This window comes from Lepidochelys kempii, unplaced genomic scaffold, assembly GCF_965140285.1.
Source record: "Lepidochelys kempii isolate rLepKem1 unplaced genomic scaffold, rLepKem1.hap1 scaffold_96, whole genome shotgun sequence".
Classification (NCBI taxonomy): Eukaryota; Metazoa; Chordata; order Testudines; family Cheloniidae; genus Lepidochelys; species Lepidochelys kempii.
The window spans coordinates 56,621-176,480 of record NW_027621940.1 but is presented as its reverse complement, the minus strand read 5'-3'; the positions used below and the strand labels follow the sequence as shown (position 1 = coordinate 176,480).

Below are 119,860 nucleotides of genomic sequence, written 5' to 3'. Positions count from 1 at the left end.
TACTGAGAAGGGATTTTCCCAACCTCCAGGGAGCGCTCTGCAATGCGAGGTGTGTGCGTCCAGAGAGCAATCGTGCTCCGGCCCCCTGCAGCCCTGCGCCCCCTCGGAAGGGACCTGCATCACTGTCATGGCAGAGATCAGGCTGGGTGAGTGAAAGAAGATTCCTACTAAGTGTAGACACCATTGTCCTCCTGAAGCCAGGGGTGGAACCCAGGAGTCCTGGCTCCCAGCCCCTCCCCCTACTCTAACCAATAGACTCTGCTCCTCTCCAGGAGCAGGGACTGCCCAGTCTGGAAAGGTAATGTCATAGACGGGGGATGGGATGAGATGGGGAATTGCAGTGGGTGGCTGTGGGGCCTGGATCAGACAGAAGAGAGGATTTTATCGGGGGTCGGAGGGAAGATGAGATTAGTTGGGGGTGGGGTGGATGGAACAAAAGGGGAGGATGGAGCAGCTGGGGGTCCATTGGGGAGCTCAGAGGTGATGCTCTGTTTCCCTTCCACAGAGGGAAACTCCTTCTCTTACACGGGTAAGTCGTGCCTGGAGCCCGAGAACTGTGAGCCCGGCCCCTTCTCGCTGACCTACCCGCACAATGTCACTGTGCGGGCGAACATCGCCTGCTGTGACACCGACGGCTGCAACGCCGGGGCCATCCCAGGTGTGTGTCTGCTGCAAGCCTAGAGCCCTGCTCTGGCCACACCTGCCTGGAGAGAACCCAGGAGTCCTGGGTGCCAGCCCAAAGCCCCCATCCCTAACCACTAGACCCCACTCGCTTCCCTGAGCTGGGATTGAGCCCAGGGTGTGGTGACTCCCCACCCCTGGCTGACTGTGTGTGTCTGACTGTTCTCAGTGCCAACTGTGAGCTCCGTCCCCAACGGCCGGCAGTGCCTGTCATTCTTCAAATCGGGGGCAGATCACTGGCAGAAGAAGAAGGAGCTCTTGGCCTGCACCGGCGCCGAGGACCATTGTGTTGAGGATTATGGGGTGTTAACACTGGGTAAGTCCTCCAGATGGGGGCGGGGTCTGAACACAGAGTACGAGGTGGAGCCCAGGTGTCCTGGCTCAGTCCCAGCCCCCCTTGCTCTGACCCACTAGACTCCACTCCCCTGGCAGAGTTGCAGAGAGAACCCTGGAGTCCTACTTGCTGAGATGCCAAAGGAGCACCCAAGGAGGATAAGGCCACTGCGGAGAAAGTAAATGAATTCTCTGCATCAGTCTTCACGGCTGAGGCTGGGAGGGAGATTCCCAAATCGGAGCCATTCTGTTTTGGTGACAAATCTGAGGAACTGTCCCAGATTGAGGAGTCATTACAGGAGTTTTTGCAAGAAATTGATAAATTAAACAGTAATAAGTCACCAGGACCAGATGGGATTTGCCCAAGAGTTCGGAAGGAACTCAAACGTCAAATTACAGAACTACTAACTGTGGTTTGTAACCTACCATTTAAATCAGCTTCTGTCCCAAATGGCTGAAGGATGGCTAATGAGACGCCAATTTCTAAAATGGGCTCCAGAGGTGATCCCAGCTACAACAGGCCAATAAGTCTGACTTCGGTACTGGGCAAACTCATTGAAACTATAGGAAAGAAGAGAACTGACAGCCACATAGATGAACATAATTTGCTGGGGAAGGGTCAACATGGTTTCGGTAAAGGGAAATCACGCCTCACCAATGTACTAGAATTCTCTGAGGGGGTCAACAAGCGTGTGGACAAGGGGGATCCCGTGGATATAGTGTACTTAGATTTTCAGAAAGCGTCCCTCACCAAAGGCTCTTAAGCAAAGTGAGCTGTCATGGGATAAAATCCTCTCATGGCTCAGTAACTGGTTAAAAGATAGGGAAAAAAGGGTAGGAAGAAATGGTCAGTTTTCAGAAGGGAGAGAGGTAAATAGTGGGAGTCCCCCAGGGATCTGCACTGGGCCCAGTCCTATTCACCATATTCCGAAATGTTCTGGAAAAAAGGGTAAATAGTGAGGTGGGAAAATTTGCAGAAGATACAAAGCTACTCAAGATAGTGAAGTCCAAAGCAGACTGTGAAGAGGTACTAAAGGGTCTCTCAGAACAGGGTGACTGGGCAACAAAACGGCAGATGAAATTCAATGTTGATGAATGCAAAGTAATGCACATGGGCAAACGTTATCCCAAGTAGACATATACAATGATGGGTCAAATTTTACCACTCAAGAAAGATCTTGCAGTCATTGTGGAGAGTTCTCTGAAATCATCCACTCCATTTGTAGCAGCCGTGAAAGAAGTGAACAGAATGCTGGGAATCATTCATAAAGGGACAGAGAATAGGACAGAAAAGAGCGTGTTGCCTCAATATAAATCCATGGGATGCCCACAAGTAGAACACTGAATGCGGATGTGGTCGCCCCCTCTCAGAAGAGAGATAAGGGAATTGGAAAAGCTTCAGAAAAGCCCAACGAAAATGATGAGGGGGATGGAACGGCTGCCATATGAGGAGAGATTAATAAGAGTGGTACTATTGAGCCTGGAAAAGAGACGGCTAAGGGGGATATGATCGAGGTCTAGAGAAGGTTGAAGGGTGTGGAGGAAGGAAATAAGGAAGTGTTATTTACTCCTCCTAACATAAGAACGAGGGGTCACCACAGGCAGCACGTTTTTAACAAACAAAAGGAAGTACTGCTTCACACAACGCACAGTCAACCTGTGGAACTCATTGCCGGGGGATGTTGTGAAGGCGAAGACTATAACAGGGTTCAAACAGGAACGAGAGAAGTTCCTGGAGGACAGGTCCATCTGTGGCTATAGGGCAGGGATGGTGGCCCTAGCCTCTGTTTGCCAGAAGCTGGGAATGGGCGACAGGGGATGGATCACTGTGCTGGATTTGTGCTGGAAATGGCCCAACTTGATGATCACTTTAGATAAGCTATTACCAGCAGGACAGTGGGGTGGGAGGAGGTGTTGTTTCATGATCTCTGTGTGTATATAATATCTGCTGCAGTTTCCACAGTATGCATCCGATGAAGTGAGCTGTAGCTCACGAAAGCTTATGCTCAAATAAATTGGTTAGTCTCTAAGGTGCCACAAATCCTCCTTTTCTTTTTGCGAATACAGACTAACACGGCTGTTCCTCTGAAACCTGTTACTAAGTTCTAAGAGTCCATTCCTGTTCTGTCCCCAGCAAAAGCATCACACAGACAGACACAGACCCTTTGTTTTTCTCCCTCCTCCCAGCTTTTGAAAGTATCTTATCTCCTCATTGGTCATTTTGGTCAGGTGCCAGTGAGGTTAGTAGTATAATGGCCCTACAGTCAATCAAACCCTAACTCCGCCCATTGACCACTTAGCCCTTGACCTCTGGCTCCCACCGGAAGTCCCACCCCAATGGGGTATTACTTCCGGGGTCATGGCTGCCACAAGACCGGAAGCAAGGTATGTCATGTGACCCCTCTAACAAGTTCTCCCACTGCCCTCTACCAACCAGGAGAGGTTTTGCCCCAGTAGGACTTCCCCCAATAGGAGATTTGACCAATCAGGGCGAGTTTCAGGGCAGTATGTCCTCCCCGGAAGTGGGTCTTGTGACCCCTCTAACAACTCCTCCTCCCACCCTCTACCAATCAGGAGGGGTTTTGTCCCTATAGGACCAAGAGGAGATCTGACCAATCAGGATGAGTTCCGGGGGCAGGGTGACCCATCTGGAAATGATTAGTGTGACCCCTCTAACAACTCCTCCTCCCACCAACGTCTGCCAATCAGGCCGCCCCGAGAGCAGATTTGACCAAAATAGGGCAGGTTCTGGGATGGGGTGAACCGCCCAGAAGAGGGGCATATGACCCCCTCTGCCAATCAGAACGCAGCACCATCACCCCATAAGTCCCAGCGTCGGGCAGAAGAGGCTGTCTTTTACCAAGAGCTCGTGTTTTAGAAATCGTGGAAACATGGACTCCTTCACCACCCCTGTGGGAACTTCGGACTTTGTTTTAGCCCCAAGGGCCTTCGACAAACCGCAGAGAAAGCGTTACATCAGCAAGAGTTCCAAGGAGGAGACGGGGGCAACTGAGGGGAGCCCTTTGGCCCAACCGTTGATGCACACACGGGACCCCGAAACCCGGCTGCTTGTGAGGCACCGTGATGAGCGTGATGGCCTCTTGTTGTCCACCCCCCGAGAGGTGGAAGGTGATCATGGCTTGGGGGAGTTACGGGCAGACAAGGTGACTGCAAAGGATGTGGCTCAGGTAAATGAATGTTTAAGAGGTGACGGTCGGGGTGGGGGTGTGTAATGGGGGGCTAGGAACCAGGGATTGTGTAAATCAAAAACCAAGCAGTGGGGTGCTTACGCTGTTCCTTTTTTGAAAAAAATCTCTCGACAGCTCGATGATGCCGTTCTAGAGGACCCGGAGACCCTGGACAGCGTTGCACCAAGCGGCAAGGATGAACTGGGCCCCCCTTGTTTTTGCTCAACGCCGATACAAAATGTTGAAGAGGACTCCGAGGATGACGGCTAGGAGGAGTTTAGGAGGAGGCTTGGCATGGAACTGACTGAGCCAGTGTCACGTCGTGAGCGTAAAAAAGTCATGCGGACTATTGTACGCGTTGCTGTTTATGCTGTTCTTAATCACTGTCTCAGGGAAAAGCTTTTTGAAGATTTTGAGGGCTGTGTCATAGATGTGCCAGGCCAGCGGCACCATGACTGTGTGACTTGGACTTCAGTGGATATAAACTGCCAGCTCCAGGGCCTGTGTGCTGAGCTGGGTTTGGAAAGCTTATTAACCACTGTGATTGCCATAGGTTATGCTACGCACTGTCTGTGTCTAACCCAAGAACATTTAGCGCAAGGGGTGACCTTGATAAATGCTGTGCAATTCAGTGGAGACCCTGGCTGTGTTTTAAAGAAAATGGCCAAACCGGAAGATGCCTGCTTAGAGAGTTATATTGACCAGCTGGTCCGCACAAAAAGTTACAGAACCCTGCTTAAGAAAATTGCTATTTGTAAGAAATCTATAAGGATTAAGTTAGAAAATGGCGAGGGGCCAAACATGCGATATAAAACTTGGTAGCTGTGAATTCAAAAAAAAAATCTATTGAAAAGGGCTTTGTGACTCTCTGTATTTCTGTTAAAACGGCTCTGGCCCTTAAGGGAGTTTAAAGGTTTTCTTTCTTTCTTTCTTTCTTTTTTTTTTTAATGGAGTATTGTGGTTTGTTTTAAAGGAGCTGTATGTCTTTTAAATAAAAAATTCTTTGTGAGCACCTCGCTCTTGTGTCTTTTGTGTAAGAGAAAGACCCACTGACAGCAAAAAAAAAAAAAAAAAAAAAGCTGAAATGTATGTTGTGGAAGGGGAAAAAATATCCTAAAAACGTGTTTACAATAAAACAAACAGGGATTGTTCAGACATGTGGTTGAGGACAATAGAGCTGACTTATCCTGTTGAACTGAATGGGTTTAACCACCCCCCTCACTGAATAGCCAGAGTGACTGTGATTACTCACCCTTGTGGCCATAGGGTTAATTTTGATGCGGGGGGGGTGCACCCATCGTCAGGGAGATGGGTGGGTGAGGATGGTGAGTTCTGATTAATATGAAATGAAATAAAACCTCAGGAGTTCGCAGATGCTATTGGACAGTTTAAATATAACCCCTGGAGTTGGCAGAACGCTATAGGCCAGTTTAAATATGACCCAGGAGTGGGGTGAAGGCCATGGGGCACTTTTTCTAGAAAGCACCCCACCCCACCCAACTTTAAGCATGAAAGACACATGTTTAAAAAAAACAACAACAACAAAAAACACAAGCCCCAAGACATTCATTGATATCTGCAAAGGGTCTCTCACTTGAAACGGTTATTGTAAGAAGGCCCTACAGGGGTGGGGGAAAAATATGTATTTGAACTTAAAAAAGAAAAGCAGGCCAATTGTGCAGAAAACTTATTCCCCCCAGATCACAAAAGGGAATGCTAGGGAGGGGTGATCCAATCAACCTGCTAACTATTTTGAAACAAAAGAGTTAGGATGGTCTAAAAACCTCAGATAGCTTGGAGACTTTCTCTTTCAACAGAAACTCTCTTGAATTGCTGCTGGACTGCAAGAGGAGGTATGTTCCCTGTTTTTAACTCTGAAAAAAATATATATTTATTAGATAATGCCATGCTTTGGCCATGCTGTCTTAGTAAATAATGGTGCCTATCTTTATTGCAGTGTGATCTGTTTAGCATGGAGCCAGTAACTTTAAGTTGCAGTTCATCACCAGGCCAAGGTAAAAAAAAAAAACATTTTAACTGTAGTTTTGCTTAATAACTTCAGGTATTACATAGGATGAATAGGGATTTGGGGGCTAATACTAACTAACATTTTGGCTTGTTTTTTAACCCAAAGGCTCCAAGCACACATGGCTGGGGCGGGGGACAGAACAACCAGGGGTCTCTTTAAAAGCATGTGGTTTTATTGAAAAGTATTTTGTTGCAAACAGGGTTTTAAACTGCTCTGTGTGTGTGTGTGTATGTGTAAAACATAGGTGGTTTTTAAAAAGTATATGTCTACAAAGTGATGGTGATGGTGTGTTTCCAATTAACAGGGTTTTTACTTTGCAAAATGAGATGTATTTTAAAATGTATTATATATATATATATATTTGTGGGGGTTGTTTTTAAAGCGGTAGAAATAAACTCAAAACCTGTGTTGCTTGTACACCCTGAAATGGATTATTTTGTTTTAAAGCTATGACTTTTTTAAATAGAAAAAACACCCTAATGAATATTTTTTGATTTTAAAGTTTACTAGATAGTTTCATGTGTCTTATTAGAATGTTGTTTGCTTTACAGTACGGTCAAAACGTGAGGGGGTAAACAACCTCAAAAGAAAAAGGAAAGAGACAACTGAAAAGAAAAATTCATCAGTATCAGTGACGGATGGATGGATGAAGCTGGGTAAATATATTTTGCTTATTAGTCTGTGTCATAAATATAAAGGGAAGGGTAAACCCCTTTGAAATCCCTCCTGGCCAGGGGAAAGCTCCTCTCACCTGTAAAGGGTTAAGAAGCTAAAGGTAACCTCGCTGGCACCTGACCAAAATGACCAATGAGGAGACAAGATACTTTCAAAAGCTGGGAGGAGGGAGAGAAACAAAGGGTCTGTGTCTGTCTGTATGCTGGTTTCTGCCAGGGATAGACCAGGAATGGAGCCTTAGAACTTTTAGTAAGTAATCTAGCTAGGTATGTGTTAGATTATGATTTCTTTAAATGGCTGAGAAAAGAATTGTGCTGAATAGAATAACTATTTCTGTCTGTGTATCTTTTTTGTAACTTAAGGTTTTGCCTAGAGGGGTTCTCTATGTTTTTGAATCTAATTACCCTGTAAGATATCTACCATCCTGATTTTACAGGGGGGATTTCTTTATTTCTATTTACTTCTATTTTTTATTAAAAGTCTTCTTGTAAAAAACTGAATGCTTTTTCATTGTTCTCAGATCCAAGGGTTTGGGTCTGTGGTCACCTATGCAAATTGGTGAGGCTTTTTATCCAACATTTCCCAGGAAAGGGGGGGTGCAAGTGTTGGGAGGATTGTTCATTGTTCTTAAGATCCAAGGGTCTGGGTCTGTAGTCACCTAGGCAAATTGGTGAGGCTTTTTACCAAACCTTGTCCAGGAAGTGGGGTGCAGGGTTTTGGGAAGTATTTTGGGGGGAAGGACGCGTCCAAACAGCTCTTCCCCAGTAACCAGTATTAGTTTGGTGGTGGTAGCGGCCAGTCCAAGGACAACGGGTGGAATATTTTGTACCTTGGGGAAGTTTTGACCTAAGCTGGTAAGGATAAGCTTAGGAGGTTTTTCATGCAGGTCCCCACATCTGTACCCTAGAGTTCAGAGTGGGGGAGGAACCTTGACAGTCTGGTTAATTTATGAGGTTTTGTATTTTAAGTAAATACATAGGTGTGGGTGAGAAAGCTGGCAAAGTTACGTTTTTGTACAAAATGCATTTTTCCCCCCGTCCCAATCAGTCAGGTGCAGCCCTTCTGACAAGGCTGTAGTGGGAGCTACCAGGACACAACCCCGAGAACCACCAAAGAACCAGGAATCTGCTTTGAGACCTTTAACAAGGCAAAACAGCACAGGAGAGCAGATGAAGCATCAGGCCAGTCCAAACCTCATTTACGTCAAAGCCAAGGACAAAACAAACACTCTGGTAAAAAACACCCATGCAAACACAACTCCAGTTCCTCAGCGGCCACCGCCACACCGAGCCCTGAGAAAACTGTGAGCGAAAACGCCCACGTTCACAAACCCAGAGCGCGCACGCTAGGGGCTCTGAATGTGCCCAGAAACACACACATTCCAAACCCGGAGCAGGCGCTCTCGGGGTTGTGAACAAAAAACCAAGGATTGATAAGCCATTCTCCCAAAACCATAAGCTTGTCACAGATCCCCCATATTCTCGTATTTTGGAAGAGTTTGATGCTTCATTCAGAAAACTGATGGACGCTGTATCCTCGGGGGGTCTAAAACAACAGCATTCTCAAAAGATTTGGAAAAAATACGATGCTTTGTTCAGAAAACTGATGGATGCTGAATCCTCAGGGGGCCTAAAAGAAAGGGGGTCTGGAAAGGGTGGCTCTGATCAGGCATGACTAGGTGTGGAAAGGGGTACCCTGAAGGGTGCACGTCAGCTCATGTGTAAACAAAAGGGCGGACAGCGCTTGGGGGATAAACAGATGGCTGCCAAAAAGATCCAGGCCAGGGTCGCTGTAAAAATTTTAAGAAGGGCTAAAGAGGTAATGAGGAAAAAAACCCAAAAAGATGAGAGCCTCCGGTAGGGGGCATCAACTGGCATGTCTGAAAATGGGGAGGCGAAATCAGACTCTGGTTTAGAAAATTCCCCAGAGGGCTCTCTAGACGGGGGCCCCATCTACTCCCAATGACCCTCACAGAGGCGTCTCAGAGTCTGACTCTCAATTAGTATGGGATGTAGAAGATGCCACTGATGGTTCTGTAGAGGAACCCCCAAGTAACCCTGAAAATGCAGAGATCTATATGGAGAGAGTGAGAAGTTGGCAACGTGAATTACCTAGATTTGGGGGGTCAGTGTATTGTGAGGAGTTTTGTTTTGTCAATCTTGAGGAAATAAATTCAGCTGAAGCTGAAGAGGTTGTTGAAGCCATACACAGAGGGATACAGCTAGTTCTCGATGACATTAATGGTAGGGTAGGCCCTGATGATTATGTACAGTTATGTTTAGAGAGCTGTCATTGAACTGACCCTTTGTTTTCAGTCAGAAGAAGTAGGGATGAGCTGTCCGCTGAGGATTTCTTAAACCAGACCTCAAAGCTGCTACAGAGCGATAGAGAATTGCATGTCGATGGGACATTGCGCCTCATTGTGACAGTTGTAAAAAATAGGGGTGGGGGCGCTCGAAGAGTTTTAAATTCTATCCTTAGTAGTCAAATTATTCCAAAAAAGAGACAATGTTTAGTAGAGCTGACTTACACTGGTACCAATTTCTATGTTTTGCGGGTGGGCTCTTGTCCGTCATGGCCGGTCATAAACCTACGGATGCGGAATTGTTAGCAGAGGCTAGAAAGTTGCATGAGAAACTGGGGTGGTCAGATCCAGAGAAGGTTCTGCTCAGTGACGTAGCAAAGTTTGAACAGCATTTAGGAGGTGGTGCTGTATGCAGTGAAAGGTGGCTGGGGTTTTACCCTAAGACTTATTTCATCCTGTTGCATGATGAACATTACTATGGGGTTCTGGCGTGGGGGTGCTCCTGAGGTGGCCTAGCTGTAGACTGTTTTGTCGGCCCAAAGAGTGTTTAGACAGACATGTCAACTGTGCATCAAAAAAAACCAGTTGAATGCCTGTCTAAAACTTTGTGTGATCAGTGTCCGTCGTACGTGGACAAGCGGCACCGGTGTAAAGGGAGGCGCTGTAAGCAGGGTCAGGGTTTGGTCGTTGGAGATATAGACAGTCACCTCTGTTTTATGGACAGCCTTAGGAAGCCCGAATCCTCAGAAAAGTATATTTTTTATGATTTTCAATGTACGCAGGAGACTGGGTTGCATGTGCCCAATTACATTTTTGCGATGTCCCTAAAGCCAGAAAAATCCTGGGAATTTAAGGGTGACGAATGTCTTTCAATGTTTGTTAAGACCTTTATTGGCAAAGAGTTCCGGGACTACACGTTCCTAGCGCACAGTTCCAAAGGTTATGATGCGTATGTAACCCTTCTGCCAGGCCAAGTTGATAGCAGCAAGGGCCGGGTTCAGTACACAGGGGTTCCCTCTCATCAAAGCAAATGGAAAACTGGCTCGAGCCCCCACACAGTGACCTGGGAAAATCTTACACACCCCCTGGACACCTCAAAGAGGTGATACTTCCCCTCTTGCAAGCACAGAGTCTCGGTGTAGCAGAGAATCTTTAATAACATGAGGTAAACGACATCAGCATTAAATTGGGAAAACACCACAACTAGTGTTCATTAACCAAACCATGAGCAAAGACCCACCCCAGCAAATTGGGCCACATCCTTTCCCTCGGGTTCTTGAGTCCCAGAACCCAAACGTCTTGAGTCCAGCAATCCACAAATCACCCAAAGTCCAAAAAGTCCAGCCCCAGAGTTCAAAAGTTCATCTGCAGAGTGTTACTCCCCAGTCTGGCTAAAAATGTGCCTGTGTGTGGGGGAAAGAGGTAAGGGGCACCTTACGTGACCTGAAGCTGACTGCCCCACAGGGCTCCGCTCCACTCCACCATCTCACGAACGGCTCCGCTCCGCCACGAACGGCTCCGCTCTGCACAGCTCGCCGTCTCACGAACAGCTCCGCTCCGCACAGCTCGCCTCGCTGTCTCACAAACGGCTCCGCCAGCCTGTCCACGATCAGCACCGCTGCACTCTAGATCTTCCGGCTCCCCACTACTTGACACAGCGCTCAGTGATTCCAGCTCAAAGTAGTGGGAGCCTTAGTGCTGGTGCACCATAAGGCCAAAGTGAATTCAGCACAGTACCTGTAGCAAGACTCTTAATAGACCCAAAATTAGCTCTGACCTTCCACAGTGGAGAGAGACAGACAGAGGTGCAACTGGTGTTTCAGGCCCTCACAAAGGGGCCCACACCACCAGGTACTAATACCTGTCTCAAGCCTCTCTCCAGTCACAGAGTTTTGGCACCCATGTCCCTTCCCTAGCGACTGCTACTTTGTTGATGGTGAGTCCCTCCATCATAACAAATGGCCAAGTACAGTTCCAAGCACAGTTCCCATAATCAGGGTAATAGCAAGTTATTCTTCCTGCCCCAATAACAGAGACACTGGGGATCCCACAACAGCCAAAGTGACCATTTGGGCAGCTATGGCCTCATTCTAGGCGGGGTGGATGTGCCTATGCAAATGAGATCGGCCCCTGAAGTTCTTTTCCACAACTTGCCACACCTCACCACCAGATGTCAGGGTGGAACTCATCCTGACTCTGCTTACATCCTCCCCCCAGCCGAGAATTTGTCGTCCCGACAAATCACACTCCCTTTATACCAACTCATTGGTTTCCTCCAAAGGGCCTCAGGAAGCCCACTTGAGCTTCCACAATCCTGTGTGCTAAATGTATTGGCTCCTCACTAGTCACCCCAGGTGCATCATAAGTTAACCATTTTACTGGTCTTATCACCTTGTCTCGTCTATTGAGAATCTCTGTTGCCGAGGTAGGGGGAACATCCTCTTGAGTGATGGATGGAGAGGCTTCCTTTGAGGGTCCCTTGGCTACTGGCATAGGCCCCTGCACTCCTAGTTCTAACGCTGGAGGGTCCAAGGTGCCCAGGACATCCTCTACCTGTGTGTCCACTGTCCAATAACCTGTGTGTGTCATCAGCGGCACAGGGGTGTCGGAAATGGGCCTAAATAATTCCGCTATGGGGTTTAGGGCGGAAGAGGGAGAACTTTCATTTCGTTCAGCTGATCGAGACTGAAATCTTGTCTCCATCCCAGGATACACCAGGGTTGTGTCTTCCTCCTCAGACTCACTCTCAGATGTGCAGAATAGGGGTAAGTTAGCTGCCCGGGTCCCGCTGTCTGTGTTGGATGGCAGCTTTGGTCTAGCTCTTCTGTTCTGGCCGACTGCCCTGTCATGGCCCATCTCATAAGGGGTGCTTACCAATTCCCCCACAGGGAGCAAAAGGTTTCTATGCACTGTCTTTATTTGCCCTGGACCGTCTTCAGGTTTGATCTTGTAGACTGGCAGATCTCCCAGCTTTTCCATCACCAGGTAAGGTATTGCCTTTCATCCGTCAGCTATCTTGTGTTTGCCGGCAATACCCAAATTTCGCAGCAGGACTCTGTCCCCCGGCTGGAGTTCCTGGGAACGCACTCTAGCATCATATCGATGTTTGTTGCGGTCTGCGTTCTTCTGAGTCGTTTCTGAGGGGGTGGAATCTCCATCCTTTGAAGTGTTTAAGGCCCAGCTTGACACAGCTCTGGCTGGGATGAATTAGTTGGGGTTGGTCCTGCTTTGAGCAGGGTTTGGACTAGATGACCTCCTGAGCTCTCTTCCAACCCTGATCTTCTATGGTTCTCTGATTCTCTGAACCTGCCTGCCTGCTCTGGTCACTGCAGAAAATGCCCGGCCACCATGTGGGCGCCCCAACCCCTCTGCCTGCTGTCTGCTCAGCTGGTCACAGGGGAGTCCCATCCGCCCCTAGGCACAGGGAGCCGAGCACCGATGAGGAGCAGGAAACGTTTGGAAATCACAGACAATTCTCAGGAGCCAGGAAAACCGTCCCCCACCCTTGTCATCCTGCTTGGAAATGTTCCCCTGCCCCCTGCACTGAGATTCCTGCCAGGACTCCTGGGATCATTCCCAGGCTCTGGGAGGGAGTGGGGGGGTCTCTTCTGGGGTGTATGTACCCCACGCTGGCCCAAGGAGTGCAGGGAGAAAAGGGCTGAGCAGCAGAGAGGGTTTTGCAGATTCCTGGGCACAGGGACTAGCGTGAGGGCCGCGCTGAGCTGGGTGAGCTGGGACCGCGCCCTGCTTGGCCAGGAGGGGACACTGTTGCACCATCGCACTGACTCACATGGTCTGATTTCTGGGAGCCAGGACTCCTGGGTTCTATCCCCAGGTCAGGGAGGGGGTGGGTCTAGAATAGGCTGGAAGCCAGCAGCAATTAGGACTCCTTGCTTAAAAGAACAGGAGTACTTGTGGCAACTTAGAGACTAACAAAGTCATATAAATTGGTTCGTCTCTAAGGTGCCACAAGTACTCCCGTCCTTTCTGGGGATACAGACTAACACGGCTGCTACTCTGAAATCTGACTCCTTGGCTGTATTCGTGGCTCTGAGTCTGACACCGCCTCTTTCTGCCTCAGTTTCCCTGTTTATAAGATTGGGGATAATGTTCCCTTCCTCCCACCTGGGACCCTGGCAAAAGCGGGGGAAGGCATTTGGAGGTTGAAGTGATGTTTCCAGAGGAAAGCTCTGGAAAAAACCAAAGTGCATGAATTGGTTTTCTTTCTCTCCTCCTTCAATTAAAAACTTATGTTCACTGACTGAACTGTAACTCTCCCAAGCTCTAGACAGGAAAGAGTTAACGATCATGGGATCTCTTCAGCCAGTCCAGAGTTTTTGCATGCATGACGGAGGTGTGAAGGCATCAGTGGCAAGGGTGAACTTGGCCAATCAAATTCGGAAGAAGAGAGTTGACAGGACAGGATGGTCCCCGGCTTTGGAGTGGACACTTTTCTGGTGCTAAAGTTCTTCATAAGCATCGCCGGGCGTCTTTGCTGCGTCAGTGAGTCCCAGGGCTGTGCTCAGGGTGAATGGTTGTTATTCCATTAAACAGGAGACAGGGAAAGGAAATCCATACGATGGTCCATTGGTTTTCATGAAATCGAAACTCCAAACACAGTGTTCTACCTTTGCCATGCCTTTGATCTAGGCCAGTGACACTCGACCTTTCCAGACCGCTGTACCCCTTGCAGCAGTCTGATGTGTCTTGGGTACCCCAAGTTTCCCCTCACCTAAAAACGACTTGCTCACAAAACCATCCATAAAAATGGACAATGTCACGGCCACACTGCTGCTGACAAATTGCTTCCTTTCTCATTTCCACCATTACAAAATAACTCGGCTGGAATGCAGTATGTCAAGTTTCCTTCCCCACTCTGAACTCTAGGGTACAGATGTGGGGACATGCATGAAAACCTCCTAAGCTTACTTTCACCAGCTTAGGTTAAAACTTCCCCAAGGTACAAATTAATTTTATCCTTTGCCCCTGGATTTCCACTGCCACCACCAAACTTTAACTGGGTTTACTGGGAAACGTAGTTTGGACATGTCTTTCCCCCCAAAATCCTCCCAACCTTTGCACCCCACTTCCTGGGGAAGGTTTGGTAAAAATCCTCACCAATTGCATAGGTGACCACAGACCCACACCCTTGGATCTTAGAACGATGAAAAAGCATTCAGTTTCCTTACAAGAAGACCTTTAATAGAAGTAAAGGAATCACCTCTGGAAAATCAGGATGGTAGATACTTTACAGGGTAATTAGAATCATAGAATCATAGAATATCAGGGTTGGAAGGGACCTCAGGAGGTCATCTAGTCCAACCCCCTGCTCAAAGCAGGACCAATCCCCAATTAAATCATCCCAGCCAGGGCTTTCTCAAGCCCGACCTTAAAAACTTCTGAGGAAGGAGATTCTACCACCTCCCTAGATAACACATTCCAGTGTTTCACCACCCTCCTAGTGAAAAAGTTTTTCCTAATATCCAACCTAAACCTCCCCCACTGCAACTTGAGACCATTACTCCTTGTCCTGTCCTCTTCCACCACTGAGAATAGTCTAGAACCATCCACTCTGGAACCACCTCTCAGGAAGTTGAAAGCAGCTATCAAATCCCCCTTAATTCTTCTCTTCTGCAGACTAAACAATCCCAGGCAGAGGCCTGGAGCAGAGAGTGACAGCGGGGTGTGTGTGTGTGAATGTGTGTGTGTGTGAAAGGTTCACCGCAAAGGTTCACAGGCAGAAACACCTCTTCAGAGCAGCCAAATTCTTTTTTTTCTGTTTGCACAGACGTGTGGGGTTTGTTCGCAGGCACAACCTGCACCCCAGATAGCCACGTCAGCAGGTGAAAATGTATTCTAGCCACAGACACTCAGGCAGGAAACAGACTTGTCTGTGGTTTTGAGTAAGATACAAATGACCAGCTAGCAAGATGCCTTTCCCCATCCGGAGAGTTAAATGGAACTGGGCAGAACTGCTGCAAAAGCAGGTGGCATTTCTCCAAGATCTGCCTGCCCACACGTTCAGTGAGGAGGCATTGGTGGTAACAACTCCCACAGTTGGTTGGTGGTGGTATTTTGCCCACGGGCACTGCCTGGGGAGGGGTGGGGAGCCGCGGTTTGTACTGAGAAGGGATTTTTCCAACCTCCAGGGAGCACCCTGCAATGCGAGGTGTGTGCGTCTGAAGAGCAATCATGCGCCGGCCCCCTGCAGCTCTGGGCCCTTCGGAAGGGACCTGCGTCACTGTCGTGGCTGAGTTCAGGCTGGGTGAGTGAAAGAAGATTCCTACTAAGTGTAGACACCATTGTCCTCCTGAAGCCAGGAGTCGAACCCAGGAGTCCTGGCTCCCAGCCCCTCCCCCTACTCTAAACAATAGACTGTGCTCCTCTCCAGGAGCAGGGACTGCTCCGTCTGGAAAGGTAATGTCATAGACGGGGGATGGGATGAGAAGGGAATTGCAGTGGGTGACTGTGGGCCCAGGATCAGACAGAAGAGAGGATTTTATCGGGGATGGGGGGGGAAGATGAGATTAGTTGGGGGTGGGGTGGATGGAACAAAAGGGGAGGATGGAGCAGCTGGGGGTCCATTGGGGAGCTCAGAGGTGATGCTCTGTTTCCCTTCCACAGAGAGAAACTCCTTCTCCTACACGGGTAAATCGTGCCTGGAGCCCAAGAACTGTGAGCCCGGCCCCTTCTCGCTCACCTACCCGCACAATGTCACCGTGCGGGTGAACATCGCCTGCTGTGACACCGACGGCTGCAACGCCGGGGCCATCCCAGGTGTGTGTCTGCTGCAAACCTAGAGCCGTGCTCTGGCCATACCTGCCTGGAGAGTACCCAGGAGTCCTGGCTCCCAGCCCCCCTGCTCTAACTACTAGACCCCACTCCCTTCCCGTAGCTGGGATCGAGCCCAGCGTGTGGTGAATCCCCACCCCTGGCTGACTGTGTGTGTCTGACTGTTGTCAGTGCCAAGTGTGAGCTCTGTCCCCAACGGCCGGCAGTGCCCGTCATTCTTCAAAATGGGGGCAGATGGCTGGAAGGAGAAGGAGAAGGAGCTCTTGGTCTGCACCGGCGCCGAGGACCATTATGTTGAGGAATCTGGGATATTAACACTGGATAAGTTCTCCAGATGGGGGCGGGGTCTGAACACAGAGTACAAGGTGGAGCCCAGGTGTCCTGGCTCAGTCCCAGCCCCCCTTGCTCTGACCCACTAGACTCCACTCCCCTGGCAGAGTTGCAGAGAGAACCCTGGAGTCCTACTTGCTGAGATGCCAAAGGAGCACCCAAGGAGGATAAGGCCACTGCAGAGAAAGTAAATGTATTCTGTGCATCGGTCTTCACGGCTGAGGCTGGGAGGGAGATTCCCATACCTGAGCCATTCCGTTTTGGTGACAAATCTGAGGAACTGTCCCAGATTGAGGAGTCATTACAGGAGTTTTTGCAACAAATTGATAAATTAAACAGTAATAAGTCACCAGGACCAGATGGGATTCGCCCAAGAGTTCGGAAGGAACTCAAACGTCAAATTACAGAACAACGAACTGTGGTTTGTAACCTACCATTTAAATCAGCTTCTGTCTCAACTGGCTGGAGGACGGCTAATGACACTCCAATTTTCTAAAAAGGGCTCCAGAGGTGATCCCGGCAACTTCAGGCCAATAAGTCTGACTTCGGTACTGGGCAAACTCATTGAAACTATAGGAAAAAAGAGAACTGTCAGCCACATAGATGAACATAATTTGTTGGGGAAGGGTCAACATGGTTTTGGTAAAGGGAAATCACGCCTCACCAGTGTACTAGAATTCTCTGAGGGGGTCAACAAGCGTGTGGACAAGGGGCATCCCGTGGATATAGTGTACTTAGATTTTCAGAAAGCATGCCTCACCAAAGGCTCTTAAACAAAGTGAGCTGTCATGCGATAAAATCCTCTCATGTCTCAGTAACTTCACCTTGAAATGAAACGGCTAAGGGGGCATACGATCGAGGTTGAAGCGTGTGGAGGAAGTAGAGAAGGAGTGTTATTTACTCCTCCTAACATAAGAACGAGGGGTCACCACAGGCAGCAGGTATAAAACAAACCAAAGGAAGTACTGCTTCACACAACGCACAAGAAACCTGTGGAACTCATTGCCGGGGGAAGTTGTGAAGGTGCAGACTATAACAGGGTTCAAACAGGAACTAGAGAAGTTCCTGGAGGACAGGTCCATCTGTGGCTATTAGCCAGGATGGGCAGGGAAGGTGGCCCTAGCCTCTGTTTGCCAGGAGCTGGGAATGGGCGACAGGGGATGGATCACTGGATGATTCCCTGCTCTGTTCATTCCCTCTGGGGCACCTGGCATTGGCCAGAGGATACTGGGCTAGATGGATCTTTGGGGTGGCCCAGGAGGGCCGTTCCTCTGTTATGTTCTCACGTTGTTCCAGGCCCCCTGCTCTGAGCACTAGACCCCATTCTGCCTGCAGAGCCGGGTGCAGTCCTGCTGGGAGGGGAGTGTGTGAGAGACCTCATGAGGGTCGGGGGGGAGAATTGGGAGCCCCCGATCACGTCTCTCCCCTGTCCAGGTGACATCAAACTGAGGATGACTGCGGCTGGATGTGGCTCCCCTGGCGCCTGCGTGAAGAGAGCGTTGGTGAAGAAATACGCCCAGGGCGTGCCGGAGATCCTGAGCCAGGCCAAGTGCTACCCAGCTCCCAGGGCCGGTGGAGGCATCGGGGAGCCCTGAGCCCCGGCCTGGCATCCTCCCCTTCTGCTCCGTGCCGGGCTGCAGTGCACCTCCCTTCAGCAGCCACGGGCTGCTGCTTCTCTTTGGGGGAGATTGCGGATTCCTTTTGTGCATTGGCTGAATAAAGCGAGTTGTGGGGAAAGTACCCCCCTAGCTCCTTATCCCCTGACCGTCCTGTACCGCCCCCCCCACCCTTATCTGTGCACAAGTGATGCTGGCAGGAAGAGAACCCGGGAGTCCTGACTCCCAGTACCCCACCCTGTAACCCACCAGACCATACTCCCTTCTGAAAGCCAGGGATAGAGCCCAGGAGTCCTGGCTCCCAAGCCCCCTGCTCTAACCACTGGACCCCTCTCCCCTTGCAGGGCCAGGGAATGGAACCCAGGAGTCCTACCTAGACCCCCTCCCCAAAGGCAAGGCCCGTGGCCTGTGGAAAGGCACCGGCTGGCTGAGCTCCCCTGGGGAAGGAGGGCTGTGGGAAGGAGAGGCCGTGGCTAACCCAGCTGTCCAGGCGGGTGGGAACGCCCTGGAGGGGAGAAATGTCCTTCTAGGTTGATTTTGCAGGGCTCAGTTCGTCCCGCTCTCTCTGGAGCGGCTCCACTGGGAGTGCCGGGCTCAGGGAAGGTGTCAGGAAACAGGGCAGATCCCCCCAACCGGTGGTGCTCTCATAGAATCATAGAATCATAGAATATCAGGGTTGGAAGGGACCCCAGAAGGTCATCTAGTCTAACCCCCTGCTCAAAGCAGGACCAATTCCCAGTTAAATCATCCCAGCCAGGGCTTTGTCAAGCCTGACCTTAAAAACCTCTAAGGAAGGAGATTCTACCACCTCCCTAGGTAACGCATTCCAGTGTTTCACCACCCTCTTAGTGAAAAATTTTTTCCTAATATCCAATCTAAACCTCTGTGAACTCCTGGATCGCTGCCCCCGTCTTTTCAGGTGTCCCCAGACGGTCCCCAGGGATCCCAGCTTTGCATTCGGTTCCGGTCCGTGTAACGGTCCAGCCAGCCCAGAGAGGCAGGGTTTCCTCAATCCATCCATACAGCTTCTTCTCCCAGAGAACAAGGTGGCAGGGCCCCCACCCACGTGGGCTGTGCCTTCGATTGGGGGAGGGAGGAACGCGGCGGTCAGCACACGCGATGGCCCCTGCCTTTGGGGTCAGCACTTTTCTGGTGCTAAAGTTCTTCGTTAGCATCCCTACGCCATTCTCAAGGTTCCTTCTCCACTCTGAACTCTAGGGTACAGATGTGGGGACCTGCATGAAAACCTCCTAAGCTTACCTTCACCAGCTTAGGTTAAAACTTCCCCAAGGTACAAATTAATTTTACCCTTTCCCTTGGATTTCTACTGCCACCACCAAACTTTATCTGTGTTTACTGGGAAACGTAGTTTGGACACGTCTTTCCCCAAAAACCTCCCAACCCTTGCACCCCACTTCGTGGAGAAGGTTTGGTAAAAATCCTCACCAGTTTGCATAGGTGACCACAGACCCAAACCCTTGGATCTTAGAAAGATGAAAAAGCATTGAGTTTTCTTACAAGAAGACTTTTAATAGAAGTAAAGGAATCACCTCTGTAAAATCAGGATGGTAGATACCTTACAGAGTAATTACATTCAAAACATAGAGATTCCCTCTAGGCAAAACCTTAAGTTACAAAAAAGACACACAGACGGGAATAGTCATTCTATTCATCACAGTTCTTTTGTCAGCCAATTAAAGAAATCATAATCTAACATATACCTAGCTAGATTACTTACTAAAAGTACGAAGACTCCATTCCTTTTCTATCCCCGGCAAAAGCAGCATACAGACAGAGCCAGACCCTTTGTTTTTCTCCCTCCTCCTAGCTTTTGAAAGTATCTTGTCTCCTCATTGGTCGTTTTGGTCAGATGCCAGCGAGGTTACCGTTAGCTTCTTAACCCTTTACAGGTGAGAGGATTTTTCCTCTGGCCAGGAGGGATTTTAAAGGGGTTTACCCTTCCCTTTATATTTATGACACGTCCCCCAAATCTCAGCTAGGGTGAAATGGTGGCTAGGATTTCTTCCTGGAGCTCTAGGAAAAACAGAGTTAATAAGACACATGCACCTCTAAATATACTACCAAGTACATAAAGACTAACAATCTTTTCCACATCTCAAGGACGGTTTTAACCAGTTGATTGTGGGAAACTTTCACGGGAGAGTGCATCAGCCACTTTGTGAGAAGCTCCTGAGATGTGTTGGATGTCGAAATCAAAATCTTGGAGAGCTAAACTCCACCGAAGAAGTGTTTTGTTATTTCCCGTAGCGGTATGAAGCCACTGTAGTGCAGCATGGTCGGTTTGCAGGTGGAAACGCCGTCCCCAAACGTATGGGCGTAGCTTTTCCAGGACGTAGACAATGGCGAAACATTCTTTTTCACTGACTGACCAGTTGTTTTCCCTCTCAGACAGTTTTTTGCTGAGAAACACTACAGGGTGGAATTCTTGATCAGGTCCTTTCTGTATTAAAACTGCTCCCACACCACGCTCGGACGCATCTGTGGTTACGAGGAATGGTTTGTCAAAGTCTGGGGCCCTTAGTACAGGGTCAGACATGAGTGTCGCTTTAAGCTGGTGAAAGGTCTCCTGACACTTTTTGGTCCACTGAACAGCATTTGGCGGTTTCTTTTTGGTTAGGTCTCTCAGTGGGGCGGCGATTTGGTACAAATCGTCTGTAATAACCAGCCAAGCCTAAGAAGGATTGAACCTGTTTCTTTGACTTTGGGACAGGCCACTTTTGGATCGCATCCACTTTGGCTTGTAGGGCGCTGACAGTTCCTTGACCCACCTGGTGTCCAAGGTAAGTCACTCTGTTTAGGCCTATTTGACACTTCTTGACCTTAACAGTTAGTCCTTCCTCCCTTATGCGCTCAAGGACTTTTTGTAGATGTTCCAGGTGTTCTGCCCAGGAATCTGAAAATATGGCCACATCGTCAAGGTTGGCGACTGCATATTCTCCTAATCCCGCTAGGAGACCATCTACAAGTCTTTGGAAGGTGGCGGGTGCATTCCGCAGCCCAAAAGGGAGGACATTAAATTCATACAGCCCGAGATGTGTGATGAAGGCTGACCTTTCCTTGGCAGATTCATCTAGCGGTACCTGCCAGTACCCCTTGGTTAAGTCCAAGGGAGAGATGAACTGGGCCCGCCCCAGTTTCTCTAACAGTTCATCTGTGCGTGGCATTGGATAGTTTTCTGGGTGAGTTACAGCATTCAGTTTATGGTAGTCCACGCAAAAACGTATCTTCCCATCTGCTTTGGGAACTAGAACCACTGGAGATGCCCATGCACTCTGTAACATATCCTGGATCTCCCGGTCTACAGGAGTTTTAGCTTGAGGAGACACCCGGTAAGGTCGGGCTCTAATTGGGCGAGCATTACCTGTGTCAATGGAGCGGTATGCCCGTTCAGTCAGTCCTGGGGTGGATGAGAATGTCGGCGCATAGCTTGCGCACAGCTCCTTGGTCTGCTGTCACTGCATACGCCCAAGGGTCATGGAGAGGTTCACTTTTCCCTTCGTAATAGACACCTTCAGGCCACTCAGCGTCGTCTCCTCCCTGGGCTGGAAACTGACAAACCTTTAATTCTCTGGAAAAAAAGGGCTTTAAAGAATAAATATGGTACACCTTAGGCTTTCGGTTGGAGGTGGAGAATGCTATGAGGTAATTAACAGCTCCCAGGAGCTCCTGGACCATGAATGGCCCTTCCCACGATGCTTCCATTTTATGGGCCAGGAGCACCTTTAAGACCATGACCTGGTCCCCTACTTTGAAGGAACGCTCTCTGACATGTTTATCATACCAGGCTTTTTGCTCTTTTTGAGCATCCTGTAAGTTTTCTTTAGCAAGGGCTAAAGAGGTTCAGAGGGTGTTTTGTAGGTTGGTTACAAAGTCCAGAATGTGAGTTCCTGGAGAAGGTGTAAGTCCCTCCCATTGCTGCTTCACCGACTGTAATGGCCCCTTAACCTCACAGCCATATACAAGTTCAAGTGGGGAAAACCCTAAACTGGGATGTGGTACAGCTCTGTAGGCAAAGAGCAACTGCTGCAACACTAGGTCCCAATCGTTGGAGTGCTCATTTACGAATTTATGGATCATGGCCCCCAAAGTCCCATTAAACTTCTCCACCATGCCGTTTGTTTGATGGTGGTAAGGAGTGGCAACCAAATGATTTACCCCATGAGCTTCCCAGAGGTTTTCCATAGTTCCTGCCAGGAAATTAGTCCCTGCACCTGTGAGGATGTCGGAGGGCCAACCTACCCTGGCAAAAATGTCTGCTAGTGCCTGGCACACACTTTTAGCCCTGGGGTTGCTTAGACCTACTGCTTCCGGCCATCGGGTGGCAAAATCCATGAAAGCAGTCCAAAATCCATGAAGCAGTCTGTACTGCTTCCCTCTGGGTGTCTTTTTCAGAAAAGGACCCAGAATATCCACAGCTACTCACTGAAATGGAACTTCAATGATGGGGAGTGGTTGGAGAAGGGCTTTCACCTGGTCTTGGGGTTTTCCCACTCTTTGGCATCCTTCACAAGACCGGACATAGGTAGAAACATCCTTGCCCATTCCCTCCCAGTGGAATGCCCCCCCCAAATGGTATTTGGTCCTGTTCAGCCCAGCATTGCCACTAGGGTGATCGTGGGCTAAGCTCAAGAGCTTGGCCCGGTATTTAGTTGGAACTACCAACTGTCTCTGAGGATGCCAGTCTTCCTGGTGTCCACCAGAAAGAGTTTCTTTGTATAAAAGTCCTCTTTCTATAACAAACCTGGATCGAATAGAAGAGCTGAGAGGCGGTGCGTTGCTCCGTGCTGCCGTCCAAGCTCTCTGGAGGCTTTCATCCTCTTCCTGTTCGGTCTGGAACTGTTCCCTTGATGCTGGAGACATCAGTTCCTCATTGGATTGTGGACCTATGCTTGGTCCTTCTGGAAGCAATGTAGGGGATGGGGCTGTTTCCGTTGACTGTGAACCGCTCTCCGCTGGGAGACTATGTTAGGGTTCAGGCTCTGGCTGAGCCTCTTGTGTAGGGTTATGGGCTGCTGCTGGTTCAGGTTCGGTGGGGCCCTCTGGTGTTGAGGTTGCAAGTACTGGATTCAGTGCTGGCAGTGGGTCTGGTGCTGGTTGTTCCTCTGGTTCCGGTTCTGGGACTGGTTCCGTCTGGGTCTCTGGGACTGGATCCACTAGTGCTGTTGCAGACATTGTCCTGGGGTCCAGGTCCATCACCTCTGACCGGGTCCTGAGAGAAGTTTCCGGAACAGAGCTTGGCCTCATGGCTTGTTTAGCCTGGCTGCGGGTGACCATTCCCACCCTCTTGGCCCGCTTCACATGATTGGCCAAGTCTTCCCCCAACAGCATGGGGATGGGATAATCATCATCGACTGCAAAAGTCCAAGTTCCTGACCAGCCCTGGTACTGGACAGGCAATTTGGCTGTAGGCAAATGGAAAGAGTGGGACTTGAAGGGTTGAATCGTCACTTGGATCTCTGGGTTGATTAAATTGGAGTCCACTAAGGAAGCATGGATAGCTGACACTTGTGCTCCGGTGTCCCTCCACGCGGTGACCTTCTTCCCGTCCACACTCACAGTTTCCCTCCACTCCAAGGGTATCTGGGAGGTATCTGGGCCTGCGGATCTTTGGTGTGATTCCGGTGCAATGAACTGTAATCTGTTGGGGTTCTTGGGGCAGTTGGCCTTTACATGCCCCAGCTCGTTACATTTAAAACATCGTCCAGCTGACGGGTCACTGGGGTGAGGTGGGTTGCTGGAGAATGGGGTGGTGGGACGATAAGGTGTTTGGAGGATTCTTTGGGAGGTAGGTGGGGCCTTGGGCGGCCCCCGGTAATAGGGTGTGGTCTGGGGTTGTCCCTTCTGGTCTCCGCTCCAACTGTGCTATATTTTTTCTTCTCTGCCACCTCTACCCATCTGTCTCCAATCTCTCCTGCCTCGATTACAGTTTTGGGCTTCCCATCTAGGATGTATTTTTCTATTTCCTCAGGAACACCCTCTAAGAATTTTTCCATTTGCATTAGGAAGGGCAAATTTATTGGAGATTCTACACTTGCTCCTGATATCCAGGGACCCCAGTGTTTCACAATGTGGTAGGCATGTCTGGTAAATGACACGCCTGGTTTCCACCTTAGCACTCTGAACCTCCGACGAGAATGCTCGGGTGTTATCCCCGTTCTGACTCTCGCCTTGGATTTAAACAGTTCATACTTGTTCATGTGTTCTTTTGGCATTTCTGCCACCACCTCAGCTCAGGGTCCACTGAGCTGCGGCCTCAGCTCTACCATGTATTGGTCTGTAGAGATGCTGTACCCAAGGCAGGCCCTTTTGAAGTTTTCTAAGAAGGCCTCGGTATCATCGCCTGCCTTGTAGGTGGGGAACTTTCTGGGATGGGAAGTGCTACCTGGAGAAGGATTGCTAGGGTTTGTTGGTATATTCTGCTGAGTCTTTACCTTCTCCATCTCCAGTTCATGCTTCCTCTCTTTTTCCTTCTCCTCCTCCACATGCTTCCTTGCCTCCATTTCCCTCCTGTGGGCAGCCTCCTGTACCTCCTTCTCCAGCCGCATGAGTTCTATCTGTCTTTCATGTTCCTTTTGTTTTTGCTCAGCCTGAAATCTGGCTAATTCCAGCGTTTCTTGATCCATGGATTCTGTCATCCTAACCTCTCTGTTTTTAACTAACTTTACACCCGAGGTTTGGAAATAAACAAACAAAACTTGGCTGTAAAATTTTGCTGTGCTGGAATAGAATACCTATTCTCTGATAGTGATTGTCAGCCTACAGAAAAAGACAATTCCCTTTGTCTCTGCTCTGGCCCCAAATCAAAGCAAAAAACCTCCAACTACTTGGAAACCTGCTTATCAGCAGCCCCAAAGGAAAAAAAAATTCATGTTCAAATCTGTGCTCCTTGTAAAAAGAAATCAAAATCCTAACCCCCCCACTCCCGCCACCATGTCAAGGTTGCTTCCCCACTCTGAACTCTAGGGTACAGATGTGGGGACCTGCATGAAAACCTCCTAAGCTTACTTTCACCAGCTTAGGTGAAAACTTCCCCAAGGTACAAATTAATTTCGTCCTTTGCCCCTAGATTTCTACTGCCACCACCAAACTTTAACTGGGTTTACTGGGAAACGTAGTTTGGACACGCCTTTCCCCCCAAATCCTCCCAACCCTTGCACCCCACTTCCTGGGGAAGGTTTGGTTCAAATCCTCACCAATTTGCATAGGTGACCACAGACCCAAACGCTTGGATCTTAGAACAATGAAAAAGCATTGAGTTTCCTTACAAGACGACTTTTAATAGAAGTAGAAAAGAATCACCTCTGTAAAATCAGGATGGCAAATACCTTACAGGGGAATTAGATTCAAAACAGAGAGAATCCCTCTAGGCAAAACCTTAAGTTACAAAAAGACACACAGACAGGAATATCCATTCTATTCAGCACAGCTATTTTCTCAGCCATTTAAAGAAATCATAACCTAACACATACCTAGCTAGATTACTAACTAAGTTCTAAGAGTCCATTCCTGTTCTGTCCCCGGCAAAAGCATCACACAGACAGACACAGACCCTTTGTTTTTCTCCCTCCTCCCAGCTTTTGAAAGTATCTTATCTCCTCATTGGTCATTTTGGTCAGGTGCCAGCGAGGTTACCTTTAGCTTCTTAACCCTTTACAGGTGAGAGGATTTTTCCTCTGGAGAGGAGGGATTATAAAGGAGTTTACCCTTCCCTTTATATTTATGACAACAGGTGAAAGTGTTTTGCCACGGGGCATGGGGGATTTTATAGCTCTGGGGACAGAAATGTGGTTCCCCTTCCATTTATATTTATGACAGGTCCTTTCTTATGTTATTCTAAAAATACATAAGTGTCACGGCCACATTGTGACTGACAAATAGCTTCCTTTCTCAGTTCCACCGTGTAATTATAAGATAACTCCACTGGGATATAAATATTGTTCTTACAGTTCAGTGGATAGTACATAGAGCTGCACAAACAAGCCATTGTGTCAGGAAATTTTAGCTCGTACTGACTTCACTAGTGCTTTTTATCTGGCCTGTTGTAAAATGAGGCAAACATCAAGATAAGCTGATGTACCCCCTGGAAGACCTGTGTGTACCCCTGGACTACACGGACCCCTGGCTGGGAACCACAGATCTCCACTAACGCACAAGGGAATTGGCCTCAAGACACATTGCATCACCTGATCAGCCAATGTGACATGCAGGGTTGTGAAATCTCCCGTCTCCAGGTCCACCAGGATGTCACGGGGCAGCCCCAGCCGATCACCCAGGGGGTAGGTATTTGCCAACCTTTCCGCAGAGAAGGACCTGGGGATTACAGTGGATGAGAAGCTGGCTATGAGACAGCAGGGTGGCCTTGTTGCCAAGAAGGCCAAAGGCAGTCTGAGCTGCATCAGTAGGAGCGTTGCCAGCAGATGGAGGGAAGTGATTATTCCCCAGTATTCGGCACTGGTGAGGCCACATCTGGAGTACTGGGTCCTGTTTTGGGCCCCCCACTACAGAAGGGATATGGACAAATTGGAGAGAGTCCAGCGGAGGGCAACGAAAATGATTAGGGGGCTGGAGCACGTGACTTAGGAGGGGAGGCTGAGGGAACTGGGCTTCTTTTGTCTGCAGAAGAGAAGATTGAGGGTGGAATTTGATAGCAGCCTTCAACTACCTGAGGGGGGTTCCAAAGGGGATGGAGCTCGGCAGTTCTCAGTGGTGGCAGATGACAGAACGAGGAGCAATGGTCTCCAGTTGCAGTTGGGGAGGTCTAGGTTGGAGGTCAAGGGGAGGGACGGCATCCACAGGACAGCAACCGGGACCCCAGGGCAGGTCACAGCAGTGAGAGCTCAGCTGCCCGGCCCTGGGGAGCAGCTGGCCGCACGCTGCATGGTGGACGTCTCTTTTTCTTCCATCGGCGGCGGTTACTACTTCAGGCTCATGATGGCCAGCGAGAAGCCGGGAAGGCTGGGCTGTGCAGGCCCTGGGGCCCGCCAGCCCCTTCTGCCTGCAGTCTCACCCCTGTTCTGCTCCCTCCCCCGTGGCCCTGCCCCAGTTCCCCCCACAGTCCTGTCCCAGTCCACCCACCCCCTTGCAGCCCCCCAGCCCACGTCCCCAAGACCAGGAAAGATCTGTCCCGCCGCCAACTGGGGGTGAGAGCTCTTCCAGTCCCCGGGCCACAGCCGCAGCTGGGATCCGGGTGCTGGGGCTTCCCCCGCCACCTGGCACTTCTGCCAGGCACCGGGCTTGGGGTGCAGGGGTGCCCATTTTGCAGGGGCCCCCAATGGGCTGAGGCTGCTGGGCACAGGCCCTGACGGCCCATTGGCTAATCCGCCACCGCTGCACTGCGGGTAGGGGTGCAGGCTCCCCTGGCTGAGCTGCCCTGGCAGGGCGGGGCAGGTGAGGGCAGGGGGCTCTGTGTGTGGAAGGAGCAGGGTTTGGGTTTAAACACGGGTCAGAGCCATGTCCACAGGGAGAGGGGGAAGCCGGCTGGCTTTGAAACAGGGGAGCGTGGCTCCGAACTCGCTTGCAAATCCAGAGGGTGTGACAAGAGGCTCTGGCCCCATAGGGAGCCTGGGGCTGAGCTTTGCCTAGAGCTGGGCCAAGGGCATAGCCAGGTAAAGCGGGAACTGCCGGGAGGCTGCGGGGGCCTGGCCCACTGGAAATCCCGGCCCCGGGCGTCCCTTTGTCCTAGTGCCGATGGGCCCGGAGAGCCGGGGCTGGAAGGAATCCAGGACAGGCGCTCACCTTCCGAGATCTGCCTACTGATGGAAATGCACTGGCTGGCACGGCCCTCGCACTGCAGGGTCTCCGTGCTGGAACAGCTGCTCCGTCCCGGGGCAATGCAGATCGGGCACCGGCCTCCCGTCTAGACGGTGTTGATGATCGGCCCTGCAAGACCCCCAAAGAGAGGGTCGGTGGGGGTTGACGGGCAGGGCTGAGGACAGGTGCCTTCTCTACTTTGTTACCACTTATTTCTAGCACCACAAGACGTGAGATCAGGGACCCTCTTGTGCCAAGAGCTGCACAGACTCCCCAGAGCAGGGGCCCTGATTGCACTGGGCACTGCATAGATCCTCCCCAGCCTGCTACTGGGGGCCCCCATTGTGCCAGGCACTGCACGCCTCCCTCCCCTGACATCAGGGTCCCCCCTATGGCACCAGGTGCTACACGGGACCCCACACTTCTCCAGAAAAGAACCTTTTCTGAACCAGTTTGACACTCAGTCGGAGCCTGGGCCACTGGGAACGAGCAGGGAGGGACGCAGAGACATACAGACAGGAGAGAACCGGGTATTGCAGCTGTTCGTAGAGCAGGTCCGGGATTGAATCTTCACAAAGACCCCGTTCCCGAAGAAGAGGGAGATGTTCCTGGGTGTGGCGGAGGATACACAGGACAAGGAATAGTCTGCATTTTCCTTCGCTTCTGGTTAGAAGCAAAACAGTCACAAAAATTATTTACAGATGAAACCAGCGCCCCGAGGGCTGGTGATTCCTGGGAGCCACCTCACCCCTTTTCCTGGCGTTCCAGGCCAGAAGGGCCCATACCCAGCATCTAGTCTGACCTGCCGCATAGCCCAGGCTAGAGAAGTCCTCCCTACATTGTGCCCGATCACGTGTATTTGATGAAAGCATCTTCCAGGAGGGCAGCCAGCCTGGCCTGGGGGATGCCGAGGGACGGCGCATCCACCGCATCCCTAAGGAGCTTGTTCACCACCCTCCCCAGCATGTCTCGCTAAATACTTGTCTGGCACGCATCATCATGGTATCTGAACCCTGCGTCATCTTTAATGTATTATCCTCACAGCCACCTTGTGGGATGGGGCAGGGCTGTCACCCGCATTGAACAGATGGGGGAAACTGAGGCACAGATCCTCAGCAGGACCTAACTCTTTGAAGCTCTGGGCCTAAGTGGTGTGTCCCAGGTCACACAGGGCGGCTGGCAGAGGGGGGCCTGGAGCCCAGGTGTGCTGAGCCCTTGGCACGCGTGTCCCGCCCGCAGCCAGCAAACGGTCGGTGCGGAAAACAATGCTGGAAAATCAGCGCCACCCACCTTTGACCAGTGTGTTTGCCTCCCAGACACCGTGGCAGGTGCTGTGACCAGCGGGGCAGGGCTGTGGCTGAGCAGGACAGTTGCTCACAGAATTTCTCCTACACTGGTAACAGGATCTGGTGAGGAGGGAAATAAAGCAGGATTTCCATTTTAATTTCTGGTGCCAGCGTCCCCCTTTTCTCGTCCGGTCCCCGAAGGCCTTGGGTTCGTGGAGGTGGCCTTGGCTGGGTTGATCTCACTCCCGCCGTTAAAGCCAGTGCCTGGGATCGGTGCTGGCAGGGGCAGGGTGTACCGGCCGGTGTCTGCAGGAGTTTTGGGCGCAGAGGGATGCGACAAAGTGGGAATTGAGCTCCTATTTCTACGATGCCATGGAGTGCCTCAGTTTCCCTCTGTGCTTTGCAAGGCTGTGCAGGGCCGCACCTCCATCCATCCCCGACACACCTGTGATGAAGTGGAAGCGTTCTTAATGTTTCCTCTGAATAGTGTGGGGTGCCTCAGTTTCCCCTATGCAGTTCTTAAGTATCTAGGTGGTGGGATAAGGGTGTATGATCCTTGCAGAGCCCGAGAGGGCAGGTGTGTGCAGGGGTCTGGACACAGAAAATGGCTGACACCCTGTTTCCTGGCCACTGATGGCCTGGGCCCTTCCCCCCTGCAAGGTGAGAGCTAAAGGGTTGGAGAACAAAGGAATCAGGAGCCCTCCTGGCCCGGGAAAGGCGAGCTGTGCGTCCTGCAGACAGGCTGCTCCCAGAGAGGAGACTTCCCCAGAGTCCTGCCTGGCTTCGTAGGGAGCAGGTCCAGAGCATAGCCCGGGGACTCCCTGACAACACCCATCCTTCCGTCCGTCCATTCTCCTACACGTCCACCCTTCCCCCCACATACCCATCCATCCATTCCCCTACGAGACTGTCTGTCCATCTATCCATCTGCCTTCACGCCTGTCCATCCATTCCCCTACACAGCTGTCAAGGTTCCTTCCCCACTCTGAACTCTAGGGTACAGATGTGGGGACCTGCATGAAAACCTCCTAAGCTTACTTTCAGCAGCTTAGGTTAAAACTTCCCCAAGGTACAAATTAATTTTACGCGTTGCCCTTGGATTTCCACTGCCACCACTAAACTTTATCTGGGTTTACTGGGGAACGTAGTTTGGACACGTCTTTCCCCCAAAATCCTCCCAACCCTTGCACTCCACTTCCTGGGGAAGGTTTGGTAAAAATCCTCACCAATTTGCATAGGTGACCACAGACCCAAACCCTTGGATCTTAGAATGATGAAAAAGCATTCAGTTTTCTTACAAGAAAACTTTTAATAGAAGTAAAGGAATCACCTCTGGAAAATCAGGATGGTAGATACCCGACAAGGTAATTAGATTCAAAACATAGAGAATCCCTCTAGGCAAAACCTTAACTTACAAAAAAGACACACAGACAAGAATAGTCATTCGATTCAGCACAGCTCTTTTCTCAGACATTTAAAGAAATCATAAACTAACACATAGCTAGCTAGATTACTTACTAAAAGTTCAAGGACTCCATTCCTGTTCTGTCCCCAGCAAAAGCAGCATACAGAGAGACCCAGACCCTTTGTTTTTCTCCCTCCTCCCAGCTTTGGAAAGTATTTTGTCTCCTCATTGGTCATTTTGGTCAGGTGCCAGCGAGGTTACCTTTAGCTTCTTAACCCTTTACAGGTGAGAGAATTTTTCCTCTGGTTGGGAGGGATTTTAAAGGGGTTTACCCTTCCCTTTATATTTATGACAAAGGCCAATGTCATATTGGGCTGCATTAGTTGGAGTGATGCCAGAAGATCGAGGGAAGTGATTATTCCCCTCTATTCGGCATTGGTGAGGCCACTTCTGGAGTACTGGGTCCAGTTTTGGGCCCCACACTTCAAGAAGGATGTGGATAAATTGGAGAGAGTCCAGCGAAGGGCAACAAAAATGATTAGGGGACTGGAACACATGAGTTATGAGGAGAGGCTGAGGGAGCTGGGATTGTTTAGCCTGCAGAAGAGAAGAATGAGGGGGGATTTGATAGCTGCTTTCAACTACCTGAAAGGGGGTTCCAAAGAGGATGGCTCTAGACTGTTCTCAATGGTAGCAGATGACAGAACGAGGAGTAATGGTCTCAAGTTGCAGTGGGGGAGGTTTAGATTGGATATTAGGAAAAACTTTTTCACTAAGAGGGTGGTGAAACACTGGAATGCGTTACCTAGGGAGGTGGTAGAATCTCCTTCCTTAGAGGTTTTTAAGGTCAGGCTTGACAAAGCCCTGGCTGGGATGATTTAACTGGGAATTGGTCCTGCTTCGAGCAGGGGGTTGGACTAGATGACCTTCTGGGGTCCCTTCCAACCCTGATATTCTATGATTCTATGACTCAGACCCGCGGAGTAGAGAGTCCCCGACCATCACCACCCGCCAAGCTTAGGTTAAAACTTCCCCAAGGTACAAATTAATTTTACCCTTTGCCCTTGGATTTCCACTGCCGCCACCAAACTTTATCTGTGTTTACTGGGGAACGTAGCTTGGACACATCTTTCCCCCCAAATCTTCCAAACACTTGCACCCCACTTCCTGGGGAAGGTTTGGTAAAAATCCTCACCAATTTGTATAGGTGATCACAGACCCAAACCCTTGGATCTTAGAACGATGAAAAAGCATTCAGTTTTCTTACAAGAAGACTTTTAATAGAAGTAAAGGAATCACCTCTGTAGAATCAGGATGGTAGATACCTTACAGAGTAATTACATTCAAAACATAGAGATTCCCTCTAGGCAAAACCTTAAGTTCCAAAAAAGACACACAGACAGGAATAGTCATTATATTAATCACAATTCTTTTCTCAGCCAATTAAAGAAATCGTAATCTATATATATACATATACCTAGCTAGATTACTTACAAAAAGTACGACGACTCCATTCCTTTTCTATCCCCGGCAAAAGCAGCATATAGACAGACCCAGACTCTTTGTTTTTCTCCCTCCTCCCAGCTTTTGAAAGTATCTTGTCTCCTCATTGGTCGTTTTGGTCAGGTGCCAGCGAGGTTACCGTTAGCTTCTTAACCCTTTACAGGCGAGAGGAATTTTCCTCTGGCCAGGAGAGATTGGCCACTTTGTCAGAAGCTCCTGAGATGTGTTGGATGTCGAAATCAAAATCTTGGAGAGCTAAACTCCACCGAAGAAGTGTTTTGTTATTTCCCGTAGCAGTATGAAGCCACTGTAGTGCAGCATGGTCGGTTTGCAGGTGGAAACGCCGTCCCCAAACGTATGGGCGTAGCTTTTCCAGGACGTAGACAATGGCGAAACATTCTTTTTCACTGACTGACCAGTTGTTTTCCCTCTCAGACAGTTTTTTGCTGAGAAACACTACAGGGTGGAATTCTTGATCAGGTCCTTTCTGTATTAAAACTGCTCCCACACCACGCTCGGACGCATCTGTGGTTACGAGGAACGGTTTGTCAAAGTCTGGGGCCCTTAGTACAGGGTCAGACATGAGTGTCGCTTTAAGCTGGTTAAAGGCCTCCTGACACTTTTTGGTCCACTGAACAGCATTTGGCGGTTTCTTTTTGGTTAGGTCTCTCAGTGGGGCGGCGATTTGGTACAAATCGTCTGTAATAGCCAGCCAAGCCTAAGAAGGATTGAACCTGTTTCTTTGACTTTGGGACAGGCCATTTTAGGATCGCATCCACTTTGTCTTGTAGGGCGCTGACAATTCCTTGACCCACCTGGTGTCCAAGGTAAGTCACACTGTTTAGGCCTATTTGACACTTCTTAACCTTAACAGTTAGTCCTTCCTCCCTTATGCGCTCAAGGACTTTTTGTAGATGTTCCAGGTGTTCTGCCCAGGAATCTGAAAATATGGCCACATCGTCAAGGTAGGCGACTGCATATTCTCCTAATCCCGCAAGGAGACCATCTACAAGTCTTTGGAAGGTGGCGGGTGCATTCCGCAGCCCGAAAGGGAGGACGTTAAATTCATACAGCCCGAGATGTGTGATGAAGGCTGAACTTTCCTTGGTGGATTCATCTAGCGGTACCTGCCAGTACCCCTTGGTTAAGTCCAAGGTAGAGATGAATTGGGCCCGCCCTAGTTTCTCTAATAGTTCATCTGTGCGTGGCATTGGATAGTTTTCTGGGTGAGTTACAGCATTCAGCTTATGGTAGTCCACACAAAAACGTATCTTCCCATCTGGTTTGGGAACTAGAACCTCTGGAGATGCCCTTGCACTCTGTAACATATCCTGGATCTCCTGGTCTATAGCAGTTTTAGCTTGAGGACACACCCGGTAAGGTTGGACTTTAATTGGGTGAGCATTACCTGTGTCAATGGAGTGGTATGCCCGTTCAGTCAGTCCTGTGGTGGATGAGAACATCGGCGCATAGCTTGTGCACAGCTCCTTGGTCTGCTATCACTGCATACGCCCAAGGGTCATGGAGAGGTTCACCTCTTCCACACCACCAACAGTTTTCCCTTCGTAATAGACACCTTCAGGCCACTCAGCGTCGTCTCCTCCCTGGGCTGGAAACTGACAAACCTTTAATACTCTGGAAAAAAAGGGCTTTAAAGAATTAATATGGTACACCTTAGGCTTTTGGTTGGAGGTGGGGAATGCTATGAGGTAATTAACAGCTCCCAGGAGCTCCTGGACCATGAATGGCCCTTCCCACGATGCTTCCATTTTATGGGCCTGGAGCGCCTTTAAGACCATGACCTGGTCCCCTACTTCGAAGGAACGCTCTCTGGCATGTTTATCATACCAGGCTTTTTGCTCTTTTTGAGCATCCTGTAAGTTTTCTTTAGCAAGGGCTAAAGAGGTTCGGAGGGTGTTTTGTAGGTTCGTTACAAAGTCCAGAATGCTAGTTCCTGGGGAAGGTGTAAGTCCCTCCCATTGCTGCTTCACCAACTGTAATGGCCCCTTAACCTCACGGCCATATACAAGTTCAAATGGGGAAAACCCTAAACTGGGATGTGGTACAGCTCTGTAGGCAAAGAGCAACTGCTGCAACACTAGGTCCCGATCGTTGGAGTGCTCATTTACGAATTTACAGATCATGGCCCCCAAAGTCCCATTAAACTTCTCCACCATGTCGTTTGTTTGATGGTGGTAAGGAGTGGCAACCAAATGATTTACCCCATGAGCTTCCAAGAGGTTTTCCATAGTTCCTGCCAGGAAATTAGTCCCTGCACCTGTGAGGATGTCGGAGGGCCAACCTACCCTGGCAAAAATGTCTGCTAGTGCCTGGCACACACTTTTAGCCCTGGGGTTGCTTAGAGCTCCTGCTTCCGGCCATCGGGTGGCAAAATCCATGAAAGTCAGTCTGTACTGCTTCCCTCTGGGTGTCTTTTTCAGAAAAGGACCCAGAATATCCACAGCTACTCACTGAAATGGAACTTCAATGATGGGGAGTGGTTGGAGAAGGGCTTTCACCTGGTCTTGGGGTTTTCCCACTCTTTGGCATCCTTCACAAGACCGGACATAGGTAGAAACATCCTTGCCCATTCCCTCCCAGTGGAATGCCCCCCAAAAACGGTCTTTGGTCCTGTTCAGCCCAGCCTGGCCACTAGGGTGATCGTGGGCTAAGCTCAAGAGCTTGGCCCGGTATTTAGTTGGAACTACCAACTGTCTCTGAGGATGCCAGTCTTCCTGGTGTCCACCAGAAAGAGTTTCTTTGTATAAAAATCATCTTTCTATAACAAACCTGGATCGAATAGAAGAGCTGAGAGGCGGTGGGTTGCTCCGTGCCGCCGTCCAAACTCTCTGGAGGCTTTCATCCTCTTCCTGTTCAGTCTGGAACTGTTCCCTTGATTCTGAAGACATCAGTTCCTCATTGGATTGTGGACCTATGCTTGGTCCTTCTGGAAGCAATGTAGGGGGGGGGCTATATCCGTTGACTGTGAACCGCTCTCCGCTGGGACACTATGTTGGGGTTCAGGCTCTGGCTGAGCCTCTTGTGTAGGGTTATGGGCTGCTGCTAGTTCAGGTTCGGTGGGGCCCTCTGGTGCTGAGGTTGCAAGTACTGGATTCAGTGCTGGCAATGGGTCTGGTGCTGGTTGTTCCTCTGGTTCCGGTTCTGGGACTGGTTCCGTCTGGGTCTCTGGGACTGGATCCACTAGTGCTGTTGTAGACATTGGCCTGGGGTCCAGGTCCATCACCTCTGACCGGGTCCTGAGAGAAGTTTCCGGAACAGAGCTAGGCCTCACAGCTTGTTTAGCCTGGCTGCGGGTGACCATTCCCACCCTCTTGGCCCGCTTCACATGATTGACCAAGTCTTCCCCCAACAGCATGGGGATGGGATAATCATCATCGACTGCAAAAGTCCAAGTTCCTGACCAGCCCCAGTACTGGACAGGCAATTTGGCTGTAGGCAAATGGAAAGAGTGGGACTTGAAGGGTTGAATCGTCACTTGGATCTCTGGGTTGATTAAATTGCGGTCCACTAAGGAAGCATGGATAGCTGACACTTGTGCTCCGGTGTCCCTCCACGCGGTGACCTTCTTCCCACCCACACGCACAGTTTCCCTCCACTCCAAGGGTATCTGGGAGGTATCTGGGCCTGCGGATCTTTGGTGTGATTCCGGTGCAATGAACTGTAATCTGTTGGGGTTCTTGGGGCAGTTGGCCTTTACTTGCCCCAGCCCGTTACATTTAAAACATCGTCCAGCTGACGGGTCACTGGGGCGAGGTGGGTTGCTGGAGAACGGGGTGGTGGGACGATAAGGTGTCTGGAGGGTTCTTTGGGAGGTAGGTGGGGCCTTGGGTGACCCCCGGTAATAGGGTGTGGTCTGGGGTTGTCCCTTCTGGTCTCTGCTCCAACTGCGACAAGTTTTCTTCTTCTCTGCCACCTGCACCCATCTGGCTCCGATCTCTCCTGCCTCGATTACAGTTTTGGGCTTCCCATCTAGGATGTATCTTTCTATTTCCTCAGGAACACCCTCTAAGAATTGTTCCATTTGCATTAGGAAGGGCAAATTTACTGGAGATTCAACACTTGCTCCTGATATCCAGGCATCCCAGTGATTTACAATGTGGTAGGCATGTCAGGTAAATGACACGTCTGGTTTCCACCTTAGGGCTCTGAAGCTCCGACGAGAATGCTTGGGTGTTATCCCCATTCTGACTCTCACCTTGGATTTAAACAGTTCATACTTGTTCATGTGTTCTTTAGCCATTTCAGCCGCCACCTCAGCTAATTGTCCACTGAGCTGCGGCCTCAGCTCTACCATGTATTGGTCTGTAGGGATGCTGCACCCAAGGCAGGCCCTTTTGAAGTTTTCTAAGAAGGCCTCGGTATCATCGCCTGCCTTGTAGGTGGGGAACTTTCTGGGATGGGAAGTGGTACCTGGAGAAGGATTGCTAGGGTTTGTTGGTATATTCTGCTGAGTCTTTACCTGCTCCATCTCCAGTTCATGCTTCCTCTCTTTCTCCTTCTCCTCCTCCACATGCTTCCTTGCCTCCATTTCCCTCCTGTGGGCAGCCTCCTGTACCTCCTTCTCCAGCCGCATGAGTTCTATCTGTCTTTCATGTTCCTTATGTTTTTCCTCAGCCTGAAATCTGGCTACTTCCAGCTTTTGTTGAGCCGTGGATTCTGTCATCCTAACCTCTCTGTTTTTAACTAACTTTACACCGGAGGTTTGGAAATAAACAAACAAAACTTGGCTGTAAAATTTTGCTGTGCTGGAATAGGATACCTATTCTCTGTTAGTGATTGTCAGCCTACAGAAAAAGACAATTCCCTTTGTCTCTGCTCTGGCCCCAAATCAAAGCAAAAAACCTCCAACTACTTAGAAACCTGCTTATCAGCAGCCCCAAAGGAAAAAAAAATTCGTGTTCAAATCTGTGCTCCTTCTAAAAAAAAAAAAAATCAGAATCCTAAAAAAAAAAACCCCTGCCACTTTTGTCTCCAGGGAAATGGGTAGAACACCCCCCCCCCTCCCATTTAGTTGTAGGGGGAAACAAAACCTCAGGTTTTCGAAGACTGTGCATTTCCCTGCAGGAGATTAACTACTCTGCCTCCAGGCAAAGAAAACCTGCAATTCACAAAGATAATCCCCTTTTGTCTCAGCTCTGTCCCCAAAGCAGAGAAAAAACTTGTTGCTTTCAGTTGGACCTCCTTTCCAGCAGCCCCAAACGAAAAAAAATATTTCCTTTTTAAAATCCGTTTTTCTGGTTCAAAAAAATCTCAAATTGATCTCAAAATGATTTCAGGTTAATCCCACCACTCTGCCACCATGTCAAGGTTCCTTCCCACTCTGAACTCTAGGGTACAGATGTGGGGACCTGCATGAAAACCTCCTAAGCTTACTTTCATCAGTTTCGGTGAAAACTTCCCCAAGGTACAAATTAATTTTGTCCTTTGCCCCTAGATTTCTACTGCCACCACCAAACTTTAACTGGGTTTACTGGGAAAGGTAGTTTGGACACGCCTTTCCCCCCAAATCCTCCCAACCCTTGCACCCCACTTCCTGGGGAAGGTTTGGTACAAATCCTCACCAATTTGCATAGGTGACCACAGACCCAAACCCTTGGATCTTAGAACAATGAAAAAGCATTGAGTTTCCTTACAAGAAGACTTTTAATAGAAGTAGAAAAGAATCACCTCTGTAAAATCAGGATGGCAAATACCTTACAGGGGAATTAGATTCAAAACAGAGAGAATCCCTCGAGGCAAAACCTTAAGTTACAAAAAGACACACAGACAGGAATATCCATTCTGTTCAGCACAGCTATTTTCTCAGCCATTTAAAGAAATCATAATCTAGCACATACCTAGCTAGATTACTTACTAAATTCTAAGAGTCCATTCCTGTTCTGTCCCCAGCAAAAGCATCACACAGACAGACACAGACCCTTTGTTTTTCTCCCTCCTCCCAGCTTTTGAAAGCATCTTATCTCCTCATTGGTCATTTTGGTCATGTGCCAGCGAGGTTACCTTTAGCTTCTTAACCCTTTACAGGTGAGAGGATTTTTCCTCTGGAGAGGAGGGATTATAAAGGAGTTTACCCTTCCCTTTCTATTTATGACAACAGGTGAAAGTGTTTTGCCACTGGCCATGGGGTATTTTATAGCACCGGGGACACAAAGGTGGATCCTCTTCCCTTTATATTTATGACAGGTCCTTTCTTATGTTATTATAAAAATACATAAGTGTTATGGCCACATTGTGACTGACAAATAGCTTCCTTTCTCAGTTCCCCCGTGTAATTATAAAATAACTCCACTGGGATATAAATATTGCTCTTACAGTTCAGTGGATAGTACATAGAGCTGCACAAACAAGTCATTGTGTCAGGAAATTTTAGCTCGTACTGACTTCACTAGTGCTTTATATCTGGCCTGTTGTAAAATGAGGCAAACATCAAGATAAGCTGATGTACCCCCTGGAAGACCTGTGTGTACCCCTGGAGTACAAGGACCCCTGGCTGAGAACCACAGATCTCCACTAACGCACAAGGGAATTGGCCTCAAGACACATCGCATCACCTGATCAGCCAAAGTCACATGCAGGGCTGTGAAATCTCCCATCTCCGGGTCCACCAGGATGTCATGGGGCAGCCCCAGCCGATCGCCCAGGGGGCAGGTATTTGCCATCCTGCCGGATAAAACCACAGCCAGATGCTTCCTCGCTGTTCCCCTGCCTGTCAGCGCTGAGATTCGTGCCAGGACTCCTGGCTTCATTCCCCGGGTTTGAAAGGGAATGGGGGTGCAACAGGTGGGGGCTGGGAGCCAGGACTTCTGGGCTCATTCCCCAGCTGTAGAAGCGGGCTGGGGTGTAGTGAGTTTGAGCAGAGATGGCTGCAAATCAGTACTCCCGAGTTCTGTCCGTGGCTGTGAAAGAGGAGTGGGATCTCGTGGGTTAGAGTGGGCTGGGAGTCAGGAGTGAGGAGTTCTCAGCTGTCTTCTTGGTTCTAACCCTGAATTGAACACATCTTTTTTCTACCTCAGTTTCCATATTTCTTTGATAGGGATAATATAACTTTGCAACCATCTAGGGACATAGAAGGGCAGGGGAAGGTGTTCTGAGGTTTAATTGATGTTTCCACATGAAAGCTCTAAAAAAACCAAAGTGGAAAAATCTCTTTCTTTCTTTCTTTCTTTCTTTCTTTCTTTCTTTCTTTCTTTCTTTCTTTCTTAAAACTACCTTACGCTCACGTAATGAATTAAAGGCCCCCACGCTCTGGAGAGGAAAGAGTTGATGCTCCTGGGATCGCTGGCTGGAGACGAACAGCTATCAATCCAAAGGCTTAACAAGCATTAATCGTATTCTGAAGAAGAGAATTGGCAGGATCAGCGATGAAAAGTGGGCTGAAGTCGAGTGTGGCTGAGCTGACGTAACTCTGAGAGGCAGAGGCCTGGAGCAGAGAGTGACGGCGGGGTGTGTGTGTGTGTGTGTGAAAGGTTCACTGCAAAGCCAGGCAGAAAATCCTCTTCGGAGCAGCCGAAGTCTTGTTTTTCTGTCTACACAGACGTGTGGGGTTTGTTCGCAGGCACAAGCTGCACCCCAGATAGCCACGTCAGCAGCTGAAAATGTATTCTAGCCACAGACACTCAGGCAGAAAACAGACTTGTCTGCGGTTTTGAGTAAGATACAAATGACCAGCTAGCAAGATGCCTTTCCCCATCCGGAGAGTTAAATGGAACTGGGCAGAACTGCTGCAAAAGCAGGTGGAATTTCTCCAAGATCTGCTTGCCCACACGTTCAGTGAGGAGGCATTGGTGGTAACAACTCCCACAGTTGGTTGGTGGTGGTATTTCGCCCACAGGCACTGCCTGGGGAGGGTTGGGGAGCCGCGGTTTGTACTGAGAAGGGATTTTTCCAACCTCCAGGGAGCGCTCTGCAATGCGAGGTGTGTGCGTCCAGAGAGCAATCGTGCTCCGGCCCCCTGCAGCCCTGCGCCCCCTCGGAAGGGACCTGCGTCACCGTCGTGGCAGAGATGAGGCTGGGTGAGTGAAAGAAGATTTCTACTTAGTGTAGACACCATTGTCCACCTGAAGCCAGGGGTCGAACCCAGGAGTCCTGGCTCCCAGCCCCTCCCCCTACTCTAACCAATAGTCTCCGCTCCTCTCCAGGAGCAGGGACTGCTCAGTCTGGAAAGGTAATGTCATAGACGAGGGATGGGATGAGATGGGGATTTGCATTGGGTGGCTGTGGGGCCTGGATCAGACAGAAGAGAGGATTTTATCAGGGGTGGGGAGATGAGATTAGTTGGGGGTGGGGTGGATGGAACAAAAGGGGAGGATGGAGCACCTGGGGGTCCATTGGGGAGCTCAGAGGTGATCATAGAATATCAGGGTTGGAAGGGACCCCAGAAGGTCATCTAGTCCAACCCCCTGCTCGAAGCAGGACCAATTCCCAGTGAAATCATCCCAGCCAGGGCTTTGTCAAGCCTGACCTTAAAAACCTCTAAGGAAGGAGATTCTACCACCTCCCTAGGTAACGCATTCCAGTGTTTCACCACCCTCTTAGTGAAAAAGTTTTTCCTAATATCCAATCTAAACCTCCCCCACTGCAACTTGAGACCATTACTCCTCGTTCTGTCATCTGCTACCATTGAGAACAGTCTAGAGCCATCCTCTTTGGAACCCCCTTTCAGGTAGTTGAAAGCAGCTATCAAATCCCCCCTCATTCTTCTCTTCTGCAGGCTAAACAATCCCAGCTCCCTCAGCCTCTCCTCATAACTCATGTGTTCCAGTCCCCTAATCATTTTTGTTGCCCTTCGCTGGACTCTCTCCAATTTATCCACATCCTTCTTGAAGTGTGGGGCCCAAAACTGGACACAGTACTCCAGATGAGGCCTCACCAATGTCGAATAGAGGGGAACGATCATGTCCCTCGATCTGCTCGCTATGCCCCTACTTATACATCCCGAAATGCCATTGGCCTTCTTGGCAACAAGGGCACACTGCTGACTCATCTCCAGCATCTCATCCACTGTAACCCCTAGGTCCTTTTCCGCAGAACTGCTGCCTAGCCATTCGGTCCCTAGTCTGTAGCTGTGTATTGGGTTCTTCCGTCCTAAGTGCAGGACCCTGCACTTATCCTTATTGAACCTCATCAGATTTCTTTTGGCCCAATCCTCCAATTTGTCTAGGTCCTTCTGTATCCTATCCCTCCCCTCCAGCGTATCTACCACTCCTCCCAGTTTAGTATCATCCGCAAATTTGCTGAGAGTGCAATCCACACCATCCTCCAGATCATTTATGAAGATATTGAACAAAACTGGCCCCAGGACCGACCTTTGGGGTACTCCACTTGATACCGGCTGCCAAGTAGATGTGGAGCCATTGATCACTACCCGTTGAGCCCGACAATCTAGCCAGCTTTCTACCTACCTTGTAGTGCATTCATCCAGCCCATACTTCCTTAACTTGCTGACAAGAATACTGTGGGAGACCGTGTCAAAAGTTTTGCTAAAGTCAAGAAACAATACATCCACTGCTTTCCCTTCATCCACAGAACCAGTAATCTCATCATAAAAGGCGATTAGATTAGTCAGGCATGACCTTCCCTTGGTGAATCCATGCTGGCTGTTCCTGATCACTTTCCTCTCATGCAAGTGCTTCAGGATTGATTCTTTGAGGACCTGCTCCATGATTTTTCCAGGGACTGAGGTGAGGCTGACTGGCCTGTAGTTCCCAGGATCCTCCTTCTTCCCTTTTTTAAAGATGGGCACTACATTAGCCTTTTTCCAGTCATCCGGGACTTCCCCCGTTCGCCACGAGTTTTCAAAGATAATGGCCAATGGCTCTGCAATCACAGCCGCCAATTCCTTCAGCACTCTCGGATGCAACTCGTCCGGCCCCATGGACTTGTAGAAGGCCAGCTTTTCTGAATAGTCCCTAACCACCTCTATCTCTACAGAGGGATGGCAATCTCTTCCCCATTTTGTGATGCCCAGCGCAGCAGTCTGGGAGCTGACCTTGTTAGTGAAAACAGAGGCAAAAAAAGCATTGGCTTTTTCCACATCCTCTGTCACTAGGTTGCCTCCCTCATTCAGTAAGGGGCCCACACATTCCTTGGCTTTCTTCTTGTTGCCAACATACCTGAAGAAACCCTTCTTGTTACTCTTGACATCTCTGGCTAGCTGCAGCTCCAGGTGCGATCTGGCCCTCCTGATTTCATTCCTACATGCCCGAGCAATATTTTTATACTCTTCCCTGGTCATATGTCCAACCTTCCACTTCTTGTGAGCTTCTTTTTTATGTTTAAGATCCGCTAGGATTTCACCATTAAGCCAAGCTGGTTGCCTGCCATATTTACTATTCTTTCGACTCATGGGGATGATTTGTCCCTGTAACCTCAACAGGGATTCCTTGAAATACAGCCAGCTCTCCTGGACTCCTTTCCCATTCAAGTTCGTCCCCCAGGGGATCCTGGCCATCCGTTCCCTGAGGGAGTCGAAGTCTGCTTTCCTGAAGTCTAGGGTCCGTATCCTGCTGCTTACCTTTCTTCCCTGCATCAGGATCCTGAACTCAACCTACTCATGGTCACTGCCTCCCAGATTCCCATCCACTTTTGCTTCCCCCACTAATTCTACCCGGTTTGTGAGGAGCAGGTCAAGAAATGCACCCCCCCTAGTTGGCTCCTCTAGCACTTGCGCCAGGAAATTGTCCCCTACGCTTTCCAAAAACTTCCTGGATTGTCTATGCACCGCTGTATTGCTCTCCCAGCAGATATCAGGAAAATTAAAGTCACCCATGAGAATAGCATGTTGCCTCAATATAAATCCATGGGACGCCCACAACTTGAACACTGTGTGTGGATGTGGTCGCCCCTCTCAGAAAAGAGATATTGGAATTGGAAAAATCTTCAGAAAAGCCCAACCAAAATGATGAGGGGGATGGAACGGCTGCCATATGAAGAGAGATTAATAAGAGTGGGACTTTTCAACCTGGAAAAGAGACGGCTAAGGGGGATATGACTTAGGTCTAGAGAAGGCTGAAGGGTGTGGAGGAAGGAAATAAGAAAGTGTTATTTACTCCTCCTAATATAAGAACGAGGGGTCACCACAGGCTGCACGTTTAAAACAAACCAAAGGAAGTACTGCTTCACACAGTGCACAGTCAATCTGTGGAACTCATTGCCGGGGGATGTTGTGAAGGTGAAGATGATAACAGGGTTCAAACAGGAACTAGAGAAGTTCCTGGAGGACAGGTCCATCTGTGGCTATAGCCAGGATGGGCAGAGAAGGTGGCCCTAGCCTCTGTTTGCCAGAAGCTGGGAATGGGCGACAGGGGATGGATCACTGGATGATTCCCTGTTCTGTTCCTTCCCTCTGGGGCACCTGGCATTGGCCAGAGGATACTGGGCTAGATGGACCTTTGGTGTGACCCAGGGGGGCCGTTCCTCTGTTATGTTCTCACGTTGTTCCAGCCCCCTGCTCTGAGCACTAGACCCCACTCTGCCTGCAGAGCCGGGTGCAGTCCTGCTGGGAGGGGAGTGTGTGAGAAACCACATGGGGGATGGGGGAGGGGGGTTGTGGGAGCCCCTGATTACGTCTCTCTCCCCCCGTCCAGGTGGCATCACCGTGACGAAGATTGTGGCTGGATGTGGCTCCCCTGGCACCTGCGTGAAGAGAGTGGGGGTGAAGAAATACGCTCAGGGCGTGGTGGAGGTGCTGAGCCAGGCTGACTGCTCCCCAGCTCCCAGGGCCGGTGGAGGCATCAGGGAGCCCTGAGCCCCAGCCTGGCGTCCTTCCCTTGTGCTGTGTGCCGGGCTGCAGTGAACCTCCCTTCAGCAGCCACCGGCTGCTCCTTCTCTTTGGGGGAGATTGCGGGTTAATTTTGTGCATTGGCTGAATGAAGCAAGTTGTGAGGAAAGCACCCCCCTTGCTCCTTGTCCCCTGAGCGCCCCCTACCGGGCCCCACCCCGCCCCTATCTGTGCACAAGTGATGTTGACAGGAAGAGAACCCGGGAGTCCTGACTCCCAGTACCCCACCCTGTAACCCACCAGACCCCACTCCCTTCTGAAAGCCAGGGATAGAGCCCAGGAGTCCTGGCTCCCAAGCCCCCTGCTCTAACCACTGGACCCCTCTCCCCTTGCAGGGCCAGGGAATGGAACCCAGGAGTCCTGCCTAGGCCCCCTCCCCCAAGGCAAGGCCCATGGCTGGGGGAAAGGCACCGGCTGGTTGAGCTCCCCTGGGGAAGGAGGGCTGTGGGAAGGAGAGGCCGTGGCTCACCCAGCTGTCCAGGCGGGCGGGAAAGCCCTGGAGGGGAGAAATGTCCTTCTAGGTTGATTTTGCAGGGCTCAGTTCGTCCCGCTCTCTGGAGCGGCTCCACTGGGAGTGCCGGGCTCAGGGATGGTGTCAGGAAACAGGGCAGATCCCCCCAACCGGTGGTGCTCTGTGAGCAGATTTCACCCAGCGTGAACTCCTGGATTGCTGCCCCCGGAGTCACAGCCAGTCCCCTCAGTTACTCTCAGAGAAGCCGGATTTTGTGAGGAAAGTTCACTTCCACCCCAAACTAGCCCACCCAGGTTGTCCCCTGCCCCAGGAGACCAGTCTCTTACCCCAGGGCCACGGGACCCCAGTTCCTACACCAAAGGCAACGCTGGCAGCCAGGTCTGTAGGAATCTCGCTAAAGATTCGTGAGCTAAGGAAAGGGAATGAGGGTCACAAGGGGTTAAAGCAGGTAAAATTCATGCCCGGGTGAGTCGCAGTCTGTAATTCCAAACGGTGGCGGTGAAGGAAGAAACTGCCATTTTCCAAAGTCTTTTCAGGTGCCCCCAGACCGTCTCCGGGGATCCCTGCTTTGCATCTGGTTCTGGTCCCTGTAAGAGTCCAGCCAGCCCAGCGAGGCAGGATCCTTCCCTGAATCCATCCTTACAGCTTCTTCTCCCAGAGAACAAGCTGGCAGGGCCCCCACCCACGTGGGCTTTGCCTTCGATGAGGGAGGGAGGAACGCGGCAGTCAGCACACACGATGGCTCCTGCCTTTGGACTCAGCACTTTCCTGGTGCTAAAGTTCCTCCTTAGCATCCCTCCACCGTCTCTGCTGGGTCAGTGAGTCCCAGGGCTGTGCTCAGGGTGAATGGTTGTTACTCCATGAAAACAGCAGACGGGAAAGGGAAAACCATACCACGGCCCATTGGTTTTCATGAAATTGAAACTCCAAACACACTGTTCTACCTTCGCCATGCCTTTGATCTAGGCCAGGGGCTCTCGACCTTTCCAGACCGCTGTACCCCTTGTGGCAGTCTGATGTGTCTTGCATAGCCCAAGTTTCCCCTCACTTAAAGCTACTTGCTTCCAAAACCAGACATGGGGTCTAAATTAGCTGTTCCCAGTCAAGAAAGAGATCTTGGAGTCACAGTGGATAGTTCACAGTACGCAGTGCATGTCAAAAAAGAGAACAGAATGTTGGGAATCATTAAGAAAGGGAGAGATAATGAGACAGTAAATGTCATATTGCCCCTATATAAATCCATGCTACTCCCATTCTTGAAAACTGTGTGGAGATGTGGTCACCCCAGCGTATAAAAGAGATATCGGAATTGGAAAATCATAGAATCATAGAATATCAGGATTGGAAGGGACCCCAGAAGGTCATCTAGTCCAACCCCCTTCTTGAAGCAGGACCAATTCCCAGTTAAATCATCCCAGCCAGGGCTTTGTCAAGCCTGACCTTAAAAACCTCTAAGGAAGGAGATTCTACCACCTCCCTAGGTAACGCATTCCAGTGTTTCACCACCCTCTTAGTGAAAAAGTTTTTCCTAATATCCAATCTAAACCTCCCCCACTGCAACTTGAGACCATTACTCCTCGTTCTGTCATCTGCTACCATTGAGAACAGTCTAGAGCCATCCTCTTTGGAACCCCCTTTCAGGTAGTTGAAAGCAGCTGTCAAATTCCCCCTCATTCTTCTCTTCTGCAGGCTAAACAATCCCAGCTCCCTCAGCCTCTCCTCATAAGTCATGTGTTCCAGACCCCAAATCATTTTTGTTGCCCTTCGCTGGACTCTCTCCAATTTATCCACATCCTTCTTGAAGTGTGGGGCCCAAAACTGGACACAGTACTCCAGATGAGACCTCACCAATGTCAAATAGAGGGGAACGATCACGTCCCTCGATCTGCTCGCTATGCCCCTACTTATACATCCCAAAATGCCATTGGCCTTCTTGGCAACAAGGGCACACTGCTGACTCATATCCAGCTTCTCGTCCACTGTCACCCCTAGGTCCTTTTCCGCAGAACTGCTGCCTAGCCATTCGGTCCGTAGTCTGTAGCTGTGCATTGGGTTCTTCCGTCCTAAGTGCAGGACCCTGCACTTATCCTTATTGAACCTCATCAGATTTCTTTTGGCCCAATCCTCCAATTTGTCTAGGTCCCTCTGTATCCTATCCCTCCCCTCCAGCGTATCTACCACTCCTCCCAGTTTGGTATCATCCGCAAATTTGCTGAGAGTGCAAACCACACCATCCTCCAGATCATTTATGAAGATATTGAACAAAACCGGCCCCAGGACCGACCCCTGGGGCACTCCACTTGACACCGGCTGCCAACTAGACATGGAGCCATTGATCACTACCCGTTGAGCCCGACAATCTAGCCAGCTTTCTACCCACCTTATAGTGCATTCATCCAGCCCATACTTCCTTAACTTGCTGACAAGAATACTGTGGAAGACGGTGTCAAAAGCTTTGCTAAAGTCAAGAAACAATACATCCACTGCTTTCCCTTCATCCACAGGCCCCATGCTGAGCCCCGGCCTGGCATCCTCCCCTGCTGCTGTGTGCCGGGCTGCAGTGCACCTCCCTTCAGTAGCCACGGGCTGCTGCTTCTCTTTGGGGGAGATTGCGGGTTAATTTTGTGCATTGGCTGAATAAAGCGAGTTGTGGGGAAAGTACCCCCCTAGCTCCTTGTCCCCTGACCGTCCCGTACCGGCCCTCCCCTACCCCTATCTGTGCACAAGTGATGCTGGCAGGAAGAGAACCCGGGAGTCCTGACTCCCAGTACCACACCCTGTAACCCACCAGACCATACTCCCTTCTGAAAGCCAGGGATAGAGCCCAGGAGTCCTGGCTCCCAAGCCCCCTGCTCTAACCACTGGACCCCTCTCCCCTTGCAGGGCCAGGGAATGGAACCCAGGAGTCCTGCCTGGACCCCCTCCCGTCAGGCAAGGCCCATGGCTGGGGGAAAGGCACCGGCTGGTTGAGCTCCCCTGGGGAAGGAGGGCTGTGGGAAGGAGAGGCCGTGGCTCACCCAGCTGTCCAGGAGGGCGGGAACACCCTGCAGGGGAGAAATGTCCTTCTAGGTTGATTTTGCAGGGCTCAGTTCGTCCCGCTCTCTGGAGCGGCTCCACTGGGAGTGCCGGGCTCAGGGAAGGTGTCAGGAAACAGGGCAGATCCCTCCAACCGGTGGTGCTCTGTGAGCAGATTTCACCCAGCGTGAACTCCTGGATCGCTGCCCCCGTCTGACCCCGGAGTCACAGCCAGTCCCCTCAGATACTCTCAGACAAGCCGGACTTTGTGAGGAAAGGTCACGTACACCCCAAACCAGCCCACCCAGGTTGTCCCCTGCCCCAGGAGACCGGTCACTTACCCCAGAGCCCCGGGACCCCAGATCCTCCACCAAAGGCAACGCTGGCAGCCAGGTCTGTAGGAATCTCGTGAAAGGTTCGTGAGCTAAGGAAAGGGAATGAGGGTCACAAGGGGTTAAAGCAGGTAAAATTCATGCCCAGGTGAGTCGCAGTCTGTAATTCCAAACGGTGGCGGTGAAGGAAGAAACTGCCATTTTCCAAAGTCTTTTCAGGTGCCCCCAGACGGTCTCCAGGGATCCCAGCTTTGCATCCGGTTCCGGTCCCTGTAAGAGTCCAGCCAGCCCAGCGAGGCAGGGTTACCTCAATCCATCCTTACAGCTTCTTCTCCCAGAGAACAAGCTGGGAGGGCCCCCACCCACGTGGGCTTTGCCTTCAATGGGGTGAGGGAGGAAAGCGGTGGTCTGCACACGCGATGCCCCTGCTTTTGTGGTCAGCACTTTTCTGCTGCTAAAGCTCTTCGTTAGCATCCCTACGGCATTGTCAAGGTTCCTTCCCCACTCTGAACTCTAGGGTACAGATGTGGGGACCTGCATGAAAACCTCCTAAGCTTACTTTTACCAGCTTAGGTTAAAACTTCCCCAAAGTACAAGCTATTTTACCCTTTCCCTTGGATTTCCACTGCCACCACCAAACTTGATCTGGGTTTCTGAGAAAACGTAGTTTGGAAACGTCTTTCCCCCCAAAATCCTCCCAACTCTTGCACCCCACTTCCTGGGGAAGGTTTGGTACAAATCCTCACCAATTTGCATAGGTGACCACAGACCCAAACCCTTCGATCTTAGAACAAAGAAAAAGCATTGAGTTTCCTTACAAGAAGACTTTAAATAGAAGTAGAAAAGAATCACCTCTGTAAAATCGGGATGGCAAATACCTTACAGGGGAATTAGATTCAAAACAGAGAGAATTCCTCTAGGCAAAACCTTAAGTTACAAAAAGACACACAGACAGGAAGATCCATTCTATTCAGCACAGCTATTTTCTCAGTCATTTAAAGAAATCATAATCTAAGACATACGTACCTAGATTACTTACTAACTTCTAAGAGTCCATTCCTGTTCTGTCCCCGGCAAAAGCATCACACAGACAAACACAGATCCTTTGTTTTTATCCCTCCTCCCAGCTTTTGAAAGCATCTTATCTCCTCATTGGTCATTTTGTCAGGTGCCAGCGAGGTTACCTTTAGCTTCTTAACCCTTTACAGGTGAGAGGATATTTCCTCTGGACAGGAGGGATTATAAAGGGGTTTACACTTCCCTTTATATTTATGACAACAGGTGAAAGTGTTTTGCCACTGGCCATGAGGGATTTTAGAGCTCCAGGGACAGAAAGGTGGTTCCCCTTCCCTTTATATTTATGACAGGTCCTTTCTTATTTTATTCTAAAAATATATAAAAGCGTCACGGCCACACTGTGACTGACAAATAGCTGCCTTTCTCATTTCCACTGTGTAATTATAAGATAACTCCACTGGGATATAAATATTGCACTGACAGTTCAGTGGATAGTACATAGAGCTGCACAAACAAGTCATTGTGTCAGGAAATTTTAGCTCGTGTTGACTTCACTAGTGCTTTTTATCTGGCCTGTTGTAAAATGAGGCAAACATCAAGATGAGCTGATGTACCACCCTGGAAGACCTGTGTGTACCCCTGGAGTACACGGACCCCTGGCTGAGAACCACTGATCTCCATGATGCACAAGGAAATTGGCCTCAAGACACATTGCATCACCTGATCAGCCAGTGTCACATGCAGGGTTGTGAAATATCCCATCTCCGGGCCCACCAGGATGTCACGGGGCAGCCCCAGCCGATCCCGCAGGGGGCAGGTATTTGCCAACCTTTCCGCAGAGAAGGACCTGGGGATTACAGTGGATGAGAAGCTGGCTATGAGACAGCAGGGTGGCCTTGTTGCCAAGAAGGCCAAAGGCATTTTGAGCTGCATCAGTAGGAGCGTTGCCAGCAGATGGAGGGAAGTGATCGTTCCCCTCTATTCGGCACTGGTGAGGCCACATCTGGAGTACTGGGTCCAGTTTTGGGCCCCCCACTACAGAAGGGATGTGGACAAATTGGAGAGAGTCCAGCGGAGGGCAACGAAAATGATTAGGGGGCTGGAGCACGTGACTTAGGAGGGGAGGCTGAGGGAACTGGGCTTCTTTCGTCTGCAGAAGAGAAGAGTGAGGAGGAATTTGATAGCAGCCTTCAACTACCTGAGGGGGGTTCCAAAGAGGATGGAGCTCGGCAGTTCTCAGTGGTGGCAGATGACAGAACGAGGAGCAATGGTCTCCAGTTGCAGTTGGGGAGGTCTAGGTTGGAGGTCGAGGGGAGGGACGGCATCCACAGGACAGCAACCGGGACCCCAGGGCAGGTCACAGGGGTGAGAGCTCAGCTGCCCGGTCCTGGGGAGCAGCTGGCCGCACGCTGCATGGTGGACGTCTCTTTTTCTTCCATCGGTGGCGGTTGCTACTTCAGGCTCATGGTGGCCAGCGAGAAGCCGGGAAGGCTGGGCTGTGCAGGCCCTGCGGCCCGCCCGCCCCTTCTATCTGCAGTCCCACCCCTGTTCTGCTCCCTCCCCCGTGGCCCTGCCCCGGTTCCCCCCACAGTCCTGTCCCAGTCCACCCACCCCCTTGCAGCCCTCCCGCCCACGGCCCCAAGACCAGGAAAGATCTGTCCCGCCGCCAACTGGGGGTGAGAGCTCTTCCAGTCCCCGGGCCACAGCCGCAGCTGGGATCCGGGTGCTGGGGCTTCCCCCGCCACCTGGCACTTCTGCCAGGCACCGGGCTTGGGGTGCAGGGGTGCCCATTTTCCAGGGGGCCCCCAATGGGCTGAGGCTGCTGGGCACTGGCCCTGACGGCCCATTGGCTAATCCGCCACCGCTGCACTGCGGGTAGGGGTGCAGGCTCCCCTGGCTGAGCTGCCCTGGCAGGGCAGGGCAGGTGGGGGTAGGGGGCAGGGGGCTCTGTGTGTGGACGGAGCGGGGTTTGGGTTTAAACACGGGTCAGAGCCATGTCCACAGGGAGAGGGGGAAGCCGGCTGGCTTTGAAACAGGGGAGCGTGGCTCCGAACTCGCTTGCAAAGCCACAGGGTGTGACAAGAGGCTCTGGCCCCATAGGGAGCCTGGGGCTGAGCTTTGCCTAGAGCTGGGCCAAGGGCATAGCCAGGTAAAGCGGGAACTGCCGGGAGGCTGCGGGGGCCTGGCCCACTGGAAATCCCGGCCCTGGGCCTCCCTTTGTCCTAGTGCCGATGGGCCCAGGGAGCCAGGGCTGGAAGAAATCCGGGACAGGCGCTCACCTTCCCAGATCTGCACGCTGATGGAAATGCACTGGCTGGCACGGCCCTCGCACTGCAGGGTCTCCGTGCTGGAACAGCTGCTCCGACCCGGGGCAATGCAGATCGGGCACCGGCCTCCCGTCTAGACGGTGTTGATGATCGGCCCTGCAAGACCCCCAAAGAGAGGGTTGGTGGGGGTTGACGGGCAGGGCTGAGGACAGGTGCCTTCTCTACTTTGTTACCACTTATTTCTAGCACCGCAATAACTGAGATCAGGGACCTCCTTGTGCCAAGAGCTGCACAGACTCCCCAGAGCAGGGGCCCTGATTGCACTGGGCACTGCATAGATCCCCCCAGCCTGCTACTGGGAGCCCCCCATTGTGCCAGGCACTGTATGCCTCCCTCCCCTGAGATCAGGGTCCCTCCTATGGCACCAGGTGCTACACGGGACCCCACCCTTCTCCAGAAAAGAACCTTTTCCGAACCAGTTTGACACTCAGTCGGAGCCTGGGCCACTGGGAAGAAGCAGGGAGGGATGCAGAGACGTACAGACAGGAGAGAACCGGGTATTGCAGCTGTTCGTAGAGCAGGTCCGGGATTGAATCTTCACAAAGACCCCGTTCCCGAAGAAGAGGAAGATATTCCTGGGCGTGGCGGAGGATACACAGGAGAAGGAATAGCCTGCATTTTCCTTCGCTTCTGGTTAGAAGCGAAACAGTCACAAAAATTATTTACAGATGAAACCAGCGCCCCGAGAGCTGGTGATTCCTGGGAGCCACCTCGCCCCTTTTCCTGGCGTCCCAGGCCAGAAGGGCCCATACCCAGCACCTACTCTGACCTGCCGCACAGCCCAGGCTGGAGAAGTCCTCCCTACATTGTGCCCGATCACGTGTATTTGATGAAAGCATCTTCCAGGAGGGCAGCCAGCCTGGCCTGGGGGATGCCGATGGATGCTGCATCCACCACATCCCTAAGGAGCTTGTTAACCACCCTCCCCAGCATGTCTCGCTAAATACTTGTCTGGCACGCATCATCATGGCATCTGAACCCTGCGTCATCTTTAATGTATTATCCTCACAGCCACCTTGTGGGATGGGGCAGGGCAGTCACCCGCATTGAACAGATGGGGGAAACTGAGGCACAGATCCTCAGCACGACCTAACTCTTTGAAGCTCTGGGCCTAAGTGGTGTGTCCCAGGTCACACAGGGTGGCTGGCAGAGGGGGGCCTGGAGCCCAGGTGTGCTAAGCCCTTGGCATGCGTGTCCCGCCCACAGCCAGCAAACGGTCGGTGCGGAGAACGATGGTGGAAAGTCAGCGCCACCCACCTTTGACCAGTGCGTTTGCCTCCCAGACACCGAGGCAGGTGCTGTGACCAGCGGGGCAGGGCTGTGGCTGAGCAGGACAGTTGCTCACAGAATTTTTCCTACACTGGTAACAGGATCTGGTGAGGAGGGAAATAAAGCAGGATTTCCATTTTAATTTCTGGTGCCAGCGTCCCCCTTTTCTCGTCCGGTCCCCGCAGGCCTAGGGCTTGTGGAGGTGGCCTTGGCTGGGTTGATTTCACTCCCGCCGTTAAAGCCAGTGCCTGGGATCGGTGCTGGCAGGGGCAGGGTGCACCGGCCGGTGTCTGCAGCAGTTTGGGGCACAGAGGGATGCGACAAAGTGGGAATTGAGCTCCTATTTCTACGATGCCATGGAGTGCCTCAGTTTCCCTCTGTGCTTTGCAAGGCTGTGCAGGGCCGCCCCTCCATCCATCCCCGACACACCTGTGAGGAAGTGGAAGCGTTCTTAATGTTTCCTCTCAATAGTGTGAGGGTGCCTCAGTTTCCCCTAGGCAGTTCTTAAGTATCTAGGTGGGATAAGGGTGTATGATCCTTGCAGAGCCCGAGAGGGCAGGTGTGTGCAGGGGTCTGGAGACAGAGAATGGCCGACACCCTGTTTCCTGGCCACTGATGGCCTGGGCCCTTCCCCCCTGCAAGGTGAGAGCTAAAGGGTTGGAGAACAAAGGAATCAGGTGATCTCCTGGCCCGGGAAAGGGACAAAGCCCAGAGGAGGAGGGGCTGAAGTGAGTTTCAGTTTGGGGCTGGCTGGGGAGTGGAGTGAAGTGCAGACGGGGTTGTCTGGCTCACTGCCCCCCAAAATGGACCTGGCTGAGCGGTCCTGTTCTCTGCACCCACACGCTCTGTTTTAGACTATGTTCCTGTTGTCTAATAAACCTTCTGTTTTACTGGCTGGCTGAGAGTCCCGTCTGACTGTGGAGTTGGGGGACAGGACCCTCTGGCTTCCCCAGGACCCCGCCTGGGCAGACTCACTGTGGGAAGCGCATGGAATGGCAGAGGAGGCTGAATGCTCCGAGGTCAGACCCAGGAAGGTGGAAGCCGGGCGAGCTGTGTGTCCTGCAGACAGGCTGCTCCCAGAGAGGAGACTTCCCCAGAGTCCTGCCTGGCTTCGTAGGGAGCAGGTCCAGAGCACCGCCCGGGGACTCCCTGACAACACCCATCCTTCCGTCCGTCCATCCTCCTACACGTCCACCCTTCCCCCCACATACCCATCCATCCATTCCCCTACGAGACTGTCTGTCCATCTATCCATCTGCCTTCACGCCTGTCCATCCATTCCCCTACACACCTGTCAAGGTTCCTTCCCCACTCTGAACTCTAGGGTACAGATGTGGGGACCTGCATGAAAACCTCCTAAGCTTACTTTCATCAGCTTAGGTTAAAACTTTCCCAAGGTACAAATTAGTTTTATCCTTTGCCTTTGGATTTCCACTGCCACCACCAAACTTTAACTGGGTTTACTGGGAAACATAGTTTGGACATGTCTTTCCCCCCAAAATCCTCCCAACCCTTGCACCCCACTTCCTGGGGAAGGTTTGGTAAAAATCCTCACCAATTGCATAGGTGACCACAGACCCAAACCCTTGGATCTTAGAATGATGAAAAAGCATTGAGTTTCCTTACAAGAAGACCTTTAATAGAAGTAAAGGAATCACCTCTGGAAAATCAGGATGGTAGATACCTTACAGGGTAATTAGAATCATAGAATCATAGAATATCAGGGTTGGAAGGGACCTCAGGAGGTCATCTAGTCCAACCCCCTGCTCAAAGCAGGACAAATCCCCAATTAAATCATCCCAGCCAGGGCTTTCTCAAGCCTGACCTTAAAAACTTCTAAGGAAGGAGATTCTACCACCTCCCTAGGTAACACATTCCAGTGTTTCACCACCCTCTTGGTGAAAAAGTTTTTCCTAATATCCAACCTAAACCTCCCCCACTGCAACTTGAGACCATTACTCCTTGTCCTGTCCTCTTCCACCATTGAGAATAGTCTAGAACCATCTACTCTGGAACCACCTCTCAGGAAGTTGAAAGCAGCTATCAAATCCCCCCTCATTCTTCTCTTCTGCAGACTAAACAATCCCAGTTCCCTCAGTCTCTCCTCATAAGTCTTGTGTTCCAGACCCCTAATCATTTTTGTTGCCCTTTGCTGGACTCTCTCCAATTTATCCACATCCTTCTTGTAGTGTGGGGCCCAAAACTGGACACAGTACTCCAGATGAGGCCTCACCAATGTCGAATAGAGGGGGACGATCACGTCCCTCGATCTGCTCGCTATGCCCCTACTTATACATCCCAAAATGCCATTGGCCTTCTTGGCAACAAGGGCACACTGCTGACTTATATCCAGCTTCTCGTCCACTGTCACCCCTAGGTCCTTTCCCGCAGAACTGCTGCCTAGCCATTCAGTCCCTAGTCTGTAGTGGTGCATTGGGTTCTTCCGTCCTAAGTGCAGGACCCTGCACTTATCCTTATTGAACCTCATCAGATTTCTTTTGGCCCAATCCTCCAATTTGTCTAGGTCCTTCTGTATCCTATCCCTGCCCTCCAGAGTATCTACCACTCCTCCTAGTTTAGTATCATCAGCAAATTTGCTGAGGGTTCAATCCACACCATCCTCCAGATCATTTATGAAGATATTGAACAAAACCGGGCCCAGGACCGACCCCTGCGGCACTCCACTTGACACCGGCTGCCAACTAGACATGGAGCCATTGATCACTACCCGTTGAGCCCGACAATCTAGCCAACTTTCTACCCACCTTATAGTGCATTCATCCAGCCCATACTTCTTTAACTTGCTGACAAGAATACTGTGGGAGACGGTGTCAAAAGCTTTGCTAAAGTCAAGAAACAATACATCCACTGCTTTCCCTTCATCCACAGAACCAGTAGTCTCATCATAGAAGGCGATTAGATTAGTCAGGCATGACCTTCCCTTGGTGAATCCATGCTGGCTGTTCCTGATCACTTTCCTCTCATGGAAGTGCTTCAGGATTGATTCTTTGAGGACCTGCTCCATGATTTTTCCTGGGACTGAGGTGAGGCTGACTGGCCTGTAGTTCCCAGGATCCTCCTTCTTCCCTTTTTTAAAGATTGGCACTACATTAGCCTTTTTCCAATCATCCGGGACTTCCCCCGTTCGCCATGAGTTTTCAAAGATAATGGCCAATGGCTCTGCAATCACAGCCGCCAATTCCTTCAGCACTCTCGGATGCAACTCGTCCGGCCCCATGGACTTGCAGAAGGCCAGCTTTTGTAAATAGTCCCTAACCACCTCTTTCTCCACCGAGGGCTGGCCATCTACTCCCCATGTTGTGATGCCCAGCGCAGCAGTCTGGGAGCTGACCTTGTTCGTGAAGACAGAGGCAAAAAAAGCATTGAGTACATTAGCTTTTTCCACATCCTCTGTCACTAGGTTGCCTCCCTCATTCAGTAAGGGGCCCTCACTTTCCTTGGCTTTCTTCTTGTTGCCAACATACCTGAAGAAACCCTTCTTGTTACTCTTGACATCTCTTGCTAGCTGCAGCTCCAGGTGCGATTTGGCCCTCCTGATTTCATTCCTACATGCCCGAGCAATATTTTTATACTCATCCCTGGTCATATGTCCAACCTTCCACTTCTTGTAAGCTTCTTTTTTATGTTTAAGATCCACTAGGATTTCACCGTTAAGCCAAGCTGGTTGCCTGCCATATTTACTATTCTTTCGACACATCGGGATGGTTTGTCCCTGTAACCTCAACAGGGATTCCTTGAAATACAGCCAGCTCTCCTGGACTCCTTTCCCCTTCATGTTAGTCCCCCAGGGGATCCTGGCCATCCGTTCCCTGAGGGAGTCGAAGTCTGCTTTCCTGAAGTCCAGGGTCCGTATCCTGCTGCTTACCTTTCTTCTCTGCGTCAGGATCCTGAACTCAACCAACTCATGGTCACTGCCCCCCAGATTCCCATCCACTTTTGCTTCCTCCACTAATTCTTCCCGGTTTGTGAGCAGCAGGTCAAGAAAAGCTTCCCCCCTAGTTGGCTCCTCTAGCACTTGCACCAGGAAATTGTCCCCTACGCTTTCCAAAAACTTCCTGGATTGTCTGTGCACCGCTGTATTGCTCTCCCAGCAGATATCAGGAAAATTAAAGTCACCCATGAGAACCAGGGCGTGCGATCTAGTAGCTTCTGCGAGTTGCCGGAAGAAAGCCTCGTCCACCTCCTCCCCCTGGTCCGGCGGTCTATAGCAGACTCCCACCACTACATCACTCCTGTTGCTCACACTTCTAAACTTAATCCAGAGACACTCAGGGTTTTCCTGCAGTTTCATACTGGAGCTCTGAGGATTCATACTGCTCCCTTACATACAGTGCGACTCCCCCACCTTTTCTACCCTGCCTGTCCTTCAAAACATTAGATTCAAAACATAGAGAAAAGGAGGACTTGTGGCACCTTAGAGACTAACCAATTTATTTGAGCATGAGCTTTCGTGAGCTACAGCTCACTTCATCGGATGCATACCGTGGAAACTGCAGCAGACTTTATATACACACAGAGAATATGAAACAAAACCTCCTCCCACCCCACTGTCCTGCTGGTAATAGCTTATCTAAAGTGATCATCAAGTTGGGCCATTTCCAGCACAAATCCAGGTTTTCTCACCCTCCACCCCGCACACAAATTCACTCTCCTGCTGGTGATAGCCCATCCAAAGTGACAACTCTCTACACAATGTGCATGATAATCAAGGTGGGCCATTTCCTGCACAAATCCAGGTTCTCTCACCCCCTCACCCCCACCCAAAAACCACACACACAAACTCACTATCCTGCTGGTAATAGCTCATCCAAACTGACCACTCTCCAAGTTTAAATCCAAGTTAAACCAGAACATCTGGTGGGGGGAGGGGGGAGAAAAAACAAGGGGAAATAGGCTACCTTGCATAATGACTTAGCCACTCCCAGTCTCTATTTAAGCCTAAATTAATAGTATCCAATTTGCAAATGAATTCCAATTCAGCAGTTTCTCGCTGGAGTCTGGATTTGAAGTTTTTTTTGTTTTAAGATAGCGACCTTCATGTCTGTGATTGCGTGACCAGAGAGATTGAAGTGTTCTCCGACTGGTTTATGAATCTTATAATTCTTGACATCTGATTTGTGTCCATTTATTCTTTTACGTAGAGACTGTCCAGTTTGACCAAGGTACATGGCAGAGGGGCATTGCTGGCACATGATGGCAGATATCACATTGGTGGATGTGCAGCTGAACGAGCCTCTGATAGTGTGGCTGATGTTATTAGGCCCTGTGATGGTGTCCCCTGAATAGATATGTGGGCAGAGTTGGCAACGGGCTTTGTTGCAAGGATAAGTTCCTGGGTTAGTGGTTCTGTTGTGTGGTATGTGGTTGTTGGTGAGTATTTGCTTCAGGTTGCGGGGCTGTCTGTAGGCAAGGACTGGCCTGTCTCCCAAGATTTGTGAGCGTGTTGGGTCATCCTTCAGGATAGGTTGTAGATCCTTAATAATGCGTTGGAGGGGTTTTAGTTGGGGGCTGAAGGTGACGGCTAGTGGCGTTTTGTTATTTTCTTTGTTAGGCCTGCCCTGTAGTAGGTAACTTCTGGGAACTCTTCTGGCTCTATCAATCTGTTTCTTTACTTCCGCAGGTGGGTATTGTAGTTGTAAGAAAGCTTGACAGAGATCTTGAAGGTGTTTGTCTCTGTCTGAGGGGTTGGAGCAAATGTGGTTGTATCGCAGAGCTTGGCTGTAGACGATGGATCGTGTGGTGTGGTCAGGGTGAAAGCTGGAGACATGCAGGTAGGAATAGCGATCAGTAGGCTTCCGGTATAGGGTGGTGTTTATGTGACCATTGTTTATGAGCACTGTAGTGTCCAGAAAGTGGATCTCTTGTGTGGACTGGACCAGGCTGAGGTTGATGGTGGGATGGAAATTGTTGAAATCATGGCGGAATTCATCAAGGGCTTCTTTTCCATGGGTCCAGATGATGAAGATGTCATCAATATAGCGCAAGTAGAGTAGGGGCTTTAGGGGACGAGAGCTGAGGAAGCGTTGTTCTAAATCAGCCATAAAAATGTTGGCATACTGTGGGGCCATGCGGGTACCCATAGCAGTGCCGCTGATCTGAAGGTATACATTGTCTGATACAATGATACGTCGGCGCGTAGCTAGTACACAGCTCCTGGATCTTCTGTCGCTGCATAAGCCCAAGGGTCATGGAGAGGTTCACCTCTTCCACACCAGCACTTTTCCCTTCGTAGTAGACACCTTCAGGCCACTCAGCGTCGTCTGCTCCCTGGGCTGTAAACTGACAAACCTTTAATTCTCTGGAAAAAAAGGGCTTTAGAGAATTAATATGGTACACCTTAGGCTTTCGGTTGGAGGTGGGGAATGCTATGAGGTAATTAACAGCTCCCAGGAGCTCCTGGACCGTGAATGGCCCTTCCCACGATGCTTCCATTTTATGGGCCAGGAGCGCCTTAAGACCATGACCTGGTCCCCTACTTTGAAGGAACGCTCTCTGGCATGTTTATCATACCAGGCTTTTTGCTCTTTTTGAGCATCCTGTAAGTTTTCTTAAGCAAGGGCTAAAGAGGTTCGGAGGGTGTTTTGTAGGTTGGTTACAAAGTCTAGAATGTTAGTTCCTGGAGAAGGTGTAAATCCCTCCCATTGCTGCTTCACCAACTGTAATGGCCCCTTAACCTCACGGCCATATACAAGTTCAAATGGGGAAAACCCTAAACTGGGATGTGGTACAGCTCTGTAGGCAAAGAGCAACTGCTGCAACACTAGGTCCCAATCATTGGAGTGCTCATTTACGAATTTACGTATCATGGTCCCCAAAGTCCCATTAAACTTCTCCACCATGCCGTTTGTTTGATGGTGGTAAGGAGTGGCAATCAAGTGATTTACCCCATGAGCTTCCCAGAGGTTTTCCATAGTTCCTGCCAGGAAATTAGTCCCTGCACCTGTGAGGATGTCGGAGGGCCAACCTACCCTGGCAAAAATGTCTGCTAGTGCCTGGCACACACTTTTAGCCCTGAGGTTTCTTAGAGTTACTGCTTCCGGCCATCGGGTGGCAAAACCATGAAAGTCAGTCTGTACTGCTTCCCTCTGGGTGTCTTTTTCAGAAAAGGACCCAGAATATCCACAGCTACTCACTGAAATGGAACTTCAATGATGGGGAGTGGTTGGAGAATGGCTTTGACCTGGTCTTGGGGTTTTCCCACTCTTTGGCATACTTCACAAGACCGGACATATGTAGAAACATCCTTGCCCATTCCCTCCCAGTGGAATGGCCCCCCAAAAACGGTCTTCGGTCCTGTTCACCCCAGCATGGCCACTAGGGTGATCGTGGGCTAAGCTCAAGAACTTGGCCTGGTATTTAGTTGGAACTACCAACTGTCTCTGAGGATGCCAGTCTTCCTGGTGTCCACCAGAAAGAGTTTCCTTGTATAAAAGTCCTCTTTCTACAACAAACCTGGATCGATTAGAAGAGCTGAGAGGCGGTGCATTGCTCCGTGCTGCCGTCCAAGCTCTCTGGAGGCTTTCATCCGCTTCCTGTTCGTCTGGAACTGTTCCCTTGATGCTGGAGACATCAGTTCCTCATTGGATTGTGGACCTATGCTTGGTCCCTCTGGAGCAATGTAGGGGATGGGGCTGTTTCCGTTGACTGTGAACCGCTCTCCGCTGGGACACTATATTGGGGTTCAGGCTCTGGCTGAGCCTCTTGTGTAGGGTTATGGGCTGCTGCTGGTTCAGGTTCGGTGGGGCCCTCTGGTGTTGAGGTTGAAAGTACTGGATTCAGTGCTGGCAATGGGTCTGGTGCTGGTTGTTCCTCTGGTTCTGGTTCTGGGACTGGTTCCGTCTGGGTCTCTGGGACTGGATCCACTAGTGCTGTTGCAGACATTGGCCTGGGGTCCGGGTCCATCACCTCTGACCGGCTCCTGAGAGAAGTTTCCTGAACAGAGCTAGGCCTCACGGCTGTTTAGCCTGGCTGCGGGTGACCATTCCCACCCTCTTGGCCCACTTCACATGATTGACCAAGTCTTCCCCCAACAGCATGGGGATGGGATAATGATCATCGACTGCAAAAGTCCACGTTCCTGACCAGCCCCAGTACTGGACAGGCAATTTGGCTGTAGGCAAATGGAAAGAGTGGGACTTGAAGGGTTGAATCGTCACTTGGATCTCTGGGTTGATTAAATTGCGGTCCACTAAGGAAGCATGGATAGCTGACACTTGTGCTCCGGTGTCCCTCCACGCGGTGACCTTCTTCCCACCCACACGCACAGTTTCCCTCCACTCCAAGGGTATCTGGGAGGTATCTGGGCCTGCGGATCTTTGGTGTGATTCCGGTGCAATGAACTGTAATCTGTTGGGGTTCTTGGGGCAGTTGGCCTTTACTTGCCCCAGCCCGTTACATTTAAAACATCGTCCAGCTGACGGGTCACTGGGGCGAGGTGGGTTGCTGGAGAACGGGGTGGTGGGACGATAAGGTGTCTGGAGGGTTCTTTGGGAGGTAGGTGGGGCCTTGGGTGACCCCCGGTAATAGGGTGTGGTCTGGGGTTGTCCCTTCTGGTCTCTGCTCCAACTGCGACAAGTTTTCTTCTTCTCTGCCACCTGCACCCATCTGGCTCCGATCTCTCCTGCCTCGATTACAGTTTTGGGCTTCCCATCTAGGATGTATCTTTCTATTTCCTCAGGAACACCCTCTAAGAATTGTTCCATTTGCATTAGGAAGGGCAAATTTACTGGAGATTCAACACTTGCTCCTGATATCCAGGCATCCCAGTGATTTACAATGTGGTAGGCATGTCAGGTAAATGACACGTCTGGTTTCCACCTTAGGGCTCTGAAGCTCCGACGAGAATGCTTGGGTGTTATCCCCATTCTGACTCTCACCTTGGATTTAAACAGTTCATACTTGTTCATGTGTTCTTTAGCCATTTCAGCCGCCACCTCAGCTAATTGTCCACTGAGCTGCGGCCTCAGCTCTACCATGTATTGGTCTGTAGGGATGCTGCACCCAAGGCAGGCCCTTTTGAAGTTTTCTAAGAAGGCCTCGGTATCATCGCCTGCCTTGTAGGTGGGGAACTTTCTGGGATGGGAAGTGGTACCTGGAGAAGGATTGCTAGGGTTTGTTGGTATATTCTGCTGAGTCTTTACCTGCTCCATCTCCAGTTCATGCTTCCTCTCTTTCTCCTTCTCCTCCTCCACATGCTTCCTTGCCTCCATTTCCCTCCTGTGGGCAGCCTCCTGTACCTCCTTCTCCAGCCGCATGAGTTCTATCTGTCTTTCATGTTCCTTATGTTTTTCCTCAGCCTGAAATCTGGCTACTTCCAGCTTTTGTTGAGCCGTGGATTCTGTCATCCTAACCTCTCTGTTTTTAACTAACTTTACACCGGAGGTTTGGAAATAAACAAACAAAACTTGGCTGTAAAATTTTGCTGTGCTGGAATAGGATACCTATTCTCTGTTAGTGATTGTCAGCCTACAGAAAAAGACAATTCCCTTTGTCTCTGCTCTGGCCCCAAATCAAAGCAAAAAACCTCCAACTACTTAGAAACCTGCTTATCAGCAGCCCCAAAGGAAAAAAAAATTCGTGTTCAAATCTGTGCTCCTTCTAAAAAAAAAAAAAATCAGAATCCTAAAAAAAAAAAACCCTGCCACTTTTGTCTCCAGGGAAATGGGTAGAACACCCCCCCCCCTCCCATTTAGTTGTAGGGGGAAACAAAACCTCAGGTTTTCGAAGACTGTGCATTTCCCTGCAGGAGATTAACTACTCTGCCTCCAGGCAAAGAAAACCTGCAATTCACAAAGATAATCCCCTTTTGTCTCAGCTCTGTCCCCAAAGCAGAGAAAAAACTTGTTGCTTTCAGTTGGACCTCCTTTCCAGCAGCCCCAAACGAAAAAAAATATTTCCTTTTTAAAATCCGTTTTTCTGGTTCAAAAAAATCTCAAATTGATCTCAAAATGATTTCAGGTTAATCCCACCACTCTGCCACCATGTCAAGGTTCCTTCCCACTCTGAACTCTAGGGTACAGATGTGGGGACCTGCATGAAAACCTCCTAAGCTTACTTTCATCAGTTTCGGTGAAAACTTCCCCAAGGTACAAATTAATTTTGTCCTTTGCCCCTAGATTTCTACTGCCACCACCAAACTTTAACTGGGTTTACTGGGAAAGGTAGTTTGGACACGCCTTTCCCCCCAAATCCTCCCAACCCTTGCACCCCACTTCCTGGGGAAGGTTTGGTACAAATCCTCACCAATTTGCATAGGTGACCACAGACCCAAACCCTTGGATCTTAGAACAATGAAAAAGCATTGAGTTTCCTTACAAGAAGACTTTTAATAGAAGTAGAAAAGAATCACCTCTGTAAAATCAGGATGGCAAATACCTTACAGGGGAATTAGATTCAAAACAGAGAGAATCCCTCGAGGCAAAACCTTAAGTTACAAAAAGACACACAGACAGGAATATCCATTCTGTTCAGCACAGCTATTTTCTCAGCCATTTAAAGAAATCATAATCTAGCACATACCTAGCTAGATTACTTACTAAATTCTAAGAGTCCATTCCTGTTCTGTCCCCAGCAAAAGCATCACACAGACAGACACAGACCCTTTGTTTTTCTCCCTCCTCCCAGCTTTTGAAAGCATCTTATCTCCTCATTGGTCATTTTGGTCATGTGCCAGCGAGGTTACCTTTAGCTTCTTAACCCTTTACAGGTGAGAGGATTTTTCCTCTGGAGAGGAGGGATTATAAAGGAGTTTACCCTTCCCTTTCTATTTATGACAACAGGTGAAAGTGTTTTGCCACTGGCCATGGGGTATTTTATAGCACCGGGGACACAAAGGTGGATCCTCTTCCCTTTATATTTATGACAGGTCCTTTCTTATGTTATTATAAAAATACATAAGTGTTATGGCCACATTGTGACTGACAAATAGCTTCCTTTCTCAGTTCCCCCGTGTAATTATAAAATAACTCCACTGGGATATAAATATTGCTCTTACAGTTCAGTGGATAGTACATAGAGCTGCAGTTTCCACGATATGCATCTGAGGAAGTGAGCTGTAGCTCACGAAAGCTTATGCTCTAATAAATTGGTTAGTCTCTAAGGTGCCACAAGTCCTCCTTTTCTTTTTACAAACAAGTCATTGTGTCAGGAAATTTTAGCTCGTACTGACTTCACTAGTGCTTTATATCTGGCCTGTTGTAAAACGAGGCAAACATCAAGATAAGCTGATGTACCCCCTGGAAGACCTGTGTGTACCCTGAAGTACACGGACCCCTGGCTGAGAACCACTGATCTCCACTAACGCACAAGGGAATTGGCCTCAAGACACATTGCATCACCTGATCAGCCAAAGTCACATGCAGGGTTGTGAAATCTCCCATCTCCGGGTCCACCAGGATTTCATGGGGCAGCCCCAGCCGATCGCCCAGGGGGCAGGTATTTGCCAACCTGCCGGATAAAACCACAGCCAGATGCTTCCTCACTGTTCTGTCGCTGCAGCTAACATCCAGGCACCATGTGGGTGGCTCTGCCCCTCTGTCTGCTGTCCGCTCTCCTGGCCACAGGTGAGTCCCGTCCGTCCCCGGGCACAGGGAGCTGGGTGGTGGGGTCGGGAATTCACTTGGGGAACGTGCCGCTGTGGATGGCGCATTCTGGTGTCAGGATGGAATTTGTGGGTAAAACCAGCAAGAGGAAAACCCGGTGCCACGTCCCCCGGCTGACATGGGGAGAGCAGGGATTGGAGTCTGGGACTCCCACAGCCCACGCTAGGGGCTTGGCCAGCGGGTCTGAGTCCGTCTGTCCTTCCTTCTTCTCGTTCCTCCTCCATCTCTCGCCCGAGCTTGGGGTCATCCCGATGAGGAGCAGCACCCCCGTCCACATGTCGTCCTGCCTAGAAATGTTCCCTTGCCTGTCAGCGCTGAGATTCCTGCCAGGACTCCTGGCTTCATTCCCCGGGTTTGAAAGGGGAATGGGGGTGCAACGGGTGGGGGCTGGGAGCCAGGACTTCTGGGCTCATTCCCCAGCTGTCGAAGCGGGCTGGGGTGTAGTGATTTAGAGCAGAGATGGCTGCAAATCAGGACTCCCGGGCTCTGTCCGTGGCTCTGAAAGAGGTGTGGGATCTTGTGGGTTAGAGTGGGCTGGGAGTCAGGAGTGAGGAGTTCTCAGCTGTCTTCTTGGTTCTAACCCTGAATTGAACACATCTTTTTTCTACCTCAGTTTCCGTATTTCTTTGATAGGGATAATATAACTTTGCAACCATCTAGGGACATAGAAGGGGCGGGGAAGGTGTTCTGAGGTTTAAGTGATGTTTCCACATGAATGCTCTAAAAAAACCAAAGTGGGAAAATCTTTCTTTCTTTCTTAAAACTACCTTATGCTCATGTAATGAATTTAAAGGCCCCCACGCTCTGGAGAGGAAAGAGTTCATGCTCCTGGGATCGCTGGCTGGAGACGAACAGCCATTAATCCAAAGGCTTAACAAGCGTGAATTGTATTCTGAAGAAGAGAATTGGCAGGATCAGCGATGAAAAGTGGGCTGAAGTCGAGTGTGGCTGAGCTGACGTAACTCTGAGAGGCAGAGGCCTGGAGCAGAGAGTGACGGCGGTGTGTGTGTGTGTGTGAGAAAGGTTCACCACAAAGCCAGGCAGAAACCCCTCTTCAGAGCAGCCGTATTCTTGTTTTTCTGTCTACACAGACGTGTGGGGTTTGTTCACAGGCACAAGCTGCACCCCAGATAGCCACGTCAGCAGCTGAAAATGTATTCTAGCCACAGACACTCAGGCAGCAAACAAGTTGTCTGTGGTTTTGAGTAAGATACAAATGACCGGCTAGGAAGATGCCTTTCCCCATCCGGAGAGTTAAATGGAACTGGGCAGAACTGCTGCAAAAGCAGGTGGCATTTCTCCAAGATCTGCCTGCCCACACGTTCAGTGAGGAGGCATTGGTGGTAACAACTCCCACAGAGCCACCTCTTGGTTGCTGGTGGTATTTCGCCCACGGGCACTGCCTGAGGAGGGGTGTGGAGCCGGGGTTTGTACTGAGAATGGATTTTTCCAACCTCCAGGGAGCGCTCTGCAATGCGAGGTGTGTGCGTCCAGAGAGCAATCATGCTCCGGCCCCCTGCAGCCCTGTGCCCCCTCGGAAGGGACCTGCGTCACCGTCGTGGCAGAGATGAGGCTGGGTGAGTGAAAGAAGATTCCTACTAAGTGTAGACACCATTGTCCTCCTGAAGCCAGGGGTCGAACCCAGGAATCCTGGCTCCCAGCTCGTCCCCCTACTCTAACCAATAGTCTCCGCTCCTCTCCAGGAGCAGGGACTGCTCAGTCTGGAATGATAATCTCATTGACGGGGGATGGGATGAGATGGGGTATTGCAGTGGGTGGCTGTGGGGCCTGGATCAGACAGAAGAGAGGATTTTATCGCGGGGGGTGGGGAGATGAGATTAGTTGGGGGTGGGGTGGATGGAACAAAAGGGAAGGATGGAGCGGCTGGGGGTCCATTGGGGAGCTCAGAGGTGATGCTCTGTTTCCCTTCCACAGAGGGAAACTCCTTCTCCTACACGGGTAAATCGTGCCTGGAGCCCAAGAACTGTGAGCCCGGCCCCTTCTCGCTCACCTACGTGCACAATGTCACCATGCGGGCGAACATCGCCTGCTGTGACACCGACGGCTGCAACGCCGGGGCCATCCCAGGTGTGTGTCTGCTGCAAACCTAGAGCCCTGCTCCGGCCACACCTGCCTGGAGAGAACCCAGGAGTCCTGGCTCCCAGCCCAAAGCCCCCATTCCTAACCACTAGACCCCACTCCCTTCCCCGAGCTGGGATTGAGCCCAATGTGTGGTGACTCCCCACACTTGGCTGACTGTGTGTGTCTGACTGTTCTCAGTGCCAACTGTGAGCTCCGTCCCCAACGGCCGGCAGTGCCTGTCATTCTTCAAATCGGGGGCAGATCACTGGCAGAAGAAGAAGGAGCTCTTGGCCTGCACCGGCACCGAGGACCATTGTGTTGTGGAATCTGGGATATTAAGACTGGGTAAGTCCTCCAGATGCGGGCAGGGTCTGAACACAGATTACGAGGTGGAGCCCAGGTGTCCTGGCTCAGTCCCAGACCCCCTTGCTCTGACCCACTAGACTCCATTCTCCTGGCAGAGTTGCAGAGAGAACCCAGGAGTCCTACTTGCCGAGATGCCAAAGGAGCACCCAAGGAGGATAAGGCCACTGCGGAGAAACTAAATGAATTCTCTGCATCAGTCTTCACGGCTGAGGATGGGAGGGAGATTCCCAAATCGGAGCCATTCTGTTTTGGTGACAAATCTGAGGAACTGTCCCAGATTGAGGAGTCATTACAGGAGTTTTTTGCAAGAAATTGATAAATTAAACAGTAATAAGTCACCAGGACCAGATGGGATTCGCCCAAGAGTTCGGAGGGAACTCAAATGTCAAATTACAGAACTACTAACTGTGGTTTGTAACCTACCATTTAAATCAGCTTCTGTCTCAACTGGCTGGAGGATGGCTAATGACACGCCTGTTTCGAAAAAGGGCTTGTTAGCCGATGGCCAAGGATGTTTGGTGAGGTGCCAGCTATGCCCGTTTATACCATCCGTGACTTTAACCGCTAGGACGCACTGTCCCTTCGCGGCGGGCAGCCCGGGCTAGGCTGACGGATGCCCCAAGGTCCTAACGACCCGTAACTTTAACTGCTAGAGCTCAGAGCTCCTTCGCAGCGGGCAGCCAGGATTGACTGACAGGTGGCCCAAGAGTTTGCCCCGTGGAGGCGGCACAACTCAACGCTAGGCTCTTAGTACTCCCACCTAATGGCCAGGCTTTAGAGCCAAAACGGCTGAGGTTCTTTAATTGTGTTGGCTGCTTTACAGTAAACCAGAGAAAACAAGTCAGGCTTATGCACAAATGGTTACCAAAATTTATTAAGCTAGATTCTAATCATGTGGTTACAAAATTGCTAGTGCCTACTTATTTAAATGTAGAGATGTTACACACACAAACAGGTTACAAACTGAAGCCACAATCCCAAAGAAAGAAAACAAAGTATAAAGCTCTATTTCAAAATATGTGTACACTAAAGATACGAGATCAGGTGTGGGTGCTTCTTACCCTCCTTGCATCTCTCGATTCCAGCGGTGCCAAGCCAGGATCGGTCACTCAATTCTGCGGAAAGACAAATAAGGGACAAGGCTTAGGGACCCTCTTAGCTGCAGAAGCCTTGGGAGGCTGTCACTTATCTGACCAGCAGATAGATAGTGAAAAGCACTCCAAAATCATGGTGCAGTAGGTCCCCTACTTATACCTCTGTACTCCTTTATTCTCTTTCTCCTTTCTTATGCCAAATTGGGGCTGGTCTGTCTGGGTGACGCCAGCTTTCGCAAGAGTAGTTTACACTTGCAAGGGAGAGAAACAATAAGTGTCGACTACTGGACATTTCTTTTGTCAGGGTAAATATTTTCCCACCTAGGATGTTGGGGTGTGTGCATCACGCTATTTAGTAGGGGCTAAGAGCCATGTCTGTCACAGGGCCTCTGCCTGCTGTGAGCTTAATCCTTGTATCTGTTCCCAGAGGCACATTGTAGCAGCACACCTGTGCTTTTCACAGCTTCAAAGGCTGTGCTGGAATATATGTTAAGTGCCCTGTTCCGGCTTCCTCCTGTGTTTCCAGCAATGCTGGTCTGGGGGGGGGGTGGGGGGGTGGCTGTCTGGCTACAGGGCTCCAGAGGTGATCCCGGCAACTACAGGCCAATAAGTCTGACTTCAGGACAGGGAAAACTCATTGAAACTATAGAAAAGAAGAGAACTGTCAGCCACATAGATGAACATAATTTGTTGTGGAAGGGTCAACATGGTTTCGGTAAAGGGAAATCACGCCTCACCAGTGTACGAGAATTCTCTGAGGGGGTCAACAAGAGTGTGGACAAGGGGGATCCCATGGATATAGTGTACTTAGATTTTCAGAAAGCGTCCCTCACCAAAGGCTCTTAAGCAAAGTGAGCTGTCATGCGATAAAATCCTCTCATGGCTCAGTAACTGGTTAAAAGAAAGGGAAAAAAGGGTAGGAAGAAATGGTCAGTTTTCAGAAGGGAGAGAGGTAAATAGTGGGAGTCCCCCAGGGATCTGCACTGGGCCCAGTGCTATTCACCAAATTCCGAAATGTTCTGGAAAAAAGGGTAAATAGTGAGGTGGCAAAATTTGCAGAAGATACAAACCTACTCAAGATATTAAAGTCCAAAGGAGACTGTGAAGAGGTACTAAAGGGTCTCTCAGAACTGGGTGACTGGGCAACAAAATGGCAGAGGAAATTCAGTGTTGATAAATGCAAAGTAATGCACATGGGGAAACGTAATCCCAAGTAAACATACACAATAATGGGTCGAATTTACCACTCAAGAAAGATCTTGGAGTCACTGTGGAGAGTTCTCTGAAATCATCCACTCCATGTGCAGCGGCCGTCAAAAAAGCAAACAGAATGCTGGGAATCATTCATAAAGGGACAGAGAATAGGACAGAGATCTAACCCCAAAGATCGTGTTGCCTCAATATAAATCCATGGGACGCCCACAGCTTGAACACTGCGGACGGATGTGGTCGCCCTGTCTCAAAAAAGATCTATTGGAATTGGAAAGGCTTCAGAAAATGCCAACCAAAATGATGAGGGGGAGGGAATGGCTGCCATATGCGGAGAGATTAATAAGAGTGGGACTCTTCACCTTGGAAATGAAACGGCTAAGGGGGGATATGATAGATGTCTAAAGAAGGTTGAACCGTGTGGAGGAAGTAAAGAAGGAAGTGTTATTTACTCCTCCTAACATAACAATGAGGGGTCACCACAGGCAGCAGGTATAAAACAAACCAAAGGAAGTACTGCTTCACACAACGCACAAGAAACCTGTGGAACTCATTGCCGGGGGAAGTTGTGAAGGCGCAGACTATAACAGGGTTCAAACAGGAACTAGAGAAGTTCCTGGAGGACAGGTCCATCTGTGGCTTTTAGCCAGGATGGGCAGGGAAGGTGGCCCTAGCCTCTGTTTGCCAGAAGCTGGGAATGGGCGACACGGTATGGATCATTGGATGATTCCCTGTTCTGTTCATTCCCTCTGGGGCACCTGGCATTGGCCAGAGGATACTGGGCTAGATGGACCTTTGGGGTGACCCAGGAGGGCCATTCCTCTTATGTTCTCATGTTGTTCCAGGCCCCCTGCTCTGAGCACTAGACCCCAGTCTGCCTGCAGAGCCGGGTGCAGTCCTGCTGGGAGGGGAGTGTGTGAGAGACCTCATGAGGGTCGGGGGGGCGGGAATTGGGAACCCCCGATCACGTCTCTCCCCCTGTCCAGGTAAAATCAAACTGAGGAATACTTCGACTGGATGTGGCTCCCCTGGCGCGTGCGTGAAGACAGCGTTGCTGAAGAAATACACCCAGGGCGTGCCGGAGATCCCGAGCCAGGCCAAGTGCTTCCCAGCTCCCGGGGCCAGTGGAGGCATCGGGGAGCCCTGAACCCCAGCCTGGCATCCTCCCCTTCTGCTGCGTGCCGGGCTGCAGTGCACCTCCCTTCAGTAGCCACTGGCTGCTGCTTCTCTTTGGGGGAGATTGCGGGTTCCTTTTGTGCATTGGCTGAATAAAGCGAGTTGTGGGGAAAGTACCCCCCTAGCTCCTTGTCCCCTGACCATCCCGTACCGGCTCCCCCACCCCTATCTGTGCACAAGTGATGCTGGCAGGAAGAGAACCCGGGAGTCCTGACTCCCAGTACCCCACCCTGTAACCCACCAGACCATACTCCCTTCTGAAAGCCAGGGATAGAGCCCAGGAGTCCTGGCTCCCAAGCCCCCTGCTCTAACCACTGGACCCCTCTCCCCTTGCAGGGCCAGGGAATGGAACCCAGGAGTCCTGCCTAGACCCCCTCCCCCAAGGCAAGGCCAGTGGCTGGGGGAAAGGCACCGGCTGGCTGAGCTCCCCTGGGGAAGGAGGGCTGTGGGAAGGAGAGGCCATGGCTCACCCAGCTGTCCAGGCGGGCGGGAAAGCCTTGGAGGGGAGAAATGTCCTTCTAGGTTGATTTTGCAGGGCTCAGTTCGTCCCGCTCTCTGGAGCGGCTCCACTGGGAGTGCCGGGCTCAGGGAAGGTGTCAGGAAACAGGGCAGATCCCCCCAACCGGTGGTGCTCTGTGAGCAGATTTCACCCAGCGTGAACTCCTGGATCGCTGCCCCCGTCTGACCCCGGAGTCACAGCCAGTCCCCTCAGAGACTCTCAGACAAGCCGGACTTTGTGAGGAAAGGTCACGTACACCCCAAACCAGCCCACCCAGGTTGTCCCCTGCCCCAGGAGACCAGACTCTTACCCCAGAGCCACGGGACCCCAGATCCTCCACCAAAGGCAACGCTGGCAGCCAGGTCTGTAGGAAACTCGCGAAAGGTTCGTGAGCTAAGGAAAGGGAATGAGGGTCACAAGGGGTTAAAGCAGGTAAAATTCATGCCCGGGTGAGTCGCAGTCTGTAATTCCAAACGGTGGCGGTGAAGGAAGAAACTGCCATTTTCCAAAGTCTTTTCAGGTGCCCCCAGACGGTCTCCAGGGATCCCCGCTTTGCATCCGGTTCCGGTCCCTGTAAGCGTCCAGCCAGCCCAGCGAGGCAGGGTTACCTCAATCCATCCTTACAGCTTCTTCTCCCAGAGAAGAAGGTGGCAGGGCCCCCACCCACGTGGGCTTTGCCTTCGATAGGGGGAGGGAGGAACGCGGTGGTCTGCACACACGATGCCTCTGCCTTTGGGGTCAGCACTTTTCTGGTGCTAAAGCTCTTCGTTAGCATCCCTACGGCATTGTCAAGGTTCCTTCCCCACTCTGAACTGTAGGGTACAGATGTGGGGACCTGCATGAAAACCTCCTAAGCTTACTTTTACCAGCTTAGGTTAAAACTTCCCCAAGGTACAAGCTATTTTACCCTTTCCCTTGGATTTCCACTGCCACCACCAAACTTTATCTGGGTTCCTGAGAAAACGTAGTTTGGAAACGTCTTTCCCCCCAAAATCCTCCCAACTCTTGCACCCCACTTCCTGGGGAAGGTTTGGTACACATCCTCACCAATTTGCATAGGTGACCACAGACCCAAACCCTTGGATCTTAGAACAAAGAAAAAGCATTGAGTTTCCTTACAAGAAGACTTTTAATAGAAGTAGAAAAGAATCACCTCTTTAAAATCGGAATGGCAAATACCTTACAGGGGAATTAGATTCAAAACAGAGAGAATCCCTCTAGGCAAAACCTTAAGTTACAAAAAGACACACAGACAGGAATATCCATTCTATTCAGCACAGCTATTTTCTCAGCCATTTAAAGAAATCATAATCTAGCACATACCTAGCTAGATTACTTTTACTAACTTCTAAGAGTCCATTCCTGTTCTGTCCCCGGCAAAAGCATCACACAGACAGACACAGACCCTTTGTTTTTCTCCCTCCTCCCAGCTTTTGAAAGCATCTTATCTCCTCATTGGTCATTTTGGTCAGGTGCCAGCGAGGTTACCTTTAGCTTCTTAACCCTTTACAGGTGAGAGGATTTTTCCTCTGGACAGGAGGGATTATAAAGGGGTTTACACTTCCCTTTATATTTATGACAACAGGTGAAAGTGTTTTGCCACTGGCCATGAGGGATTTTAGAGCTCCAGGGACAGAAAGGTGGTTCCCCTTCCCTTTATATTTATGACAGGTCCGTTCTTATGTTATTTTAAAATATATAAAAGTGTCACGGCCACACTGTGAATGACAAATAGCTTCCTTTCTCATTTCCACTGTGTAATTATAAGATAACTCCACTGGGATATAAATATTGTTCTTACAGTTCAGTGGATAGTACATAGAGCTGCACAAACAAGTCATTGTGTCAGGAAATTTTAGCTCGTATTGACTTCACTAGTGCTTTTTATCTGGCCTGTAGTAAAATGAGGCAAACATCAAGATGAGCTGATGTATCACCGTGGAAGACCTGTGTGTACCCCTGGGGTACACGGACCCCTGGCTGAGAACCACTGGTCTCCACGAATGCACAAGGAAATTGGCCTCAAGACACATTGGCATCACCTGATCAGCCAGTGTCACATGCAGGGTTGTGAAATCTCCCATCTCTGGTCCCACCAGGATGTCATGGGGCAGCCCCAGCCCATCCCTTAGGGGTAGGTATTTGCCAACCTTTCCGCAGAGAAGGACCTGGGGATTACAGTGGATGAGAAGCTGGCAATGAGTCAGCAGGGTGGCCTTGTTGCCAAGAAGGCCAAAGGCATTTTGAGCTGCATCAGTAGGAGCGTTGCCAGCAGATGGAGGGAAGTGATTGTTCCCCTCTATTCGGCACTGGTGAGGCCACATCTGGAGTACTGGATCCAGTTTTGGGCCCCCCACTACAGAAGGGATGTGGACAAATTGGAGAGAGTCCAGCGGAGGACAACGAAAATGATTAGGGGGCTGGAGCACGTGACTTAGGAGGGGAGGCTGAGGGAACTGGGCTTCTTTCGTCTGCAGAAGAGAAGAGTGAGGGGGAATTTGATAGCAGCCTTCAACTACCTGAGGGGGTTCCAAAGAGGATGGAGCTCGGCAGTTCTCCGTGGTGGCAGATGACAGAACGAGGAGCAATGGTCTCCAGTTGCAGTGGGGGAGGTCTAGGTTGGAGGTCGAGGGGAGGGACGGCATCCACAGGACAGCAACTGGGACCCCAGGGCAGGTCACAGCAGTGAGAGCTCAGCTGCCCGGCCCTGGGGAGCAGCTGGCCGCACGCTGCATGGTGGACGTCTCTTTTTCTTCCATCGGTGGCGGTTGCTACTTCACGCGGATGGTGGCCAGCGAGAAGCCGGGAAGGCTGGGCTGTGCAGGCCCTGGGGCCTGCCAGCCCCTTCTGCCTGCAGTCTCACCCCTGTTCTGCTCCCTCCCCCATGGCCCTGCCCCGGTTCCCCCCACAGTCCTGTCCCAGTCCACCCACCCCCTTGCAGCCCCCCCGCCCACGGCCCCAAGACCAGGAAAGATCTGTCCCGCCGCCAACTGGGGGTGAGAGCTCTTCCAGTCCCCGGGCCACAGACGCAGCTGGGATCCGGGCGCTGGGGCTTCCCCCGCCAACTGGCACTTCTGCCAGGCACCGGGCTTGGGGTGCAGGGGTGCCCATTTTCCAGGGGGCCCCCAATGGGCTGAGGCTGCTGGGCACAGGCCCTGACGTCCCATTGGCTAATCCGCCACCGCTGCACTGCGGGTAGGGGTGCAGGCTCCCCTGGCTGAGCTGCCCTGGCAGGGCGGGGCAGGTGAGGGCAGGGGGCTCTGTGTGTGGACGGAGCGGGGTTTGGGTTTAAACACGGTTCAGAGCCATGTCCACAGGGAGAGGGGGAAGTCGGCTGGCTTTGAAACAGGGGAGCGTGGCTCCGAACTCGCTTGCAAAGCCACAGGGTGTGAGAAGAGGCTCTGGCCCTATAGGGAGCCTGGGGCTGAGCCTTGCCCAGAGCTGGGCCAAGGGCATAGCCAGGTAAAGCGGGAACTGCCGGGAGGCTGCGGGGGCCTGGCCCACTGGAAATCCTGGCCCGGGTCTCCCTTTGTCCTAGTGCCTATGGGCCCTGAGAGCCGGGGCTGGAAGGAATCCAGGACAGGCGCTCACCTTCCCAGATCTGCCCGCTGATGGAAATGCACTGGCTGGCACGGCCCTCGCACTGCAGGGTCTCCGTGCTGGAACAGCTGCTCCGACCAGGGGCAATGCAGATCGGGCACCGGCCTCCCGTGTAGACGGTGTTGATGATCGGCCCTGCAAGACCCCCAAAGAGAGGGTTGGTGGGGGTTGACGGGCAGGGCTGAGGACAGGTGCCTTCTCTACTTTGTTACCACTTATTTCTAGCACTGCAATAACTGAGATCAGGGACCTCCTTGTGCCAAGAGCTGCACAGACTCCCCAGAGCAGGGGCCCTGATTGCACTGGGCACTGCATAGATCCCCCCCAGCCTGCTACTGGGGGCCCCCATTGTGCCAGGCACTGCACGCCTCCCTCCCCTGAGATCAGGGTCCCTCCTATGGCACCAGGTGCTACACGGGACCCCACCCTTCTCCAGAAAAGAACCTTTTCCGAACCAGTTTGACACTCAGTCGGAGCCTGGGCCACTGGGAACGAGCAGGGAGGGATGCAGAGACGTACAGACAGGAGAGAACCGGGTATTGCAGCTGTTCGTAGAGCAGGTCCGGGATTGAATCTTCACAAAGACCCCATTCCCGAAGAAGAGGGAGATGTTCCTGGGCGTGGCGGAGGATACACAGGACAAGGAATAGCCTGCATTTTCCTTCGCTTCTGGTTAGAAGCAAAACAGTCACAAAAATTATTTACAGATGAAACCAGTGCCCCGAGGGCTGGTGATTCCTGGGAGCCACCTCACCCCTTTTCCTGGCGTCCCAGGCCAGAAGGGCCCATTCCCAGCATCTACTCTGACCTGCCGCACAGCCCAGGCTGGAGAAGTCCTCCCTACATTGTGCCCGATCACGTGTATTTGATGAAAGCATCTTCCAGGAGGGCAGCCAGCCTGGCCTGGGGGATGCCGATGGATGCTCCATCCACCACATCCCTAAGGAGCTTGTTAACCACCCTCTCCAGCATGTCTCGCTAAATACTTGTCTGGCACGCATCATCATGGTATCTGAACCCTGCGTCATCTTTAATGTATTATCCTCACAGCCACCTTGTGGGATGGGGCAGGGCAGTCACCCGCATTGAACAGATGGGGGAAACTGAGGCACAGATCCTCATCAGGACCTAACTCTTTGAAGCTCTGGGCCTAAGTGGTGTGTCCCAGGTCACACAGGGTGGCTGGCAGAGGGGGGCCTGGAGCCCAGGAGTGCTAAGCCCTTGGCGCGCGTGTCCCGCCCACAGCCAGCAAACGGTCGGTGCAGAGAACGATGGTGGAAAGTCAGCGCCACCCACCTTTGACCAGTGCGTTTGCCTCCCAGACACCGAGGCAGGTGCTGTGACCAGCGGGGCAGGGCTGTGGCTGAGCAGGACAGTTGCTCACAGAATTTTTCCTACACTGGTAACAGGATCTGGTGAGGAGGGAAATAAAGCAGGATTTCCATTTTAATTTCTGGTGCCAGCGTCCCCCCTTTCTCGTCTGGTCCCCGAAGGCCTCGGGTTCGTGGAGGTGGCCTTGGCTGGGTTGATCTCACTCCCGCCGTTAAAGCCAGTGCCTGGGATCGGTGCTGGCAGGGGCAGGGTGCACAGGCCGGTGTCTGCAGCAGTTTGGGGCACAGAGGGATGCGACAAAGTGGGAATTGAGCTCCTATTTCTACGATGCCATGGAGTGCCTCAGTTTCCCTCTGTGCTTTGCAAGGCTGTGCAGGGCCGCCCCTCCATCCATCCCCGACACACCTGTGAGGAAGTGGAAGCGTTCTTAATGTTTCCTCTGAATAGTGTGGGGGTGCCTCAGTTTCCCCTAGGCAGTTCTTAAGTATCTAGGTGGGATAAGGATGTATGATCCTTGCAGAGCCCGAGAGGGCAGGTGTGTGCAGGGGTCTGGACACAGAAAATGGCTGACACCCTGTTTCCTGGCCACTGATGGCCTGGGCCCTTCCCCCCTGCAAGGTGAGAGCTAAAGGGTTGGAGAACAAAGGAATCAGGTGATCTCCTGGCCCGGGAAAGGGACAAAGCCCAGAGGAGATGGGGCTGGAGGGAGTTTCAGTTTGGGGCTGGCTGGGGAGTGGAGTGAAGTGCAGACGGGGTTGTCTGGCTCACTGCCCCCCAAAATGGACCTGGCTGAGCGGTCCTGTTCTCTGCACCCACAAGCTCTGTTTTAGACTATGTTCCTGTTGTCTAATAAACCTTCTGTTTTACTGGCTGGCTGAGAGTCCCGTCTGACTGTGGAGTTGGGGGACAGGACCCTCTGGCTTCCCCAGGACCCCGCCTGGGCAGACTCACTGTGGGAAGCGCATGGAATGGCAGAGGAGGCTGAATGCTCCGAGGTCAGACCCAGGAAGGTGGAAGCCGGGCGAGCTGTGTGTCCTGCAGACAGGCTGCTCCCAGAGCGGAGACTTCCCCAGAGTCCTGCCTGGCTTCGTAGGGAGCAGGTCCAGAGCATAGCCCGGGGACTCCCTGACAACACCCATCCTTCCGTCCGTCCATCCTCCTACACGTCCACCCTTCCCCCCACATACCCATCCATCCATTCCCCTACGAGACTGTCTGTCCATCTATCCATCTGCCTTCACGCCTGTCCATCCATTCCCCTACACACCTGTCAAGGTTCCTTCCCCACTCTGAACTCTAGGGTACAGATGTGGGGACCTGCATGAAAATCTCCTCAGCTTACTTTCATCAGCTTAGGTTAAAACTTTCCCAAGGTACAAATTAGTTTTATCCTTTGCCTTTGGATTTCCACTGCCACCACCAAACTTTAACTGGGTTTAGTGGGAAACATAGTTTGGACATGTCTTTCCCCCCAAAATCCTCCCAACCCTTGCACCCCACTTCCTGGGGAAGGTTTGGTAAAAATCCTCACCAATTGCATAGGTGACCACAGACCCAAACCCTTGGATCTTAGAATGATGAAAAAGCATTCAGTTTCCTTACAAGAAGACCTTTAATAGAAGTAAAGGAATCACCTCTGGAAAATCAGGATGGTAGATACCTTAAAGGGTAATTAGAATCATAGAATCATAGAATATCAGGGTTGGAAGGGACCTCAGGAGGTCATCTAGTCCAACCCCCTGCTCAAAGCAGGACAAATCCCCAATTAAATCATCCCAGCCAGGGCTTTCTCAAGCCTGACCTTAAAAACTTCTAAGGAAGGAGATTCTACCACCTCCCTAGGTAACACATTTCAGTGTTTCACCACCCTCTTGGTGAAAAAGTTTTTCCTAATATCCAACCTAAACCTCCCCCACTGCAACTTGAGACCATTACTCCTTGTCCTGTCCTCTTCCACCATTGAGAATAGTCTAGAACCATCCACTCTGGAACCACCTCTCAGGAAGTTGAAAGCAGCTATCAAATCCCCCCTCATTCTTCTCTTCTGCAGACTAAACAATCCCAGTTCCCTCAGTCTCTCCTCATAAGTCTTGTGTTCCAGACCCCTAATCATTTTTGTTGCCCTTTGCTGGACTCTCTCCAATTTATCCACATCCTTCTTGTAGTGTGGGGCCCAAAACTGGACACAGTACTCCAGATGAGGCCTCACCAATGTCGAATAGAGGGGGACGATCACGTCCCTCGATCTGCTCGCTATGCCCCTACTTATACATCCCAAAATGCCATTGGCCTTCTTGGCAACAAGGGCACACTGCTGACTCATATCCAGCTTCTCGTCCACTGTCACCCCTAGGTCCCTTCCCGCAGAACTGGTGCCGAGCCATTCGGTCCCTAGTCTGTAGCGGTGCATTGGGTTCTTCCGTCCTAAGTGCAGGACCCTGCACTTATCCTTATTGAACCTCATCAGATTTCTTTTGGCCCAATCCTCCAATTTGTCTAGGTCCTTCTGTATCCTATCCCTGCCCTCCAGAGTATCTACCACTCCTCCCAGTTTAGTATCATCCGCAAATTTGCTGAGGGTGCAATCCACACCATCCTCCAGATCATTTATGAAGATATTGAACAAAACCGGGCCCAGGACCGACCCCTGGGGCACTCCACTTGATACCGGCTGCCAACTAGACATGGAGCCATTGATCACTGCCCGTTGAGCCCGACAATCTAGCCAACTTTCTACCCACCTTATAGTGCATTCATCCAGCCCATACTTCTTTAACTTGCTGACAAGAATACTGTTGGAGACCGTGTCAAAAGCTTTGCTAAAGTCAAGAAACAATACATCCACTGCTTTCCCTTCATCCACAGAACCAGTAATCTCATCATAGAAGGCGATTAGATTAGTCAGGCATGACCTTCCCTTGGTGAATCCGTGCTGACTGTTCCTGATCACTTTCCTCTCATGCAAGTGCTTCAGGATTGATTCTTTGAGGACCTGCTCCATGATTTTTCCAGGGACTGAGGTGAGGCTGACTGGCCTGTAGTTCCCAGGATCCTCCTTCTTCCCTTTTTTAAAGATTGGCACTACATTAGCCTTTTTCCAATCATCCGGGACTTCCCCCGTTCGCCATGAGTTTTCAAAGATTATGGCCAATGGCTCTGCAATCACAGCCGCCAATTCCTTCAGCACTCTCGGATGCAACTCGTCCGGCCCCATGGACTTGCAGAAGGCCAGCTTTTGTAAATAGTCCCTAACCACCTCTTTCTCCACCGAGGGCTGGCCATCTACTCCCCATGTTGTGATGCCCAGCGCAGCAGTCTGGGAGCTGACCTTGTTCGTGAAGACAGAGGCAAAAAAAGCATTGAGTACATTAGCTTTTTCCACATCCTCTGTCACTAGGTTGCCTCCCTCATTCAGTAAGGGGCCCTCACTTTCCTTGGCTTCCTTCTTGTTGCCAACATACCTGAAGAAACCCTTCTTGTTACTCTTGACATCTCTTGCTAGCTGCAGCTCCAGGTGCGATTTGGCCCTCCTGATAACATTCCTACATGCCCGAGCAATATTTTTATACTCTTCCCTGGTCATATGTCCAACCTTCCACTTCTTGTAAGCTTCTTTTTTATGTTTAAGATCCACTAGGATTTCACCGTTAAGCCAAGCTGGTTGCCTGCCATATTTACTATTCTTTCGACACATCGGGATGGTTTGTCCCTGTAACCTCAACAGGGATTCCTTGAAATACAGCCAGCTCTCCTGGACTCCTTTCCCCTTCATGTTAGTCCCCCAGGGGATCCTGGCCATCCGTTCCCTGAGGGAGTCGAAGTCTGCTTTCCTGAAGTCCAGGGTCCGTATCCTGCTGCTTACCTTTCTTCTCTGCGTCAGGATCCTGAACTCAACCAACTCATGGTCACTGCCCCCCAGATTCCCATCCACTTTTGCTTCCTCCACTAATTCTTCCCGGTTTGTGAGCAGCAGGTCAAGAAAAGCTTCCCCCCTAGTTGGCTCCTCTAGCACTTGCACCAGGAAATTGTCCCCTACGCTTTCCAAAAACTTCCTGGATTGTCTGTGCACCGCTGTATTGCTCTCCCAGCAGATATCAGGAAAATTAAAGTCACCCATGAGAACCAGGGCATGCGATCTAGTAGCTTCTGCGAGTTGCCGGAAGAAAGCCTCGTCCACCTCCTCCCCCTGGTCCGGCGGTCTATAGCAGACTCCCACCACTACATCACTCCTGTTGCTCACACTTCTAAACTTGATCCAGAGACACTCAGGGTTTTCCTGCAGTTTCATACTGGAGCTCTGAGGATTCATACTGCTCCCTTACATACAGTGCGACTCCCCCACCTTTTCTGCCCTGCCTGTCTTTCAAAACATTAGATTCAAAACATAGAGAAAAGGAGGACTTGTGGCACCTTAGAGACTAACCAATTTATTTGAGCATGAGCTTTCGTGAGCTACAGCTCACTTCATCGGATGCATACCGTGGAAACTGCAGCAGACTTTATATACACACAGAAAATATGAAACAAAACCTCCTCCCACCCCACTGTCCTGCTGGTAATAGCTTATCTAAAGTGATCATCAAGTTGGGCCATTTCCAGCACAAATCCAGGTTTTCTCACCCTCCAACCCCACACAAATTCACTCTCCTGCTGGTGATAGCCCATCCAAAGTGACAACTCTCTACACAATGTGCATGATAATCAAGGTGGGCCATTTCCTGCACAAATCCAGGTTCTCTCACCCCCTCACCCCCTCCCAAAAACCACACACATAAACTCACTATCCTGCTGGTAATAGCTCATCCAAACTGACCACTCTCCAAGTTTAAATCCAAGTTAAACCAGAACATCTGGTGGGGGGAGGGGGAGGAAAAAACAAGGGGAAATAGGCTACCTTGCATAATGACTTAGCCACTCCCAGTCTCTATTTAAGCCTAAATTAATAGTATCCAATTTGCAAATGAATTCCAATTCAGCAGTTTCTCGCTGGTGTCTGGATTTGAAGTTTTTTTGTTTTAAGATAGCGACCTTCATGTCTGTGATTGCGTGACCAGAGAGATTGAAGTGTTCTCCGACTGGTTTATGAATCTTATAATTCTTGACATCTGATTTGTGTCCATTTATTCTTTTACGTAGAGACTGTCCAGTTTGACCAATGTACATGGCAGAGGGGCATTGCTGGCACATGATGGCATATATCACATTGGTGGATGTGCAGCTGAACGAGCCTCTGATCGTGTGGCTGATGTTATTAGGCCCTGTGATGGTGTCCCCTGAATAGATATGTGGGCAGAGTTGGCAACGGGCTTTGTTGCAAGGATAAGTTCCTGGGTTAGTGGTTCTGTTGTGTGGTATGTGGTTGTTGGTGAGTATTTGCTTCAGGTTGCGGGGCTATCTGTTGGCAAGGACTGGCCTGTCTCCCAAGATGTGTGAGAGTGTTGGGTCATCCTTTAGGATAGGTTGTAGATCCTTAATAATGCATTGGAGGGGTTTTAGTTGGGGGCTGAAGGTGACGGCTAGTGGCGTTCTGTTATTTTCTTTGTTAGGCCTGTCCTGTAGTAGGTAACTTCTGGGAACTCTTCTGGCTCTATCAATCTGTTTCTTTACTTCCGCAGATGGGTATTGTAGTTGTAAGAAAGCTTGACAGAAATCTTGTAGGTGTTTGTCTCTGTCTGAGGGGTTGGAGCAAATGCGGTTGTATCGCAGAGCCTGGCTGTAGATGATGGATCGTGTGGTGTGGTCAGGGTGAAAGCTGGAGGCATGCAGGTAGGAATAGCGGTCAGTAGGCTTCCGGTATAGGGTGGTGTTTATGTGACCATTGTTTATGAGCACTGTAGTGTCCAGGAAGTGGATCTCTTGTGTGGACTGGACCAGGCTGAGGTTGATGGTGGGATGGAAATTGTTGAAATCATGGCGGAATTCCTCAAGGGCTTCTTTTCCATGGGTCCAGATGATGAAGATGTCATCAATATAGCGCAAGTAGAGTAGGGGCGTTAGGGGACGAGAGCTGAGGAAGCGTTGTTCTAAATCAGCCATAAAAATGTTGGCATACTGTGGGGCCATGCGGGTACCCATAGCAGTGCCGCTGATCTGAAGGTATACATTGTCTGATACAATGATACGTCGGCGCGTAGCTAGTACACAGCTCCTGGATCTTCTGTCGCTGCATAAGCCCAAGCGTCATGGAGAGGTTCACCTCTTCCACACCAGCACTTTTCCCTTCGTAGTAGACACCTTCAGGCCACTCAGCGTCGTCTCCTCTCTGGGCTGTAAACTGACAAAGCTTTAATTCTCTGGAATAAAAGGGCTTTAGAGAATTAATATGGTACACCTTAGGCTTTTGGTTGGAGGTGGGGAATGCTATGAGATAATTAACAGCTCCCAGGCGCTCCTGGACTGTGAATGGCCCTTCCCACGATGCTTCCATTTTATAGGCCTGGAGCGCCTTAAGACCATGACCTGGTCCCCTACTTTGAAGGAACGCTCTCTGGCATGTTTATCATACCAGGCTTTTTGCTCTTTTTGAGCATCCTGTAAGTTTTCTTTAGCAAGGGCTAAAGAGGTTCGGAGGGTGTTTTGTAGGTTGGTTACAAAGTCCAGAACGTTATGTTCCTGGAGAAGGTGTAAATCCCTCCCATTGCTGCTTCACCGACTGTAATGGCCCCTTAACCTCACAGCCATATACAAGTTCAAATGGGGAAAACCCTAAACTGGGATGTGGTACAGCTCTGTAGGCAAAGAGCAACTGCTGCAACACTAGGTCCCAATCATTGGAGTGCTCATTTACGAATTTACGTATCATGGTCCCCAAAGTCCCCTTAAACTTCTCCACCATGCCGTTTGTTTGATGGTGGTAAGGAGTGGCAACCAAGTGACTTACCCCATGAGCTTCCCAGAGGTTTTCCATAGTTCCTGCCAGGAAATTAGTCCCTGCACCTGTGAGGATGTCGGAGGGCCAACCTACCCTGGCAAAAATGTCTGCTAGTGCCTGGCACACACTTTTAGCCCTGGGGTTTCTTAGAGTTACTGCTTCCGGCCATCAGGTGGCAAAATCCATGAAAGTCAGTCTGTACTGCTTCCCTCTGGGTGTCTTTTTCGGAAAAGGACCCAGAATATCCACAGCTACTCACTGAAATGGAACTTCAATGATGGGGAGTGGTTGGAGAAGGGCTTTGACCTGGTCTTGGGGTTTTCCCACTCTTTGGCATACTTCACAAGACCGGACATATGTAGAAACATCCTTGCCCATTCCCTCCCAGTGGAATGCCCCCCCCAAACGGTCTTTGGTCCTGTTCAGCCCAGCATGGCCACTATGGTGATCGTGGGGAAAGCTCAAGATCTTGGCCTGGTATTTAGTTGGACCTACCAACTGTCTCTGAGGATGCCAGTCTTCCTGGTGTCCACCAGAAGGAGTTTCCTTGTATAAAAGTCTTCTTTCTACAACAAACCTGGATCGATTAGAAAAGCTGAGAGGCGGTGCATTGCTCCGTGCTGCCGTCCAAGCGCTCTGGAGGCTTTCATCCTCTTCCTGTTCGTCTGGAACTGTTCCCTTGATGCTGGAGACATCAGTTCCTCATTGGATTGTGGACCTATGCTTGGTCCCTCTGGAAGCAATGTAGGGGATGGGGCTGTTTCCGTTGACTGTGAACCGCTCTCCGCTGGGACACTATATTGGGGTTCTGGCTCTGGCTGAGCCTCTTGTGTAGGGTTATGGGCTGCTGCTGGCTCAGGTTCGGTGGGGCCCTCTGGTGTTGAGGTTGCAAGTACTGGATTCAGTGCTAGCAATGGGTCTGGTGCTGGTTGTTCCTCAGGTTCTGGGACTGGTTCCGTCTGGGTCTCTGGGACTGGATCCACTAGTACTGTTGCAGACATTGGCCTGGGGTCCGGGTCCATCACCTCTGACCGGGTCCTGAGAGAAGTTTCCTGAACAGAGCTAGGCCTCACGGCTCGTTTAGCCTGGCTGCGGGTGACCATTCCCACCCTCTTGGCCCACTTCACATGATTGGCCAAGTCTTCCCCCAACAGCATGGGGATGGGATAATCATCATCGACTGCAAAAGTCCACGTTCCTGACCAGCCCTGGTACTGGACAGGCAATTTGGCTGTAGGCAAATGGAAAGAGTGGGACTTGAAGGGTTGAATCGTCACTTGGATCTCTGGGTTGATTAAATTGGGGTCCACTAAGGAAGCATGGATAGCTGACACTTGTGCTCCGGTGTCCCTCCACGCGGTGACCTTCTTCCCGCCCACACTCACAGTTTCCCTCCACTCCAAGGGTATCTGGGAGGTATCTGGGCCTGGGGATCTTTGGTGTGATTCCGGTGCAATGAACTGTAATCTGTTGGGGATTTTGGGGCAGTTGGCCTTTACTTGCCCCAGCCCGTTACATTTAAAACATCGTCCAGCTGAGGGGTCACTGGGGCGAGGTGGGTTGCTGGAGAACGGGGTGGTGGGATAAGGTGTCTGGAGGGTTCTTTGGGAGGTAGGTGGGGCCTTGGGTGACCCCCGGTAAGAGCGTGTGGTCTGGGGTTGTCCCTTCTGGTCTCCGCTCCAACTGCGACCAGTTTTCTTCTTCTCTGCCACCTGCACCTATCTGGCTCCGATCTCTCCTGCCTCGATTACAGTTTTGGGCTTCCCATCTAGGATGTATCTTTCTATTTCCTCAGGAACACCCTCTAAGAATTGTTCCATTTGCATTAGGAAGGGTAAATTTACTGGAGATTCAACACTTGCTCCTGATATCCAGGCATCCCAGTGATTTACAATGTGGTAGGCATGTCAGGTAAATGACACGTCTGGTTTCCACCTTAGGGCTCTGAACCTCCGATGAGAATGCTTGGGTGTTATCCCCATTCTGACTCTCGCCTTGGATTTAAACCGTTCATACTTGTTCATGTGTTCTTTAGGCATTTCAGCCGCCACCTCAGCTAATTGTCCACTGAGCTGCGGCCTCAGCTCTACCATGTATTGGTCTGTAGAGATGCTGTACCCAAGGCAGGCCCTTTTGAAGTTTTCTAAGAAGGCCTCGGTATCATCGCCTGCCTTGTAGGTGGGGAACTTTCTGGGATGGGAAGTGCTACCTGGAGAAGGATTGCTAGGGTTTGTAGGTATATTCTGCTGAGTCTTTACCTTCTCCATCTCCAGTTCATGCTTCCTCTCTTTCTCCTCCTCCTCCTCCACATGCTGCCTCTCTTTTTCCTTCTCCTCCTCCACATGCTTCCTTGCCTCCATTTCCCTCCTGTGGGCAACCTCCTGTACCTCCTTCTCCAGCCGCATGAGTTCTATCTGTCTTTCATGTTCCTTTTGTTTTTGCTCAGCCTGAAATCTGGCTAATTCCAGTGTTTCTTGAGCCATGGATTCTGTCATCTTAACCTCTCTGTTTTTAACTAACTTTACACCGGAGGTTTGGAAATAAACAAACAAACAAAACTTGGCTGTAAAATTTTGCTGTGCTGGAATAGGATACCTATTCTCTGATAGTGATTGTCAGCCTACAGAAAAAGACAATTCCCTTTGTCTCTGCTCTGGCCCCAAATCAAAGCAAAAAACCTCCAACTACTTGGAAACCTGCTTATCAGCAGCCCCAAAGGAAAAAAAATTTCGTGTTCAAATCTGTGCTCCTTCTAAAAAAAAAAAAAATCAAAATCCGAAAAAAAACCCCTGCCACTTTTGTCTCCAGGGAAATGGGTAGAACACCCCCCCCCTCCCATTTAGTTGTAGGGGGAAACAAAACCTCAGGTTTTCGAAGACTGTGCATTTCCCTGCAGGAGATTAACTACTCTGCCTCCAGGCAAAGAAAACCTGCAATTCACAAAGATAATCCCCTTTTGTCTCTGCTCTGGCCCCAAAGCAGAGAAAAAACTAGTTGCTTTCAGTTGGACCTCCTTTCCAGCAGCCCCAAAGGAAAAAAAATATTTCCTTTTTAAAATCCGTTTTTCTGGTTCAAAAAAATCTCAAATTGATCTCAAAATGATTTCAGGTTAATCCCACCACTCTGCCACCATGTCAAGGTTCCTTCCCACTCTGAACTCTAGGGTACAGATGTGGGGACCTGCATGAAAACCTCCTAAGCTTACTTTCATCAGTTTCGGTGAAAACTTCCCCAAGGTACAAATTAATTTTGTCCTTTGCCCCTAGATTTCTACTGCCACCACCAAACTTTAACTGGGTTTACTGGGAAAGGTAGTTTGGACACGCCTTTCCCCCCAAATCCTCCCAACCCTTGCACCCCACTTCCTGGGGAAGGTTTGGTACAAATCCTCACCAATTTGCATAGGTGACCACAGACCCAAACCCTTGGATCTTAGAACAATGAAAAAGCATTGAGTTTCCTTACAAGAAGACTTTTAATAGAAGTAGAAAAGAATCACCTCTGTAAAATCAGGATGGCAAATACCTTACAGGGGAATTAGATTCAAAACAGAGAGAATGTCTCTAGGCAAAACCTTAAGTTACAAAAAGACACACAGACAGGAATATCCATTCTGTTCAGCACAGCCATTTTCTCAGCCATTTAAAGAAATCATAATCTAGCACATACCTAGCTAGATTACTTACTAAATTCTAAGAGTCCATTCCTGTTCTGTCCCCAGCAAAAGCATCACACAGACAGACACAGACCCTTTGTTTTTCTCCCTCCTCCCAGCTTTTGAAAGCATCTTATCTCCTCATTGGTCATTTTGGTCAGGTGCCAGCGAGGTTACCTTTAGCTTCTTAACCCTTTACAGGTGAGAGGATTTTTCCTCTGGAGAGGAGGGATTATAAAGGAGTTTACCCTTCCCTTACTATTTATGACAACAGGTGAAAGTGTTTTGCCACTGGCCATGGGGTATTTTATAGCACTGGGGACACAAAGGTGGATCCTCTTCCCTTTATATTTATGACAGGTCCTTTCTTATGTTATTATAAAAATACATAAGTGTTATGGCCACATTGTGACTGACAAATAGCTTCCTTTCTCAGTTTCCCCGGGTAATGATAAGATAACTCCACTGGGATATAAATATTGTTCTTACAGTTCAGTGGATAGTACATAGAGCTGCACAAACAAGTCATTGTGTCAGGAAATTTTAGCTCGTACTGACTTCACTAGTGCTTTATATCTGGCCTGTTGTAAAACGAGGCAAACATCAAGATAAGCTGATGTACCCCCTGGAAGACCTGTGTGTACCCTGGAGTACACGGACCCCTGGCTGAGAACCACAGATCTCCACTAACGCACAAGGGAATTGGCCTCAAGACACATTGCATCACCTGATCAGCCAAAGTCACATGCAGGGTTGTGAAATCTCCCATCTCCGGGTCCACCAGGATGTCATGGGGCAGCCCCAGCCGATCCCCCAGGGGGCAGGTATTTGCCAACCTGCCGGATAAAACCACAGCCAGATGCTTCCTCACTGTTCTGTCACTGCAGCTAACATCCAGGCACCATGTGGGTGGCTCTGCCCCTCTGTCTGCTGTCCGCTCTCCTGGCCACAGGTGAGTCCCGTGCGTCCCGGGGCACAGGGAGCCAGGTGGTGGGGTCGGGAATTCACTTGGGGAACGTGCCACTGTGGATGGCGGATTCTGGGGTCAGGATGGAATTTGTGGGTAAAAGCAGCAAGAGGAAAACCCGGAGTCACGTCCCCCGGCTGACTCGGGGAGAGCAGGGATTGGAGTCTGGGACTCCCACAGCCCACGCTAGGGGCCTGGCCAGCGGGTCTGAGTCCGTCTGTCCTTCCTTCTTCTCGTTCCTCCTCCATCTCTCGCCCGAGCTTGGGGTCATCCCGATGAGGAGCAGCACCCCCGTCCACATGTCGTCCTGCCTAGAAATGTTCCCCTGCCTGTCAGCGCTGAGATTCCTGCCAGGACTCCTGGCTTCATTCCCTGGGTTTGAAAGGGGAATGGGGCTGCAACGGGTAGGGGCTGGGAGCCAGGACTTCTGGGCTCATTCCCCAGCTGTCGAAGCGGGCTGGGGTGTAGTGAGTTTGAGCAGAGATGGCTGGAAATCAGGATTCACGGGTTCTGTCCGTGGCTCTGAAAGAGGCGTGGGATCTCATGGGTTAGAGTGGGCTGGGAGTCAGGAGTGAGGAGTTCTCAGCTGTCTTCTTGGTTCTAACCCTGAATTGAACACATCTTTTTTCTACCTCAGTTTCCATATTTCTTTGATAGGGATAATATAACTTTGCAACCATCTAGGGACATAGAAGGGCAGGGGAAGGTGTTCTGAGGTTTAAGTGATGTTTCCACATGAAAGCTCTAAAAAAACCAAAGTGGGAAAATCTTTCTTTCTTTCTTAAAACTACCTTATGCTCATGTAATGAATTTAAAGGCCCCCACGCTCTGGAGAGGAAAGAGTTGATGCTCCTGGGATCGCTGGCTGGAGGTGCACAGCCATCTATCCAAAGGCTTGACAAGCGTCAATTGTATTCTGAAGAAGCAAATTGGCAGGATCAGCAATGAAAAGTGGGCTGAAGTCGAGTGTGGCTGAGCTGACGTAACTCTGAGAGGCAGAGGCCTGGAGCAGAGAGTGACGGCGGGGTGTGTGTGTGTGAAAGGTTCACCGCAAAGCCAGGCACAAACCCCTTTTCAGAGCAGCCGAAGTCTTGTTTTTCTGTCTACACAGACGTGTGGGGTTTGTTCGCAGGCACAAGCTGCACCCCAGATAGCCACGTCAGCAGCTGAAAATGTATTCTAGCCACAGACACTCAGGCAGCAAACTGACTTGTCTGCGGTTTTGAGTAAGATACAAATGACCAGCTAGCAAGATGCCTTTCCCCATCCGGAGATTTAAATGGAACTGGGCAGAACTGCTGCAAAAGCAGGTGGCATTTCTCCAAGATCTGCCTGCCCACACGTTCAGTGAGGAGGCATTGGTGGTAACAACTCCCACAGTTGGTTGGTGGTGGTATTTCGCCCACGGGCACTGCCTGGGGACGGGTGGGAAGCCTCGGTTTGTACTGAGAAGGGATTTTTCCAACCTCCAGGGAGCGCTCTGCAATGCGAGGTGTGTGTGTCCGCAGAGCAATCATGCTCCGGCCCCCTGCAGCCCTGCGCCCCCTCGGAAGCGACCTGCGTCACTGTCGTGGCTGAGTTCAGGCTGGGTGAGTGAAAGAAGATTCCTACTAAGTGTAGACACCATTGTCCTCCTGAAGCCAGGGGTCGAAACCAGGAGTCCTGGCTCCCAGCCCCTCCCCCTACTCTAACCAATAGACTCTCCTCCTCTCCAGGAGCAGGGACTGCTCCGTCTGGAAAGGTAATGTCATAGACAGGGGATGGGATGAGATGGGAATTGCAGTGGGTGGCTGTGGGCCCTGGATCAGACAGAAGAGAGGATTTTATCGGGGGTGGGGGGGGAAGATGAGATTAGTTGGGGGTGGGGTGGATGGAACAAAAGGGGAGGATGAAGCAGCTGGGGGTCCATTGGGGAGCTCAGAGGTGATTCTACGTTTCTCTTCCACAGTGGGAAACTCCTTCTCCTACACTGGTAAATCGTGCCTGGAGCCCAAGAACTGTGAGCCCGGCCCCTTCTCGCTGACCTACGCGCACAATGTCACCGTGCGGGCGAACATCGCCTGCTGTGACACCGACGGCTGCAACGCCGGGGCCATCCCAGGTGTGTGTCTGCTGCAAACCTAGAGCCGTGCTCTGGCCATACCTGCCTGGAGAGTACCCAGGAGTCCTGGCTCCCAGCCCCCCTGCTCTAACCACTAGACCCCACTCGCTTCCCCGAGCTGGGATCGAGCCCAGCGTGTGGTGAATCTCCACCCCTGGCTGACTGTGTGTGTCTGACTCTTCTCAGTGCCAACTGTGAGCTCCGTCCCCAATGGCCGGCAGTGCCCTTCTTTCTTCAAAAAGGGGGCATATCGCTGGCAGGAGAAGGAGCTCTTGGCCTGTACCGGCGCTGAGGACCATTGTGTTGAGGAATCTGGGATATTAACACTGGGTAAGTTCTCCAGATGGGGGCGGGGTCTGAACACAGAGTACGAGGTGGAGCCCAGGTGTCCTGGCTCAGTCCCAGCCCCCCTTGCTCTGACCCACTAGACTCCACTCCCCTGGCAGAGTTACAGAGAGAACCCTGGAGTCCTACTTGCTGAGATGCCAAAGGAGCACCCAAGGAGGATAAGGCCACTGCAGAGAAAGTAAATGAATTCTGTGCATCGGTCTTCACGGCTGAGGCTGGGAGGGAGATTCCCAAATCGGAGCCATTCTGTTTTGGTGACAAATCTGAGGAACTGTCCCAGATTGAGGAGTCATTACAGGAGTTTTTGCACCAAATTGATAAATTAAACAGTAATAAGTCACCAGGACCAGATGGGATTCGCCCAAGAGTTTGGAAGGAACTCAAACGTCAAATTACAGAATGACTAACTGTGGTTTGTAACCTACTTTTTAAATCAGCTTCTGTTCCAACTGGCTGGAGGATGGCTGATGACACGCCAATTTCTAAAAAGGGCTCCAGAGGTGATCCCGGCAGCTGCAGGCCAATAAGTCCGACTTCAGTACTGGGCAAACTCATTGAAACTATAGGAAAGAAGAGAACTGTCAGACACATAGATGAACATAATTTGTTGTGGAAGGGTCAACATGGTTTTGGTAAAGGGAAATCACGCCTCACCAATCTACTAGAATTCTTTGAGGGGGTCAACAAGTGTGTGGACAAGGGGGATCCCATGGATATAGTGTACTTAGATGTGGCGGTTCAATGATGAGACAGAACACAGCTTTATGCAAGCAAGGAGGCTGGTCAGCTGAGATGGGCTGTTCTGCCCCCCCCCGCCTTCCACCTTCTCCTTTTATTATATTTCTCCCCCCTAAGCATTACACACTGCTACCGCAAAAAGATACACAAAGGAATGTATGACGTTGATTAATATACTTATTTACCATCCTTTATCTACTACAATCCTGGTTCTCAGGCCTTGAGCCCAGGCTAAGAAAGCTTCCCACAGTTGCTGCCCCAACAATCAAGTTCTCATGGTTCATATCTAGCCCTTGTCCTTGGATAGAGCAATGTGTGCATTGCTTCTACAAAACAGTCAGGGTGAGCCCCGCCTGCTTCCAGGTGGAATAGCTAAACATGAACCCTTCACTTAGATTTTCAGAAAGCGTCCCTCACCAAAGGCTCTTAAACAAAGTGAGCTGTCACGCGATAAAATCCTCTCATGGCTCAGTAACTGGTTAAAAGATAGGGAAAAAAGGGTAGGAAGAAATGGTCAGTTTTCAGAAGGGAGAGAGGTAAATAGTGGGAGTCCCCCAGGGATCTGCACTGGGCCCAGTGCTATTCACCAAATTCCGAAATGTTCTGGAAAAAGGGGTAAATCGTTAGGTGGGAAAATTTGCAGAAGATACAAACCTACTCAAGATATTAAAGTCCAAAGGAGACTGCGAAGAGGTACTAAAGGGTCTCTCAGAACTGGGTGACTGGGCAACAAAATGGCAGAGGAAATTCAATGTTGATAAATGCAAAGTAACGCACATGGGCAAACGTAATCCCAACTAGACATACACAATGATGGGTCGAATTTACCACTCAAGAAAGATCTTGGAGTCACTGTGGATACTTCTCTGAAATCATCCACTCCATGTGCAGCGGCCGTAAAAAAGCAAACAGAATGCTGGGAATCATTCATAAAGGGACAGAGAATGAGACAGACAATAGCATGTTGCCTCAATATAAATCCATGGGACGCCCACAACTTGAACACTGCATGCGGATGTGGTCGCCCCTCTCAGAAAAGAGATATTGGAATTGGAAAATCTTCAGAAAAGCCCAACCAAAATGATGAGGGGGATGGAACGGCTGCCATATGAGGAGAGATTAATAAGAGTGGGACTTTTCATCCTGGACAAGAGACGGCTAAGGGGGATATGATCGAGGTCTAAAGAAGGTTGAAGGGTGTGGAGGAAGGAAATAAGGAAGTGTTATTTACTCCTCCTAAAATAAAAACGAGGGGTCACCACAGGCAGCAGGTTTAAAACAAACCAAAGGAAGTACTCCTTCACACAACGCACAGTCAACCTGTGGAACTCATTGCCGGAGGATGTTTTGACGGCCAAGACTATATAACAGGGTTCAAACAGGAACTAGAGAAGTTCCTGGAGGACAGGTCCATCTGTGGCTATAGCCAGGATGGGCAGGGAAGGTGGCCCTAGCCTCTGTTTGCCAGGAGCTGGGAATGGGCGACGGGACGGATCACTGGATGATTCCCTGTTCTGTTCCTTCCCTCTGAGGCACCTGGCACTGGCCAGAGGATACTGGGCTAGATGGACCTTTGGGGTGACCCAGGGGGGCCGTTCCTCGGTTATGTTCTCACGTTGTTCCAGCCCCCTGCTCTGAGCACTAGACCCCACTCTGCCTGCAGAGCCGGGTGCAGTCCTGCTGGGAGGGGAGTGTGTGAGAAACCACATGGGGGTCAGGGGAGGGGATGTGGGAGCCCCCGATCACGTCTCTCTCCCCCCGTCCAGGTGGCATCACCCTGACGAAGATTGCGGCTGGATGTGTCTCCCCTGGCACCTGCGTGAAGAGAGTGGGGGTGAAGAAATACGCCCAGGGCGTGGTGGAGGTGCTGAGCCGGGCCGACTGCTACCCAGCTCCCAGGGCTGCCGGGGGCATCGGGGAGCCCTGAGCCCCGGCGTGGCATCCTCCCCTTCTGCTGCGCACTGGGCTGCAGTGCACCTCCCTTCAGCAGCCTCCGGCTGGTGGTTCTCTTTGGGGGGGATTGTGGGTCCCTTTTGTGCACTGGCTGAATAAAGCGAGTTGTGGGGAAAGCACCCCCCTTGCTCCTTGTCCCCTGACCGCCCCCTACCGGGCGCCCCCCGCCCCTATCTGTGCACGAGTGATGCTGGCAGGAAGAGAACCCGGGAGTCCTGACTCCCAGTACCCCACCCTGTAACCCACCAGACCATACTCCCTTCTGAAAGCCAGGGATAGAGCCCAGGAGTCCTGGCTCCCAAGCCCCCTGCTCTAACCACTGGACCCCTCTCCCCTTGCAGGGCCAGGGAATGGAACCCAGGAGTCCTGCCTTTACCCCCTCCCGGAAGGCAAGCCCCGTGGCCTGAGGAAAGGCACCGGCGGGCTGAGCTCCCCTGGGGAAGGAGGGCTGTGGGAAGGAGAGGCCGTGGCTCACCCAGCTGTCCAGGCGGGCGGGAAAGCCCTGGAGGGGAGAAATGTCCTTCTAGGTTGATTTTGCAGGGCTCAGTTCGTCCCGCTCTCTGGAGCGGCTCCACTGGGTGTGCCGGGCTCAGGGATGGTGTCAGGAAACAGGGCAGATCCCCCCAACCGGTGGTGCTCTGTGAGCAGATTTCACCCAGCGTGAACTCCTGGATCGCTGCCCCCGTCTGACCCCGGAGTCACAGCCAGTCCCCTCAGAGACTCTCAGACAAGCCGGACTTTGTGAGGAAAGTTCACGTACACCCCAAACCAGCCCACCCAGGTTGTCCCCTGCCCCAGGAGACCGGTCACTTACCCCAGAGCCACGGGACCCCAGATCCTCCACCAAAGGCAACGCTGGCAGCCAGGTCTGTAGGAATCTCGCTAAAGGGTCGTGAGCTAAGGAAAGGGAATGAGGGTCACGAGGGGTTAAAGCCGGTAAAATTCATGCCCGGGTGAGTCGCAGTCTGTAATTCCAAACGGTGGCGGTGAAGGAAGAAACTGCCATTTTCCAAAGTCTTTTCAGGTGCCCCCAGACGGTCTCCAGGGATCCCCGCTTTGCATCCGGTTCCGGTCCCTGTAAGCGTCCAGCCAGCCCAGCGAGGCAGGGTTCCCTCAATCCATCCTTACAGCTTCTTCTCCCAGAGAAGAAGGTGGCAGGGCCCCCACCCACGTGGGCTTTGCCTTCGATGGGGGGAGGGAGGAACGCGGTGGTCTGCACACGCGATGCCCCTGCCTTTGGGGTCAGCACTTTTCTGGTGCTAAAGCTCTTTGTTAGCATCCCTACGGCATTGTCAAGGTTCCTTCCCCACTCTGAACTGTAGGGTACAGATGTGGGGACCTGCATGAAAACCTCCGAAGCTTACTTTTACCAGCTTAGGTTAAAACTTCCCCAAGGTACAAGCTATTTTACCCTTTCCCTTGGATTTCCACTGCCACCACAAAACTTTATCTGGGTTCCTGAGAAAACGTAGTTTGGAAACGTCTTTCCCCCCAAAATCCTCCCAACTCTTGCACCCCACTTCCTGGGGAAGGTTTGGTACAAATCCTCACCAATTTGCATAGGTGACCACAGACCCAAACCCTTGGATCTAAGAACAAAGAAAAAGCATTCAGTTTCCTTACAAGAAGACTTTTAATAGAAGTAGAAAAAAATCACCTCTGTAAAATCAGGATGGCAAATACCTTACAGGGGAATTAGATTCAAAACAGAGAGAATCCCTCTAGGCAAAACCTTAAGTTACAAAAAGACACACAGACAGGAATATCCATTCTATTCAGCACAGCTATTTTCTCAGCCATTTAAAGAAATCATAATCTAGCACATACCTAGCTAGATTACTTACTAAATTCTAAGAGTCCATTCCTGTTCTGTTCCCGGCAAAAGCATCACACAGACAAACACAGACTCTTTGTTTTTCTCCCTCCTCCCAGCTTTTGAAAGCATCTTATCTCCTCATTGGTCATTTTGGTCAGGTGCCAGCGAGGTTACCTTTAGCTTCTTAACCCTTTACAGGTGAGAGGATTTTTCCTCTGGACAGGAGGGATTATAAAGGGGTTTACACTTCCCTTTATATTTATGACAACAGGTGAAAGTGTTTTGCCACTGGCCATGAGGGATTTTAGAGCTCCAGGGACAGAAAGGTGGTTCCCCTTCCCTTTATATTTATGACAGGTCCGTTCTTATGTTATTTTAAAAATATATAAAAGTGTCACGGCCACACTGTGACTGACAAATAGCTGCCTTTCTCATTTCCACTGTGTAATTATAAGATAACTCCACTGGGATATAAACATTGTTCTTACAGTTCCGTGGATAGTACATAGAGCTGCACAAACAAGTCATTGTGTCAGGAAATTTTAGCTCGTACTGACTTCACTAGTGCTTTATATCTGGCCTGTAGTAAAATGAGGCAAACATCAAGATGAGCTGATGTATTACCGTGGAAGACCTGTGTGTACCCCTGGGGTACACGGACCCCTGGCTGAGAACCACTGGTCTCCACGAATACACAAGGAAATTGGCCTCAAGACACATTGGCATCACCTGATCAGCCAGTGTCACATGCAGGGTTGTGAAATCTCCCGTCTCCGGGTCCACCAGGATGTCACGGGGCAGCCCCAGCCGATCGCCCAGGGGGTAGGTATTTGCCAACTTTTCCGCAAAGAAGGACCTGGGGATTACAGTGGATGAGAAGCTGGCTATGAGACAGCAGGGTGGCCTTGTTGCCAAGAAGGCCAACGGCATTTTGAGCTGCATCAGTAGGAGCGTTGCCAGCAGATGGAGGGAAGTGATCGTTCCCCTCTATTCGGCACTGGTGAGGCCACATCTGGAGTACTGGGTCCTGTTTTGGGCCCCCCACTACAGAAGGGATATGGACAAATTGGAGAGAGTCCAGCGGAGGGCAAGGAAAATGATTCGGGGGCTGGAGCACGTGACTTAGGAGGGGAGGCTGAGGGAACTGGGCTTCTTTTGTCTGCAGAAGAGAAGATTGAGGGTGGAATTTGATAGCAGCCTTCAACTACCTGAGGGGGGTTCCAAAGGGGATGGAGCTCGGCTGTTCTCAGTGATGGCAGATGGCAGAACGAGGAGCAATGGTCTCCAGTTGCAGTGGGGGAGGTCTAGGTTGGAGGTCAAGGGGAGGGACGGCATCCACAGGACAGCAACCGGGACCCCAGGGCAGGTCACAGCAGTGAGAACTCAGCTGCCCGGCCCTGGGGAGCAGCTGGCCGCACGCTGCATGGTGGACGTCTCTTTTTCTTCCATCGGCGGCGGTTACTACTTCAGGCTCATGATGGCCAGCGAGAAGCCGGGAAGGCTGGGCTGTGCAGGCCCTGCGGCCCGCCCGCCCCTTCTGTCTGCAGTCCCACCCCTGTTCTGCTCCCTCCCCCGTGGCCCTGCCCCGGTTCCCCCCACAGTCCTGTCCCAGTCCACCCACCCCCTTGCAGCCCCCCAGCCCACGTCCCCAAGACCAGGAAAGATCTGTCCCGCCGCCAACTGGGGGTGAGAGCTCTTCCAGTCCCCGGGCCACAGCCGCAGCTGGGATCCGGGTGCTGGGGCTTCCCCCGCCACCTGGCACTTCTGCCAGGCACCGGGCTTGGGGTGCAGGGGTGCCCATTTTGCAGGGGCCCCCAATGGGCTGAGGCTGCTGGGCACAGGCCCTGACAGCCCATTGGCTAATCCACCACCGCTGCACTGCGGGTAGGGGTGCAGGCTCCCCTGGCTGAGCTGCCCTGGCAGGGCGGGGCAGGTGAGGGCAGGGGGCTCTGTGTGTGGACGGAGCGGGGTTTGGGTTTAAACACGGGTCAGAGCCATGTCCACAGGGAGAGGGGGAAGCCGGCTGGCTTTGAAACAGGGGAGCGTGGCTCCGAACTCGCTTGCAAAGCCACAGAGTGTGACAAGAGGCTCTGGCCCCATAGGGAGCCTGGGGCTGAGCTTTGCCTAGAGCTGGGCCAAGGGCATAGCCAGGTAAAGCGGGAAATGCCGGGAGGCTGCGGGGGCCTGGCCCACTGGAAATCCCGGCCCCGGGCGTCCCTTTGTCCTAGTGCCGATGGGCCTGGAGAGCCGGGGCTGGAAGGAATCCAGGACAGGCGCTCACCTTCCCAGATCTGCCCGCTGATGGAAATGCACTGGCTGGCACGGCCCTCGCACTGCAGGGTCTCCGTGCTGGAACAGCTGCTCCGTCCCGGGGCAATGCAGATCGGGCACCGGCCTCCCGTCTAGACGGTGTTGATGATCGGCCCTGGAAGACCCCCAAAGAGAGGGTCGGTGGGGGTTGACGGGCAGGGCTGAGGACAGGTGCCTTCTCTACTTTGTTACCACTTATTTCTAGCACCACAAGAAGTGAGATCAGGGACCCTCTTGTGCCAAGAGCTGCACAGACTCCCCAGAGCAGGGGCCCTGATTGCACTGGGCACTGCATAGATCCCCCCAGCCTGCTACTGGGGGCCCCCCATTGTGCCAGGCACTGCACGCCTCCCTCCCCTGAGATCAGGGTCCCCCCTATGGCACCAGGTGCTTCACGGGACCCCACCCTTCTCCAGAAAAGAACCTTTTCTGAACCAGTTTGACACTCAGTCGGAGCCTGGGCCACTGGGAACGAGCAGGGAGGGACGCAGAGACATACAGACAGGAGAGAACCGGGTATTGCAGCTGTTCGTAGAGCAGGTCCGGGATTGAATCTTCACAAAGACCCCGTTCCCGAAGAAGAGGGAGATGTTCCTGGGCGTGGCGGAGGATACACAGGACAAGGAATAGCCTGCATTTTCCTTTGCTTCTGGTTAGAAGCAAAACAGTCACAAAAATTATTTACAGATGAAACCAGCGCCCCGAGGGCTGGTGATTCCTGGGAGCCACCTCACCCCTTTTCCTGGCGTCCCAGGCCAGAAGGGCCCATACCCAGCATCTAGTCTGACCTGCCGCATAGCCCAGGCTATAGAAGTCCTCCCTACATTGTGCCCGATCACGTGTATTTGATGAAAGCATCTTCCAGGAGGGCAGCCAGCCTGGCCTGGGGGATGCCGAGGGACGGCGCATCCACCGCATCCCTAAGGAGCTTGTTCACCACCCTCCCCAGCATGTCTCGCTAAATACTTGTCTGGCACGCATCATCATGGTATCTGAACCCTGCGCCATCTTTAATGTATTATCCTCACAGCCACCTTGTGGGATGGGGCAGGGCTGTCACCCGCATTGAACAGATGGGGGAAACTGAGGCACAGATCCTCAGCAGGACCTAACTCTTTGAAGCTCTGGGCCTAAGTGGTGTGTCCCAGGTCACACAGGGCGGCTGGCAGAGAGGGGCCTGGAGCCCAGGTGTGCTGAGCCCTTGGCACGCGTGTCCCGCCCACAGCCAGCAAACGGTCGGTGCGGAGACCGATGGTGGAAAGTCAGCGCCACCCACCTTTGACCAGTGCGTTTGCCTCCCAGACACCGAGGCAGGTGCTGTGACCAGCGGGGCAGGGCTGGGGCTGAGCACGACAGTTGCTCACAGAATTTCTCCTACACTGGTAACAGGATCTGGTGAGGAGGGAAATAAAGCAGGATTTCCATTTTAATTTCTGGTGCCAGCGTCCCCCCTTTCTCGTCCGTTCCCCGCAGGCCTCGGGTTCGTGGAGGTGGCCTTGGCTGGGTTGATCTCACTCCCCCTGTTAAAGCCAGTGCCTGGGATCGGTGCTGGCAGTGGCAGGGTGCACCAGCCGGTGTCTGCAGCAGTTTGGGGCACAGAGGGATGCGACAAAGTGGGAATTGAGCTCCTATTTCTACGATGCCATGGAGTGCCTCAGTTTCCCTCTGTGCTTTGCAAGGCTGTGCAGGGCCGCCCCTCCATCCATCCCCGACACACCTGTGATGAAATGGAAGCGTTCTTAATGTTTCCTCTCAATAGTGTGAGGGTGCCTCAGTTTCCCCTAGGCAGTTCTTAAGTATCCAGGTGGGATAAGGGTGTATGATCCTTGCAGAGCCCGAGAGGGCAGGTGTGTGCAGGGGTCTGGAGACAGAGAATGGCCGACACCCTGTTTCCTGGCCACTGATGGCCTGGGCCCTTCCCCCCTGCAAGGTGAGAGCTAAAGGGTTGGAGAACAAAGGAATCAGGAGCCCTCCTGGCCCGGGAAAGGGACAAAGCCCAGAGGAATAGGGGTTGGAGGGAGTTTCAGTTTGGGGCTGGCTGGGGAGTGGAGTGAAGTGCAGACGGGGTTGTCTGGCTCACTGCCCCCAAAAATGGACCGGGCTGAGGGGTCCTGTTCTCTGCACCCACAAGCTCTGTTTTAGACCATGTTCCTGTTGTCTAATAAACCTTCTGTTTAATTGGCTAGCGGAGAGTCCCGTCTGACTGTGGAGTTGGGGGACAGGACCCTCTGGCTTCCCCAGGACCCCGCCTGGGCGGACTCACTGTGGGAAGCGCATGGAATGGCAGAGGAGGCTGAATGCTCCGAGGTCAGACCCAGGAAGGTGGAAGCCAGGCGAGCTGTGTGTCCTGCAGACAGGCTGCTCCCAGAGCGGAGACTTCCCCAGAGTCCTGCCTGGCTTCGTAGGGAGCAGGTCCAGAGCACCACCCGGGGACTCCCTGACAACACCCATCATTCCGTCCGTCCATCCTCCTACACGTCCACCCTTCCCCCCACATACCCATCCATCCATTCCCCTACGAGACTGTCTGTCCATCTATCCATCTGCCTTCACGCCTGTCCATCCATTCCCCTACACACCTGTCAAGGTTCCTTCCCCACTCTGAACTCTAGGGTACAGATGTGGGGACCTGCATGAAAACCTCCTAAGCTTACTTTTACCAGCTTAGGTGAAAACTTCCCCAAGGTACAAATTAATTTTACGCGTTGCCCTTGGATTTCCACTGCCACCACCAAACTTTAACTGGGTTTACTGGGAAACGTAGTTTGGACATGTCTTTCCCCCCAAAATCCTCCCAACCTTTGCACCCCACTTCCTGGGGAAGGTTTGGTAAAAAGCCTCACCAATTGCATAGGTGACCACAGACCCAAACCCTTGGATCTTAGAATGATGAAAAAGCATTCAGTTTCCTTACAAGAAAACCTTTAATAGAAGTAAAGGAATCACCTCTGGAAAATCAGGATGGTCGATACCTTACAGGGTAATTAGAATCATAGAATATCAGGGTTGGAAGGGACCTCAGGAGGTCATCTAGTCCAACCCCCTGCTCAAAGCAGGATCAATCCCCAATTAAATCATCCCAGCCAGGGCTTTCTCAAGCCCGACCTTAAAAACTTCTGAGGAAGGAGATTCTACCACCTCCCTAGGTAACGCATTCCAGTGTTTCACCACCCTCCTAGTGAAAAAGTTTTTCCTAATATACAACCTAAACCTCCCCCACTGCAACTTGAGACCATTACTCCTTGTCCTGTCCTCTTCCACCACTGAGAATTGTCTAGAACCATTCACTCTGGAACCACCTCTCAGGAAGTTGAAAGCAGCTATCAAATCCCCCCTCATTCTTCTCTTCTGCAGACGAAACAATCCCAGTTCCCTCAGCCTCTCCTCATAAGTCATGTGTTCCAGACCCCTAGTCATTTTTGTTGCCCTTCGCTGGACTCTCTCCAATTTATCCACATCCTTCTTGTAGTGTGGGGCCCAAAACTGGACACTGTACTCCAGATGAGGCCTCACCAATGTCGAATAGAGGGGGACGATCACGTCCCTCAATCTGCTCGCTATGCCCCTACTTATACATCCCAAAATGCCATTGGCCTTCTTGGCAACAAGGGCACACTGCTGACTCATATCCAGCTTCTCGTCCACTGTCACCCCTAGGTCCTTTCCCGCAGAACTGCTGCCTAGCCATTCAGTCCCTAGTCTGTAGCGGTGCATTGGGTTCTTCCGTCCTAAGTGCAGGACCCTGCACTTATCCTTATTGAACCTGATCAGATTTCTTTTGGCCCAATCCTCCAATTTGTCTAGGTCCCTCTGTATCCTATCCCTGCCCTCCAGAGTATCTACCACTCCTCCTAGTTTAGTATCATCCGCAAATTTGCTGAGGGTGCAATCCACACCATCCTCCAGATCATTTATGAAGATATTGAACAAAACCGGCCCCAGGACTGACCCCTGGGGCACTCCACTTGATACCGGCTGCCAACTAGACATGGAGCCATTGATCACTGCCCGTTGAGCCCGACAATCTAGCCAACTTTCTACCCACCTTATAGTGCATTCATCCAGCCCTTACTTCTTTAACTTGCTGACAAGAATACTGTGGGAGACGGTGTCAAAAGCTTTGCTAAAGTCAAGAAACAATACATCCACTGCTTTCCCTTCATCCACAGAACCAGTAATCTCATCATAGAAGGCGATTAGATTAGTCAGGCATGACCTTCCCTTGGTGAATCCGTGCTGACTGTTCCTGATCACTTTCCTCTCATGTAACTGCTTCAGGATTGATTCTTTGAGGACCTGCTCCATGATTTTTCCAGGGACTGAGTTGAGGCTGACTGGCCTGTAGTGCCCAGGATCCTCCTTCTTCCCTTTTTTAAAGATTGGCACTACATTAGCCTTTTTCCAGTCATCCGGGACTTCCCCCGTTCGCCACGAGTTTTCAAAGATAATGGCCAATGGCTCTGCAATCACAGACGCCAATTCCTTCAGCACTCTCGGATGCAACTCGTCCGGCCCCATGGACTTGCAGAAGGCCAGCTTTTGTAAATAGTCCCTAACCACCTCTTTCTCCACCGAGGGCTGGCCATCTACTCCCCATGTTGTGATGCCCAGCGCAGCAGTCTGGGAGCTGACCTTGTTCGTGAAGACAGAGGCAAAAAAAGCATTGAGTACATTAGCTTTTTCCACATCCTCTGTCACTAGGTTGCCTCCCTCATTCAGTAAGGGGCCCTCACTTTCCTTGGCTTTCTTCTTGTTGCCAACATACCTGAAGAAACCCTTCTTGTTACTCTTGACATCTCTTGCTAGCTGCAGCTCCAGGTGCGATTTGGCCCTCCTGATTTCATTCCTACATGCCCGAGCAATATTTTTATACTCATCCCTGGTCATATGTCCAACCTTCCACTTCTTGTAAGCTTCTTTTTTATGTTTAAGATCCACTAGGATTTCACCGTTAAGCCAAGCTGGTTGCCTGCCATATTTACTATTCTTTCGACACATCGGGATGGTTTGTCCCTGTAACCTCAACAGGGATTCCTTGAAATACAGCCAGCTCTCCTGGACTCCTTTCTCCTTCATGTTAGTCCCCCAGGGGATCCTGGCCATCCGTTCCCTGAGGGAGTCGAAGTCTGCTTTCCTGAAGTCCAGGGTCCGTATCCTGCTGCTTACCTTTCTTCTCTGCGTCAGGATCCTGAACTCAACCAACTCATGGTCACTGCCCCCCAGATTCCCATCCACTTTTGCTCCCTCCACTAATTCTTCCCGGTTTGTGAGCAGCAGGTCAAGAAAAGCTTCCCCCCTAGTTGGCTCCTCTAGCACTTGCACCAGGAAATTGTCCCCTATGCTTTCCAAAAACTTCCTGGATTGTCTGTGCACCGCTGTATTGCTCTCCCAGCAGATATCAGGAAAATTAAAGTCACCCATGAGAACCAGGGCGTGCGATCTAGTAGCTTCTGCGAGTTGCCGGAAGAAAGCCTCGTCCACCTCCTCCCCCTGGTCCGGCGGTCTATAGCAGACTCCCACCACTACATCACTCCTGTTGCTCACACTTCTAAACTTAATCCAGAGACACTCAGGTTTTTCCTGCAGTTTCATGCTGGAGCTCTGAGGATTCATACTGCTCCCTTACATACAGTGCGACTCCCCCACCTTTTCTGCCCTGCCTGTCTTTCAAAACATTAGATTCAAAACATAGAGAAAAGGAGGACTTGTGGCACCTTAGAGACTAACCAATTTATTTGAGCATGAGCTCAAGTTGGGCCATTTCCAGCACAAATCCAGGTTCTCTCACCCCCTCACCCCCTCCCAAAAACCACACACACAAACTCACTATCCTGCTGGTAATAGCTCATCCAAACTGACCACTCTCCAAGTTTAAATCCAAGTTAAACCAGAACATCTGGGGGGGGGAGGGGGAGGAAAAAACAAGGGGAAATAGGCTACCTTGCATAATGACTTAGCCACTCCCAGTCTCTATTTAAGCCTAAATTAATAGTATCCAATTTGCAAATGAATTCCAATTCAGCAGTTTCTCGCTGGTGTCTGGATTTGAAGTTTTTTTGTTTTAAGATAGCGACCTTCATGTCTGTGATTGCGTGACCAGAGAGATTGAAGTGTTCTCCGACTGGTTTATGAATCTTATAATTCTTGACATCTGATTTGTGTCCATTTATTCTTTTACGTAGAGACTGTCCAGTTTGACCAATGTACATGGCAGAGGGGCATTGCTGGCACATGATGGCATATATCACATTGGTGGATGTGCAGGTGAACGAGCCTCTGATAGTGTGGCTGATGTTATTAGGCCCTGTGATGGTGTCCCCTGAATAGATATGTGGGCAGAGTTGGCAACGGGCTTTGTTGCAAGGATAAGTTCCTGGGTTAGTGGTTCTGTTGTGTGGTATGTGGTTGTTGGTGAGTATTTGCTTCAGGTTGCGGGGCTGTCTGTAGGCAAGGACTGGCCTGTCTCCCAAGATTTGTGAGAGTGTTGGGTCATCCTTCAGGATAGGTTGTAGATCCTTAATAATGCGTTGGAGGGGTTTTAGTTGGGGGCTGAAGGTGACGGCTAGTGGCGTTTTGTTATTTTCTTTGTTAGGCCTGTCCTGTAGTAGGTAACTTCTGGGAACTCTTCTGGCTCTATCAATCTGTTTTTTTACTTCCGCAGGTGGGTATTGTAGTTGTAAGAAAGCTTGACAGAGATCTTGAAGGTGTTTGTCTCTGTCTGAGGGGTTGGAGCAAATGTGGTTGTATCGCAGAGCTTGGCTGTAGACGATGGTTCGTGTGGTGCGGTCAGGGTGAAAGCTGGAGGCATGTAGGTAGGAATAGCGGTCAGTAGGCTTCCGGTATAGGGTGGTGTTTATGTGACCATTGTTTATGAGCACTGTAGTGTCCAGGAAGTGGATCTCTTGTGTGGACTGGACCAGGCTGAGGTTGATGGTGGGATGGAAATTGTTGAAATCATGGCGGAATTCCTCAAGGGCTTCTTTTCCATGGGTCCAGATGATGAAGATGTCATCAATGTAGCGCAAGTAGAGTAGGGGCGTTAGGGGACGAGAGCTGAGGAAGCGTTGTTCTAAATCAGCCATAAAAATGTTGGCATACTGTGGGGCCATGCGGGTACCCATAGCAGTGCCGCTGATCTGAAGGTATACATTGTCTGATACAATGATACGTCGGCGCGTAGCTAGTACACAGCTCCTGGATCTTCTGTCGCTGCATAAGCCCAAGGGTCATGGAGAGGTTCACCTCTTCCACACCAGCACTTTTCCCTTCGTAGTAGACACCTTCAGGCCACTCAGCGTCGTCTCCTCCCTGGGCTGTAAACTGACAAACCTTTAATTCTCTGGAATAAAAGGGCTTTAGAGAATTAATATGGTACACCTTAGGCTTTTGGTTGGAGGTGGGGAATGCTATGAGATAATTAACAGCTCCCAGGCGCTCCTGGACCGTGAATGGCCCTTCCCACGATGCTTCCATTTTATGGGCCAGGAGCGCCTTAAGACCATGACCTGGTCCCCTACTTTGAATGAACGCTCTCTGGCATGTTTATCATACCAGGCTTTTTGTTCTTTTTGAGCATCCTGTAAGTTTTCTTTAGCAAGGGCTAAAGAGGTTCGGAGGCTGTTTTGTAGGTTCGTTACAAAGTCCAGAATGTTAGTTCCTGGAGAAGGTGTAAATCCCTCCCATTGCTGCTTCACCGACTGTAATGGCCCCTTAACCTCACGGCCATATACAAGATCAAATGGGGAAAACCCTAAACTGGGATGTGGTACAGCTCTGTAGGCAAAGAGCAACTGCTGCAACAGTAGGTCCCAATCATTGGAGTGCTCATTTACGAATTTACGTATCATGGTCCCCAAAGTCCCATTAAACTTCTCCACCATGCCGTTTGTTTGATGGTGGTAAGGAGTGGCAACCAAGTGATTTACCCCATGAGCTTCCAAGAGGTTTTCCATAGTTCCTGCCAGGAAATTAGTCCCTGCACCTGTGAGGATGTCGGAGGGCCAACCTACCCTGGCAAAAATGTCTGCTAGTGCCTGGCACACACTTTTAGCCCTGGGGTTTCTTAGAGTTACTGCTTCCGGCCATCAGGTGGCAAAATCCATGAAAGTCAGTCTGTACTGCTTCCCTCTGGGTGTCTTTTTCGGAAAAGGACCCAGAATATCCACAGCTACTCACTGAAATGGAACTTCAATGATGGGGAGTGGTTGGAGAGGGGCTTTGACCTGGTCTTGGGGTTTTCCCACTCTTTGGCATACTTCACAAGACCGGACATATGTAGAAACATCCTTGCCCATTCCCTCCCAGTGGAATGGCCCCCCAAAAACGGTCTTCGGTCCTGTTCACCCCAGCATGGCCACTAGGGTGATCGTGGGCTAAGCTCAAGATCTTGGCCTGGTATTTAGTTGGAACTACCAACTGTCTCTGAGGATGCCAGTCTTCCTGGTGTCCACCAGAAAGAGTTTCCTTGTATAAAAGTCCTCTTTCTACAACAAACCTGGATCGATTAGAAGAGCTGAGAGGCGGTGCATTGCTCCGTGCTGCCGTCCAAGCTCTCTGGAGGCTTTCATCCGCTTCCTGTTCATCTGGAACTGTTCCCTTGATGCTGGAGACATCAGTTCCTCATTGGATTGTGGACCTATGCTTGGTCCCTCTGGAGCAATGTAGGGGATGGGGCTGTTTCCGTTGACTGTGAACCGCTCTCCGCTGGGACACTATATTGGGGTTCAGGCTCTGGCTGATCCTCTCGTGTAGGGTTATGGGCTGCTGCTGGTTCAGGTTCGGTGGGGCCCTCTGGTGTTGAGGTTGCAAGTACTGGATTCAGTGCTGGCAATGGGTCTGGTGCTGGTTGTTCCTCTGGTTCTGGTTCTGGGACTGGTTCCATCTGGGTCTCTGGGACTGGATCCACTAGTGCTGTTGCAGACATTGGGCTGGGGTCCGGGTCCATCACCTCTGACCGGCTCCTGAGAGAAGTTTCCTGAACAGAGCTAGGCCTCACGGCTCGTTTAGCCTGGCTGCGGGTGACCATTCCCACCCTCTTGGCCCACTTCAGATGATTGACCAAGTCTTCCCCCAACAGCATGGGGATGGGATAATCATCATCGACTGCAAAAGTCCACGTTCCTGACCAGCCCTGGTACTGGACAGGCAATTTGGCTGTAGGCAAATGGAAAGAGTGGGACTTGAAGGGTTGAATCGTCACTTGGATCTCTGGGTTGATTAAATTGGGGTCCACTAAGGAAGCATGGATAGCTGACACTTGTGCTCTGGTGTCCCTCCACGCGGTGACCTTCTTCCCACCCACACGCACAGTTTCCCTCAACTCCAAGGGTATCTGGGCCTGCGGATCTTTGGTGTGATTCCGGTGCAATGAACTGTAATCTGTTGGGGTTCTTGGGGCAGTTGGCCTTTACTTGCCCCAGCCCGTTACATTTAAAACATCGTCCAGCTGAGGGGTCACTGGGGCGAGGTGGGTTGCTGGAGAACGGGGTGGTGGGACGATAAGGTGTCTGGAGGGTTCTTTGGGAGGTAGGTGGGGCCTTGGGTGACCCCCGGTAATAGGGTGTGGTCTGGGGTTGTCCCTTCTGGTCTCTGCTCCAACTGCGACCAGTTTTCTTCTTCTCTGCCACCTGCACCCATCTGGCTCCGATCTCTCCTGCCTCGATTACAGTTTTGGGCTTCCCATCTAGGATGTATCTTTCTATTTCCTCAGGAACACCCTCTAAGAATTGTTCCATTTGCATTAGGAAGGGCAAATTTACTGGAGATTCAACACTTGCTCCTGATATCCAGGCATCCCAGTGATTTACAATGTGGTAGGCATGTCGGGTAAATGACACGTCTGGTTTCCACCTTAGGGCTCTGAAGCTCCGACGAGAATGCTTGGGTGTTATCCCCATTCTGACTCTCACCTTGGATTTAAACAGTTCATACTTGTTCATGTGTTCTTTAGGCATTTCAGCCGCCACCTCAGCTAATTGTCCACTGAGCTGCGGCCTCAGCTCTACCATGTATTGGTCTGTAGGGATGCTGTACCCAAGGCAGGCCCTTTTGAAGTTTTCTAAGAAGGCCTCGGTATCATCGCCTGCCTTGTAGGTGGGGAACTTTCTGGGATGGGAAGTGCTACCTGGAGAAGGATTGCTAGGGTTTGTTGGTATATTCTGCTGAGTCTTTACCTTCTCCATCTCCAGTTCATGCTTCCTCTCTTTTTCCTTCTCCTCCTCCACATGCTTCCTTGCCTCCATTTCCCTCCTGTGGGCAGCCTCCTGTACCTCCTTCTCCAGCCGCATGAGTTCTATCTGTCTTTCATGTTCCTTATGTTTTTCCTCAGCCTGAAATCTGGCTACTTCCAGCTTTTGTTGAGCCGTGGATTCTGTCATCCTAACCTCTCTGTTTTTAACTAACTTTACACCGGAGGTTTGGAAATAAACAAACAAAACTTGGCTGTAAAATTTTGCTGTGCTGGAATAGGATACCTATTCTCTGTTAGTGATTGTCAGCCTACAGAAAAAGACAATTCCCTTTGTCTCTGCTCTGGCCCCAAATCAAAGCAAAAAACCTCCAACTACTTAGAAACCTGCTTATCAGCAGCCCCAAAGGAAAAAAAAATTCGTGTTCAAATCTGTGCTCCTTCTTAAAAAAAAAAATCAGAATCCTAAAAAAAAACAAACCCCTGCCACTTTTGTCTCCAGGGAAATGGGTAGAACACCCCCCCCTCCCATTTAGTTGTAGGGGGAAACAAAACCTCAGGTTTTCGAAGACTGTGCATTTCCCTGCAGGAGATTAACTTCTCTGCCTCCAGGCAAAGAAAACCTGCAATTCACAAAGATAATCCCCTTTTGTCTCTGCTCTGGCCCCAAAGCAGAGAAAAAACTAGTTGCTTTCAGTTGGACCTCCTTTCCAGCAGCCCCAAAGGAAAAAAAATATTTCCTTTTTAAAATCCGTTTTTCTGGTTCAAAAAAATCTCAAATTGATCTCAAAATGATTTCAGGTTAATCCCACCACTCTGCCACCATGTCAAGGTTCCTTCCCACTCTGAACTCTAGGGTACAGATGTGGGGACCTGCATGAAAACCTCCTAAGCTTACTTTCATCAGTTTCGGTGAAAACTTCCCCAAGGTACAAATTAATTTTGTCCTTTGCCCCTAGATTTCTACTGCCACCACCAAACTTTAACTGGGTTTACTGGGAAAGGTAGTTTGGACACGCCTTTCCCCCCAAATCCTCCCAACCCTTGCACCCCACTTCCTGGGGAAGGTTTGGTACAAACCTCACCAATTTGCATAGGTGACCACAGACCCAAACCCTTGGATCTTAGAACAATGAAAAAGCATTGAGTTTCCTTACAAGAAGACTTTTAATAGAAGTAGAAAAGAATCACCTCTGTAAAATCAGGATGGCAAATACCTTACAGGGGAATTAGATTCAAAACAGAGAGAATCCCTCAAGGCAAAACCTTAAGTTACAAAAAGACACACAGACAGGAATATCCATTCTGTTCAGCACAGCTATTTTCTCAGCCATTTAAAGAAATCATAAGCTAACACATACCTAGCTAGATTACTTACTAAGTTCTAAGAGTCCATTCCTGTTCTGTCCCCAGCAAAAGCATCACACAGACAGACACAGACCCTTTGTTTTTCTCCCTCCTCCCAGCTTTTGAAAGTATCTTATCTCCTCATTGGTCATTTTGGTCAGGTGCCAGCGAGGTTACCTTTAGCTTCTTAACCCTTTACAGGTGAGAGGATTTTTCCTCTGGAGAGGAGGGATTATAAAGGAGTTTACCCTTCCCTTTCTATTTATGACAACAGGTGAAAGTGTTTTGCCACTGGCCATGGGGTATTTTATAGTACCGGGGAAAGAAAGGTGGATCCTCTTCCGTTTATATTTATGACAGGTCCTTTCTTATGTTATTATAAAAATACATAAGTGTCACAGCCACATTGTGACTGACAAATAGCTTCCTTTCTCAGTTCCCCCGTGTAATGATAAGATAACTCCACTGGGATATAAATATTGTTCGTACAGTTCAGTGGATAGTACATAGAGCTGCACAAACAAGTCATTGTGTCAGGAAATTTTAGCTCGTACTGACTTCACTAGTGCTTTATATCTGGCCTGTTGTAAAATGAGGCAAACATCAAGATAAGCTGATGTACCCCCTGGAAGACCTGTGTGTACCCTGGAGTACACGGACCGCTGGCTGAGAACCACTGATCTCCACTAACGCACAAGGGAATTGGCCTCAAGACACATTGCATCACCTGATCAGCCAAAGTCACATGCAGGGTTGTGAAATCTCCCATCTCCGGGTCCACCAGGATGTCATGGGGCAGCCCCAGCCGATCCCCCAGGGGGCAGGTATTTGCCAACCTGCCGGATAAAACCACAGCCAGAGGCTTCCTCACTGTTCTGTCACTGCAGCTAACATCCAGGCACCATGTGGGTGGCTCTGCCCCTCTGTCTGCTGTCCGCTCTCCTGGCCACAGGTGAGTCCCGTCCGTCCCCGGGCACAGGGAGCCGGGTGGTGGGGTCGGGAATTCACTTGGGGAACGTGCCGCTGTGGATGGCGGATTCTGGGGTCAGGATGGAATTTGTGGGTAAAACCAGCAAGAGGAAAACCCGGTGCCACGTCCCCCGGCTGACTTGGGGAGAGCAGGGATTGGAGCCTGGGACTCCCACAGCCCACGCTAGGGGCCTGGCCAGCGGGTCTGAGTCCGTCTGTCCTTCCTTCTTCTCGTTCCTCCTCCATCTCTCGCCCAGGCTTGGGGTCATCCCGATGAGGAGCAGCACCCCCGTCCACATGTCGTCCTGCCTAGAAATGTTCCCCTGCCTGTCAGCGCTGAGATTCCTGCCAGGACTCCTGGCTTCATTCCCCGGGTTTGAAAGGGGAATGGGGGTGCAACGGGTCGGGGCTGGGAGCCAGGACTTCTGGGCTCATTCCCCAGCTGTAGAAGCGGGCTGGGGTGTAGTGAGTTTGAGCAGAGATGGCTGCAAATCAGGACTCCCGGGCTCTGTCCGTGGCTGTGAAAGAGGAGTGGGATCTCGTGGGTTAGAGTGGGCTGGGAGTCAGGAGTGAGGACTTCTCAGCTGTCTTCTTGGTTTTAACCCTGAATTGAAGACATCTTTTTTCTACCTCAGTTTCCATATTTCTTTGATAGGGATAATATAACTTTGCAACCATCTAGGGGCATAGAAGGGGCGGGGAAGGTGTTCTGAGGTTTAATTGATGTTTCCACATGAAAGCTCTAAAAAAACCAAAGTGGGAAAATCTTCCTTTCTTTCTTTCTTAAAACTACCTTATGCTCACATAATGAATTTAAAGGCCCCCATGCTCTGGAGAGGAAAGAGTTGATGCTCCTGGGATCGCTGGCTGGAGATGAACAGCCATTAATCCAGGGGCTTAACAAGCGTGAATTGTATTCTGAAGAAGAGAATTGGCAGGATCAGTGATGAAAAGTGGGCTGAAGTCGAGTGTGGCTCAGCTGATGTAACTCTGAGAGGCAGAGGCCTGGAGCAGAGAGTGACGGCGGGGTGTGTGTGTGTGTGTGTGTGAGAAAGGTTCACCGCAAAGCCAGAAAGAAACCCCTCTTCAGAACAGCCGAATTCTTGTTTTTCTGTCTACACAGATGTCTGGGGTTTGTTCGCAGGCACAAGCTGCACCCCAGATAGCCACGTCAGCAGGTGAAAATGTATTCTAGCCACAGACACTCAGGCAACAAACTGACTTGTCTGTGGTTTTGAGTAAGATACAAATGACCAGCTAGCAAGATGCCTTTCCCCCTCCGGAGCGTTAAATGGAACTGGGCAGAACTGCTGCAAAAGCAGGTGGCATTTCTCCAAGATCTGCCTGCCCACACGTTCAGTGAGGAGGCATTGGTGGTAACAACTCCCACAGCGCCACCTCTTGGTTGCTGGTGGTATTTCGTCCACAGGCACTGCCTGGGAGGGGTGGGGAGCCGGGGTTTGTACTGAGAAGGGATTTTTCCAACCTCCAGGGAGCGCTCTGCAATGCGAGGTGTGTGCGTCCAGAGAGCAATCGTGCTCCGGCCCCCTGCAGCCCTGCGCCCCCTGGGAAGGGACCTGCGTCACCGTCGTGGCAGAGATCAGGCTGGGTGAGTGAAAGAAGATTTCTACTAAGTTTAGACACCATTGTCCTCCTGAAGCCACGGGTCAAACCCAGGAATCCTGGCTCCCAGCCCCTCCCCCTACTCTAACCAATAGTCTCCGCTCCTCTCCAGGAGCAGGGACTGCTCAGTCTGGAATGATAATGTCATTGACGGGGGATGGGATGAGATGGGGTATTGCAGTGGGTGGCTGTGGGGCCTGGATCAGACAGAAGAGAGGATTTTATCACGGGGGGTGGGGAGATGAGATTAGTTGGGGGTGGGGTGGATGGAACAAAAGGGGAGGATGGAGCAGCTGGGGGTCCATTGTGGAGTTCATAGGTGATGCTCTATTTCTCTTCCACAGAGGGATCCTCCATGTCCTACACGGGTAAATTGTGCCTGGAGCCCAAGAACTGTGAGCCCGGCCCCTTCTCACTGACCTTCCCGCACAATGTCACCGTGCGGGCGAACATCGCCTGCTGTGACACCGACGGCTGCAACGCCGGGGCCATCCCAGGTGTGTGTCTGCTGCAAACCTAGAGCCCTGCTCCGGCCATACCTGCCTGGAGAGAACCCAGGAGTCCTGGCTGCCAGCCCAATGCCCCCATCCCTAACCACTAGACCCCACTCCCTTCCCCGAGATGGGATTGAGCCCAATGTGTGGTGACTCCCCACCCTTGGCTGACTATGTGTGTCTGACTGTTCTCAGTGCCAACTGTGAGCTCCGTCCCCAACGGCCGTCAGTGCCCGTCGATCCTCAGAGCGGGGCCATATCACTGGAACGAGAAGGATGTCTTGGCCTGCACCGGCACCGAGGACCATTGTGTTGTGGAATCTGGGATATTTTTTTTTGGTAAGTCCTCCAGATGCGGGCGGGGTCTGAACACAGAGCACGAGGTGGAGCCCAGGTGTCCCGGCTCAGTCCCAGACCCCCTTGCTCTGACCCACTAGACTCCACTCCCCTGGCAGAGTTGCAGAGAGAACCCAGGAGTCCTACTTGCCGAGATGCCAAAGGAGCACCCAAGGAGGATAAGGCCACTGCGGAGAAACTAAATGAATTCTCTGCATCAGTCTTCACGGCTGAGGCTGGGAGGGAGATTCCCGAATCGGAGCCATTCTGTTTTGGTGACAAATCTGAGGAACTGTCCCAGATTGAGGAGACATTACAGGAGTTTTTGCAACAAATTGATAAATTAAACAGTAATAAGTCACCAGGACCAGATGGGATTCGCCCAAGAGTTCGGAAGGAACTCAAATTTCAAATTACAGAACTACGAACTGTGGTTTGTAACCTACTTTTTAAATCAGCTTCTGTTCCAGCTGGCTGGAGGATGGCTGATGACACGCCAATTTCTAAAAAGGGCTCCAGAGGTGATCCCGGCAGCTGCAGGCCAATAAGTCCGACTTCAGTACTGGGCAAACTCATTGAAACTATAGGAAAGAAGAGAACTGTCAGACACATAGATGAACATAATTTGTTGGGGAACGGTCAACATGGTTTCGGTAAAGGGAAATCACGCCTCACCAATCCACTAGAATTGTCTGAAGGGGTCAACAAGCGTGTGGACAAGGGGGATCCCATGGATATAGTGTACTTAGATTTTCAGAAAGCATCCCTCACCAAAGGCTCTTAAGCAAAGTGAGCTGTCATGCGATAAAATCCTCTCATGGCTCAAAAAGAAAAGGAGGACTTGTGGCACCTTAGAGACTAACCAATTTATTTGAGCCTGAGCTTTCGTGAGCTACAGGTCACTTCATCGGATGCATACCGTGGAAACTGCAGCAGACTTTATATACACACAGAGAATATGAAACAATACCTCCTCCCACCCCACTGTCCTGCTGGTAATAGCTTATCTAAAGTGATCATCAAGTTGGGCCATTTCCAGCACAAATCCAGGTTTTCTCACCCTCCATCCCCCCACACAAATTCACTCTCCTGCTGGTGATAGGCCATCCAAAGTGACAACTCTCCACACAATGAATGTCACGGCTAACCTGGTGGCTGAACTTTGTGACTTTGTCCTTACCCATAACTATTTTACTTTTGGGGACAATGTATACCTTCAGATCAGCGGCACTGCTGTGGGTACCCGCATGGCCCCACAGTATGCCAACTTTTTTATGGCTGACTTAGAACAACACTTCCTCAGCTCTCGTCCCCTAAAGCCCCTACTCTACTTGCGCTATATTGATGACATCTTCATCATCTGGACCCATGGAAAAGAAGCCCTTGAGGAATTCCACCATGATTTCAACAATTTCCATCCCACCATCAACCTCAGCCTGGTCCAGTCCACACAAGAGATCCACTTCCTGGACACTACAGTGCTCATAAACAACGGTCACATAAACACCACCCTATACCGGAAACCTACTGACCACTATTCCTACCTGCATGCCTCCAGCTTTCACCCTGACCACACCACACGATCCATCATCCACAGCCAGGCTCTGCGATACAACCGCATTTGCTCCAACCCCTCAGACAGAGACAAACACCTACAAGATTTCTGTCAAGCTTTCTTACAACTACAATACCCACCTGCGGAAGTGAAGAAACAGATTGATAGAGCCAGAAGAGTTCCCAGAAGTCACCTACTACAGGACAGGCCTAACAAAGAAAATAACAGAACGCCTGCACATCCACCAATGTGATCTATGCCATCATGTGCCAGCAATGCCCCTCTGCCATGTACATTGGTCAAACTGGACAGTCTCTACGTAAAAGAATAAATGGACACAAATCAGATGTCAAGAATTATAACATTCATAAACCAGTCGGAGAACACTTCAATCTCTCTGGTCACGCAATCACAGACATGAAGGTCACTATCTTAAAACAAAAAAACTTCAAATCCAGACTCCAGTGAGAAACTGCTGAATTGGAATTCATTTGCAAATTGGATACTATTAATTTAGACTTAAATAGAGACTGGGAGTGGCTAAGTCATTATGCAAGGTAGCCTATTTCCCCTTGTTTTTTCCTCCCCACCCTCCCCCCAGATGTTCTGGTTTAACTTGGATTTAAACTTTGAGAGTGGTCAGTTTGGATGAGCTATTGCCAGCAGGAGAGTGAGTTTGTGTGTGTATGGAGGTGGGGGGGGGTGAGAAGGCCTGGATTTGTGCTGGGGGTGGCCCACCTTGATTATCATGCGCATTGTGGGGAGAGTGGTCACTTTGGATGAGTTATTACCAGCGGGATAGTGAGTTTGTGTGTGGGGTTTTTGGGAGGGGGTGGGGGGGGTGAGAGAACCTGGATTTGTGCAGGAAATGGCCCAACTTGATTGTCATGCACATTGTGTGGAGAGTTGTCACTTTGGATGGCCTATCACCAGCAGGAGAGTGAATTTGTGTGGGGGGTGGAGGGTGAGAAAACCTGGATTTGTGCTGGAAATGGCCCAACTTTATGATCACTTTAGATAAGCTATTACCAGCAGGACAGTGGGGTGGGAGGAGGTTTTGTTTCATATTCTCTGTGTGTATATAAAGTCTGCTGCAGTTTCCACGGTATGCATCCGATGCAGTGAGCTGTAGCTCACGAAAGCTCAGGCTCAAATAAATTGGTTAGTCTCTAAGGTGCCACAAGTCCTCCTTTTCTTTTTGCGAATACAGACTAACACAGCTGTTACTCTGAAACCTGTCTCATGGCTCAGTAACTGGTTAAAAGATAGGGAAAAAAGGGTAGGAAGAAATGGTCAGTTTTCAGAAGGGAGAGAGGTAAATAGTGGGAGTCCCCCAGGGATCTGCACTGGGCCCAGTGCTATTCACCAAATTCCGAAATGTTCTGGAAAAAAGGGTAATAGTGAGGTGGCAAAATTTGCAGAAGATACAAACCTACTCAAGATATTAAAGTCCAAAGGAAACTGTGAAGAGGTACTAAAGGGTCTCTCAGAACTGGGTGACTGGGCAACAAAATGGCAGAGGAAATTCAGTGTTGATAAATGCAAAGTAATGCACATGGGCAAACGTAATCCCAAGTAGACATACACAATAATGGGTCAAATTTACCACTCAAGAAAGATCTTGGAGTCACTGTGGAGAGTTCTCTGAAATCATCCACTCCATGTGCAGCGGCCGTCAAAAAAGCAAACAAATGCTGGGAATCATTCATAAAGGGACAGAGAATAGGACAGAGATCTAACCCCAAAGATCGTGTTGCCTCAATATAAATCCATGGGACGCCCACAGCTTGAACACTGCGGACGGATGTGGTCGCCCTGTCTCAAAAAAGATCTATTGGAATTGGAAAGGCTTCAGAAAATGCCAACCAAAATGATGAGGGGGATGGAATGGCTGCCATATGAGGAGAGATTAATAAGAGTGGGACTCTTCAGCTTGGAAATGAAACGGCTAAGGGGGGATATGATCGAGGTCTAAAGAAGGTTGAAGCGTGTGGAGGAAGTAAAGAAGGAAGTGTTATTTACTCCTCCTAACATAAGAACGAGGGGTCACCACAGGCAGCAGGTATAAAACAAACCAAAGGAAGTACTGCTTCACACAACGCACAAGAAACCTGTGGAACTCATTGCCGGGGGAAGTTGTGAAGGCGCAGACTATAACAGGGTTCAAACAGGAACTAGAGAAGTTCCTGGAGGACAGGTCCATCTGCGGCTATTAGCCAGGATGGGCAGGGAAGGTGGCCCTAGCCTCTGTTTGCCAGAAGCTGGGAATGGGCGACAGGGGATGGATCACTGGATGATTCCCTGTTCTGTTCATTCCCTCTGGGGCACCTGGCATTGGCCAGAGGATACTGGGCTAGATGGACCTTTGGGGTGACCCAGGAGGGCCGTTCCTCTTCTGTTCTCATGTTGTTCCAGGCTCCCTGCTCTGAGCACTAGACCCCAGTCTGCCTGCAGAGCCGGGTGCAGTCCTGCTGGGAGGGGAGTGTGTGAGAGACCTCATGAGGGTCGCGGGGGGGGGAATTGGGAACCCCCGATCACGTCTCTCCCCCTGTCCAGGTCACATCAAAATGAGGAATACTGCGGCTGGATGTGGCTCCCCTGGCGCCTGCGTGAAGAGAGTGTTGGTGAAGAAATACGCCAAGGGCATGCCGGAGATCCTGAGCCACGCCAAGTGCTTCCCAGCTCCCAGGGCCAGCGGAGGCATCGGGGAGCCCTGAGCCCCGGCCTGGCATCCTCCCCTTCTGCTGCGTGCCGGGCTGCAGTGAACCTCCCTTCAGCAGCAACTGGCTGCTGCTTCTCTTTGGGGGAGATTGCGGATTCCTTTTGTGCATTGGCTGAATAAAGCGAGTTGTGGGGAAAGTACCCCCCTAGCTCCTTGTCCCCTGACCGTCCCGTACCGGCTCCCCCCCCCAACCTCTGTCTGTGCACAAGTGATGCTGGCAGGAAGAGAACCCGGGAGTCCTGACTCCCAGTACCCCACCCTTTAACCCACCAGACCCCACTCCCTTCTGAAAGACAGGGATAGAGCCCAGGAGTCCTGGCTCCCAAGCCCCCTGCTCTAACCACTGGACCCCTCTCCCCTTGCAGGGCCAGGGAATGGAACCCAGGAGTCCTGCCTAGACCCCCTCCCCCAAAGCAAGGCCCGTGGCCTGTGGAAAGGCACCAGCGGGCTGAGCTCCCCTGGGGAAGGAGGGCTGTGGGAAGGAGAGGCCGTGGCTCACCCAGCTGTCCAGGCGGGCGGGAAAGCCCTGGAGGGGAGAAATGTCCTTCTAGGTTGATTTTGCAGGGCTCAGTTCGTCCCGCTCTCTGGAGCGGCTCCACTGGGAGTGCCGGGCTCAGGGAAGGTGTCAGGAAACAGGGCAGATCCCCCCAACCGGTGGTGCTCTGTGAGCAGATTTCACCCAGCGTGAACTCCTGGATCGCTGCCCCCGTCTGACCCCGGAGTCACAGCCAGTCCCCTCAGAGACTCTCAGACAAGCTGGACTTTGTGAGGAAAGGTCACGTACACCCCAAACCAGCCCACCCAGGTTGTTCCCAGCCCCAGGAGACCGGTCACTTACCCCAGAGCCACGGGACCCCAGATCCTCCACCAAAGGCAACGCTGGCAGCCAGGTCTGTAGGAATCTCGCTAAAGGTTCGTGAGCTAAGGAAAGGGAATGAGGGTCACGAGGGGTTAAAGGCGGTAAAATTCATGCCCAGATGAGTCGCATTCTGTAATTCCAGACGGTGGCGGTGATGGAAGAACCTGCCATTCTCCCAAGTCTTTTCAGGTGCCCCCAGACCGTCTCCGGGGATCCCTGCTTTGCATCTGGTTCTGGTCCCTGTAAGAGTCCAGCCAGCCCAGCGAGGCAGGATCCTTCCCTGAATCCATCCCTTACAGCTTCTTCTCCCAGAGAACAAGCTGGCAGGGCCCCCACCCACGTGGGCTTTGCCTTCGATGAGGGAGGGAGGAATGCAGCAGTCAGCACACACGATGGCCCCTGCCTTTGGACTCAGCACTTTCCTGGTGCGAAAGTTCCTCCTTAGCATCCCTCCACCGTCTCTGCTGGGTCAGTGAGTCCCAGGGCTGTGCTCAGGGTGAATGGTTGTTACTCCATGAAAACAGCAGACGGGAAAGGGAAAACCATACCACGGCCCATTGGTTTTCATGAAATTGAAACTCCAAACACACTGTTCTACCTTCGCCATGCCTTTGATCTCGGCCAGGGGCTCTCGACCTTTCCAGACCGCTGTACCCCTTGTGGCAGTCTGATGTGTCTTGCATAGCCCAAGTTTCCCCTCACTTAAAGCTACTTGCTTCCAAAACCAGACATGGGGTCTAAATTAGCTGTTCCCAGTCAAGAAAGAGATCTTGGAGTCACAGTGGATAGTTCACAGTACGCAGTGCATGTCAAAAAAGAGAACAGAATGTTGGGAATCATTAAGAAAGGGAGAGATAATGAGACAGTAAATGTCATATTGCCCCTATATAAATCCATGCTACTCCCATTCTTGAAAACTGTGTGGAGATGTGGTCACCCCAGCGTATAAAAGAGATATCGGAATTGGAAAATCATAGAATCATAGAATATCAGGATTGGAAGGGACCCCAGAAGGTCATCTAGTCCAACCCCCTTCTTGAAGCAGGACCAATTCCCAGTTAAATCATCCCAGCCAGGGCTTTGTCAAGCCTGACTTTAAAAACCTCTAAGGAAGGAGATTCCACCACCTCCCTAGGTAACGCATTCCAGTGTTTCACCACCCTCTTAGTGAAAAAGTTTTTCCTAATATCCAATCTAAACCTCCCCCACTGCAACTTGAGACCATTACTCCTCGTTCTGTCATCTGCTAGATGAGAACAGTCTAGAGCCATCCTCTTTGGAACCCCCTTTCAGGTAGTTGAAAGCAGCTATCAAATCCCCCCTCATTCTTCTCTTCTGCAGGCTAAACAATCCCAGCTCCCTCAGCCTCTCCTCATAAGTCATGTGTTCCAGTCCCCTAATCATTTTTGTTGCCCTTCGCTGGACTCTCTCCAATTTATCCACATCCTTCTTGAAGTGTGGGGCCCAAAACTGGACACAGTACTCCAGATGAGGCCTCACCAATGTCGAATAGAGGGGAACGATCACGTCCCTCGATCTGCTCGCTATGCCCCTACTTATACATCCCACAATGCCATTGGCCTTCTTGGCAACAAGGGCACACTGCTGACTCATATCCAGCTTCTCATCCACTGTCACCCCTAGGTCCTTTTCTGCAGAACTGCTGCCTAGCCCTTCGGTCCCTAGTCTGTAGCGGTGCATTGGATTCTTCCGTCCTAAGTGCAGGACCCTGCACTTATCCTTATTGAACCTCATCAGATTTCTTTTGGCCCAATCCTCCAATTTGTCTAGGTCCCTCTGTATCCTATCCCTCCCCTCCAGCGTATCTACCACTCCTCCCAGTTTAGTATCATCCGCAAATTTGCTGAGGGTGCAATCCACACCATCCTCCAGATCATTTATGAAGATATTGAACAAAACCGGCCCCAGGACCGACCCCTGGGGCACTCCACTTGACACCGGCTGCCAACTAGACATGGAGCCATTGATCACTACCCGTTGAGCCCGACAATCTAGCCAACTTTCTACCCACCTTAAAGTGCATTCATCCAGCCCTTACTTCTTTAACTTGCTGACAAGAATACTGTGGGAGACGGTGTCAAAAGCTTTGCTAAAGTCAAGAAACAATACATCCACTTTATTCAGAAAAGATTCAGAAAAGGGTCATAAAATTATTAGGGGGATGGAACAGCTTCCGTGAGGAGAGATTCATAAGAGTGGGACTTTTCAGCTTGGAAAAGAGACAGACAAGGGGGGATAGGAGAGAGGTCTAGAAAATCATGAGTGGTGTGGAGAAAGTAGATAAGGAAGTGTTATTTACTCCTTCTCATAACACAAGAAGTAGGGGGCCACCAAATGAAATTAAGAGGCAGTAGGTTTAAAAAAACAAAGGAAGTGTTTTTTCACATAATGCACCATCAACCTGTGGAACTCCTTGCCAGAGGAATGTGCAAAGTCCAAAAGTAAACTGGGTTCAAAAAAGAGCTAGATACATTCATTGAGGATAGGGCCATCAATGGCTATTAGCCAGGCTGGGTAGGGATGGTGTCCTTAGCCTCTGTTTGCCAGAAGCTGTGAATGGATGACAGGGGATGGAACACTTGATGTTTGATTACCTGTTCTGTTCATTCCCTCTGGGCACCTGGCATTGGCCACTGTTGGAAGACAGGATACTGGGTTAGATGGACCTTTGGTCTGACCCAGTGTGGCCCTGTCAGGGTTCCTTCCCCACTCTGAACTCGAGGGTACAGATGTGGGGACCCGCAGGAAAGACCCCCTCAGCTTATTCTTACCAGCTTAGGTTAAAAACTTCCCCAAGGTACAAACTTTGCCTTGTCCTTGAACCGTACGCTGCCACCACCAAGCGTCTTACACAAAGACCAGGGAAAGAGCCCACTTGGAGACGTCTTCCCCCAAAATATCACCCCAAGTCCTACACCCCCTTTCCTGGGGAAGGCTTGATAAGAATCCTCCCCAATTTGTACAAGTGAACACAGACGCAAACCCTTGGATCTTCAGAACAATGAAAAAGCAAACAGGTTCTTAAAAGAAGAATTTGAATGAAAGAAAAGGTGAAAGAATCACCCCTGTAAAATCAGGATGGTAAATACCTTCCAGGGTAATCAAATTCAAAACATAGAGAATCCTCTTGGCAAAACCTTAAGTTACAAAAAGACACCAAACCAGGAATATTCATTCCCTCCAGCACAGCTTATTTTACCAGCCATTAAACAAAAGGAAATCTAACACATTTCTAGCTAGATTACTTACTAACTAACAGAAGTTCTGAGACTCCATTCCTGAGCTGTTCCAGCAAAAGATCACACAGACAAGCAGTCTCTTTGTTTCCCTCACTCCCGATTTGAAAGTATCTTGTCTCCTCATTGGTCATTTTGGGTCAGGTGCCAGCAAGGTTGCCTTAGCTTCTTAACCCTTTACAGGTGAAAGTGTTTTGCCTCTGGCCACGAGGGATTTTACAGCACCGGGGACAGAAAGGTGGTTCCCCTTCCCTTTATATTTATGACAGGTCCTTTCTTATGATATTATAAGAATACATAAGTGTCACGGCCACATCGTGACTGACAAATAGCTTCCTTTCTCAGTTCCACTGTGTAATTATAAAATAACTCCACTGGGATATAAATATTGCACTTACATTTCAGTGGACAGTACATAGAGCTGCACAAACAAGTCATTGTGTCCGGAAATTTTAGCTCGTGTTGACTTCACTAGTGCTTTATATCTGGCCTGTTGTAAAATGAGGCAAACATCAAGATGAGCTGATGTTCCCCCCAGAAGACCTGTGTGTACCCCTGGGGTACACGGACCCCTGGCTGAGAACCACTGATCTCCATGAATGCACAAGCAAATTGGCCTCAAGACACA

General features: G+C 50.7%; 2 protein-coding genes and 1 pseudogene across 2 annotated transcripts; all 3 read left to right on the top strand.

Moving 5' to 3' along the window:
• The first annotated feature begins 63,635 nt into the window (after positions 1-63,635).
• Positions 63,636-69,665, top strand: LOC140904832 (phospholipase A2 inhibitor and Ly6/PLAUR domain-containing protein-like; annotated as a pseudogene).
• Positions 69,666-86,554: 16,889 nt separating this feature from the next.
• On the top strand, positions 86,555-91,732 carry LOC140904824 (phospholipase A2 inhibitor and Ly6/PLAUR domain-containing protein-like). Its single transcript, XM_078851089.1, has 5 exons — positions 86,555-86,603; positions 88,127-88,207; positions 88,567-88,719; positions 88,906-89,049; positions 91,572-91,732. The coding sequence occupies exons 1-5, from the start codon at positions 86,555-86,557 to the stop codon at positions 91,730-91,732; spliced, it is 588 nt and encodes a 195-aa protein (XP_078707215.1).
• Positions 91,733-108,320: 16,588 nt separating this feature from the next.
• On the top strand, positions 108,321-115,111 carry LOC140904823 (phospholipase A2 inhibitor and Ly6/PLAUR domain-containing protein-like). Its single transcript, XM_078851088.1, has 4 exons — positions 108,321-108,369; positions 110,354-110,506; positions 110,699-110,842; positions 114,951-115,111. The coding sequence occupies exons 1-4, from the start codon at positions 108,321-108,323 to the stop codon at positions 115,109-115,111; spliced, it is 507 nt and encodes a 168-aa protein (XP_078707214.1).
• Positions 115,112-119,860: the final 4,749 nt, after the last annotated feature.

Bases quoted from the DNA above. Each gene is read 5' to 3' on its own strand.
- LOC140904823 (XM_078851088.1), top strand. From the start codon at position 108,321: ATGTGGGTGGCTCTGCCCCTCTGTCTGCTGTCCGCTCTCCTGGCCACA. The intron at 108,370-110,353 runs GTGAGTCCCGTC...TCTCTTCCACAG, and splicing joins GTCCGCTCTCCTGGCCACAG to AGGGATCCTCCATGTCCTAC. The intron at 110,843-114,950 runs GTAAGTCCTCCA...CCCCCTGTCCAG, and splicing joins ATCTGGGATATTTTTTTTTG to GTCACATCAAAATGAGGAAT.
- LOC140904824 (XM_078851089.1), top strand. From the start codon at position 86,555: ATGTGGGTGGCTCTGCCCCTCTGTCTGCTGTCCGCTCTCCTGGCCACA. The intron at 86,604-88,126 runs GTGAGTCCCGTG...GTGTGTCCGCAG, and splicing joins GTCCGCTCTCCTGGCCACAG to AGCAATCATGCTCCGGCCCC. The intron at 89,050-91,571 runs GTAAGTTCTCCA...CCCCCCGTCCAG, and splicing joins ATCTGGGATATTAACACTGG to GTGGCATCACCCTGACGAAG.